The sequence below is a fragment of the Ylistrum balloti genome, unplaced genomic scaffold, assembly GCF_031769215.1.
Source record: "Ylistrum balloti isolate Yb309-2 unplaced genomic scaffold, AGI_CSIRO_Ybal_v1 Utg371186, whole genome shotgun sequence".
NCBI classification, from domain to species: Eukaryota; Metazoa; Mollusca; class Bivalvia; order Pectinida; family Pectinidae; genus Ylistrum; species Ylistrum balloti.
In genome coordinates this window covers 4116-131368 of record NW_026782646.1, presented here as the reverse complement: position 1 = coordinate 131368, position 127253 = coordinate 4116, and the positions used below count along the sequence as shown (strand labels likewise).

The following is a 127253-nucleotide window of genomic DNA, read 5'->3' as shown; positions in this document are numbered from 1 at the left end:
TTAGAGACTCTATAGCTGTGATTGGAAGGGCACACATAGAATTAGAGACTCTATAGCTGTGATTGGAGGGCACACACAGAATTAGAGACTCTATAGCTGTGATTGGAGGGCACACACAGAATTAGAGACTCTATAGCTGTGATTGGAGGGCACACACAGAATTAGAGACTCTATAGCTGTGATTGGAGGGCACACACAGAATTAGAGACTCTATAGCTGTGATTGGAGGGCACACACAGAATTAGAGACTCTATAGCTGTGATTGGAGGGCACACACAGAATTAGAGACTCTATAGCTGTGATTGGAGGGAAAACACAGAATTAGAGACTCTATAGCTGTGATGGGAGGGCACACACAGAATTAGAGACTCTATAGCTGTGATTGGAGGGCACACACAGAATTAGAGACTCTATAGCTGTGATTGGAGGGCACACAAAGAATTAGAGACTCTTTAGCTGTGATTGGAGGGCACACATGGAATTAGAGATTCTATAGCTGTTTTGGGAGGGCACACATAGAATTAGAGACTCTATAGCTGTGATTGGAGGGCACACACAGAATTAGAGACTCTATAGCTGTGATTGGAGGGCACACATAGAATTAGAGACTCTATAGCTGTGATTGGAGGGCACACACAGAATTAGAGACTCTATAGCTGTGATTGGAGGGCACACACAGAATTAGAGACTCTATAGCTGTGATTGGAGGGCACACACAGAATTAGAGACTCTATAGCTGTGATTGGAGGGCACACATAGAATTAGAGACTCTATAGCTGTGATTGGAGGGCACACATAGAATTAGAGACTCAATAGATGTGATGGAAGGGCACTCACGATATTAGAGACTCTATAGCTGTGATTGGAGGCCACATATAGAATTAGAGACTCTATAGCTGTGATTGGAGGGCACACACAGAATTAGAGACTCTATAGCTGTGATTGGAGGGCACACATAGAATTAGAGACTCTATAGCTGTGATTGGAGGGCACACACAGAATTAGAGACTCTATAGCTGTGATTGGAGGGCACACACAGAATTAGAGACTCTATAGCTGTGATTGGAGGGCACACACAGAATTAGAGACTCTATAGCTGTGATTGGAGGGCACACACAGAATTAGAGACTCTATAGCTGTGATTGGAGGGCACACACAGAATTAGAGACTCTATAGCTGTGATTGGAGGGCACACACAGAATTAGAGACTCTATAGCTGTGATTGGAGGGCACACACAGAATTAGAGACTCTATAGCTGTGATTGGAGGGCACACACAGAATTAGAGACTCTATAGCTGTGATGGGAGGGCACACACAGAATTAGAGACTCTATAGCTGTGATTGGAGGGCACACACAGAATTAGAGACTATATAGCTGTGATTGGAGGGCACACACAGAATTAGAGACTCTATAGCTGTGATTGGAGGGCACACACAGAATTAGAGACTCTATAGCTGTGATTGGAGGGCACACACAGAATTAGAGACTCTATAGCTGTGATTGGAGGGCACACACAGAATTAGAGACTCTATAGCTGTGATGGGAGGGCACACATAGAATTAGAGACTCTATAGCTGTGATTGGAGGGCACACACAGAATTAGAGACTCTATAGCTGTGATTGGAGGGCACACACAGAATTAGAGACTCTATAGCTGTGATTGGAGGACACACACAGAATTAGAGACTCTATAGCTGTGATTGGAGGGCACACATAGAATTAGAGACTCTATAGCTGTGATTGGAGGGCACACACAGAATTAGAGACTCTATAGCTGTGATTGGAGGGCACACACAGAATTAGAGACTCTATAGCTGTGATTGGAGGGCACACATAGAATTAGAGACTCTATAGCTGTGATTGGAGGGCACACATAGAATTAGAGACTCTATAGCTGTGATTGGAGGGCACACATAGAATTAGAGACTCTATAGCTGTGATTGGAGGGCACACACAGAATTAGAGACTCTATAGCTGTGATTGGAGGGCACACACAGAATTAGAGACTCTATAGCTGTGATTGGAGGGCACACACAGAATTAGAGACTCTATAGCTGTGATTGGAGGGCACACACAGAATTAGAGACTCTATAGCTGTGATTGGAGGGCACACACAGAATTAGAGACTCTATAGCTGTGATTGGAGGGCACACACAGAATTAGAGACTCTATAGCTGTGATTGGAGGGCACACATAGAATTAGAGACTCTATAGCTGTGATTGGAGGGCACACATTGAATTAGAGACTCTATAGCTGTGATTGGAGGGCACACATAGAATTAGAGACTCTATAGCTGTGATTGGAGGGCACACACAGAATTAGAGACTCTATAGCTGTGATTGGAGGGCACGCACAGAAAGAGAGACTCTATAGCTGTAATGGAAGAGTAAACCCAGATTTAGAGACTCTATAGCTGTGATTGGAGGGCACACACAGAATTAGAGACTCTATAGCTGTGATTGGAGGGCACACACAGAATTAGAGACTCTATAGCTGTGATTGGAGGGCACACACAGAATTAGAGACTCTATAGCTGTGATGGGAGGGCACACACAGAATTAGAGACTCTATAGCTGTGATTGGAGGGCACACACAGAATTAGAGACTCTATAGCTGTGATTGGAGGGCACACACAGAATTAGAGACTCTATAGCTGTGATTGGAGGGCACACACAGAATTAGAGACTCTATAGCTGTGATTGGAGGGCACACACAGAATTAGAGACTCTATAGCTGTGATTGGAGGGCACACACAGAATTAGAGACTCTATAGCTGTGATTGGAGGGCACACATAGAATTAGAGACTCTATAGCTGTGATTGGAGGGCACACACAGAATTAGAGACTCTATAGCTGTGATTGGAGGGCACACACAGAATTAGAGACTCTATAGCTGTGATTGGAGGGCACACACAGAATTAGAGACTCTATAGCTGTGATTGGAGGGCACACACAGAATTAGAGACTCTATAGCTGGGCACACACAGAGAGGGCACACAAAGATTAGAGACTCTATAGCTGTGATTGGAGGGCACACACAGAATTAGAGACTCTATAGCTGTGATTGGAGGGCACACACAGAATTAGAGACTCTATAGCTGTGATTGGAGGGCACACACAGAATTAGAGACTGTATAGCTGTGATGGGAGGGCACACACAGAATTAGAGACTCTATAGCTGTGATTGGAGGGCACACACAGAATTAGAGACTCTATAGCTGTGATTGGAGAGCACACCAGAATTAGAGACTCTATGTGATGGAAGGGTAAACACAGAATTAGAGACTCTATAGCTGTGATTGGAGGGCACACACAGAATTAGAGACTCTATAGCTGTGATTGGAGGGCACACACAGAATTAGAGACTCTATAGCTGTGATTGGAGGGCACACACAGAATTAGAGACTCTATAGCTGTGATTGGAGGGCAGACATTGAATTAGAGACTGTATAGCTGTTATTGGAGGGCACACACAGAATAAGAGACTATAGCTGTGATTGGAGGGCATACAGAGAATTAGAGACTCTATAGCTGTGATTGGAGGGCACACACAGAATTAGAGACTCTATAGCTGTGATTGGAGGGCACACACAGAATTAGAGACTCTATAGCTGTGATTGGAGGGCACACACAGAATTAGAGACTCTATAGCTGTGATTGGAGGGCACACACAGAATTAGAGACTCTATAGCTGTGATTGGAGGGCACACACAGAATTAGAGACTCTATAGCTGTGATTGGAGGGCACACATAGAATTAGAGACTCTATAGCTGTGATTGGAGGGCACACACAGAATTAGAGACTCTATAGCTGTGATTGGAGGGCACACACAGAATTAGAGACTCTATAGCTGTGATTGGAGGGCACACACAGAATTAGAGACTCTATAGCTGTGATTGGAGGGCACACACAGAATTAGAGACTCTATAGCTGTGATTGGAGGGCACACACAGAATTAGAGACTCTATAGCTGTGATTGGAGGGCACACATAGAATTAGAGACTCTATAGCTGTGATTGGAGGGCACACACAGAATTAGAGACTCTATAGCTGTGATTGGAGGGCACACACAGAATTAGAGACTCTATAGCTGTGATTGGAGGGCACACACAGAATTAGAGACTCTATAGCTGTGATTGGAGGGCACACACAGAATTAGAGACTCTATAGCTGTGATTGGAGGGCACACACAGAATTAGAGACTCTATAGCTGTGATTGGAGGGCACACACAGAATTAGAGACTCTATAGCTGTGATTGGAGGGCACACACAGAATTAGAGACTCTATAGCTGTGATTGGAGGGCACACACAGAATTAGAGACTCTATAGCTGTGATTGGAGGGCACACACAGAATTAGAGACTCTATAGCTGTGATTGGAGGGCACACACAGAATTAGAGACTCTATAGCTGTGATTGGAGGGCACACACAGAATTAGAGACTCTATAGCTGTGATTGGAGGGCACACACAGAATTAGAGACTCTATAGCTGTGATTGGAGGGCACACACAGAATTAGAGACTCTATAGCTGTGATTGGAGGGCACACACAGAATTAGAGACTCTATAGCTGTGATTGGAGGGCACACACAGAATTAGAGACTCTATAGCTGTGATTGGAGGGCACACATAGAATTAGAGACTCTATAGCTGTGATTGGAGGGCACACACAGAATTAGAGACTCTATAGCTGTGATTGGAGGGCACACACAGAATTAGAGACTCTATAGCTGTGATTGGAGGGCACACACAGAATTAGAGACTCTATAGCTGTGATTGGAGGGCACACACAGAATTAGAGACTCTATAGCTGTGATTGGAGGGCACACACAGAATTAGAGACTCTATAGCTGTGATTGGAGGGCACACACAGAATTAGAGACTCTATAGCTGTGATTGGAGGGCACACACAGAATTAGAGACTCTATAGCTGTGATTGGAGGGCACACACAGAATTAGAGACTCTATAGCTGTGATTGGAGGGCACACACAGAATTAGAGACTCTATAGCTGTGATTGGAGGGCACACACAGAATTAGAGACTCTATAGCTGTGATTGGAGGGCACACACAGAATTAGAGACTCTATAGCTGTGATTGGAGGGCACACACAGAATTAGAGACTCTATAGCTGTGATTGGAGGGCACACACAGAATTAGAGACTCTATAGCTGTGATTGGAGGGCACACACAGAATTAGAGACTCTATAGCTGTGATTGGAGGGCACACACAGAATTAGAGACTCTATAGCTGTGATTGGAGGGCACACACAGAATTAGAGACTCTATAGCTGTGATTGGAGGGCACACACAGAATTAGAGACTCTATAGCTGTGATTGGAGGGCACACACAGAATTAGAGACTCTATAGCTGTGATTGGAGGGCACACACAGAATTAGAGACTCTATAGCTGTGATTGGAGGGCACACACAGAATTAGAGACTCTATAGCTGTGATTGGAGGGCACACACAGAATTAGAGACTCTATAGCTGTGATTGGAGGGCACACACAGAATTAGAGACTTTATAGCTGTGATTGGAGGGCACACACAGAATTAGAGACTCTATAGCTGTGATTGGAGGGCACACATAGAATTAGAGACTCTATAGCTGTGATTGGAGGGCACACACAGAATTAGAGACTCTATAGCTGTGATTGGAGGGCACACACAGAATTAGAGACTCTATAGCTGTGATTGGAGGGCACACACAGAATTAGAGACTCTATAGCTGTGATTGGAGGGCACACACAGAATTAGAGACTCTATAGCTGTGATTGGAGGGCACACACAGAATTAGAGACTCTATAGCTGTGATTGGAGGGCACACACAGAATTAGAGACTCTATAGCTGTGATTGGAGGGCACACACAGAATTAGAGACTCTATAGCTGTGATTGGAGGGCACACACAGAATTAGAGACTCTATAGCTGTGATTGGAGGGCACACACAGAATTAGAGACTCTATAGCTGTGATTGGAGGGCACACACAGAATTAGAGACTCTATAGCTGTGATTGGAGGGCACACACAGAATTAGAGACTCTATAGCTGTGATTGGAGGGCACACACAGAATTAGAGACTCTATAGCTGTGATTGGAGGGCACACACAGAATTAGAGACTCTATAGCTGTGATTGGAGGGCACACACAGAATTAGAGACTCTATAGCTGTGATTGGAGGGCACACACAGAATTAGAGACTCTATAGCTGTGATTGGAGGGCACACACAGAATTAGAGACTCTATAGCTGTGATTGGAGGGCACACACAGAATTAGAGACTCTATAGCTGTGATTGGAGGGCACACACAGAATTAGAGACTCTATAGCTGTGATTGGAGGGCACACACAGAATTAGAGACTCTATAGCTGTGATTGGAGGGCACACACAGAATTAGAGACTCTATAGCTGTGATTGGAGGGCACACACAGAATTAGAGACTCTATAGCTGTGATTGGAGGGCACACACAGAATTAGAGACTCTATAGCTGTGATTGGAGGGCACACACAGAATTAGAGACTCTATAGCTGTGATTGGAGGGCACACACAGAATTAGAGACTCTATAGCTGTGATTGGAGGGCACACACAGAATTAGAGACTCTATAGCTGTGATTGGAGGGCACACATAGAATTAGAGACTCTATAGCTGTGATTGGAGGGCACACACAGAATTAGAGACTCTATAGCTGTGATTGGAGGGCACACACAGAATTAGAGACTCTATAGCTGTGATTGGAGGGCACACACAGAATTAGAGACTCTATAGCTGTGATTGGAGGGCACACACAGAATTAGAGACTCTATAGCTGTGATTGGAGGGCACACACAGAATTAGAGACTCTATAGCTGTGATTGGAGGGCACACACAGAATTAGAGACTCTATAGCTGTGATTGGAGGGCACACACAGAATTAGAGACTCTATAGCTGTGATTGGAGGGCACACACAGAATTAGAGACTCTATAGCTGTGATTGGAGGGCACACACAGAATTAGAGACTCTATAGCTGTGATTGGAGGGCACACACAGAATTAGAGACTCTATAGCTGTGATTGGAGGGCACACATAGAATTAGAGACTCTATAGCTGTGATTGGAGGGCACACACAGAATTAGAGACTCTATAGCTGTGATTGGAGGGCACACACAGAATTAGAGACTCTATAGCTGTGATTGGAGGGCACACATAGAATTAGAGACTCTATAGCTGTGATTGGAGGGCACACACAGAATTAGAGACTCTATAGCTGTGATTGGAGGGCACACACAGAATTAGAGACTCTATAGCTGTGATTGGAGGGCACACACAGAATTAGAGACTCTATAGCTGTGATTGGAGGGCACACACAGAATTAGAGACTCTATAGCTGTGATTGGAGGGCACACACAGAATTAGAGACTCTATAGCTGTGATTGGAGGGCACACACAGAATTAGAGACTCTATAGCTGTGATTGGAGGGCACACACAGAATTAGAGACTCTATAGCTGTGATTGGAGGGCACACACAGAATTAGAGACTCTATAGCTGTGATTGGAGGGCACACACAGAATTAGAGACTCTATAGCTGTGATTGGAGGGCACACACAGAATTAGAGACTCTATAGCTGTGATTGGAGGGCACACATAGAATTAGAGACTCTATAGCTGTGTGATTGGAGGGCACACACAGAATTAGAGACTCTATAGCTGTGATTGGAGGGCACACACAGAATTAGAGACTCTATAGCTGTGATTGGAGGGCACACACAGAATTAGAGACTCTATAGCTGTGATTGGAGGGCACACACAGAATTAGAGACTCTATAGCTGTGATTGGAGGGCACACACAGAATTAGAGACTCTATAGCTGTGATTGGAGGGCACACACAGAATTAGAGACTCTATAGCTGTGATTGGAGGGCACACACAGAATTAGAGACTCTATAGCTGTGATTGGAGGGCACACACAGAATTAGAGACTCTATAGCTGTGATTGGAGGGCACACACAGAATTAGAGACTCTATAGCTGTGATTGGAGGGCACACACAGAATTAGAGACTCTATAGCTGTGATTGGAGGGCACACACAGAAATTAGAGACTCTATAGCTGTGATTGGAGGGCACACACAGAATTAGAGACTCTATAGCTGTGATTGGAGGGCACACACAGAATTAGAGACTCTATAGCTGTGATTGGAGGGCACACACAGAATTAGAGACTCTATAGCTGTGATTGGAGGGCACACACAGAATTAGAGACTCTATAGCTGTGATTGGAGGGCACACACAGAATTAGAGACTCTATAGCTGTGATTGGAGGGCACACACAGAATTAGAGACTCTATAGCTGTGATTGGAGGGCACACACAGAATTAGAGACTCTATAGCTGTGATTGGAGGGCACACACAGAATTAGAGACTCTATAGCTGTGATTGGAGGGCACACACAGAATTAGAGACTCTATAGCTGTGATTGGAGGGCACACACAGAATTAGAGACTCTATAGCTGTGATTGGAGGGCACACACAGAATTAGAGACTCTATAGCTGTGATTGGAGGGCACACACAGAATTAGAGACTCTATAGCTGTGATTGGAGGGCACACACAGAATTAGAGACTCTATAGCTGTGATGGGAGGGCAAACACAGAATTAGAGACTCTATAGCTGTGATTGGAGGGCACGCACAGAAAGAGAGACTCTATAGCTGTGATGGGAGGGTAAACACAGAATTAGAGACTCTATAGCTGTGATTGGAGGGCACACACAGAATTAGAGACTCTATAGCTGTGATTGGAGGGCACACACAGAATTAGAGACTCTATAGCTGTGATTGGAGGGCACACACAGAATTAGAGACTCTATAGCTGTGATTGGAGGGCACACACAGAATTAGAGACTCTATAGCTGTGATTGGAGGGCACACACAGAATTAGAGACTCTATAGCTGTGATTGGAGGGCACACACAGAATTAGAGACTCTATAGCTGTGATTGGAGGGCACACATAGAATTAGAGACTCTATAGCTGTGATTGGAGGGCACACACAGAATTAGAGACTCTATAGCTGTGATTGGAGGGCACACACAGAATTAGAGACTCTATAGCTGTGATTGGAGGGCACACACAGAATTAGAGACTCTATAGCTGTGATTGGAGGGCACACACAGAATTAGAGACTCTATAGCTGTGATTGGAGGGCACACACAGAATTAGAGACTCTATAGCTGTGATTGGAGGGCACACACAGAATTAGAGACTCTATAGCTGTGATTGGAGGGCACACACAGAATTAGAGACTCTATAGCTGTGATTGGAGGGCACACACAGAATTAGAGACTCTATAGCTGTGATTGGAGGGCACACACAGAATTAGAGACTCTATAGCTGTGATTGGAGGGCACACACAGAATTAGAGACTCTATAGCTGTGATTGGAGGGCACACATAGAATTAGAGACTCTATAGCTGTGATTGGAGGGCACACACAGAATTAGAGACTCTATAGCTGTGATTGGAGGGCACACACAGAATTAGAGACTCTATAGCTGTGATTGGAGGGCACACACAGAATTAGAGACTCTATAGCTGTGATTGGAGGGCACACACAGAATTAGAGACTCTATAGCTGTGATTGGAGGGCACACACAGAATTAGAGACTCTATAGCTGTGATTGGAGGGCACACACAGAATTAGAGACTCTATAGCTGTGATTGGAGGGCACACACAGAATTAGAGATTCTATAGCTGTTTTGGGAGGGCACACATAGAATTAGAGACTCTATAGCTGTGATTGGAGGGCACACACAGAATGAGAGACTCTATAGCTGTGATTGGAATGCAAACACAGAATTAGAGACTCTATAGCTGTGATTGGAGGGCACACACAGAATTAGAGACTCTATAGCTGTGATTGGAGGACACACACAGAATTAGAGACTCTATAGCTGTGATTGGAGGGCACACACAGAATTAGAGACTCTATAGCTGTGATTGGAGGGCACACACAGAATTAGAGACTCTATAGCTGTGATTGGAGGGCACACATAGAATTAGAGACTCTATAGCTGTGATTGGAGGGCACACACAGAATTAGAGACTCTATAGCTGTGATTGGAGGGCACACACAGAATTAGAGACTCTATAGCTGTGATTGGAGGGCACACACAGAATTAGAGACTCTATAGCTGTGATTGGAGGGCACACACAGAATTAGAGACTCTATAGCTGTGATTGGAGGGCACACACAGAATTAGAGACTCTATAGCTGTGATGGGAGGGCACACATAGAATTAGAGACTCTATAGCTGTGATTGGAGGGCACACACAGAATTAGAGACTCTATAGCTGTGATTGGAGGGCACACACAGAATTAGAGACTCTATAGCTGTGATTGGAGGGCACACACAGAATTAGAGACTCTATAGCTGTGATTGGAGGGCACACACAGAATTAGTGACTCTATAGCTGTGATTGGAGGGCACACATACAATTAGAGACTCTATAGCTGTGATTGGAGGGCACACACAGAATTAGAGACTCTATAGCTGTGATTGGAGGGCACACACAGAATTAGAGACTCTATAGCTGTGATTGGAGGGCACACACAGAATTAGAGACTCTATAGCTGTGATTGGAGGGCACACACAGAATTAGAGACTCTATAGCTGTGATTGGAGGGCACACACAGAATTAGAGACTCTATAGCTGTGATTGGAGGGCACACACAGAATTAGAGACTCTATAGCTGTGATTGGAGGGCACACACAGAATTAGAGACTCTATAGCTGTGATTGGAGGGCACACACAGAATTAGAGACTCTATAGCTGTGATTGGAGGGCACACACAGAATTAGAGACTCTATAGCTGTGATTGGAGGGCACACACAGAATTAGAGACTCTATAGCTGTGATTGGAGGGCACACATAGAATTAGAGACTCTATAGCTGTGATTGGAGGGCACACACAGAATTAGAGACTCTATAGCTGTGATTGGAGGGCACACACAGAATTAGAGACTCTATAGCTGTGATTGGAGGGCACACACAGAATTAGAGACTCTATAGCTGTGATTGGAGGGCACACACAGAATTAGAGCTGTGATTGGACACACAGAATTAGAGACTCTATAGCTGTGATTGGAGGGCACACACAGAATTAGAGACTCTATAGCTGTGATTGGAGGGCACACACAGAATTAGAGACTCTATAGCTGTGATTGGAGGGCACACACAGAATTAGAGACTCTATAGCTGTGATTGGAGGGCACACACAGAATTAGAGACTCTATAGCTGTGATTGGAGGGCACACACAGAATTAGAGACTCTATAGCTGTGATTGGAGGGCACACACAGAATTAGAGACTCTATAGCTGTGATTGGAGGGCACACATAGAATTAGAGACTCTATAGCTGTGATTGGAGGGCACACACAGAATTAGAGACTCTATAGCTGTGATTGGAGGGCACACACAGAATTAGAGACTCTATAGCTGTGATTGGAGGGCACACACAGAATTAGAGACTCTATAGCTGTGATTGGAGGGCACACATAGAATTAGAGACTCTATAGCTGTGATTGGAGGGCACACACAGAATAAGAGACTCTATAGCTGTGATGGGAGGGCACACATAGAATTAGAGACTCAATAGCTGTGATATGAGGGTACACACATAATTAGAGACACTAAAACTGTGATTGGAGGACACACACAGAATTAGAGACTCTATAGCTGTGATTGGAGGGCACACACAGAATTAGAGACTCTATAGCTGTGATTGGAGGGCACACATAGAATTAGAGACTCTATAGCTGTGATTGGAGGGCACACACAGAATTAGAGACTCTATAGCTGTGATTGGAGGGCACACATAGAATTAGAGACTCTATAGCTGTGATTGGAGGGCACACACAGAATTGGAGACTCTATAGCTGTGATGGAAGGGCACACATAGAATTGGATACTATATAGCTGTGATGGGAGGATAGACACAGAATTAGAGACTCTATATTTTATATTAAAGTTCACTTGTAGAAATATTTGTTCCAATGTCCTTTGAAAGTGAAGGTCGCCATTTTGTTTAAAAAACAATATCATGCACTATATCATATACACGTTTTGAAAGAGTCAGTATTGCAGAGTTTCTACACGATTCGGAAGTTACTCCAGAAATTTATCGGCTACTTTTTCCTAGAGTAAGAAGCTACTAACAGATTATCTTTTGGTAACATTGTAGATTATTTAAAACTGTGGAGCAAACAGTCGATAAATTTATCGTACTGGGGCTATGTAGGTTCAAACAAGGAACTCCTAGAGGTTCGAAGCCGAGCTGGGACACGTTTCATTTATTTTTTACTCTACTTCATTTTTATTTACTTTTTATTTTGTTTTTCCTAGAGTCAGATATTTTACAATGAAACAGGTGAATACCACATCATTTACAAAAATCGCTTCCAAACCCAAAGGTTTGGTTTGTTTTACCACGACTGTTGTTCCATGTGATATCGGAACCCTCGGACAAAATTAGGATACTTTAGGGGAAAAATGTTGTTTGACACAACTGCATACTAGAATACTACTCACAATATACGAATATATGATCAATGAAGTAATAACGACAGTGGGGACAAGTGAATTGTCGAATTTTCTTTTCAACCTGTCAATTCATCAAAGACACAAATATTACTTAAATTACATCACTTACACGGAACATAAAACAAGGATATATATGTAAATTGAGAGCGGCGGTGTAAATTTAGGTATCTATATAATCCCTTCGACCGATTAACGCCTGTGTTGTTGTATAGAAGATAGTGGTTAAAATATTAAAGATGTTTTATGTCAATCTCGGTATGTATATATGATATATTCATACAATTGTTCCAAAATTAAATTAATTGATTGTCAACCACTTTCTTCCTTAGAGTGTACAAAGTTTCTGTTTGATTTCAGCCAGGATAGCGCACCAGTTATATAAATATATACGAACAGAATTTTCACATTTAAGTGAACCATTCAACTATTTTAATTCTCAATCTTCACTTTATATGTATACGTAAATATATATACGTTATTGATCATACACAACTTAATGAAAATCAGCAGAGTGCAGAAAGATCACGTGACAAAGATCATTTAGTAACTGGCGATGTATTAATAAATACTCTGAGTTATTACTTTTATGTATGATATCGACGTTTATTTTAAAATATTTTGTGACCACAATAAGCGTTTCTTACTCAACTTATTTCCAAATTTATGATAAGAAGGTTTTAACTTAACATTATGATGCTAACAGTAAGAATCTTTGAATTTTATAACAATAAGGACTGCAGTTAACCAGTAGAACGTGTACGGGTAATTACACGCGGTTTTATCGTCTTTCTTAAAAGTCAAGTTTTCAACTTCTGGGAGACGAATTGGTCATAATCTACCTGTATATTTTCCTATTTAGTATCACTTTAATGTTTGATCACTTTACAAGAAGTATGCGATCGACTGAGAGGAGGTATTTGTTAGTTATCTGATGCTCCAGTCCATAACTAACGGGTACAGAATAACCCCTGTGTTTTACTGCAGGCGGCCAGACACAAGAAATCCCACCGTTTTACAAGGTGGACATTACGAAAGATAAACTGTATGGTACACATTCAGTATTCCTTATCTGACGGGGTATTGCTGCAAATTTTATAAGATTCCTCCTGATATGTATCATATATGAAATGGTATATTGGTATTCGGAGGATATCCTGGTCGATCATGGAGACCTCGCTGTGGGTCTTCACTAATGGTTTTCCCAGTATCAGACCTCGGAGTTACGTAGAAGCGAGGTTCTCCAAGAACGAGTCTAATTGGCGACTTAGCTTATGGTGATAAACACCACATTTTCCCACGAAAATGAACACGTAGCACACGGTAGAAAAACCAGACTTTTATTTTTATTAACTAGAGATTAATTCTAAATCGCTACTTTTGTTTAAGTCTATATATATAATTGGTGAATTTGGATCTATATTCCTATAGTGGATACATTATCCATTGAAATTTGAGACATTGTCGGACAAATGTTAAGATGAAATATCACACTGTCAATCAATACACAAATCAGCTGACGAAACAGGATGACGACAATTAACACACTACATGAATGTTAAGTGGACATATCAAAATTTCCAGGGTGCAAAAAGAAGATGGAATTTCCTGAACTGATGTCGTCTCTAAGATTAACGCCTGGATGCCTGGTCAAAGTCTGAGTGCGTGTCGGTTAAACCCCAAGTTATCCCGTATCTCACAAAAATAGATGACGAAATCAACTTTTACTTAAGATATATAAAACAAACGGCAAACTCTTTTCTTTGTCAGTATATCAAAATCTATTATCTAATGATCCAACGAGTCAATGTGTGTATCATCTTTTCATCTAAGCCTTGTTTATTTGTTTAAGGATGCTTTCACTTGAACCTTTGCACAATGAACCCTTGCTAATAATTTGAAATGCAAAAATAGAAAATCTGGAGGAAAGTTTTCAGGGCTGAAACTTACCATCCAATATATCTTACACATTTGAGAAATGCTTTTCGTTATCAATTTTAACACTAAAAGGAAAATTTCCATTGTTTTCTCTTCGCCATCAGTTATATCATTGATAGTGAAGTAAAGAGTTACATAAAGCGCACGGCCTTTTGCACAAACATCAGTTTGATGTTGAAGTGGAAATCTAGGTGATTTTTTCGCCCAGGTTTTTAAGTTTTGCATTTTATGAATGTGTAAAAATATTTAACAGTGTTCAATGAAGTGATATCATTACTGGGTATAGTTATTAAAATTTCATTTAAAAGTGTCATTAAGAATTGCCGGCACAACGAAACGTATATCATAGAAGGACAATCGACGTTAACGAGAAAGAGATGTGAAAACATAATGATATACATGATCGTTTTTTTTTTTTATCTCTGAGTAAGCATTACTAAGGACAGTGTCAGGACGCATGTGTCGATAAATACCATTCCGTTTCTTGAATTATAAACTTAAAAAGTATCGTAAGTTAAAACCGATCACGCAAATCGTGTTCATACTATTGCCTGAAAAGAACACAATGCAAGGAAATGTTGGTTGTGTTGTACCATAAGAATACGAGATAATCAGTGCTCGTAGTCTCTCTGTGAATCTAAAGTTCACCGCCAGACATTAAATTTAGATGTCAACACGTTGCATAATGTGACACGTTGATTATTGAACAGGAAACATTTACATCTGATAGAAACGAGGCACAAATGTAGACGAGTAATATATCTTAAGCTGACAAATCTATATTTTGGTGTAATTGGTAAACAACCACAAGCGATACGGTCGATTAAAATTTGTCTGCCAGACTAACAGTTATAAAAACGTATACACAAATGTAACAAACAAGACAAAACATTAATTAGACAAGTGTTTTGAAGAACTTTGATGCCCAACACCTGAAACATTTCACATCCCTTATATCTATTTAGTAATTAGGCTTGCTGTAAGAAGTCTACTTTTTCTTCTTGTTAGAGATTCCCTGTGTTAACCTTATACCCTATGAAGGTTCGATATAATGTGTTCAGTAAATAGGTGACGATGTAGTGTGAGAGTTTCCTGGCCGGCACACTTGCCACGGAGTTTTAGCGAGTTGTTCATATAAAACGTCCTGCGCCCTGCTCCCAGCATCACACCGTCATAAAGCGGTGTCGGAGGCGGTACAATACGTTTAGCAGCTGCCTGCACATTGTCGCTATGGCAGGGCTAAATTTTGGTGTTTTACGGTGGGTGATCATAATGACATGTATATGGAGCTCAGCATCAAAACCAAGCAGTTTTGCAAATGAGAAACCACAAAGCGATGCGGTTACTGCTAGCTGGTTTAGAATGTTTAATGCCAAATTTCGACTTTTGGAAAGAAAAATAGATTTGGATTTTAAAATCTTAGGTCAAACTCTAAGAGAAGAGCTTAAAGGCAGGCCAGGTGGCGGGGGTGGACCACGTTTGCCGAACAATGACGGATTGGAAGAGGCTATTTCTCAACTCAAATTTGAAATTCAAACACTACAAATTGATATGAAGCAAATGGCATCAAATCAGTTGCGGTTTGAAGCAAATTTCTTGTCTTCTTTGGAGAATAGCACTGTAACACTGCAGAACAAGTTTAGTGATGTTTCCGAAGTGTTGGAGGCAGTATCGAACAATGTTGAAAGTTTGAACAATTCTATCTCCATGTTATCTGATACCATGAACAACCTTGCTGAAAAAGACAGGGTGACCACACCAGCACCAACACCAAGTAAGTCCTCTCGCCAAATAATATCGTTACGTGATATTTGATTTTTGCTTTACAACACAGAGAGTTTTGACCTTTCAACCTTGAACCATTGACTACTCTAGGAATATCGTAGACTCTTGGAATAATATAGAACTATCGGATTTTATGTTCTATAAATAATAATATAAATAATACATGTATATTGGCCACTGTTTAATAACTTGTGAAGATTAATTTAATATGACACCAGTTCACATTCATTGACATGTTAACTTATACACTGATACGCAAGAAGATTACAAAGCGATGTGGTATCGATAAATCAGTGTTCTGTGGTAACAAATATATATATGTCAGCTTAAAATCTGTGTTTATTGATACCTATTACTGTATCAATGTGTCTCGGGTGTATATTGATACCTATTACTGTATCAATGTGTCTCGGGTGTGTATTGAGACCTATTACTGTATCAATGTGTCTCGGGTGTGTATTGAGACCTATTACTGTCTCAATGTGTCTCGGGTGTGTATTGGTACCTATTACTGTATCAATGTGTCTCGGGTGTGTATTAGTACCTATTACTGTATCAATGTGTCTCGGGTGTGTATTGATATCTATTACTGTATCAATGTGTCTCGGGTGTGTATTGAGACCTATTACTGTATCAATGTGTCTCGGGTGTGTATTGATACCTATTACTGTATCAATGTGTCTCGGGTGTGTATTGAGACCTATTACTGTATCAATGTGTCTCGGGTGTGTATTGAGACCTATTACTGTATCAATGTGTCTCGGGTGTGTATTGATACCTATTACTGTATCAATGTGTCTCGGGTGTGTATTGAGACCTATTACTGTATCAATGTGTCTCGGGTGTGTATTGATACCTATTACTGTATCAATGTGTCTCGGGTGTGTATTGATACCTATTACTGTATCAATGTGTCTCGGGTGTGTATTGGTACCTATTACTGTATCAATGTGTCTCGGGTGTGTATTGATACCTATTACTGTATCAATGTGTCTCGGGTGTGTATTGAGACCTATTACTGTATCAATGTGTCTCGGGTGTGTATTGAGACCTATTACTGTATCAATGTGTCTCGGGTGTGTATTGATACCTATTACTGTATCAATGTGTCTCGGGTGTGTATTGAGACCTATTACTGTATCAATGTGTCTCGGGTGTGTATTGATACCTATTACTGTATCAATGTGTCTCGGGTGTGTATTGATACCTATTACTGTATCAATGTGTCTCGGGTGTGTATTGGTACCTATTACTGTATCAATGTGTCTCGGGTGTGTATTGGTACCTATTACTGTATCAATGTGTCTCGGGTGTGTATTGGTACCTATTACTGTATCAATGTGTCTCGGGTGTGTATTGGTACCTATTACTGTATCAATGTGTCTCGGGTGTGTATTGGTACCTATTACTGTATCAATGTGTCTCGGGTGTGTATTGGTACCTATTACTGTATCAATGTGTCTCGGGTGTGTATTGGTACCTATTACTGTATCAATGTGTCTCGGGTGTGTATTGGTACCTATTACTATATCAATGTGTCTCGGGTGTGTATTGATACCTATTACTGTATCAATGTGTCTCGGGTGTGTATTGATACCTATTACTGTATCAATGTGTCTCGGGTGTATATTGATATATAATACTTCTATCAATGTGTCTCGGTTGTGTATTGATACCTATTACTGTATCAATGTGTCTCGGGTGTGTATTGATATCTGTTACTGTATCAATGTATCTCTGGTGTGTATTGATACCTGTTACTGTATCAATGTATCTCTGGTGTGTATTGATACTTTGTATTGTATCAATGTGATTATCATTAACAAGAGATAAACATTTCTCCACCAGTGTCAGCGATAATCTTGTTATAAATGGGGCGGTTGATACTAACGGTAGGCACTGATTATTACCCATAATTCATTAGGTACTTTGATAACGAGATAATTTTTGTTGATACGACAGCTTGTAATGACACGAGATTAATTGTCACGACAAACTCATTAACTATTTGTTTTGTTTTATTTTTGGTTTTTATTATCGTTGCAATGTAAATAGAGAATGAAAAAGTGTTTGTCACAAGAACGATACATTTAGGACGTCCACGGAAATAGCTTCAGGGTGAAATCGAAACCTTGATAATAGCGACACGTGTTTAATTAATAATGTCGACGAGACGAAAGTTAAAATGTATCATGATCATAGCTAATTTGTGACAGAGTTTGCAAAATTATTTCAGTCTGCGTCGAAATGTGGACCAGCTTGAGGCTGATTTAAAACCAGTAGCCGTTTGAGAATATCTCACATCGTTCATGTAAATACCAATTGATAATCAAACAATTACATTTATGTGGTACCTGAACCACTAAATATTAATGTGTTGTATGTGATGGTGATATATATGGGGAACGCCGATCTCCATAATATGTCGATGTTACCCGATTTAATTACTCAGTTTTATTGTATGATAATTCGCTGAAACAGTAAAAGATAATATACTAAACTGTACAGTACTGTACAGTACTGTACTATACTGTATTGTACTGTACTATACTGTACTGTACTATACTATACTGTACTGTACTATACTGTACTGTACTGTACTATACTGTACTGTACTGTACTATACTGTACTGTACTATACTATACTGTACTGTACTATACTATACTAAACTGTACAGTACTGTACTGTACTATACTAAACTGTACTGTACTATACTATACTATACTAAACTGTACTGTACTATACTGTACTGTACTGTACTATACTATACTATACTAAACTGTACAGTACTGTACTGTACTGTACTATACTGTACTGTACTGTACTGTACTGTACTGTACTGTACTGTACTATACTATACTGTACTGTACTGTACTATACTATACTGTACAATACTGTACTGTACTATACTATACTGTACTGTACTGTACTGTACTATACTATACTATACTGTACTGTACTGTACTGCACTATACTATACTGTACTGTACTGTACTATACTATACTGTACAATACTGTACTGTACTATACTATACTATACTATACTATACTATACTATACTATACTATACTATACTATACTATACTATACTATACTATACTATACTATACTATACTATACTATACTATACTATACTATACTGTACTGTACTGTACTGTACTGTACTGTACTGTACTATACTATACTGTACTATACTATACTATACTGTACTGTACTATACAATGTAGATAGTAGATACACTGTAGATAGTAGATACACTGTAGATGGTAGATACACTGTAGATAGTAGATACACTGTAGATTGGTGATACACTGTAGATAGTAGCTACACTGTAGATAGTAGATACAATGTAGATAGTAGATACACTGTAGATAGTAGATACACTGTAGATGGTAGATACACTGTAGATAGTAGATACACTGTAGATTGGTGATACACTGTAGATAGTAGCTACACTGTAGATAGTAGATACAATGTAGATAGTAGATACACTGTAGATGGTAGATACACTGTAGATGGTAGATACACTGTAGATAGTAGATACACTGTAGATAGTAGATACAATGTAGATAGTAGATACAATGTAGATATTAGATACACTGTAGATAGTAGATACAATGTAGATAGTAGATACAATGTAGATAGTAGATACACTGTAGATAGTAGATACACTGTAGATAGCAGTTACACTGTAGATAGTAGGTACACTGTAGATAGTAGATAATTTGGTCAATTAAAACCCGATTTCATATTCGCATCTTAGAGTACAAATTCACTTTACTATGTTTAAGAACTAAGCTAAGATTTTTATATGGTTTGGCCTGTGTTAACAATTGTCTGTTACCCTAAAATCATTTCCACCTAAACAGTAATTGATAAAAATAACAACTGCATAATTATATAAGTTGATAAACGTTTGTTCCGAACAGATGGGCCACATTATTTCAAGGACTCACTGATTTACGTAATAGAAATACTGTAAGAAAGTCTCCGTCTCCTGGTGACTGCCAAATATACAGAAGTTTGACAGATAGACATCGTATTATAGCAAGTATGACTTAAAAGAAGTAGGAATATATCCACACTGAGACTCCTTCACTAAATGATCAGCTTTGGCGTGTCTGCCTACAGTTCTTACCAATCAAGCAGGTTGTACCCTGAACCTTGTTAGTTATGTTTCTGTGGGACGGTGTGTGAATTTAAGCCTAATTGAACTAATTAAAAATTATATGTTTGCAGCGTAGCTTCTAAACGTTACATGATAAAAATATATATTGATGTCTACAAAAACGCCTTTCTTGAACGAATTCCAATCTCGTGAGAACATGTCTACTTCAAACATTGTGGATTAATAACTTAAAACCCGACGTAATATCAAGGAAAATTGTACTTGTGTGTGTGGGCGATTCCCCAGTGGTAAAAGAAAGGTATCGGTAATATCTAACCTTGGCAATAAATAACGCCCCGGATTGGACTGTGTAAAGGCAGGTGTCCACTGCGCGATCACATGCCTTTCCATCGGTACTCCGGCTCCCTGAAGCAGACCCTCCCCACTCCCACCTCCTCCCCACTCCCATCCCCACTCCCACTCCCCCTCCCCTCCCCACTCCCACTCCCCCCTCCCCTCCCCACTCCCCCCTCCCATCCCCAATTCCTAGTCCTTTTCGAACCTTACAATACTTATGTTTCCCCTCCGATCCTATTTCTAGTGTTCTTGTCCACTTACTTCCGTTTACACACCACCAGTACTTTATTCACAAGGTATATACACAATGTAAATATAAATAAGACATTTCCAACAGACATGATGAAAAACTGCCACGTGATCTAGTGCGGAGCGGTACACCGCGGAAACAATTCCCAAAAGCTAGGTAAATTGTTGGCGGGTTTTCACTTGGGCTGAAGTAGATGACTTGATATGTCCGGTTGTGTGGCGTGGTAGGATTTACATACTATTTCGTTATCAGTACCAGACTAGACGTGTGTAAAACATTTAATCGTTAATTCATCCGACCAGTTTAAACTGTCTGTGGACCGACTTTCGTATGCCATTGTACATGTAGTAAATGTGAAGATTACGTTACGTACGCCCAAGGCTATAACACCTCTAGTTTTTTGTGTTTTGATATTGGGAATACATTTCTTGCAGTTATAGACGAAAGTTCTGCAAGGTATTAATAAAACATGGAATACAGCATAATCTAAGTGTTGCAAAATCTGCACCTCGAAACAGTTATTAAGCATTACATATCTCAAAAGACGACTAAAGTGTTTTGAACAACATCCATTAAAAACTATAAAATAATAATAAAAAAAAATCAAAAGAAACAGTTTGCACAATAGTGTAAAGAGCACAGAATAGGAAAGCAAAAACACCATCTACAAAAGAAAAAGAGCTTTTGTTATATATGTACAGGGAGACGAAACACTACCTACATAGTACAGGAGACACAATGTCTATCATAGTACAGGGAGACGAAACACTACCTACATAGCACAGGAGACACAATGTCTATCATAGTACAGGGAGACGAAACACTACCTACATAGCACAGGAGACACAATGTCTATCATAGTACAGGGAGACGAAACACTACCTACATAGTACAGGAGACACAATGTCTATCATAGTACAGGGAGACGAAACACTACCTACATAGCACAGGAGACACAATGTCTATCATGGTAGAGGGAGACGAAACACTACCTACATAGCACAGGAGACACAATGTCTATCATAGTACAGGGAGACGAAACACTACCTACATAGCACAGGAGACACAATGTCTATCATGGTAGAGGGAGACGAAACACTACCTACATAGCACAGGAGACACAATGTCTATCATAGTAGAGGGAAACGAAACACTACCTACATAGCACAGGAGACACAATGTCTATCATGGTAGAGGGAAACGAAACACTACCTACATAGCACAGGAGACACAATGTCTATCATAGTACAGGGAGACGAAACACTACCTACATAGCACAGGAGACACAATGTCTATCATGGTAGAGGGAAACGAAACACTACCTACATAGCACAGGAGACACAATGTCTATCATGGTAGAGGGAAACGAAACACTACCTACATAGCACAGGAGACACAATGTCTATCATAGTACAGGGAGACGAAACACTACCTACATAGCACAGGAGACACAATGTCTATCATGGTAGAGGGAAACGAAACACTACCTACATAGCACAGGAGACACAATGTCTATCATGGTAGAGGGAAACGAAACACTACCTACATAGCACAGGAGACACAATGTCTATCATGGTAGAGGGAAACGAAACACTACCTACATAGCACAGGAGACACAATGTCTATCATAGCAGAGGGAAACGAAACACTACCTACATAGTACAGGAGACACAATGTCTATCATAGTAGAGGGAAACGAAACACTACCTACATAGCACAGGAGACACAATGTCTATCATAGCAGAGGGAAACGAAACACTACCTACATAGTACAGGAGACACAATGTCTCTCATAGTAGAGGGAAACGAAACACTACCTACATAGCACAGGAGACACAATGTCTCTCATAGCAGAGGGAAACGAACCACTACCTACATAGCACAGGAGACACAATGTCTATCATGGTAGAGGGAAACGAAACACTGCCTTCACAGGAGACAGCATGAAGAAAACTCGAACATGTCTATCTTCATATCGGACACGTTATATCAGAATAGGTATATATTTCTCAATCAAACATTATGACGACCAGTAAACTTCCCAATCTTTATGTGTCTATCGGTATGGTAAGCTTCTGTGCCAGCTGTTAAAGAATTGGTACCATCAACTGCGACATGTGAACATTTGCAGGAGTGGTATTGAAATTGAAAATCTTACACATCACTGCAAATATAAAATTTTCTTCGTGTCATATCTTTCCATCTACTCAGAACTGCTTTATAATAACTGTTGTATGTCCAGTTCTACAGTTCTTTGATCAACAAGTAGATAAATTGGTTATATATTTAACTCATACTATAATCCTAATTAATCACTTATCACAAGAATGTTCGGGCCGTAAATATTAAATTAATCACTTATCACAAGAATGTTCGGGCCGTAAATATTAAATTAATCACTTATCACAAGAATGTTCGGGCCGTAAATATTAAATTAATCACTTATCACAAGAATGTTCGGGCCGTAAATATTAAATTAATCACTTATCACAAGAATGTTCGGGCCGTAAATATTAAATTAATCACTTATCACAAGAATGTTCGGGCCGTAAATATTAAATTAATCACTTATCACAAGAATGTTCGGGCCGTAAATATTAAATTAATCACTTATCACAAAAATGTTCGGGCCGTAAATATTAAATTAATCACTTATCACAAGAATGTTCGGGCCGTAAATATTAAATTAATCACTTATCACAAGAATGTTCGGGCCGTAAATATTAAATTAATCACTTATCACAAAAATGTTCGGGCCGTAAATATTAAATTAATCACTTATCACAAGAATGTTCGGGCCGTAAATATTAAATTAATCACTTATCACAAGAATGTTCGGGCCGTAAATATTAAATTAATCACTTATCACAAAAATGTTCGGGCCGTAAATATTAAATTAATCACTTATCACAAAAATGTTCGGGCCGTAAATATTAAATTAATCACTTATCACAAGAATGTTCGGGCCGTAAATATTAAATTAATCACTTATCACAAGAATGTTCGGGCCGTAAATATTAAATTAATCACTTATCACAAAAATGTTCGGGCCGTAAATATTAAATTAATCACTTATCACAAAAATGTTCGGGCCGTAAATATTAAATTAATCACTTATCACAAGAATGTTCGGGCCGTAAATATTAAATTAATCACTTATCACAAAAATGTTCGGGCCGTAAATATTAAATTAATCACTTATCACAAGAATGTTCGGGCCGTAAATATTAAATTAATCACTTATCACAAAAATGTTCGGGCCGTAAATATTAAATTAATCACTTATCACAAGAATGTTCGGGCCGTAAATATCAAATTAATCACTTATCACAAGAATGTTCGGGCCGTAAATATTAAATTAATCACTTATCACAAGAATGTTCGGGCCGTAAATATTAAATTAATCACTTATCACAAGAATGTTCGGGCCGTAAATATTAAATTAATCACTTATCACAAGAATGTTCGGGCCGTAAATATTAAATTAATCACTTATCACAAGAATGTTCGGGCCGTAAATATTAAATTAATCACTTATCACAAGAATGTTCGGGCCGTAAATATTAAATTAATCACTTATCACAAAAATGTTCGGGCCGTAAATATTAAATTAATCACTTATCACAAAAATGTTCGGGCCGTAAATATTAAATTACATTGCATACTTGAAAGACTCAAATCCAATTTCACAGTCATTCTGTTGCTATAATTTACAGACCTAAACCTTGGATAAATGGCAAAATCGTCTCATTCTGAATACTGTCAGCATTGTTTATTTTATGAAATTCTTGCAAAAAGTTCGATTTCGTGGCTTTATAGATACCCTATAACGAACTAGTTACCAATGGTTGTCAGAAGACTTATGCAAAGTATAGGAGATATAGAACTTTATGTCGAACAAAGACAATGTTTTAAAGTGTTTGTATATCTTGACTGACGCCGAGAGAACGTCCACTTACTGTGACCTGAATGTACCGTACTCGACACACTTAAGGGGCTACTTTGTCGGAGTTCACACCGGATCACAGGTACTCTAGATAGTAAAATCATTCCGCCAGATTTTACGTTAGTCAGGGACGTTTAATACATCATATTATACATCCCTGTATTAGTCCATTGGACTAGGGTTCAAATCTGTGTTCGCCTTTACGTGTATCATATAAATACTATTTGTAATATTTCCAGAGTGACGCGAGTTAATTAATATGGAGGGAAAATATTCAGATTAATCCTAATATCTAGAATGCTAGCACTTTGGTTAACCAAGAGTCACTGACAATTAAAGCTGCTTCACTGCACATTTCACGTGACTTGTTTGTATATACCGGGTATAAATACTGGAAATACCCTTTCTCATTCGGTAACATATGTAGTGGAATATTTACTTCCCCTTGCGTGTTTCTATAACGATGCTCTCATGTAAAACATTGGTCTTGAGAATACTGTTACATAAAAATGAAAGGTCATGAGATCCCTATGCACCGCGTCATCTTATAATGTTCTTCAACATCAATTTTAGATTTTTGTATGCAATTTGCATAGGAGTAAATAAAAAGTCTATGATCCGCCATTTCTATAATCTATTTACATCAAAATAACGTTATTTATTGAAGGCTTGTGCACGAAATAATCAGTGGACTTTCAAGCTAGTGGACAAATTTACACCAATTCTACAAATTTTATGATTTCGTCCCTTAAAATGGACATAAGTAATCAAATTCCGGTATCTTATTGAATTATAACATACATTCTATGTATAATTTTAATTCACTAACAGTCTCTACTTGTGTTAAATGAACTTACCACGGTAATATTCGTTGAGTAGAGTAGCGATTTGCAACAGTTTAGGCCATATTTCTTTGTACTTCAAACTGGTATTAAGCGTGGATACGATATTTCCACATCGTTTAAAGAACGCAACTATATTTATGTTTAAAAAATTATATCAATATTTTTTGCGGTTTATTTGACAATGAACGAATATTTCGCCACAACGTGCCAATACTTGCTATCTCTCGGAAAGTGGCGAGGTCTTTGGAGCGTATTGGGGACGTAACGATATCTATATTTCGTGTAGATCTGAGTCAATTTTGAGCAAACACAGCAATGTCGTATCGAGATCGAGAATTATCATACTGACACCGCAGTGTAAGGGTCATGGAGGGAAAGAGGCAGCAGCTGCAAGCGGTTTGGTAGCAAAGACAAAGGTCCCGGATTGACTTCGCTGGTAGATCAGTAACAAGTGTGTGTGGTTTCCATGGGAATTTTCAACCTTATTACGAACCTTTGCAAACATTGGCTTTTACATTAAATGTTTCACTGGCAAGGCTAATTATTTCCTCGTAAACAACAGTTAGAGCCTATCATCAACAAAACCTCACTAGTATTTCTCATATGTATGTAATATCGACAGAACTGTTGTAAAAGGATATGTCTTCTTTGTAAGTATATCAAGCATTTAATGCTCAGAGGGTATTTCGCAATATTGTTCACTTTAAAATAAGATACAGCACGACTATTACTCGCGGTCGTCAAGGTCACTTGAATATATCACTAATGGATAAACACGTCTCACAAAGCATTGCTCATAATTACCAATTAATTTTCCAAAAATGTTCACCAACATCCGTACCTGAAATAAGAAATATTAACAGACAAGCTCATCACTAATCGTGATTAGATTAATACCAACTATGCACCTGTATTTGTTACTCATATCAACAAATTAGGGAGTTGTTTATTTATAAACAGTATCTGTATACTAGATTTACAGTTAATGAAAAGTAAACATAAACATTGATTTCCTCTGATTTAAATGTTTAATATCATAAGGGCAAAAGGAATGATAACCTGGTTTTGGTATTTAAATGTGGACCTTAATATCTCCATCTGTGGTAAACTTATCCGAGTAAAACAAGAATAATGAAAATACCAACCTGTCAACAAAATCTTATTTCAACCTCAAATGTTTTGGAAAAAAAGGGCAAAATATCAACAAGAGAAATACTTACATAAAACTCATGAACAACAGTACAAGGCGAATAAGAATAAGTAATCTGAAAAAGTATTAGACTTTTTGATATGCGTGCTCTAATCCTACATACACTTTGGGGAAAATGATGTCGGTTGTCCATTTTCTTCATTTTTAATCTATTTTTTATCCCCATGTTTTGATATTCTTAGAAAGCTAATACCCATATTTTGCAAACTTAAAGTATGCTATAAAATTCTTAACCTTTTTTCGGAACAGAATAAGTAATCATTATACTTCGTATAGAGAGAATAAATGACCTCTGTAGGATTGTACAGTATATGGGTAGGTAGAGAGAATATAGAGAGGATAAATGACCTCTGTAGGATTGTACAGTATATGGGTAGGTAGAGAGAATAAATAACCTCTGTAGGATTGTACAGTATATGGGTAGGTAGAGAGAATATAGAGAGGATAAATGACCTCTGTAGGATTGTACAGTATATGGGTAGGTAGAGAGAATAAATAACCTCTGTAGGATTGTACAGTATATGGGTAGGTAGAGAGAATAAATAACCTCTGTAGGATTGTACAGTATATGGGTAAGTAGAGAGAATATAGAGAGGATAAATGACCTCTGTAGGATTGTACAGTATATGGGTAGGTAGAGAGAATATATGACCTCTGTAGGACTGTACAGTATATGGGTAGGTAGAGAGAATATATGACCTCTGTAGGATTGTACAGTATATGGGTAGGTAGAGAGAATATATGACCTCTGTAGGACTGTACAGTATATGGGTAGGTAGAGAGAATAAATGACCTCTGTAGGACTGTACAGTATATGGGTAGGTAGAGAGAATATATGACCTCTGTAGGATTGTACAGTATATGGGTAGGTAGAGAGAATATATGACCTCTGTAGGATTGTACAGTATATGGGTAGGTAGAGAGAATATATGACCTCTGTAGGATTGTACAGTATATGGGTAGGTAGAGAGAATAAATGACCTCTGTAGGATTGTACAGTATATGGGTAGGTAGAGAGAATATATGACCTCTGTAGGATTGTACAGTATATGGGTAGGTAGAGAGAATATAGAGAGAATAAATGACCTCTGTAGAATTGTACAGTATATGAGTAGGTAGAGAGAATATAGAGAGAATAAATGACCTCTGTAGAATTGTACAGTATATGAGTAGGTAGAGAGAATATAGAGAGAATAAATGACCTCTGTAGAATTGTACAGTATATGAGTAGGTAGAGAGAATATAGAGAGAATAAATGACCTCTGTAGAATTGTACAGTATATGAGTAGGTAGAGAGAATATAGAGAGAATAAATGACCTCTGTAGGATTGTACAGTATATGAGTAGGTAAGCATCCGTGAAAAAAGTTGTTCCGTCATGAATTTATAAAGAAATTTATAAGGAACAGAATTTTCTAACTGAATATGTAATTTTATTCTGAATATATCATATTATATCATGTTATGTTTTGTTTTTTCAATACACTGTGACGCTAACGTGACCTCACCACAGTCAAAGGAATTTCTTTCATAAGTTCAAGAAGTGACATCATAAGGGAGCTCTGTTCATATTGCATAAGTATAATCAACATCAGCCTTCACCTCTCGTGTGACATCCGAGTATCGCGGGTTTGTCTGTGAGTTGACGACATCCGGATGTCACGGGTTTGTCTGCGAGTTGCCGACATCCGGGTGTCACAGGTTTGTCTGTGTTGTCGACATCTTGCGAAAATTCGTGCGTCTTGTCCTTTCAAAGCAGTTCTCTTTTTAAACATCCTCCGTCTATCCTTGTTCGTGGTAGCTCTCTGTGCCCCGGATCGAATGATCGAAAACATATTGTTTTACTGCTGTCTGACCGTTTATTTGTCTGTTATCAACATTAACCTTGTCCATAACTATTTCACCATGAGAGGTAGGGCTTTCAATTTAGCATACATGTTCCTTGTGACAAGACCTTTTCTCGTAGTACTAAATTTTTTTTATCATGTTACCTTGACCATGACCTTTGACCTACATTTTAAAACTTTAAACATAAGTTGCACATAAATGTTTCACAAAAAGTGCATTCAATTACTAAATGTCTTGTACAGTACAGTTGTAATGTACCACATACGAATTTCGTTGCAACTAGGGGCATTGAGTTTGATAAACACATCTTGTTTATTGCTATGATGATACTGGTACAGTTTATAATCCTATTTTACCCTGCAAACACCTGGCAGTGATTACAACAATGTCTAAATATATTTACTAATTCTGCGTTATTCCAACAGACACACACTAACTTCTAAAGCGTATGAAATTTGTTTATAGCAAAACACACGCTGTTTTTAACGATTTCCGCAAGATGACAGTTAGAGAGTGGACACAAAACATACATCATGAAATTCGCTAACAAGATAATGTGACAAAATATTTTGGACATTTCTAGATATCGACCTCTACCAGCCATTACTAGTGTTGACAAAGAGGCTGTTTCCTGAGTGACACTTTGGTCTGACACAAGGTGACCCTGCAATACTTAACTTGACCCATTTCATCATCTTTTACTAAGCTCTTAACAACTCTACACCACCGACATGAAGTCCACACTTCTATGGAGGCATGTAACTGCCATCTACTTGTCGTGTTGCCATGATTATTTATCGCGACAAATTGTCAGATTGACAAAATTTGTCATGACAAGTAGATGACAGCATCAAGGCACCATAAATATCAGTGAGAAGTTATGTTATGCTTGTTAGCATACAGTAGGAACGGAGGTGACTTTAACCTCTTAGTAATTGAATGAGTGAACCCTTTTGGTAAAAAGACATGGATCCCTTTGAATGAGAGACAAAAAGCCCCTTTTCACCTTTGATTACATTATATTCAGATTTTACATCTGAACGTTTTGGCATTTGCTTAAATGTCTTGTATCTTGTATAGCTGTAAACTATATATTCTGCATAAGAGGTTTTCATACATATATATCTCAAAGTTTATTTTCTACATATCAACCGGATTTCGAATAATTATGTTTTCGTTTTGGCTTGGCAAAGCAAACCTTTAAAAGTTTGTTAAGATATTAATGTCTCTTTGACATTTTTTTCGCGTTCCCTTCGTTTTGATGAATGTAACTTACGTAAAGAGAGTAAAAATGTCACGTGCGTACCTTGTATAAAAACGATTATACGAAATAAGTAAATCAGTTTTTATAGCAAAAATAAGGAAAAATAAGAAAAAAACAATGACTGAAAGAAATGTTGAAAGATTGGAACTGGCGTCAACTTTATCAACTTATCAAAAAAATGGATGTTTATAATGCATGGGAATTATTTCAAGTTTATGTAATGTGTACAAGACCCGAGAAAACCAAATACAAATTATGGATCATTTTCAAGTTTTATAAGTAGGAATTCTTTTTCATGAAATGTTTACTTTTCCCCACAAAACACTACCACGGACGTCTTTCCATTAAGCTGTATGACAAGCGTGAAGATTTCTATATCCTTCATGTGATTTTTCATTTGGAGGGGTAACATGAACCCATCAGTTTTACAACGTTATTTACCATAGGGGAAAATATTCTCCGATACTTTACTCTTTTTGTGTACAAATTAATGATGTTATTGTTATCATTGTTATTATGTATAACTTATCCTTATCTTCCAAACCATCTTGCACGAATCAGATATCCCCTTCTATATGTTTTGTGGATAAATAGGTGTTAGACATTTCAGCATCTGAAAACAAAGAAAATCCTAATGAATGAAAAAAATGAAAGGGATCGCCTTCGGTTCCTTCACATAACCAATCAGTTGTCCAGGCAAAATCAGGGTTTGTTATTAAAATAAACACTTTGCCATGAAAGATGACTCGTAGTGAAAATAACCTTACCATGAAGAGACTAAACACATTATGAAGCTGTTTGCATTTGAGATCATGAGGGGTGGTATGATATGAACGACTATGTAGAAAGTGCCAGACTGTAAATCAAAATAATAAGCCGTCCACCCCCTTACGTTTGTAATGCATGTTAATGTTGATAAAGACCTACATGTCTGTTTTTTCGGTCTTTTAAAACGATAAGATCTACTTCCGGTTTTTCCGAATAACTCGCGTTACACTTTTAACACTAGAATTCGCTTGATATATTAAAGTAGTTAAGGTTTTCTTTTTATTATTTTGTTACTATTATTGTTATTGTTTATTTTAACTAGTGTTATCCAGGAAAAATCTGTGAAAATAAGGCTTCCAATATCGACTTTTCTGCAGCCATTCAGAGATAAGCTGAACTTTTGTAGAAGGTCATTTAAGGTCAGCTGCATAAGGGATGGGGGTGGAGGAAAGACTCGAAGACTTAGCAAGCATGTGCCGAGTATATATCATGATCTCAATCTGCCTGGGATCATTTCTACCATATATATGCTAAATCAGTCTTTGAAGAAAGTTGATTAAAATTGAAAACGATAGTATGTGACCTATTTGGGGTGCCATGACCAGGTATGTAAAAGAAGCATGAGAGATAAAGGAAAATATCCATGAAGTTGGGAGATGTACCCGGTATTCTTGCGTTTCCAATATAAAAAGATATTGTATGAGTAAAATTGAAAATGGCCGATCTTTTGTAAATAAGACAGATATTGGGCACAATCTTTCAAAAAAAAATCAATATAAATAATGCCAGTTTTCTTCTTTTGTTTTGGTTTTTTCTTTTTCTTTTATTCTTTTGTTTTGCGTAGTGCAAGCTACATGTCAAAATAATTGAATATTGTTATACAGTAGACTCAAGAAAAACGATGAAATGGAAATTATTTACCATTATCTCTTTTTGATTATTGAAAATTACTGGCAAAACTAAGACTCAGCAACTATAACTTGGAGGTTGAAGTTGGTAGGCCTAAATTTTGTTATAATTTGGAAAAGTTCATGTTATCTTCAGATAAATGCTACTGTAAAAATATAAAAAAAAACCCCAGCTTTGAGTCATTCAGGTAGTCCAAATCTATGGTATTACCTAATGACCCACAACTTTTTATCAAAAAGTCAACAGACGAAGGCAGACTCAGAGATTGCTTGAACTTTTACTATGATAGTAAAAAGTTGACGTTACACGAGAAAACATACTGAAAAAGTGGTGCTAGGATTCCTTGACCAAATTTTAGTCAGGGATAACACTACATGATACAGCTGACCACAATTGCTCAAAGCTTGGTTAGAAATAACAAAAGGTGTACAAAACATTTATATCTTATCTGGATATATAGGCTAAATAAGCATGCGTTCAGTATATTATTATTATCCCTTTCATAACACAGTGACTTTCAAAGGAAAATTGACATTGAAAAGATATCATTCAGACCTGTTTCAATAAGTCTACAACCGAGAAAGGATTAAGAATGTTCCCAATTTTATTCAATTCATATTTGAAAATTTCACTAACCACCGGTTAATTCTTACGAAGCTTTGAGCAACCGGAACCTGGTGTCCTTACATGATCCTTTAGTGTACTAAATATTGAAGGAAGAAAGGGTCAAGTATAACTGCAAATGAGAAATGAAGGGGCAATCTTTTTTATTTCCATGAGACAAATATCAAATATGAAAAAAAAACTAGTAAACGTATTTTTATGATTATTGTAATCATGAGTTTGTGTTTCTAGCAAAGTACAAAGTTTGAGAACTGTGAAATACACTAGTTGTCGCAATATCTAGGTGTTTATTTTTCCTACAAGTTACCCTGACGTCAAGTAAACGCCCACTTACGGTGACCTACATCCTTGACAAACTTAATCGTATGTTATGTTGTCCGGATCCCCGGTACTCTAGATAATTTTCTAACAATATATTGTTCTTTTTAAATGTTTGTACCATGCCTGAATAAATTCATACAGAATTAATCTACCTATCTTTGCGTCGGCATTAAGTTTGTCAGTCTTCTGACCGATTCGAAAGTTTAAATGGCGAATTTTGTAAATAAAATTAATTACAAAATCGACCACTATTTCCATAGGTATTGGTTCGCCTAACACGTTTATCAACTTTTTTGCAATTAGTATTTGAGACATATTTGGTCTGCAATCGACAACATTGTCGGTGAGGTTTTGAAAAAAAACAAAACAATATCGACCTAATACAATTAAAAATGTACCGACACAAATATCCCACGAGTGGAACTTAAACGGAGACATTCCTCATAACAGTCCTGTCTGTAACGTAGGCTTCTAAGGGTGGAAGGAACGTATCATATCTTTATCCAGCAGGTTGAATTGTTGCTTTGTCGAAAAAATATATCATATCTATCTATAAAAGTGCATTTCATGACAACAGACATTTATACATATATCACTGAAATCACACACAAATTTATATAAACATTATTACATATTTTACAATAGACAGATATATCATATCAAAGTTGTCTATCATATGGCAATGAACAAATATGTTTCTTATCAATATAAACAAAACATATCTTATTACAACAAAAATATATTTTATTACAACAAAAATACATATATCAACAAAAGTACATCTCTTATAGCAACAAAAGTACATATCTTGTTGCAACAAAAATACATATTTTATTACCGGAAAAATACATATCTTATTGCAACAAAAATACATATTTTATTACCGGAAAACCACATACCTTATCAAAACAAAGATACATATTACAGGGAAAATACATATTTTATCAAAACAAAAATACATATTACAGGGAAAATACATATCTTAATACAGAAAAAATACATATCTTGATACAGGAAAAATACAGATCTTATTAAAACAAAAATACATATCTTATTAAAACAAAAATACATATCTTATTAAAACAAAAAAACATATTTTATTACCGGAAAAATACATATCCTATCAAAACAAAAATACATATTACAGGGAAAATACATATCTTATTAAAACAAAAATATAGATCTTATCACAGGAAAAATACAGATCTTATTTAAACAAAAACACATATCTTATTAAAACAAAATACATATCTTATTAAAACAAAAATACAAATATTATTTCAAATAAAATGCATATCGTATTAAAAGAAAAATACCTATCGTAATAAAATAAAAATACATATATTATTTCAACAAAAATGATTATCTAATGACAATGAATATACAGATATTACAATAATGAAATTAGAGGTATTATAACTATAAAAATACATATCTTATTAGAGCAGAACTATATATCTTATTTCAGGAAAAACACATATCACAATGACAAGTCATATCTTGTTATGAACAATTAGAAAACGAACTTTTTTGCATTGGTTTTGTGCACCCCAGTTTCCTCACACAATAAGACCCCGCGCACGATTTCATCCTACCAACAAGAGCGATTAAGAAAATCTGGAAGAAACTTATTTTGTGTATCTATTTATTCTCATTTGATACAACACACCAATTCATTAAAAAGCAAGGAAACTATTCGCAGATTAGCAATAGACCGGTTGACCATGAAAGTAAGAATTTGGTAATAAGAAAAAAATACTGTTTGTCTTGTGTATATTTTTTCGTTATTACATAGCTAATAAGTTCGTCCTTGACTTAAGACATCACTTCCCAAGTGAATAGCTGATGTTGAAATCTGGTTCTCGGTTAAGGTAATTACGTCTATGTAGACCAGTGGGAGTCTCAAGTAAATATTAAACGCTTCACCCTTATGTTTTAACACACAGGATGGTGATAAAGGATAATTTGTCAGCGTTTTACGCGCTTTTTTTAACGATAAGATCGACAAGTTGTTTTCTAACACAATAAGTGTTTCCATAGTGCCAATGCTTCGTAAAGAGCCTGATAAATACAAATTTTTCAAAGTACTGTACAGACAATATTCTTTAAGAAATCTGAGAAGTCCAATCACCCTCTAGGGATTCAAGTTAGTATTAGGAGATTTAAACGAAAATTTATCATTTATCTACATTCATTACAGGAGACCAATTAACGAATAAGCAATATACAGCTTGTTTACAATTTCTCGATTTCGAACTTCCATATAAAAGATAACGTGTATGCGAAAAATGGAAGTAAAACATTGGCGAAGGACTTAAAGTATCATCACAGCATAGCAACGATATCAACGTGAAACTTCTCTTAGACCATGATAATGTGTTATATAAATCTATATCATTTAAACAAGTGTCTGATATAATATTTGTTCAGTAAAAATAGTTTAAAGAAAAGAATGGTTTATTTCGTGAAAAATATGCATTATTAATGGTTCTTATTTAATTCGAGTGGAATCTCTCCTAAGCAAAGTTATTTGAACAAATTGCACATACTTACGACGCACCAGGGAAGGTGACACCTTTCTACTCCATTGGTATTCAGCTGTTTCGCGTACTTTAAGGGGTAGGAACAAACACTTCAACCTGTAATGAGGACGGGAGGGAATTCATTCTTTTAAATGCCAACAATATTGCTTAGTACGGTAAATGAGATATCTTTAATCTATTACTAACGGGGGTTTGATGTTAGAGATGTCCGAGACTCTAGAAATGCTTATCCTAGTATGTTTGAATGATAATAAGGATTTTGTACCAAAACTGGATCTGACACATTTTCTATTTATAGAAATTGCATCGATATTCACACAAAACTGTAACAGAATGTTCATTTCTATTTAGACACAAAGATATGGGCTCACTTTAATATCATGGAGTGATTTTATTAGTGTTATCGGGTCTACGTTTTCCCATCTAATATCATGCGATAGACCAGGATGAATAGCGGAAGACTGTCATGGTTCATTTTATCTTATACTTATCACACTTCATTGGATTTTAAATACAAGCCCCCAAAATGACTTTTCTCAGTGCGCTTATTGACAAAGTGTGGAATTACTCATTTTTTGAGGTGGTTTTATGGTTGAGATTCGCAAATACATTTATATACTTGTTACTTTAACACTTAATACTTTAAGCTGTTTGATTATTCATATTAATTTTTTTTCGTAATTTCAACCTACGTAACTGACGTGATATCGAAGTTGGCTTCCAAAAGTACGTTATATCATTACGTTTTAAGCGATCCAAATGTTCTTTTTTTAAATGTACACCACGGTAAAATATAAGAAGATAACAGGCTTTTAAGTAGGTATAAATTTCTGCTTTTAATAGATGGTGGACAGAATTTCCTCCAACGTTCACCTCTTCTTAGTTATAGACGAACAAAAAGAAAGCAGTTATAACAAACTCATCCTACACCCTTTGTCCAAGAACGTTAAACAGCAATACGTCTAAAAGTATCACATTATAGTAGTTAAAAAAACAACCTATTATCATGTTTAAATCCTGTATAATGTTACTCTGTTTTCTAGTAAAACTGCCGTAGTCATACCTCTAACCTTACCTTTGATGTATGCCTTTGTAGTCATACCTTCAACCTTATCTTTGATGTACGCATTTGGTAGTCATACCTTCAACCTTACCTTTGATGCAAGCTTTTGTAGTCATACCTCCAACCTTACTTTTGATGCACGCCTTTTGTAGTCATACCTTTAACCTTACCTTTGATGCACGTATTTTATAGTCATACCTCCAACCTTACCTTTGATGTGCGCCTTTTGTAGTAATACCTCCAACCTTACCTTTGATGCACGCTTTTGTAGTCATACCTCCAACCTTACTTTTGATGCACGCCTTTTGTAGTCATACTTCCAACCTTACCTTTGATGTACGCCGTTAATAGTCATACCTCCAACCTTACTTTTGATGCACGCCTTTTGTAGTCATACCTCCAACCTTACCTTTGATGTGTGCCTTTTATAGTCATACCCCCAACCTTACCTTTGATGCACGCCTTTTGTAGTCATACCTCCAACCTTACCTTTGATGTACGTCTTCGTAGTCATACCTCCAACATTACCTTTGATGTGTGCCTTTTATAGTCATACCTTCAATCTTACCTTTGATGCACACCTTTTGTAGTCATACCTCCAACCTTACCTTTGATGCACGCTTTTGTAGTCATACCTCCAACCTTACCTTTGATGTATGCCTTTTATAGTCATACCTCCAACCTTACCTTTGGTGTACGTCTTTGTAGTCATACCTCCAACCTTACCTTTGATGCACGCTTTTATAGTCATACCACCAACCTTACCTTTGATGCACGTCTTTTATAGTCATACCTCCAACCTTACCTTTGATGTACGCCTTTTATAGTCATACCTCCAACCTTACCTTTGATGAACGCTTTTGTAGTCATACCTCCAACCTTACCTTTGATGTACGCCTTTTATAGTCATACCTCCAACCTTACTTTTGATGTACGCCTTTCATATGTATTAGATTTGTGTTATCCTAGCATGTTAAATCTTAAATACACAGTGATAAGACCTCCATCTGTTTTATTAGACAGTTGGAACTTTTGTCCAATTGCAGTATAATACACACATCTGTCGCAAACTGTTAAAAGATAAAGATAGATTAAGAAAAACAAATAAGACGTGTTGGAAATATTTGGTCCATGAAGGTATAATACTTAAGAAATAGAAAGGAATTTCCACACTGTATTTCTGTAACTAGTCAAATAAACACTACAAATCAACTGGACAGTATTATTGTACCAACATCAAGCAAGAATCAGCCATTCTTGATAGTGTTTCTTTAGAGATTGAAATACAAGTTTTTGAATCATTTCTTTTTGAACAATAATGTTTAGTTTCAACCAGGTCAGGATGGTACAATCTTCGCTTTCACACCGGCCATGAGAAAGAAAAAGAAAAGAAAAATGATCTTAAGAATCATCATAGAAACCGATGGTATTCTTCTCATCTTCCGAATAGATCCTTCTATTACTACTCATCTATAAAACTTTTTGCATTTTATCCTTTAGAAATTCCAAACCAATTCATATCATTATGTGTTGTGTCGAGGGAAAAGCCTTTTCCGAAAGCCATGTAGCATTACAGCTCAGCATGTCGACATGGTAAAGTGGTGTGTGAAGATGATTGTAGTATATATCTGTATATCAACATATACACGAAGAAGATTAATCTATCGGGGACTATTTAGAATATTTATCTAAGCACGAACATAACCTTTTACGACGAATCGAATCTTTGGAATTCAGGAGTATTCCTGTTCGTGTGCTATTGTGTGACCCAGTCTTCTACAATGCTAGTTGATTTTACTTCTCAGTCACCTACCATCTACCTTTTCATGTTCCTTGCAAAGTTTACATAAACATTATACACTTTTTATCACAACTTGATAATTTGTTACAATTTACAACTTTTTTCATTACAGTAAAATTTGATATGTTTAGTATACAACCCAGTAAGTCCATACCGATATTAGCCATACGTCTGGTTGCTCCTTGTCTTGTTTCTAGTTTTCTTAGTATTTTGTTCCAGTTTAAGGTCTTGGGTGAACCGCTTGTGTTCTTGACATGTCTGGCCACTAACTGGTAATTTTCATACACCCTATTCATTGTGTTGAATTCCCGTGTGAGCAAACTAATAATAATAACCGAACAAAAAAAATCACATGGCTGTCGTTGTTTGATATAACAGAACAAAGCATGTATGGCCACTAACTGGTAATTTTCTTGCAACCTATTCATTGTGTTTGTTTCCCGTGTGATCAAACTCATAATACAAACCGAACAAAAAAGTTCTTATGACTGTCGTTGTTTGATATAACAGAACAAACACATGTCTGGCCACTAACTGGTCATTTCCATGCAACCTATTGGATTCCCGTGTGAGCAAACTCATAACACAAACTGAAACAATGACCGTCTTTGTTTGATATAACAGAACAAAGCATGGTTTGTTACCGAAACGTATTAATACATTATCTTTCATTATTTCAGTTGAGCCTGGCACACTGCGTCTGGCTGATGGTCCTTCGATGATGGAGGGACGTTTGGAGATGTTCTACAATGGAGAATGGGGAAGCGTATGTGGGAAAGATTTCAGTCTCAACGAGGCTATAGTTTCCTGTAAACAGATGGGTTTTAGGTATAGTTCCTTCCACTGTGGATAATGTATTTCAGCTAAATTATATATTGAGATATAATACAATGAATACATGATGACCAGCGTTAACTTGATATTGAGTGAATACCACATCTTATCGTCAACTAGTTAATTGGATTAAAAAATGGAATATAAACATCAATTTCAGCACCTTTAACCCATCATTTTCATCACAAATTAACAAATTGGATTGTTTTGTTACTTGCAGACCTGAGAGTTATAGATTCGGCTACATGGTTGGGACGGGACCAGTATGGGGTCCATTCGGTTGTTCGGAGGCTAGGACGGAGAACAGACTATTGGACTGTCGTAATGATATTGATAACGGTGAAACGGTTTGTAATCATGGACAAGATGTGTGGTTGGTCTGTGTGCCGGATACGGGAACTACCACTCCAAGTGCAGCTGAGGGTATGTACAAAAAGCATTTTATCATCCCCCTAATCATATGATTGTGTAACGTGCACCCTCTGGTAGCGCATGTGCACGCGGGATCTCGATTTAATCAAAGTTAACTGCTCCAGAAGTGTATTTGGACTCCAAGGCTACCTTGCCGAGCAACTGAACAACTTTATGTACAAAACTATCAAATACCAATAGCAATATATATACAAATGTAGCCTGGACAGTGCATCTGTCCTCTCGACTTATAATACGCTTCACCTGGACATTATCCAGCATTATATCTTCGTTTTGTTTTGAAACGAACCTAAATTTCTGGGTACGTTCCGGGAATAATTGTTGAATTTTATCGCTTCCACGGTAGATGCGTTTCTATCACTTTTGTGAACACCTCCGTTCTGCCTCTGACATGAGTGTAGCCAATAAAATGTCAACGACAACATTATCTATGTGAATATTGACATTAAATTGTCACCATAGAGACAGACGTTTCCGGTCTAACTTGTCTGCTACGTTGCTCCAGGAAGTACGCAAGTACCGGGTAACCTACGGGCTTGGATTACCAGAGCAGTCTTCAGGTGGTGACCCGTTATACAGGAAGCTTTGTGTAGCTTCTTGCGTCTACAGCCCATCTCTTATTGGCGCTGTAACCCAATATAACGTACATTACAACCAGCAGAGTAGCCTTTACAAGCAACTCTTTATTCAGAAGCTTCTGGTTTTGTTAAATGTAATAACGTGTTCTTACATTGCTTTCCACCGACTCGTGTAATTAATAAGGCATCGAGACATTTTCCAACCAAAAGTACTGACTTTAATAAGTATTTCTGAAAATCATGTTCCATGGCACAAGTATATTTACATAACTAATCAATTATTCAATTATCATCAAGAAACTTGTAAAAACACACATAAATCATAGAAATATTATTAATAAGTGTATAATCTGTTAATAGTGGTTTTGATCAAATTCAGCTAATTATGAGTAATTAAACAAAAATTAATATAACCAAATGCCTAACGAAACGTTTAGTCGACGTGGGTCAAAGGGAGACAACTCCAATTGAAATTACACAGTAATCACAATTGTTGCTTTAAGGTCAAGGACGCCGATTCTAAACTTCATTTCCTACTTATCAAACTATCACACCCATATCAAGAACCATACTTTCTAAAACCATTTTGAATTTAAGGATTGTAGGGTCAATGTCATAGTATCTATTTTTAGAAAACGCTATACCGATTTCATGTCATTTCTGGATGAATTTTAATCATATTTCATACACAATTTTATTGCACATCCATTTTGCATTTGAAACTCGAGGAATCTTTATGATTTGTAATGCCTTGTTTTGATGATAACTGATGACTGACAACTGATGACAACTGATGACTGACAACTGATGACAACTGATGACTGACAACTGATGACTGACAACTGATGACAACTGATGACTGACAACTGATGACAACTGATGACTGACAACTGATGACTGACAACTGATGACTGACAACTGATGACGTTTGATTTTGAGTAAGATTCTGTAAAACGTTAAGTATATAGCAGACTAAGATTACCCAGGCATTTATAAGGACAAATGATGATGTTTATTTTGGAGTTAGATTCTGTGAAACAATTACATAACTCCAAAATGAAAATGTGATGATGAGGAAACACATTATCACTTACATGGTTCGTTAGTTTCTATTCAAAAGCACACACATAGCAATATTTTATACATTTTCCCCAAAATATAAGAAATTCTGATAATACCTTACCAGATAAAATCAAATTATTCTTTTCATTTCCGATTGGAAGGAAATCCTGCAGATTAAATGAATGATTTGAATGTCCAACTTTGGCATTGAAATACAAGTGCGTGGGTATCTGTGGTTTTCTATACAGACTGTACTTCGTACATTCCCATATCAGAGAGACTATTTCGTTTTGACCAACATCATGTCATCATCTTCAATATATATCTTACACGGCTTATATATACTTACAGGTGACGTCCGTCTGATCAACACCAAGGACGGTACTATCGGCGCAGGTAGAGTTGAGATCTATCATGAAGGAGTTTGGGGAACTGTGTGTGATGACCAGTTTGAAGAGGATGATGCACGCGTGGTATGTCGGCAGTTAGGATACAGGTAAATCACGTGGACGGTTGTTACGTGTGCTATATTATTCTATAACGTTCCTTTCTCATTGAAATTGTTTTCCAAAATAAATAAACACAATGTAGTCCCCGAGTTGCCAGAAAACACTATAGGAGAACAGTTACCAAGGCAACGAGCTATAACATGTATGATTAATAACATATATGGAATATAAATTGAAAAACTAACAACAACAACCCCCCCCCCCCCCCCCCCCCCCCAAAAAAAAAAAAAAAATAAAAACCAAACAAACAAGTCTGATTCGAAAAATAAATTCTAAGTTCTATCTGCAGTGAACTCCTGTATTAGTTAAGTTGTGCATTTAGCTCCGTGTTTGCTTTGTTGTGCTTTAGAAACATGATTATACTTTTCCTTACTGAACCGACTTATCGATATCGTAGATGGCAATAAACACTGATGTACAACACCTAGTGCAAGGGACATTACCCTTACGTGCATTTAGATCGCGTGAATTTTACCGGGGGATTTACTTGGTATAATGCCTAGAGATCAGTATGATGAAGGAAGGCGATACGCTCTCACTAAATAGATTACAGATGATTAACAATCAGCTTTCTAATAATTATCACGTGACGTGTTAGGAACAGTTAGAGTACGGGTAATTCAAATATGATATGTTAACGGAGTATAGGTAAATCGGGTATGATATGTTAACGGAGTATAGGTAAATCGGGTATAATATGTTAACAGAGTATAGGTAAATCGGGTATGATATGTTAATAGAGTGAACAGTATAAACATATAGGTAAATCGGTTGATATGTAAACGGTATGATATTATGTTAACAGAGTATAGGTAAATCGGGTATGATATGTTAATAGAGTATAGGTAAATCGGGTATGATATGTTAACAGAGTATAGGTAAATCGGGTATGATATGTTAACGGAGTATAGGTAAATCGGATATAATGTGTTAATAGAGTATAGGTAAATCGGGTATGATATGTTAGCCGGGTATAGAAATTCGGGTATGATATGTTAACGGAGTATAGGTAAATCGGATATAATGTGTTAACAGATTATAGATAAATGGGGTATGATATGTTAACAGAGTATAGGTAAATCGGGTATGATATGTTAACAGAGTATAGGTAAATCGGGTATGATATGTTAACGGAGTATAGGTAAATCGGGTATGATATGTTAATAGAGTATAGGTAAATCGGGTATGATATGTTAACGGAGTATAGGTAAATCGGGTATGATATGTTAACGGAGTATAGGTAAATCGGGTATGATATGTTAATAGAGTATAGGTAAATCGGGTATGATATGTTAACGGAGTATAGGTAAATCGGGTATGATATGTTAATAGAGTATAGGTAAATCGGGTATGATATGTTAATAGAGTATAGGTAAATCGGGTATGATATGTTGATAGAGTATAGGTAAATCGGGTATAATATGTTAACGGAGTATAGGTAAATCGGGTATGATATGTTAATATGTTAACGGAGTATAGGTAAATCGGGTATGATATGTTAACGGAGTATAGGTAAATCGGGTATGATATGTTAACGGAGTATAGGTAAATCGGGTATAATATGTTAACAGAGTATAGGTAAATCGGGTATGATATGTTAACGGAGTATAGGTAAATCGGGTATGATATGTTAGCCGGATATAGAAATTCGGGTATGATATGTTAACGGAGTATAGGTAAATCGGGTATGATATGTTAACGGAGTATAGGTAAATAGGGTATGATATGTTAACAGAGTATAGGTAAATCGGGTATGATATGTTAACAGAGTATAGGTAAATCGGGTATGATATGTTAACAGAGTATAGGTAAATCGGGTATGATATGTTAATAGAGTATAGGTAAATCGGGTATGATATGTTAATAGAGTATAGGTAAATAGGGTATGATATGTTAACAGAGTATAGGTAAATCGGGTATGATATGTTAACAGAGTATAGGTAAATCGGGTATGATATGTTAACGGAGTATAGGTAAATCGGAGTATAGGTAAATCGGGTATGATATGTTAACGGAGTATAGGTAAATCGGGTATGATATGTTAACGGAGTATAGGTAAATCGGGTATGATATGTTAATAGAGTATAGGTAAATCGGGTATGATATGTTAACAGAGTATAGGTAAATCGGGTATGATATGTTAATAGAGTATAGGTAAATCGGTTATGATATGTAAACGGAGTATAGGTAAATCGGTTGATATGTAAACGGAGTATAGGTAAATCGGGTATGATATGTTAACGGAGTATAGGTAAATCGGGTATGATATGTTAATAGAGTATAGGTAAATCGGGTATGATATGTTAACGGAGTATAGGTAAATCGGGTATGATATGTTAACGGAGTATAGGTAAATCGGGTATGATATGTTAACGGAGTATAGGTAAATCGGGTATAATATGTTAGCCGGGTATAGTTAAATCGGGTATGATATGTTAACAGTTAACATATAGGTAAATCGGGTATGATATGTTAACGGAGCATAGGTAAATCGGGTATAATATGTTAGCCGGGTATAGTTAAATCGGGTATGATATGTTAACAGTTAACATATAGATAAATCGGGTATGATATGTTAACGGAGTATAGGTAAATCGGGTATGATATGTTAATAGAGTATAGGTAAATCGGGTATGATATGTTAACAGTTAACATATAGGTAAATCGGGTATGATATGTTAACGGAGTATAGGTAAATCGGGTATGATATGTTAACGGAGTATAGGTAAATCGGGTATGATATGTTAACGGAGTATAGGTAAATCGGGTATGATATGTTAACGGAGTATAGGTAAATCGGGTATAATATGTTAGCCGGGTATAGTTAAATCGGGTATGATATGTTAACAGGGTATAGGTAAATCGGGTATGATATGTTAACGGAGTATAGGAAATCAGGTATGATATGTTAACAGTTAACATATAGGTAAATCGGGTATGATATGTTAATAGAGTATAGGTAAATCGGGTATGATATGTTAACGGAGTATAGGAAATCGGGTATGATATGTTAACGGAGTATAGGAAATCGGGTATGATATGTTAACAGTTAACATATAGATAAATCGGGTATGATATGTTTACAGAGTATAGGAAATCAGGTATGATATGTTAACGGAGTATAGGTAAATCGGGTATGATATGTTAACAGAGTATAGGTAAATCGGGTATGATATGTTAACGGAGTATAGGAAATCGGGTATGATATGTTAACGGAGTATAGGAAATCGGGTATGATATGTTAACAGTTAACATATAGATAAATCGGGTATGATATGTTTACAGAGTATAGGAAATCAGGTATGATATGTTAACGGAGTATAGGTAAATCGGGTATGATATGTTAACAGAGTATAGGTAAATCGGGTATGATATGTTAACGAAGTATAGGAAATCAGGTATGATATTGTGACAGGTTCTATGGATACCGAGATAGTTAGAGTTTAGGTAAGTGGAGTATGATTGGTGACTGAGTACAGGTAAATCAAGTAAAACATATCGACAGGTACACAAAAAAGTAGGATATCTAGATAGTAATGGGACAATTACAATCATTTATGAAATGTAGACAGTTTCGGTAAGTATGTGTGATATGTAGATATCTTTTTCTATGTTACCCTGTATACTTAAATTTATCAGCACTTCCGGTAGTCTGTCTACATGTTTTTATTACATTATTTATATTCTAAATCACAGAGCGTTTATCTTTATTTTTTAGCGGTGAAGCTAGAGTTTTTACAGAAGCTTATTACGGCCAAGGCAATGATCCTACCTGGATGGATGACATCAACTGTAATGGCGGTGAAGATAGGTTAGCCGACTGCAGTTTCGCCGGGTGGGGAGAAGAGGACTGTTCTCATGGCGAGGATGTAGGGGTTCAATGTACATCCTACGGTACAACAACGTCTACATCAACTACAACTCCTCCTGATATAGAGGGTAAATATCAAGATTTCATCAGTCCAGAACTCTGATCATAAAACGGTAGTAACTGCAATCAGATCTCAATGAAAAATGATATTAAAATCTAGATACAAAACAGCACCACTGTAGCAATAGGTTAAATAAGTGAAGGATTGAAATAAGTTTATACTGCAACTGAGAGGTGTGAATAAAATTGTGTTCCGACAGGACGAATCCGACTAGTTAATGGTAACAGCCGTTACGAGGGCCGAGTGGAGGTGTTCCATAACGACGTGTGGGGTACAGTGTGTGACGACAGTTGGGACAACCGTGACGCTGCTGTTGTCTGTCGACAACTAGGATACAGGTAATGTTTAAAAGTCCTTATAGTTCCATACTATCATTGCTCAAACTGTGATAAAAGGTTAAAACACAGTACATTATTATAAACGATAAAACATGATAAACTTTGATACCCGATAAAACAGGGTAAACTTTGATACCCGATAAGACTTGGTAAACTTTGATAAACAATAAAACATGATACACTTTGATACACGATAAAACATGATAAACTTTGATAAACAATAAAACATGATACACTTTGATACACGATAAAACATGATAAACTTTGATAAACAATAAAACATGATACACTTTGATACACGATAAAACATGATAAACTTTTGATAAACGATAAAACATGATACACTTTGATACACGATAAAACATGATAAACTTTGATAAACAATAAAACATGATACATTTTGATACACGATAAAACAGGGTAAACTTTGATACACGATAAGACTTGGTAAACTTTGATAAACGAGAAAACATGATAAACTTTGATAAACGATAAAACATGATAAACTTTGATAAACAATAAAACATGATACACTTTGATACACGATAAAACATGATAAACATGATAAACTTTGATAAACAATAAAACATGATACACTTTGATACACGATAAAACATGATAAACTTTGATAAACAATAAAACATGATACATTTTGATACACGATAAAACAGGGTAAACTTTGATACACGATAAGACATGATAAACTTTGATAAACAATAAAACATGATAAACTTTGATAAACGATAAAACATGATAAACTTTGATAAACAATAAAACATGATACACTTTGATACACGATAAAACATGATAAACTTTTGATAAACGATAAAACATGATACACTTTGATACACGATAAAACATGATAAACTTTGATAAACAATAAAACATGATACATTTTGATACACGATAAAACAGGGTAAACTTTGATACACGATAAGACTTGGTAAACTTTGATAAACGAGAAAACATGATAAACTTTGATAAACGATAAAACATGATAAACTTTGATAAACGATAAGACATGGTAAACGTTGATAAACGATAGGACATGATAAACTTTGATAAACGATAAAACATGGTAAACTTTGATACACGATAAAACATGATAAACTTTGATAAACGATAAAACATGGTAAACTTTGATACACGATAAAACATGATAAACTTTGATAAACGATAAGACATGATAAACTTTGATAAACGATAAGACATGATAAACTTTGATAAACGATAAGACATGATAAACATTGATAAACGATAAGATAAAGTAAAACCATGAAAAACGTTAAAAGAGTCACCTATGATCAATGATAAAGATAATTAAACCATAAAAAACTTTGTTAAACTATGATATACGATAGAACAATAAACTATGATATACGATAGAGTAATAAACTATGATATACGATAGAACAATAAACTATGATGTACGATAGAGTAACAAACTATGATATACGATAGAGTAATAAACTATGATATACGACAGAACAATAAACTATGATATACGACAGAACAATAAACTATGATATACGATAGAGTAATAAACTATGATATACGACAGAACAATAAACTATGATATACGACAGAACAATAAACTATGATATACGATAGATTAATAAACTATGATATACGATAGAACAATAAACTATGATATACGACAGAACAATAAACTATGATATACGATAGAGTAATAAACTATGATATACGACAGAACAATAAACTATGATATACGACAGAACAATAAACTATGATATACGATAGAGTAATAAACTATGATATACGATAGAACAATAAACTATGATATACGATAGAACAATAAACTATGATATACGATAGAGTAATAAACTATGATATACGATAGATATACAATAAACTATGATATACGATAGAACAATAAACTATGATATACGATAGAACAATAAACTATGATATACGATAGAACAATAAACTATGATATACGATAGAACAATAAACTATGATATACGATAGAACAATAAACTATGATATACGATAGAACAATAAACTATGATATACGATAGAGTAATATACTATGATATACGATAGAACAATAAACTATGATATACGATAGAACAATATACTATGATATACGATAGAACAATAAACTATGATATACGATAGAACAATAAACTATGATATACGATAGAACAATAAACTATGATATACGATAGAACAATAAACTATGATATACGATAGAGTAACAAACTATGATATACGATAGAACAATTATATACATAAAAACAACGACACCACAGGGTAGGGCAAATACTTCATATATACATAAAGACAACGACACCACAGGGTAGGGCAAATACTTCATATATACATAAAAACAACGACACCACAAGGTAGGGCAAATACTTCATATAGACATAAAACCAACGACACCACAGGGTAGGGCAAATACTTTATATATACATAAAAAACAACGACACCACAGGGTAGGGCAAATACTTCATATATACATAAAAAACGACACCACAAGGTAGGGCAAATACTTCATATATACAAAAAAACAACGACACCACAGGGTAGGGCAAATACTTCATATATACATAAAAACAACGACACCACAGGGTAGGGCAAATACTTCATATATACATAAAAACAACGACACCACAGGGTAGGGCAAATACTTCATATAGACATAAAAAAACAACGACACCACAGGGTAGGGCAAATACTTCATATATACATAAAAACAACGACACCACAGGGTAGGGCAAATACTTCATATATACATAAAAACAACGACACCACAGGGTAGGGCAAATACTTCATATATACATAAAAACAACGACACCACAGGGTAGGGCAAATACTTTATATAGACATGAAGCAACGACACCACAGGGTAGGGCAAATACTTCATATATACCTATAAAAACGACACCACAGGGTAGGGCAAATACTTCATATATACATAAAAACAACGACACCACAGGGTAGGGCAAATACTTCATATATACATAAAAACAACGACACCACAGGGTAGGGCAAATAATATATACATAAAAAACAACGACACCAAAGGGTAGGGCAAATACTTCATATATACATAAAAAATAACGACCACACAGGGTAGGGCAAATACTTCATATAGACAAAAAAACAACGACACCACAGGGTAGGGCAAATACTTCATATATACATAAAGACAACGACAACACAGGGTAGGGCAAATACTTCATATATACATAAAAACAACGACACCACAGGGTAGGGCAAATACTTCATATATACATAAAAAAAAACGACACCACAGGGTAGGGCAAATACTTCATATATACATAAAAACAACGACACCACAGGGTAGGGCAAATACTTCATATATACATAAAAAAAAACGACACCACAGGGTAGGGCAAATACTTCATATATAAAAACAACGACACCACTGGTTAGGGCAAATACTTTATATATAAAAAAAAACAACGACACCACAGGGTAGGGCAAATACTTCATATATACATAAAAAACAACGACACCACAGGGTAGGGCAAATACTTCATATATACATAAAAACAACGACACCACAGGGTAGGACAAATACTTCATATATATATAAATAAAAACAACGACACCACAGGGTAGGGCAAATACTTCATATATACATAAAAACAACGACACCACAGGGTAGGGCAAATACTTCATATATACATAAAAAAAAACAACGACACCACAGGGTAGGGCAAATACTTCATATATACATAAAAACTTCATATATACATAAAAAAAACGACACATAAAAACAGGGTAGGGCAAATACTTCATATATACATAAAAACAACACACCACAGGGTAAAATACTTCATATATACATAAAAACAACGACACCACAGGGTAGGGCAAATACTTCATATATACATAAAAACAACGACACCACAGGGTAGGGCAAATACTTCATATATACATAAAAACAACGACACCACAGGGTAGGGCAAATACTTCATATATACATAAAAAATAACAACCACACAGGGTAGGGGAAATACTTCATATATACATAAAAACAACGACACCACAGGGTAGGGCAAATACTTCATATATACATAAAACAACGACACCACAGGGTAGGGCAAATACTTCATATATACATAAAAAACAACGACACCACAGGGTAGGGCAAATACTTCATATATACATAAAAACAACGACACCACAGGGTAGGGCAAATACTTCATATATACATAAAAACAACGAAACCACAGGGTAGGGCAAATACTTCATATATACATAAAAAACAACGACACCACAGGGTAGGGCAAATACTTCATATATACATAAAAACAACGACACCACAGGGTAGGGCAAATACTTCATATATACATAAAAACAACGACACCACAGGGTAGGGCAAATACTTCATATATACATAAAAACAACGACACCACAGGGTAGTTCATATATACATAAAAACAACGACACCACAGGGTAGGGCAAATACTTCATATATACATAAAAACAACGACACCACAGGGTAGGGCAAATACTTCATATATACATAAAAACAACGACACCACAGGGTAGGGCAAATACTTCATATAGACATAAAACCAACGACACCACAGGGTAGGGCAAATACTTCATATATACATAAAACAACGACACCACAGGGTAGGGCAAATACTTCATATAGACATAAAACCAACGACACCACAGGGTAGGGCAAATACTTCATATATACATAAAAACAACGACACCACAGGGTAGGGCAAATACTTCATATATACATAAAAACAACGACACCACAGGGTAGGGCAAATACTTATACATATATACATATAAAAAAAACAACGACACCACAGGGTAGGGCAAATACTTCATATATACATAAAAACAACGACACCACAGGGTAGGGCAAATACTTCATATATACATAAAAACAACAGGGTACACATAAAACACAGGGTAGTACTTCATATATACATAAAAACAACGACACCACAGGGTAGGGCAAATACTTCATATATACATAAAAACAACGACACCACAGGGTAGGGCAAATACTTCATATATACATAAAAAACAACGACACCACAGGGTAGGGCAAATACTTCATATATACCTAAAAAAACGACACCACAGGGTAGGGCAAATACTTCATATAGACATAAAACCAACGACACCACAGGGTAGGGCAAATACTTCATATATACATAAAAAAAAAAAACAACGACACCACAGGGTAGGGCAAATACTTCATATATACATAAAAAACAACGACACCACAGGGTAGGGCAAATACTTCATATATACATAAAAACAACGACACCACAGGGTAGGGCAAATACTTCATATATACATAAAAACAACGACACCACAGGGTAGGGCAAATACTTTATATATACATAAAAACAACGACACCACAGGGTAGGGCAAATACTTTATATAGACATAAAACAACGACACCACAGGGTAGGGCAAATACTTCATATATACATAAAAACAACGACACCACAGGGTAGGGCAAATACTTTATATATACATAAAACAACGACACCACAGGGTAGGGCAAATACTTCATATAGACAAAAAACCAACGACACCACGGGGTAGGGCAAATACTTAAAATATACATAAAAAATAACGACACCACTGGGTAGGACAAATACTTCATATATACATAAAAACAACGACACCACAGGGTAGGGCAAATACTTTATATATACATAAAAACAACGACACCACAGGGTAGGGCAAATACTTCATATATACATATAAAAAAATATAAATATATTATAAAAACAGACACCACAGGGTTACTGCTTATATACATAAAAACAACTTGCTTCATTTTCACGGTAAAAATATTATAAGTCCCATGCTTCAGCATAGAATCATGCTTAAACAACGACAACACTAAGTATACTAGAATCATGCTTTAACAACGACACCACTAAGTATACTAGAACCATGCTTTAACAACATCACTACGTATACTAGAACCATGCTTTAACAACGACACCACTAAGTATACTATAACCATGCTTTAACAACATCACTAAGTATACTAGAACCATGCTTTAACAACATCACTAAGTATACTAGAATCATGCTTTAACAACGACAACACTAAGTATACTAGAATCATGCTTTAACAACGACACCACTAAGTATACTAGAACCATGCTTTAACAACATCACTACGTATACTAGAACCATGCTTTAACAACGACACCACTAAGTATACTAGAACCATGCTTTAACAACATCACTAAGTATACTAGAACCATGCTTTAACAACATCACTAAGTATATTAGAATCATGCTTTAACAACGACAACACTAAGTATACTAGAACCATGCTTTAACAACGACAACACTAAGTATACTAGAATCATGCTTTAACAACGACATCACTAAGTATACTAGAATCATGCTTTAACAACGACAACACTAAATATAGTAGAATAATGCTTTAACAACGACACCACTAAGTATACTAGAATCATGCTTTAACAACGACAACACTAAGTATACTAGAATCATGCTTTAACAACGACACCACTAAGTATACTAGAATCATGCTTTAACAACATCACTAAGTATACTAGAATCATGCTTAAACAACGACACCACTAAGTATACTAGAATCATGCTTTAACAACGACAACACTAAGTATACTAGAATCATGCTTTAACAACGACACCACTAAGTATACTAGAATCATGCTTTAACAACATCACTAAGTATACTAGAATCATGCTTTAACAACGACACCACTAAGTATACTAGAATCATGCTTTAACAACGACACCACTAAGTATACTAGAATCATGCTTTAACAACGACACCATTAAGTGTACTAGAATCATGCTTTAACAACGACACCACTAAGTATACTAGAATCATGCTTTAACAACATCACTAAGTATACTAGAACCATGTTTTAACAAAGACACCAATAAGTATACTAGAATCATGCTTTAACAACGACACCACTAAGTATACTAGAATCATGCTTTCACAACGACAACACTAAGTATACTAGAATCATGCTTTAACAACGACAACACTAAGTATACTAGAATCATGCTTTAACAACGACACCACTAAGTATACTAGAATCATGCTTTAACAACGACACCACTAAGTATACTAGAATCATGCTTTAACAACGACACCACTAAGTATACTAGAATCATGCTTTAACAACGACACCACTAAGTATACTAGAATCATGCTTTCACAACGACAACACTAAGTATACTAGAATCATGCTTTAACAACGACACCACTAAGTATACTAGAATCATGCTTTAACAACATCACTAAGTATACTAGAATCATGCTTTAACAACGACACCACTAAGTATACTAGAATAATGCTTTAACAACGACATCACTAAGTATACTAGAATCATGAATTATGCTTTAACAACGACACCACTAAGTATACTAGAATCATGTTTTAACAACGACAACACTAAGTATACTAGAATCATGCGTTAACAACGACATCACTAAGTATACTAGAATCATGCTTTAACAACGACACCACTAAGTATACTAGAATCATGAATTATGCTTTAACAACGACACCACTAAGTATACTAGAACCATGTTTAACAACGAAATCACTAAGTATACTAGAATCATGCTTTAACAACATCACTAAGTATACTAGAATCATGCTTTAACAACGAAATCACTAAGTATACTAGAATCATGCTTTAACAACATCACTAAGTATACTAGAATCATGCTTTAACAACGACACCACTAAGTATACTAGAATCATGCTTTAACAACGACAACACTAAGTATACTAGAATCATGCTTTAAAAACGACACCACTAAGTATACTAGAATCATGCTTTAACAACGAAATCACTAAGTATACTAGAATCATGCTTTAACAACATCACTAAGTATACTAGAATCATGCTTTAACAACGAAATCACTAAGTATACTAGAATCATGCTTTAACAACATCACTAAGTATACTAGAATCATGCTTTAACAACATCACTAAGTATACTAGAATCATGCTTTAACAAAGACACCACTAAGTATACTAGAATAATGCTTTAAAAACGACACCAATAAGTATACCAGAACCGTGTTAATCGCTCTTTTGTTACCTTGATTAATTGAATTTGACTTTGGAATATGATTCTGTCGACATGTTGGTATTTTGTTTGTACTCAATACCGTTTACTGATGAAGTGTTTGGATTATGATTCTGTCGACATGTTGGTATTTTGTTTGTACTCAATACCGTTTACTGATGAAGTGTTTGGATTATAATTCTGTCGACATGTTGGTATTTTGTTTGTACTCAGTACCGTGTACTGATGGAGTGTTTGGATTATAATTCTGTCGACATGTTGGTATTTTGTTTGTACTCAGTACCGTGTACTGATGAAGTGTTTGGATTATGATTCTGTCGGCATGTTGTTAATTCGTTTGTACTCAATACCGTGTACTGATGAAGTGTTTGGATTATGATTCTGTCGACATGTTGTTAATTCGTTTGTACTCAATACCGTGTACTGATGAAGTGTTTGGATTATGATTCCGTCGATATGTTTGTATTGTGTTTGTTTTCAGTTTCATGTACTGATGGTTGTTTCAGGAGGCGTCACGAGAGTACGTTTGGTAGGAGGATCAAACGAGCGTGAGGGACGCGTGGAGGTGTTCCATGACAACGAATGGGGTACAATCTGTGACGATTACTGGGACTATCGAGATGCTACTGTCGTGTGTAGGATGCTGGGATACTCGTAAGTTTATTTGTAGTGTAGTGTAGAGATATCGTTTTTGATTCGGGACAACAGAGGATTACTCTATCATTTTACACTGTGACGCCTTGGTATACATTCGTTTGGCTCGGTGACTTATCGAGATTTTGCGTGAACTGAATCTGAAACTTCTCAATTCACCGTCTTCTTCCCTGATAGTGAAGCAATGAGGCTGCCTAATATGACGGCTTAAATCACACTCATTTGTGAAGTTGATTTGCTTCTGTTAATCACTTAGATTTCGTATAAACATGAATTTGCGAACGGTGATTCAGAAATGACGTTTTATTCGCGAATGAGGAGATATTAGATATATATCAGTAACCGAATCAGCATGGATTTTCCCAAGAACTTTAGTTACGTACAAAGAATCGCGAAGGACTTGAATTCGCGATTGGCTATCTTTAGGTAATAACGCGAAAGTAAATCCGACGCAAATTATAAGTGATTTACAGTATTGAGAACATGGATTATTTCTGAGGGACAGAGCTCTGTAGAAGACGTCAACAAAATCCTTTACTTTAATTTAGTGCAAGGCCTGATTACCAGCCAAATTTCATTTGAAAAAAAAAAAAAAAAACATCCGACATACTTTTATTATTTGTGTCAAAAACGAATGATTAGATTTGAAAAGACAAGACAAGAAAATGAATATATAAACAAATTACATGCATGGTCTGTCTTTTAACACCTTACAGAGGTGGTCTTCACAAGGTGGAAGGTTATTTTGGTGCTGGCAGTGGCCAAATTTGGTTGGACAACGTCCAGTGCACAGGAAATGAGACAGATATAGGGAGGTGTGAACACCGAGGCTGGGGAGTCGCGGACTGCAGTCATGACGAAGATGCCGGAGTCATATGTTCAGGTACAAACATATTCTGGTCTGATTACTGGCATTTAACCCTATTTACTTCGTAGCCCAATCAAAACAAGTTTATATAAGATTTAAGCTACATCTTTGAACTCATCTCCATTGTGGAAATAACTTCTTATCTCCATCGAGGAACTATTTTCTAGGCTCCATCGGGAAACTATTTTCTTGGCTCCATCTGGGAACTATTTTCTTATCTCCATCGGGGAAATAACTTCTTATCTCCATCGAGGAACTATTTTCTAGGCTCCATCGGGAAACTATTTTCTTGGCTCCATCTGGGAACTATTTTCTTATCTCCATCGGGGAAATAACTTCTTATCTCCATCGGGAAACTATTTTCTTGGCTCCATCTGGGAACTATTTTCTTGGCTCCATCGGGGAACTATTTTCTGGGCTCCATCGGGGAACTATTTTCTAGGCTCCATCGGGAAACTATTTTCTTATCTCCATCGGAGAAATAACTTCTTATCTCCATCGAGGAACTATTTTCTAGGCTCCATCGGGAAACTATTTTCTTGGCTCCATCTGGGAACTATTTTCTTATCTCCATCGGGGAAATAACTTCTTATCTCCATCGGGAAACTATTTTCTTGGCTCCATCTGGGAACTATTTTCTTGGCTCCATCTGGGAACTATTTTCTAGGCTCCATCGGGGAACTATTTTCTAGGCTCCATCGGGAAACTATTTTCTTGGCTCCATCTGGAAGTAACTTCTTCGCTCCATCGGGGAACAAATTTCTTGTCTCCATTGGGGAACTAATTTTTCTCTTAAACGCTCTCGTGGAACTTCTCTGCAACATCGGGAATAAACTCTTAGATTTTCATTTTTATTAAGAGTTCGATGATAAGATGTCTCACCTCTGTATGCAGTTTAATTTAGGAGTGCTGTATTTTAAGATCCCTTCTTTGTTCGAAGTTTCATTTTTGTGTTCGCTATTTATAGATTCCTCGAGTTAACATTTTTTCAGTATATCGGTAGAACGAAAAAACTGTATGACGCAATTGAATTAATTGTTTGTTTACAATATATATTATGTAATTAAAAAACTTGTATCGAAAGGTGCTTACACCTGTATGTGTTTTGTACAATTTCTGCGATCCATCGTTTGTCAAGGTGTCAAATATAGATATCATTGATGCAGGTAGCACAGGGAATACCTCTATTCGCTTAGTAAATGGGGATGCCCAATCAGGACGAGTAGAGGTGTTTTACAACGGTCAGTGGGGAACGGTGTGTGACGATCTATGGGACGATCAGGATGCTACTGTTGTCTGCCGAATGCTTGGATTAAGGTAGATCTGTTTATTTCTATGGTTTGCTACAAAACAAGTACAAAATACAAATAACTTTTATAATATATAAAGTTTTTACAGTAACATTTACTAGCGGTTAAAATCTTACAGCGTGGAAAAGAGTAGATAACTTAACATATTTTTGGAATCCGGACTGAAGATATGTTTTTTTCTTGTAGATAAGCGGGAAACATTTTTTTAAATACCCAAGCTCTGCTTTGATGTTACAGTTTGCCAGGAACTGCTCGCACAGAGGCCTTTTATGGACAAGGCGAAGAACCGACATGGATGGATGACGTAGCTTGTACTGGCTCAGAGACATCTTTGTTTGAATGTCCCTTTAGAGGATGGGGAGTCGAGAATTGTGGTCACAGGGAGGACGCTGGTGTCTCGTGTGGAAAAAGAGGTAAGCATTAGATGTGAAGGTGAAATGACAACCTCGATAATTACAGGGTATTCGTGTGTTTACATCAACAGTTGATGTGATTAAGTAAGTCACAGGAGACACAGGGTCTAGGAAGATACTCATTTTCATAAAGTTGATGTTACAGTTGATGATGTTTAATCCAATAGTTTTTGAAGCTTTATATAACTTTTTACATTGACGCCATAGGCCACGCACATTAACAACGCCCCGGAAACGATGTTCGACGGTACATAACAACATTCATTGGTCGAGCAATAGAAACGGATCTGTTTTGGTTCTATTATGGAAACAACATGGAAAATATGAACACCTCAAAATAGTCATTATTCAACCTCCAATTCAATATAACTAGGACAAAAAGACCAACATGTCAACATAATCATAATCAAAACTCAAATTCAATAAAACCAGGACAAATATGAACGAAAGAAAGATTTTTGGCGACTCATGAAAAAGTACAAGGAAAGTAATAAATGAAGAAAAAGAAGAAAAAAACCCTAGATAATATATCAATTCGAACATCGCTCTTTACAACTGAATGAAGTGTTAAAGAAAACTCGATTGATCGCACAGCATGTCCTTATATTTAGATGACATTCGCCTTGTGAATGGCCGAAACCCAGACGAGGGCAGAGTGGAGGTTTACCACGACAGTCGCTGGGGTACAGTTTGTGATGATTTGTGGGATACCAATGATGCTATTGTTGTATGTAGAATGCTGGGATACAGGTAATGGAAAATTATCTTTGTTTCTTGACGAATAATGCTTATAGAGGAGGCGTTCTTACAACATAACAAGCACGAGAATGTGACGTTTTGATGGCTACACTGTCACCTTCATCAGACAAATAACCAGTTTGGTGTGTACCAGCACTGACGTACGTAGTGTAGGAGATCTACACTGTCACCCTCATCAAATAACCAGTGTGGTGTGTACTAGCACTGATGTACGTAGTGTAGGAGATCTACACTGTCACCCTCATCAGACAAATAACCAGTGTGGTGTGTACTAGCACTGACGTACGTAGTGTACGAGATCTACACTGTCACCTTCATCAGACAAATAACTAGTGTGGTGTGTACTAGCATTGACGTACGTAGTGTACGAGATCTACACTGTCACCTTCATCAGACAAATAACCAGTGTGGTGTGTACTAGCACTGACGTACGTAGTGTAGGAGATCTACACTGTCACCCTCATCAGACAAATAACCAGTGTGGTGTGTACTAGCACTGACGTACGTAGTGTACGAGATCTACACTGTCACCTTCATCAGACAAATAACCAGTGTGGTGTGTACTAGCACTGACGTACATAGTGAGATGATAAAGAATCGACCTTCTTTTGAGCTGTACTATAAACTATCATTTCATGTATTTTTGGTCTATAATCTGTTTATCGTCACACGATTTTTGACCGTAGTGTGCATAGGATTACAGACCGTGTAGTCATCGAAACGTCATACTTTTATCTTCTAATAGTTGTGTTATAAGATGAAGGTGACCGTGTAGTCATCGAAACCTTACACACTAATCTTCTGCTGGTTGTGTTATAAGAACTTCTGTTCTATTGATATAACCAACCGGGAGAAAACGTTCAAGAATAACACTTATGTTTCACTGAATGATATATAAAAATTTAACTTTAAGTGCAGCACGAGTGTAAAAGACAGCGTTGCAATGAATATTCAATCTTTCGCGTTTTTCATACTGTTTATTGGCGCGAGTCTGAACATGTCGCTTTGTCTATATCTAAAATTACTGTTAAACATAGTTTCTCGTGTAAAATATTCAAATTATTTAAGATAAAGTAAAACAGTACAACACTTATGATAACGATTACATTCAGATTAGCTAGTATCAATACTCACAGTAAGACGACATTTTGCTACTCTTACATAAGGTTATTTCTATCAGAGTTATCTTTCCCGATGTCCGCGATGCACTGTGGGAGAATTATTTTCACTGAATGACACTGTTAGCTTTACTTGCAAAATACCATTTATATTCCTATTGTCAAAATTTGAAATAATGATCTCTATCGCAAACAAAATATCTTCAGAAATACAGGTGATGATATAAGGCAAACCAAATGATGTGGATCGCTACATTTGACTGCATGTGTATAAAGCAAACCAGGGTCTTGAGCTCGAGCCCAGATGTAATGTATGCAAGTGTCACTTTGTTAAATCTGCCATAAAGTCTAAGAGAAATAGACTGTGCGCGGTAGTGGGATATGTTGTGCAGTCTATCCCATGGAGGGGAGACCACAAATCGTCTGTCAGAGTGTGACAATTTATCATAGTAAGCTATAACATTGGTAAATACTAATCAGGATAGGTTATAATACATTGTCCTGATCTCTCCGTAGCGGAAACGTTGGCAGGGCTTATACGGAGGCACGGTTTGGTGAAGGGTCTGAACCAACATGGATGGATGATGTCCAGTGTACCGGAACCGAATCGAGTTTATTTGAATGCACGTTCAGGGGATGGGGTCGTGAAAACTGTGGACACAGTGAGGATGCTGGTGTATCCTGTTTGGAAACAGACGGTGAGACTGTACCTTGACGCAACTCTTAATGTAAAAACGGCGCTAATGTAATCATTGTTACATTAAGCGTTGCGACCGTTACGCTTCATGTAATAAACTTCTCTTTATTACATCAAGAGTTGCAATTGTTACGCTTAGAGTAATACAAAATAAACTATTACACAAAGCGTTGTGGTTGTATTGCCTCTAATGTAGCAATTTTTATACTGTTACGGAAGTACACTGCGTGTAGATTACAAGACAATATAGCAATAATATACTATAATGGTGTATGTTCCCGTCAAGGTTTGGAGAGGCCAGGGTGTCGGTGGCCGAACGGTCTAGGTCGTTGCGCCCCGTGATCGTTGTAGCCTATCACCTCCTAGTTTTTGAGTTCGAAACCCGTTCAGAGAAGATACAGATTTATAGGGATTTCCTTTCCTTGTGGTCGAAATTTGGCAGTTACTTGCCGGAGGTCGGTGTTTCTATGCAGATATTCTAGGGTCTTCCTCTGCAACTTAAACTGGCATATCCGTAAATGACCTGCAATGTGTTGATCGGACAATCAACCAATTAATTCTCCTCGTCAATACTGACCGTTATACTGACTCCAGACCGTTCAGTACCTTGCTCCTTGCAGTAATAATGTTTTAAGGGGGGGAAGCTTCAAGTGCCATTTTAAACGTCTTTGATATGACACGGCTGACGGGGATCATCGTAATGTGTATGCATACAAAAAGGGAGGTAACTGGCATTTTAGCCACATGCAAGGTTTGATGGCATTCTAATCATTAATCTAATCATAACTGAAGCTATCATCGGAAAACAAAAGTGCTGACGTCCGTAGGTCCGGCTGTCTGGATGGACAGACGGACGGACGGATAGGGTGATTCCTATAGGGCTTCCGCATATCGATGTGGGGACCTAATAATACCCCAAAAGACATAATACAAAACAGAAGACTCAATATGTCCCCCTTCATTTCGGACTTTATTACACTAAGGACCTTCTTATATTTGTCAACAGTAGTTTCGACGCTTAATGTAATAAAAAAATTATTATTACATTAAACGTAACAGTTGCCCCGCTTAATGTAATAAAAATAACTTTATTATATTGTAACAATTATTACATTAAGCGCCGTTATTACATTAAGAGTTGCATAATACCTTAAGCTGTTTTAGAATTTTAAATTACAATTTAAGAGTTATGCCTGAGTTGCTCAAATATAAATTTGATATCTATATTCATTTTATGATTCTTATTGAATAGAAAATCTGGTGAAGGTACCAGTGACTTTCATAATAACACAGCGCAATATACCATCCTCATATTATATTCTGACAAACGCTCCATGTCCCACAGGTATTACAGACAAACGTCATGATGATTTTGAAATCCCAACCAACAATATCTTATGTATCTCATAGTCTTCGTAGTAAACGATACGTAAATATCTACAATATATGAAGATTACATTTTAAGACACCGACCAAGTATTCTATTCATCCTGTAACACTGATTGAAAATCAGACCATCAAAACTTCAACAGCTTTGTTGTTCGATCTCTTTTTATTGTCTGATGATGTACGACAAAATGATTGGTGCGCGCAGAAATATAGTTCAAAGCTGCAATTAATATGACAGCGATTATATGAATTTCCGTGAATAACTTTGTTATTATAACATTTTAAAACTTAAATTTCAACAGTTATTTTTCTTGTTAAGCGTAAGATTTAAGTTATTTCAGTAAGTAGTTCTGTCGAATTAACGCACGTGCTAAAATAGTTTTTTTTCTTCACTGCCGAATACAGAAAAAATATATGTGGCAGGTGTATTGCGACAATGGTAGAGCCAGTTGCAGGATAAGTTCATTTCTCTACCGATGTTCTTATACTCGATATTTCATAAACATTGCCATTTTCTCGACAACTAAATACTGGCCATCAAGTTAATGGTCGTTTAAATGCAATCATGCACTGTACCTTAATGTAAAACAGTGACTGTAACACCGTCGACCATTTCCACAACGACGCCGAGAAGCGATGGGATTGAAGGGTCCATCCGCCTGGCCGGCCGAGACAGCTCAGACAGAGTGGGCCGTGTTGAGATCTATCATGCTGGTCAGTGGGGAACCGTTTGTGATGATAGCTGGGACAAGACTGATGCACGTGTCGTCTGTAGGCAGTTAGGACTAGGGTAATGTATAGTCCATGTATAATTTTTTACCCAATTAGGACATGTGGCATGTATTTTTCACCAGGTGTTTCCAGGTAGATAAGACATTGTTACATTGTGTCGTCTCTAGGCAATTTTGGGGTGCGTCATATATAGTTAAATTGAAGTCTCCATGTATTTAAAACATGTGCTACGTATGTTCACATCTAGTTTTCAGGCAGTTCGGATATGTAATAGGTATTGTTCACGTGTTGTATCTAGTTAGTATGGACATACGTCATACACTGTTCACGTGTCGTTTCTAGGTAGTTAGGACATGCGTAATACACTGTTCACGTGTCGTTTTTAGGTAGTTAAGACATACGTCATACACTGTTCACGTGTAGTTTCTAGGTAGTTAAGACATGCGTCATACACTGTTCACGTGTCGTTTCTAGGTAGTTAGGACATGCGTCATACACTGTTCACGTGTCGTTTCTAGGTAGTTAAGACATACGTCATACACTGTTCACGTGTCGTTTCTAGGTAGTTAAGACATGCGTCATGCATTGTTCACGACTCTCTGTCGGCAGTTTAGACATTTCAGACATAAGTCAGATTTTGTAGTGCTTAAGGATTAGCAGTGTGATGCTATATGATACAGGTGTGCCTAATACCCCATTCATACGACGAAAATTTGCTTATATATGCAAATTTACACATAAGTAAATTTACACTCATAAGTAAAAGTTAATTTAATATGCATTCATAAGAGATTTATGTACCGTCAGTAAATCCCAAAATTGCCATTTGAAATAAGGAGATGAACCGATTCAGCCTGGTGAATTTTTTCAGAAAAGGGTATTCCCTTTCTATTTGGGCATAGGACTAGCTATTGGATGTTCCCGAATCTAGGAAACTAGAAGGAATGTCCGATCCACTGAATGGTACTTAATGACTTTAAAAACGAAGATTGGTATGAGAATTTTCGAATGAAAAAAGAAAAATTCTTAAAATTTTGAGAAAAATTGGAAAATGCTTTGGCCCCGGCACGCATATTCCCATCATAGCTCCTACGCATTCCCATGGAGACTACTTGAACTGGAAAGGGTTTTACTCCTTGATTTTGCAGGGTGTTTGCGACCACAGCTATATCTTTAGAGACATAAATATAGGTTGGCCAGGAAGGGTCCACTGTGCAAATTCGGAAATTTATCTCAAAGCACACACAACCATAACAACGCTTAAAATAGAGACTGATGCAATACACATGACAAAATACTTACATAAGTAAATTTGCTGCGTGTGTTGGACAGAGACATCTGTATGTCTGTATGGTGTATGTTCTGTAATCTGGTAATATAATGTTGGACAGAGACATCTGTAGGGTGTATGTTCTGTAATCTGGTAATATAATGTTGGACAGAGACATCTGTAGGGTGTATGTCTGTAGGGTGTATGTTCTGTAATCTGGTAATATAATGTTGGACTGAGACATCTGTAGGGTGTATGTCTGTAGGGTGTATGTTCTGTAATCTGGTAATATAATGTTGGACAGAGACATCTGTAGGGTGTATGTCTGTAGGGTGTATGTTCTGTAATCTGGTAATATAATGTTGGACAGAGACATCTGTAGGGTGTATGTTCTGTAATCTGGTAATATAATGTTGGACAGAGACATCTGTAGGGTGTATGTTCTGTAATCTGGTAATATAATGTTGGACAGAGACATCTGTAGGGTGTATGTTCTATAATCTGGTAATATAATGTTGGACAGAGACATCTGTAGGGTGTATGTTCTGTAATCTGGTAATATAATGTTGGACAGAGACATCTGTAGGGTGTATGTTCTGTAATCTGGTAATATAATGTTGGACAGAGACATCTGTAGGGTGTATGTTCTGTAATCTGGTAATATAATGTTGGACAGAGACTGTAGGGTGTGTAGGGTGTATGTTCTGTAATCTGACAGAGACATCTGTAGGGTGTATGTTCTGTAATCTGGTAATATAATGTTGGACAGAGACATCTGTAGGGTGTATGTTCTGTAATCTGGTAATATAATGTTGGACAGAGACATCTGTAGGGTGTATGTTCTGTAATCTGGTAATATAATGTTGGACAGAGACATCTGTAGGGTGTATGTTCTGTAATCTGGTAATATAATGTTGGACAGAGACATCTGTAGGGTGTATGTTCTGTAATCTGGTAATATAATGTTGGACAGAGACATCTGTGTACGTTCTCTGATCTGGTAATATAATGTTGGACAGAGACATCTGTAGGGTGTATGTTCTGTAATCTGGTAATATAATGTTGGACAGAGACATCTGTAGGGTGTATGTTCTATAATCTGGTAATATAATGTTGGACAGAGACATCTGTAGGGTGTATGTCTGTAGGGTGTATGTTCTGTAATCTGGTAATATAATGTTGGACAGAGACATCTGTAGGGTGTATGTTCTGTAATCTGGTAATATAATGTTGGACAGAGACATCTGTAGGGTGTATGTTCTGTAATCTGGTAATATAATGTTGGACAGAGACATCTGTAGGGTGTATGTTCTGTAATCTGGTAATATAATGTTGGACAGAGACATCTGTAGGGTGTATGTTCTGTAATCTGGTAATATAATGTTGGACAGAGACATCTGTAGGGTGTATGTCTGTAGGGTGTATGTCTGTAGGGTGTATGTTCTGTAATCTGGTAATATAATGTTGGACAGAGACATCTGTAGGGTGTATGTTCTGTAATCTGGTAATATAATGTTGGACTGTGACATCTGTAGGGTGTATGTCTGTAGGGTGTATCTGTAATCTAATATAATGTTGGACAGAGACATCTGTAGGGTGTATGTTCTGTAATCTGGTAATATAATGTTGGACAGAGATATCTGTAGGGTGTATGTTCTGTAATCTGGTAATATAATGTTGGACAGAGACATCTGTAGGGTGTATGTTCTGTAATCTGGTAATATAATGTTGGACAGAGACATCTGTAGGGTGTATGTTCTGTAATCTGGTAATATAATGTTGGACAGAGACATCTGTAGGGTGTATGTTCTGTAATCTGGTAATATAATGTTGGACAGAGACATCTGTAGTTGGACAGATGACATCTGTAGGGTGTAGGGTGTATGTTCTGTAATCTGGTAATATAATGTTGGACTGAGACATCTGTAGGGTGTATGTCTGTGTATGTTCTATAATCTGGTAATATAATGCTGGACAGAGACATCTGTAGGGTGTATGTTCTGTAATCTGGTAATATAATGTTGGACAGAGACATCTGTAGGGTGTATGTTCTGTAATCTGGTAATATAATGTTGGACAGAGACATCTGTAGGGTGTATGTTCTGTAATCTGGTAATATAATGTTGGACAGAGACATCTGTAGGGTGTATGTCTGTAGGGTGTATGTTCTGTAACCTGGTAATATAATGTTGGACAGAGACATCTGTAGGGTGTATGTCTGTAGGGTGTATGTTCTATAATCTGGTAATATAATGTTGGACAGAGACATCTGTAGGGTGTATGTTCTGTAATCTGGTAATATAATGTTGGACAGAGACATCTGTAGGGTGTATGTTCTGTAATCTGGTAATATAATGTTGGACAGAGACATCTGTAGGGTGTATGTTCTGTAATCTGGTAATATAATGTTGGACAGAGACATCTGTAGGGTGTAATGTCTGTAGGGTGTATGTTCTGTAATCTGGTAATATAATGTTGGACAGAGACATCTGTAGGGTGTATGTTCTGTAATCTGGTAATATAATGTTGGACAGAGACATCTGTAGGGTGTATGTTCTGTAATCTGGTAATATAATGTTGGACAGAGACATCTGTAGGGTGTATGTTCTGTAATCTGGTAATATAATGTTGGACAGAGACATCTGTAGGGTGTATGTTCTGTAATCTGGTAATATAATGTTGGACAGAGACATCTGTAGGGTGTATGTTCTGTAATCTGGTAATATAATGTTGGACAGAGACATCTGTAGGGTGTATGTCTGTAGGGTGTATGTTCTGTAATCTGGTAATATAATGTTGGACAGAGACATCTGTAGGGTGTATGTTCTGTAATCTGGTAATATAATGTTGGACAGAGACATCTGTAGGGTGTATGTCTGTAGGGTGTATGTTCTGTAATCTGGTAATATAATGTTGGACAGAGACATCTGTAGGGTGTATGTCTGTAGGGTGCGAGTTCTGTAATCTGGTAATATAATGTTGGACTGAGACATTTGTAGGGTGTATGTTCTATAATCTGGTAATATAATGTTGGACAGAGACATCTGTAGGGTGTATGTTCTGTAATCTGGTAATATAATGTTGGACAGAGACATCTGTAGGGTGTATGTTCTGTAATCTGGTAATATAATGTTGGACAGAGACATCTGTAGGGTGTATGTCTGTAGGTAATATAATGTTGGACAGAGACATCTGTTCTATAATCTGGTAATATAATGTTGGACAGAGACATCTGTAGGGTGTATGTTCTGTAATCTGGTAATATAATGTTGGACAGAGACATCTGTAGGGTGTATGTTCTGTAATCTGGTAATATAATGTTGGACAGAGACATCTGTAGGGTGTATGTTCTGTAATCTGGTAATATAATGTTGGACAGAGACATCTGTAGGGTGTATGTTCTGTAATCTGGTAATATAATGTTGGACAGAGACATCTGTAGGGTGTATGTCTGTAGGGTGTATGTTCTGTAATCTGGTAATATAATGTTGGACAGAGACATCTGTAGGGTGTATGTTCTGTAATCTGGTAATATAATGTTGGACAGAGACATCTGTAGGGTGTATGTTCTGTAATCTGGTAATATAATGTTGGACAGAGACATCTGTAGGGTGTATGTTCTGTAATCTGGTAATATAATGTTGGACAGAGACATCTGTAGGGTGTATGTTCTGTAATCTGGTAATATAATGTTGGACAGAGACATCTGTAGGGTGTATGTTCTGTAATCTGGTAATATAATGTTGGACAGAGACATCTGTAGGGTGTATGTATCTGTAGGGTGTATGTTCTGTAATCTGGTAATATAATGTTGGACAGAGACATCTGTAGGGTGTATGTTCTGTAATCTGGTAATATAATGTTGGACAGAGACATCTGTAGGGTGTATGTTCTGTAATCTGGTAATATAATGTTGGACAGAGACATCTGTAGGGTGTATGTTCTGTAGGGTGTATGTTCTGTAATCTGGTAATATAATGTTGGACAGAGACATCTGTAGGGTGTATGTTCTGTAATCTGGTAATATAATGTTGGACAGAGACATCTGTAGGGTGTATGTTCTGTAATCTGGTAATATAATGTTGGACAGAGACATCTGTAGGGTGTATGTTCTGTAATCTGGTAATATAATGTTGGACAGAGACATCTGTAGGGTGTATGTTCTATATTCTGGTAATATAATGTTGGACAGAGACATCTGTAGGGTGTATGTTCTGTAATCTGGTAATATAATGTTGGACAGAGACATCTGTAGGGTGTATGTTCTGTAATCTGGTAATATAATGTTGGACAGAGACATCTGTAGGGTGTATGTTCTGTGTTCTCTGTAGGGTGTATGTTCTGTAATCTGGTAATATAATGTTGGACAGAGACATCTGTAGGGTGTATGTCTGTAGGGTGTATGTTCTGTAATCTGGTAATATAATGTTGGACAGAGACATCTGTAGGGTGTATGTTCTATAATCTGGTAATATAATGTTGGACAGAGACGTCTGTAGGGTGTATGTTCTATAATCTGGTAATATAATGTTGGACAGAGACATCTGTAGGGTGTATGTTCTGTAATCTGGTAATATAATGTTGGACAGAGACATCTGTAGGGTGGTTGCCTGTAGGGTGTATGTATCGCTGTAGCGGATAATAGAATTTTGGACTATATGATTGATATGTATTTTTGATAAAGAGAAAATATAAAAACAGTAAACAAGATGTTGAAAGAATTAAATTTGTTTAAATATAATGATAGCGAAAGGCTGGTAAACATGTGAAAGTATATATGGTGTTACACGGTATACGTTATACCAGTATTTCGGCGGGTGTAGTCAATTAGTAACGCGGCGTGTTTGTCTTCGAGCCTTATGGCACGTAGCGGATGAATAAAGAATTGTTATCATGGACGAAGGCAGGACGATGGGCAGATGAACACGACTGCATGGTAAGGTAAATATAGTATTTATAAGGAATTTATATATGGTATAAATACATATGTTATTGTTCCAGTGAATCATAAACGACATGTGTCTATGTACTTGCTTTTGTAGTTTATCACCTAGATAGAAATGCACGGCAGCGAATTCACTTAGATTTGATTCTTACACCAGAGAAGATATTGTCGCCTCATCATTTTGTGACATTTCATGAAAGAAGTGAAATAAAATGCTCAAGAAAACAAAAGCTAAAAAAACTCATAACAATAGAAATAAAAAAAGAAAGAAAAAAAAATACAATTATGCAAGAATACAAATGCACAATAACAAATGCGCAAGACATCGTTCGGCAAACACTGTTTAGGTTTTTGATAACCGAAATTGACATGATTTTAATTGTAAGATGCATGATGTATAAACAGGAATGGCACAAATCATGTGCAGTTTGCTACCTATTCACCTTTTGTCACAATAGATAGAAACAGGTAAACCATCTCTGTTCCTTTATACTCTGCATTTGCACCGAATGGTAGGCATGAGACACGCGGAAATATGCCGATGTTGGAATATGTTCCTTTCAGTCTCCTCCAATGAACAATCATTCGCTGTACCCTTCCTAACTCAGACCCCCTACCAAAATACCATATATACACAGACTATCCCTTTAATTAATACACTGGTATATGTTAATGGTTGTAGGATAAAACATTCCGGTGGAGATGTTTTAACCCCTTGGTACCTCGATGTCCAACACATTCTACTAAAGTGTAAAACGTCATCTAAATTCACTACAAACTGATATGTAACACATAGTATACATGTATAATGACTTATTTCTGACTTATTTCTGGCGGCAAAAGCGTTTACCCTGAAATACATTTTATTGTGTGAATGAATATTCCCTTACCCCTAATATGTAAATCGAATTAATCAGGAAATGTGTTTAAAAGTAAAACCAAAATGTTTTAAAAGAAAAATAGTGTTTCCGCAGAAAATGTTTTTATATGTTTCTTTGTTGTATATTACATAAAACATAAACAATTTATAGAAACTACAAACAGAATTATTAAGGGCTTCATTTCTCTTGTTTGTACAATATCCGCCGGAAATGATGAATTATCAACAGTGTTTACATGCATCAATTATGCTTTATTTCATTAAGGGTGTTATCAAGGAATATTTTTTCCTTTTTTTTATTTAGAAATACTTCGATTCCTGGAAACACCAAAGGACTTAAATACAAGGATAGGGCTCTCTGGAAAAATGGTTTGTATTGCGCTCGCAGCTCAGGCGCCAACAGTGGTTTGGACACGCTATGGATCGGACGGGGATCTTAACATTAGAAATTTTACCACCGGGAGTACGACAACTTCTATACTTACATTCAGAAACATCCGCTTCAGAGATGAAGGAACTTACGAGTGTTCTGCGTATGATTCCGTTACTAGATCTATCATTTCTGTGATGGCAGATTTGATAGTAACAAGGTAGATACAGCACCAAGACAAGGTGGTCTAAGACTAAGAAAGATGAAGATTCCCTGTGATGGATGACCGCTGTTACCACCAAGTTCTGGTGATTTCTGCCATTATTATTTGTCAAAGTACTTATTGATACATACATACAGAAACAACATAACTTTCCGTATTTGGTTATTCTACAACAGTTACCTACTGTCTTTTTTCTGATAAGTTGTTATCGTTATAAATTTGAGGATGTACTAGGCCAGTCTTTAATAACTGTATATCTTAAATAATAAACGTAATATTCTATAGTGTATTGCAGTTGTTTGTTGTTTGGGTGTGTAAAGCTATAACGTTAGTCAATTTTTCGGTCTTTCTTTGAATTAATGTTACATTGAATAAAATGGCTGTTGTACCTGTTTTATCCCTTAGCAGTGTGTCACCACTTCCTAAGCCTCGGATATGTTGTACCTGTTTTATCCCTTAGCAGTGTGTCACCACTTCCTAAGCCTCGGATATGTTGTACCTGTTTTATCCCTTAGCAGTGTGTCACCACTTCCTAAGCCTCGGATATGTTGTACCTGTTTTATCCCTTAGCAGTGTGTCACCACTTCCTAAGCCTCGGATATGTTGTATCTGTTTTATCCCTTAGCAGTGTGTCACCACTTCCTAAGCCTCGGATATGTTGTATCTGTTTTATCCCTTAGCAGTGTGTCACCACTTCCTAAGCCTCGGATATGTTGTATCTGTTTTATCCCTTAGCAGTGTGTCACCACTTCCTAAGCCTCGGATATGTTGTATCTGTTTTATCCCTTAGCAGTGTGTCACCACTTCCTAAGCCTCGGATATGTTGTATCTGTTTTATCCCTTAGCAGTGTGTCACCACTTCCTAAGCCTCGGATATGTTGTATCTGTTTTATCCCTTAGCAGTGTGTCACCACTTCCTAAGCCTCGGATATGTTGTATCTGTTTTATCCCTTAGCAGTGTGTCACCACTTCCTAAGCCTCGGATATGTTGTATCTGATCTCCAACTATTCCTATTCAGATTAGGATTTAACACGGGTCCTGAAGTCAAATGAGAAACTGGGAATCCTTTGAAGAACCATCAGCCAGGAAGTATCGTAGTTCGTAGGATTACACACACATGTGTCATGTTGTGTGTGAAATGAAAATTCACCATTAACACTAAAAACATACCTCCAACGTCCAGGAAACGACCGATAACTGAATAGGGCAGTGATTTAAATGAGTTTTCTATTAATAAAACACACGAACAGTTTGCTCTTTCATACTAATTTATTATTTGTTAAGTTCTTTTATGAGCAATTAGATAACAATAAACACTATTGGGTTATAGAAATTATATCATAGCCGCTTCTTCACTACAATTGTCTTGTACCTGTACGGCTTATGGAATTTAAAATAGAATAAGACTCTTCTTTTTCTAAATTTGCAAATTTGTAAGGGCAACAAGATATCTTAGTACCGATACAGTCAGATATCTTAGTACCGATACAGTCAGATATCTTTGTACCGATACAGTCAGATATCTTTGTACCGATACAGTCAGATATCTTAGTACCGATACAGTCAGATATCTTAGTACCGATACAGTCAGATATCTTAGTACCGATACAGTCAGATATCTTAGTACCGATACAGTCAGATATCTTAGTACCGATACAGTCAGATATCTTAGTACCGATACAGTCAGATATCTTAGTACCGATACAGTCAGATATCTTAGTACCGATACAGTCAGATATCTTAGTACCGATACAGTCAGATATCTTTGTACCGATACAGTCAGATATCTTTGTACCGATACAGTCAGATATCTTTGTACCGATACAGTCAGATATCTTTGTACCGATACAGTCAGATATCTTAGTACCGATACAGTCAGATATCTTAGTACCGATACAGTCAGATATCTTAGTACCGATACAGTCAGATATCTTAGTACCGATACAGTCAGATATCTTTGTACCGATACAGTCAGATATCTTAGTACCGATACAGTCAGATATCTTTGTACCGATACAGTCAGATATCTTTGTACCGATACAGTCAGATATCTTTGTACCGATACAGTCAGTCAGATATCTTAGTACCGATACAGTCAGATATCTTTGTACCGATACAGTCAGATATCTTTGTACCGATACAGTCAGATATCTTTGTACCGATACAGTCAGATATCTTTGTACCGATACAGTCAGATATCTTTGTACCGATACAGTCAGATATCTTTGTACCGATACAGTCAGATATCTTAGTACCGATACAGTCAGATATCTTTGTACCGATACAGTCAGATATCTTAGTACCGATACAGTCAGATATCTTAGTACCGATACAGTCAGATATCTTTGTACCGATACAGTCAGATATCACCGATATCTTCTTAGTACCGATACAGTCAGATATCTTAGTACCGATACAGTCAGATATTGTACCGATACAGTCAGATATCTTTGTACCGATACAGTCAGATATCTTTGTACCGATACAGTCAGATATCTTTGTACCGATACAGTCAGTCAGATATCTTTGTACCGATACAGTCAGATATCTTTGTACCGATACAGTCAGATATCTTTGTACCGATACAGTCAGTCAGATATCTTTGTACCGATACAGTCAGTCAGATATCTTTGTACTGATACAGTCAGATATCTTTGTACCGATACAGTCAGATATCTTAGTACCGATACAGTCAGATATCTTTGTACCGATACAGTCAGATATCTTTGTACCGATACAGTCAGATATCTTTGTACCGATACAGTCAGATATCTTTGTACCGATACAGTCAGATATCTTTGTACCGATACAGTCAGATATCTTAGTACCGATACAGTCAGATATCTTTGTACCGATACAGTCAGATATCTTTGTACCGATACAGTCAGATATCTTTGTACCGATACAGTCAGTCAGATATCTTTGTACCGATACAGTCAGTCAGATATCTTTGTACCGATACAGTCAGATATCTTTGTACCGATACAGTCAGTCAGATATCTTTGTACTGATACAGTCAGATATCTTTGTACCGATACAGTCAGATATCTTAGTACCGATACAGTCAGATATCTTTGTACCGATACAGTCAGATATCTTTGTACCGATACAGTCAGATATCTTTGTACCGATACAGTCAGATATCTTTGTACCGATATCAGTCATACAGTCAGATATCTTTGTACCGATACAGTCAGATATCTTTGTACCGATACAGTCAGATATCTTTGTACCGATACAGTCAGATATCTTTGTACCGATACAGTCAGATATCTTTGTACCGATACAGTCAGATATCTTTGTACCGATAGAGTCAGTCAGATATCTTTGTACCGATACAGTCAGATATCTTTGTACCGATACAGTCAGATATCTTAGTACCGATACAGTCAGATATCTTTGTACCGATACAGTCAGATATCTTTGTACCGATACAGTCAGTCAGATATCTTTGTACTGATACAGTCAGATATCTTTGTACCGATACAGTCAGATATCTTTGTACCGATACAGTCATATATCTTTGTACCGATACAGTCAGATATCTTTGTACCGATACAGTCAGATATCTTTGTACCGATACAGTCAGATATCTTTGTACCGATACAGTCAGATATCTTTGTACCGATACAGTCAGTCAGATATCTTTGTACCGATACAGTCAGATATCTTTGTACCGATACAGTCAGATATCTTTGTACCGATACAGTCAGATATCTTTGTACCGATACAGTCAGTCAGATATCTTTGTACCGATACAGTCAGATATCTTTGTACCGATACAGTCAGATATCTTTGTACCGATACCGTCATATATCTTTGTACCGATACAGTCAGATATTTTTGTACCGATACGGTCAGATATCTTTGTACAGATACGGTCAGATATCTTTGTACCGATACAGTCATATATCTTTGTACTGATACAGTCGATACAGTCAGTCAGATATCTTTGTACCGATACAGTCAGATATCTTTGTACCGATACAGTCAGATATCTTTGTACCGATACAGTCAGATATCTTTGTACTGATACAGTCAGATATCTTTGTACCGATACAGTCAGATATCTTTGTACCGATACAGTCAGATATCTTTGTACCGATACAGTCAGTATATCATATCTTTGTACCGATACAGTCAGATATCTTTGTACCGATACAGGCAGATATCTTTGTACCGATACAGTCAGTCAGATATCTTTGTACTGATACGGTCAGATATCTTTGTACTGATACGGTCATATATCTTAGTACCGATCCAGTCAGATATCTTTGTACCGATACACTCATATATCTTTGTACCGATACAGTCATATATCTTTGTACCGATACAGTCAGATATCTTTGTACCGATACAGTCAGATATCTTTGTACAGATACAGTCAGAAATATAACTTTGAACTGATACAGTCAGATATCTTTGTACCGATACAGTCAGATATTTTTGTACTGATACAGTCAGATATCTTTGTACAGATACAGTCAGATATCTTTGTACTGATACAGTCATATATCTTTGTACTGATACAGTCAGATATCTTTGTACCGATACACTCATATATCTTTGTACCGATACAGTCATATATCTTTGTACCGATACAGTCAGATATCTTTGTACCGATACAGTCATATATCTTTGTACCGATACAGTCAGATATTTTTGTACCGATACAGTCAGATATTTTTGTACCGATACGGTCAGATATCTTTGTACCGATACAGTCAGATATTTTTGTACCGATACAGTCAGATATCTTTGTACCGATACCGTCATATATCTTTGTACCGATACAGTCAGATATCTTTGTACCGATACAGTCAGATATCTTTGTACCGATACAGTCAGATATCTTTGTACCGATACAGTCAGATATTTTTGTACCGATACAGTCAGATATCTTTGTACCGATACATTCAGATATCTTTGTACCGATACAGTCAGATATCTTTGTAGACAGTCATATCTTTGTACCGATACAGTCAGATATCTTTGTACCGATACAGTCAGTATATACAGTCAGTTATCTTTTTACCGATACAGTCAGATATCTTTGTACCGATACAGGCAGATATCTTTGTACCGATACAGTCAGTCAGATATCTTTGTACTACAGTCAGATATCTTTGTACCGATCAGATATCTTTGTACTGATACAGTCAGATATCTTTGTACCGATACACTCATATATCTTTGTACCGATACTTTGTACCGATACAGTCAGATATCTTTGTACCGATACCGTCATATATCTTTGTACCGATACGGTCAGATATCTTTGTACAGATACGGTCAGATATCTTTGTACCGATACAGTCATATATCTTTGTACTGATACAGTCAGATATCTTTGTACCGATACAGTCAGATATCTTTGTCATATATCTTTGTATACAGTCAGATATTTTTGTACCGATACGGTCAGATATCTTTGTACAGATACGGTCAGATATCTTTGTACCGATACAGTCATATATCTTTGTACTGATACAGTCAGTCAGATATTTTTTTACCGATACAGTCAGATATCTTTGTACCGATACAGGCAGATATCTTTGTACCGATACAGTCAGTCAGATATCTTTGTACTGATACAGTCAGATATCTTTGTACCGATACAGTCAGTCAGATATCTTTGTACCGATACAGTCAGATATCTTTGTACCGATACAGTCAGTCAGATACAGTCAGTCAGATATCTTTGTACCGATACAGTCAGATATCTTTGTACTGATACAGTCATATATCTTTGTACAGATACAGTCAGATATCTTTGTACTGATACAGACATATATCTTTGTACTGATACAGTCAGATATCTTTGTACCGATACAGACAGATATCTTAGAACTGATACAGTCAGATATCTTTGTACCGATACAGACAGATATCTTAGAACTGATACAGTCAGATATCTTTGTACCGATACAGACAGATATCTTAGAACTGATACAGTCAGGTATCTTTGTACCGAAACAGTCAGATATCTTTGTACTGATACAGTCAGTCAGATATCTTTGTACCGGTACAGTCAGTCATATATCTTTGTACCGATACAGTCAGATATCTTTGTACCGATACAGTCAGATATCTTTGTACCGATACAGTCAGATATCTTTGTACTGATACAGTCATATATCTTTTTACAGATACAGTCAGTCAGATATCTTTTTATCGATACAGTCAGATATCTTTGTACAGATACAGATATCTTTGTACCGATACAGTCAGATATCTTTTTACCGATACAGATATCTTTGTACAGATACAGTCAGTCAGATATCTTTATACTGATACTAGTTTTCTAGAAGTAATGTCTTTGTATTTCTTGGCGGGAGATTGAGTTTGTATATAAGTCAGATTGTTGTATAATATCGTACTCGATTTTGCTGCAAATAGAGTTTGGATTTTCATTGATGCTATAGTGCGCTATGACTCTTTGAACATGTTTTCTGTATTTTTTTATTTATTTTTTTCGGTTTTCCAAAATGTTGAATAAAAAGGGGTATTTTTGATGGAATTGATATACATATCGTATATCCCTTACCGTAAGCTATTTTATCGCAATATATCTTCGGCGAAGAGTACGTTCTCAGGAAATTGATCAGGTCTATTTTTGTATATTTACTCAGTATTTCACGGTTTTAATTTGTAGGTGACATACGACTAGTAAATGGGTCGACAATATATGAAGGCCGTGTTGAAATATACCACAGTGGACGCTGGGGAACAGTCTGTGACGATGAATGGGGTGAAAGTGATGCGCAGGTTGTTTGTAGACAATTAGGATACAGGTAATTTACATGTAAATGATACAGTGCATATACCTATAATCAATATATACATGTACTTGACACTGTTCTAAAATTGTCTGATTTATGAAAACTAGGAAATAAATTTAATCATGAGGCTTCTACACCTCCCTGTCCACATTTTGACTTTTCTTTCGATCGGTTTGGAGTTTCCTCAGTGATCTCTTATGTTGTAAAATTTAGGCTCTTAGCATCACTGATAAGTCAATCCTAGAAGGACGAAACAGCTGTATGATGCAGTTTGATTCATTGTTTGTCTCTATTGTATCTAACTTTGAATTATGAAATATGCTATTCACTTCAATTCAATTCAAGTTTGCCGTGTGTTTGATAGGCAGAAGCAAATTCCTTGGAATATTATATCATGAATTATTCTTAAGTTCTTACCTTGTACACCGAAGTCATAACCAGGTCAGTATAAGGGTTGATAATCGTCAATATTACAGTATCAATAGTAGCAAAATCTATTTACAAGATAATTCACGTCAAACGCTAGGTATTTTTAACATTGGTGACCCTGTACATAAAAGTGTGGTCATGTGTAGGGTGTTAGTCAACTGACGGTGGATAACAACGAATAATGACTACTTTAACAAGGGGACATTATCATGAAGGGGGATAACTCTAATGGTCGTTAGTATATGTGACGACTTTTTAAATAAAATGAAAAGAGAATTTAAGACCATGTCCATCATATATATCAACAATACTTGGAAATTTACGACACGATAAACTCTTCTACAGAAGCCGCTCACATCGATATTTCGCTACGATTTCACATTCCCTGATTCATGATAGCAAAATTGCTGCTTACCCAAACTTTTGTGTTGGAATGTCGCCGGTAATTCGATAGTCAATCGTTCCCAATTCCGCAATTTCCGCGCAAGATATCTAACAGACAGGCTCACAACAGAGGGTTATGAGAGATGTAGATAACGGTAAAGTGTCACGTGCAGGATAGCTAACAGACAGGCTCACAACAGAGGGTTATGAGAGATGTAGATAACGGTAAAGTGTCACGTGCAGGATAGCTAACAGACAGGCTCACAACAGAGGGTTATGAGAGATGTAGATAACGGTAAAGTGTCACGTGCAGGATATCTAACAGACAGGCTCACAACAGAGGGTTATGAGAGATGTAGATAACGGTAAAGTGTCACGTGCAGGATAGCTAACAGACAGGCTCACAACAGAGGGTTATGAGAGATGTAGATAACGGTAAAGTGTCACGTGCAGGATATCTAACAGACAGGCTCACAACAGAGGGTTATGAGAGATGTAGATAACGGTAAAGTGTCACGTGCAGGATATCTAACAGACAGGCTCACAACAGAGGGTTATGAGAGATGTAGATAACGGTAAAGTGTCACGTGCAGGATATCTAACAGACAGGCTCACAACAGAGGGTTATGAGAGATGTAGATAACGGTAAAGTGTCACGTGCAGGATATCTAACAGACAGGCTCACAACAGAGGGTTATGAGAGATGTAGATAACGGTAAAGTGTCACGTGCAGGATATCTAACAGACAGGCTCACAACAGAGGGTTATGAGAGATGTTTTCAAATGTTTTTTCGAAACATTTGTAGGTTTCGACCAATTTGACATAGCGTTATCATGAACAGTATTTTGAATCAATTTTTCAAAGGTATTTAGATATTGTCCAGATATTTTTTCACGAGATTTGAACCATTCTCTTTAAAACTTGATATACTTTGAATTATCATCGAAAGATATTCACGAATGTGTTCATATGCTAATCGATTTAATTTTCAAACAGTTTTCATAAATGGCCAAATAGTCAATTATGAAATATTGTACAAAAATATTAAATGGATCTTAAATCATAATATTCTTTTCGTGTTAAAGCGATGGCTACGCTAGACGGGAAGCAGCCTTCGGTGCCGGCGCAGAGCCGACATGGTTGGACGATGTCGGATGTGGTGGGTACGAATCTCGTCTGGCAGACTGTTCCTCGCGAGGATGGGGTGTTGAAAACTGCGGTCACACTGAAGATGCGGGTGTTGTTTGTGGGCCGCCGTTGTCCACCAGGCCAACACCGACCACATCCACCCAGGCACCTCCAACAACGCCGAGGCCATCAGTTCAAGGTAATTACATGTCTTCAGTTGCATAAAATTCTCTTGTCTAATCATGAGTGATGACGTGGCATGTATTTGATTTAGACACCAAGGGTTTTACACAAATATGGTCATATTTTGAAGGATACTTGCGGGAAAAAACCGCAATTTTTATTATCGTTATTACTATTTTTTGTAATATAACGTTTAGACACGTGAACGAAACATGATCACATGTACCGGTAAATCGCTACAAATCGAATATTCGAATAGTACACTAGTAGAAGTATACTTGCGGGAAAAAACCGCAATTTTTATTATCGTTATTACTATTTTTTGTAATATAACGTTTAGACACGTGAACGAAACATGATCACATGTACCGGTAAATCGCTACAAATCGAATATTAGAATAGTACACTAGTAGAAGTATACTTGCGGGGAAAAAAACCGCAATTTTTATTATCGTTATTACTATTTTTTGTAATATAACGTTTAGACACGTGAACGAAACATGATCACATGTACCGGTAAATCGCTACAAATCGAATATTAGAATAGTACACTAGTAGAAGTATACTTGCGGGAAAAAACCGCAATTTTTATTATCGTTATTACTATTTTTTGTAATATAACGTTTAGACACGTGAACGAAACATGATCACATGTACCGGTAAATCGCTACAAATCGAATATTAGAATAGTACACTAGTAGAAGTATACTTGCGGCAAAAAACCGCAATTTTTATTATCGTTATTACTATTTTTTGTAATATAACGTTTAGACACGTGAACGAAACATGATCACATGTACCGGTAAATCGCTACAAATCGAATATTCGAATAGTACACTAGTAGAAGTATACTTGCGGGAAAAAACCGCAATTTTTATTATCGTTATTACTATTTTTTGTAATATAACGTTTAGACACGTGAACGAAACATGATCACATGTACCGGTAAATCGTAACAACTGGAATATTAGAATAGTACAGGTCAGCTACACAACATTTCGTTTTCAAAGCAACTGAGTGAAGTCGATAGGGGTACGGCCATTGCTCTAATAACGCAGGGAAATTCGTCATGCAAACCAGAAATATGGGTGTCTGAAAGCAACAGGGAGAATTGATAACTGTCACTGGAGGGGACGCCCGCGGGTTATATCGCGACGTCAAGATAGGGGCTTACATATCTCACACCTCCACAGCCAATTTCAGACAACCACAGAGATGACACAACAAGTTGTCGGCACTCAAGGTCAGCCTGTGTGTCCAAGATAGGTTAGGAATAGGTTGAGGGACTTTCATTTAAGGCAAACGTCGTTTTGTCCGCCACGTCAAAAGCATTGTCTGCTTACACATTGCCTTATCGGTTTTGTTTGGCTTTACAAGTCAGATGGACGACAACGTGTCTATCAACGTCGTGGTGAGCGATATTCTGACGCTTGCGTAACGGAAAGCGAGAGATTCGGGAAAGGGTCTGATATGGTATTGGCAGGGATGTCTCAATGCGTGAAAACACCTCTCGTGGTTATCAATGGCAATATCATCCAGCAGTAACATAACGGGAGGGATCTGGTCTTGAGATTACACCTCCTTCCTCTTATCCATCAACGTTACGTTATGCTGCAGCAGGACAACGCGAGTCCCAAAGACATCGGCACCTCAGCTTAACTGTTATATACCTTGTTCCCATTTGAGAAAGTGACATTACTTACTTGGATTGACCAAGGTTTACATGGCGGGTGTCGTTGATAAAGTAGAAGACTCTTACTCTTCCGAAATACTTGGTCCTTTTTTTCTTTAGGAATCTCCGTGTAAATCTGTTTTCGTACTTTGCCCTAGTTTGAACTATGATTATGTTGACATGAAGCTATATTCTGACTTTTCTATAACGCATGTTTTTATGTCTCTAACCATCATTAATCGAGTTGTTACCTACGATATTTCAGAAGGAGACATACGTTTGGTGAACGGTCCATCAGACACGGAGGGTCGACTTGAGATTTATCACGCTGGACAGTGGGGAACGGTTTGTGATGACGGATGGACCATCAACAATACTCAAGTTGTGTGCAGGCAGCTTGGACACAAGTAAGTAATCTACTGGGAAAATGGGATACTAATAATACTCCATTTCCTATTTCTGCCGGTCAAATCACGAATTAATCATTATATTCAGTGCTGTCCATACAAACGAAATTACGTAACCAAAGACCCCTCTAAAATAGCTTACATGACAACTTACAATGCTTATAAACTATCTTTTAAACTAAGCGTTTATGTAATAAGGTCGAGATGTCGATATTGATCACACGTAAACAATCTATTCTATTAAGTTTGTAATACACTTAGTTGGCAATCATAGGTATTATTAAAACCAATTTGATACAGGCAAACCACCCAAGCTCTTCATTCTGTTTGCCTTTATCCTGTTCACACTCATTTTGAGGTTGATTGTATTTGTCAGTTTTTATTTTAACTTTGTGATAAGATTGTTCAGTTTGTTTATTTATCTGCAATATTCTTACTACGTTGGCAGTTTATATGTTGGTAATATAAAACTGACATTGGTTTGATTGCCAAATACCATTGCCATACAATATTATGTATTTCATTAAATGTTATTACGCTCTGTGTCACAAGTTACCTATGATATCAATTGCAGTGCTGTGAGTTATAAGAAGGAGGGATTTTACGGTCCGGGAGAAGAACCAACCTGGATGGACAATGTCGTTTGTCAAGGGGACGAGGAAAGACTTGTGGACTGTAGTTTTGGAGGATGGCAAAATGAAAACTGCGGCCATAGTGAGGATGTAGGAGTCAAGTGTGAACAACGAGGGGAGACTACTCCCACTGTTACAACGACATCAGGGACATCAGAAGGTTGTTGTGATTGTTAATGATTTGTGTGTATATTACCTGTGTTAAAGCTATGATTCAGCGTGTCGGATAGCAACTTTGAGTGAAAGTCGATTTCAATGATAATGGGGGTTTTGAAAGCTATTAAATCAACATAATTAAGCTGAAGTGGCCTTTGCTCTCGTTCACTCTTATTTCATATTCTATACATAAATCATGATATGTACCTATGCATATTTCCTCAATTCAAACACATTATTCTTAATTTGAAACACATCATCAATATGAATGCTAACAGTAGACAGACATGACAGACAACTAGATTTTCTAATCAAATATGAATATAGAGGAAATACCAATCCGATAACTGCCGCGAGTTAGAAGTTGGTAACCTTGTTTAAATTACCTTGTATACAGGATCCATACGACTAGTGAATGGCGGAACGCAATACGAGGGCCGTGTTGAAATTTACCATGACGACACCTGGGGAACGGTCTGTGACGACTTGTGGGATGCGGTCGATGCCAGAGTTGTTTGTAGGCAGCTTGGCTACAGGTTGGTTTCAAAGGCTTTGACACCTAAAAACAATAGATAGAATGATGCAACTTAAGTTGTTGGTATGTATTGAAGATAATAGAATAATGGCCGATGTCTGCCACCAACTTCCAATCTCCCGCCAGATCCAAGATGCCGCTACGCCCTATCTTTCCTGTTGGTAGTGTTTCCCCTGCCTTCACAAACTGTATGGTCTTAGGTCTTGGTCTTGGTGCCTTCTGCCTAATCCTGCTCACCCTCTCCCTTTCTAAGATGTCTGCCAGCCCTCTTAGGACCTGATTATGTCGCCACGTGTACCGTCCCTGTGAAAGAGCAACACTGCAGGAAGGCATTCTATTGCTCTAGGTTCCCTCTCCTTTCACAAAGGGGGCAATTCGGGTTATCGGTCAGGTTCCATCTCTCTAGGTTGGCAGGTGTCCGCAGAGTGTCATAAACTGACCGTAGGAAAAACCTCAGCTGGTAATGAGGGTACCTCCAAAGTTCTGTCCAGATAAGCAATCTTTGCTCTGTTGTCCATCTGATCCACGCCCCCTGGCTTCCCATTTCGACGGCCTTTGCTTGCCTACTCTCTTCCTCCTTGGATCGAATCTCTCTCTGGATCATGCCCCTTCTCTCTGATGTACTTGCATCTTTCCAGTAGGTCGTTTTCGTCATCCCTAGGCCTTGTCTACCTTGTGCGACTGATCCAACAATATATTTATATCGGAGTCTACTGTACGCCTCGTCTACTGCTTTGCTAGCTGACCACTTCCTCCATGTCCTTACTTGTACTCCTGTCATCCGAACTTTCTCATCCCTTGGGTCTCGTAGGGTCTTTATCAATCTGGACTTTCCCACCTTATATTCCTCCACTAACGAGGTGATTGGTAATTGGAGTTTGACTGTTCTGCTGTAGAGGCCAACCGATGTGAAACTTGGAGGTAAATTAAGCCACTTCCGAAGATTCCTGTTGACAACCCTTTCAATCTTCTCTACTTGTTAGAGTGTGATTTCATACAGCATCAATGGCCACTTAAGTCTGGGTAAGAGTCCATGCTGGTACATCCACACCTTAAACTTCCCTGGTAGACCAGTCTTGTCGATGTTTCTCATCCCTTTCTCTACTTGTTATACAACTTTCCTGATGTTAGTTGTATCCTTCAATGTGTGGTCAAACCACTTTCCTAAGCACTTGATTGGGTTTCCTAAGATAGATGGAATGTCCTCGCCTTGCACTATCAGTTGGAGTTGGAAACTTTGCGTAACTTTTCCTTTCTTGGTGATCAATGACCTGGACTTCCTTGGCTTGAATGACATTCTAGACCATGGTACTGTCTCTTCTAAGGCTTTCAGAATCCACCTTGCCTGTATGTGGGTATCCACGGTAACTGTTAAGTCGTCCATGAATCCCCTGCTTGGTGGTTGCTTGGTGTCACTAGCTGTCTTTGGCCCTCTGGTCTCTCGCTCCCTTGCTTTCATGATCATGTTCATGTCCATCACAAAGATAATCACAGATATCGTGCATCCGGTAACGATTCCATTCTGTAGTTCCAGCCATGAAGTTGTGAATTCGTTGGTGGTAAATCTCAGCTGTATCCCACTTAAGAAACTTCTGATCAGGTTCCTAAAGTTTTCTGGTATGTGGTAATGCCTTAATGCCTCGTCTATCAACATATATGGGACAGTTCCGTATGCATTAGCTAGGTCCAACCATACCACTGTGAGATCAGTTTTGTTCACTTTAGCTTCCTGGATCAGCTGGGAGATGACGCTGGTGTGTTCTATGACCCGGAGAAGCCCGGTACCCCTCCTTTCTGTACTGATGTGTCAACGTACTGGTTCTTTGTCATGTAGGCCGTCATTCTCCTGGAAAGCACAGCAAAGAAGATTTCCCCTCTACATTCAGGAGTGAATTGGTCCGAAACTGGTTGATGTGTTCGGAGTTTTCTTCTTTCGGAATCAAGAATCCCCCCCCCCTTTTTTTAGCTCTCCGGGATCTTTCCTTTCCTCCATACAACTTTTAGAAGTTTCCATAACCGCTGAATTATCTTTGGGCACTTCTTGTATACCTTGTACGGTACACTATTTGGACCTGGAGCTGATGCTGATCCTGTTTTCATGACAACGTCCCTCACCTCCTTCAATGTTGGTTCTTTGCTATCTAGTGCGATCTCTGGTTCTGGCACTTCACTAATTCTGTTGCATTGGCCTAATGGTCTCCCCTTCTGGTCATCACTTTGAGTGTTCCGCAGATGTTCTTCGACCTCTGCTTTATTGCTCTTCAGATTTCCTGACTTCTTCCCTTCTAATGTTGTCTTTGTGAATCTGTATGGGTTAGCTACAAAGGAGGTTCTTCTTTCTGCTCTTTCACGCCTTACATATTCTTTCCGCCTTCTGCAGATTTTTCCTCCTATCCCTCGTGTAGCTCTCAAATCACTGATTCCAAGCTGTTCTTCATAGTTTGCCTTCTTATACTGCCTTGTAATGCTTCTAATCTCTTTCCTGAGAGACTCAATCTCTCGCTGTCGTCTACTGCTGGTAACTTGCTCATTGCTCTTCTTGTCTGCTTTGGCTTTTCCAAACCGTTCTTTACCATCTGTGTATGTACAATTGTTGATAAGGCTGCTATTTTCTTATCCACGTCTCCAACTAATGTGCCTTCCAGAATCTTGTCCAAATCATCATCGAAGACTTCCCACTGTTTGTCGTCTGCTGGTGGCCATTTCACTCTGTCCCTTCTAGTCTGTGGCTGCCTGCCTGAGGAAGATCGGTGTTCACTGGCTCCTCCCCTATGCTGTACTGTGTAACATCAGGAAGTAAGAGGTCCTCAGTACTGTGGTGTTCATCCTGACTGTCATCACCCTCCGTATGACCAGTTACCACTGTGCGTTCTGCCATTAGCTTCACAGACCCACATTTGGTCCTTGCCCTGTGTACTTTTAATCCCCTCAGGTTTTTGCAGACTTTTCCACACTGACATCTAGTTTCTGCAGTTGTTCCAGTCAATGTCGTTTGGACTAGCCGAGTCGTTGCCGTTGAATCCGTCCTGGTGGGCCTTTCATCCTTCCCCCTCTCGGAAGACTCTGAGGCGTTGTTCATTGCTACATGTTGTAGCTTGCTGAGGTGCTCATTCACAAGAGCTGTGTGTTGGGATGCCAACCCGTCACACCCTTATTATTAATATGAATAATAGAACGATTTATGTGGCGACTCTTCAGTCATTACGAGATTAAGACCAGGTGTTACGGAATAGTTAGCGTCGTTTGTTTCATTGCCAACATCCGCAATGTAAAACTTTGTCAGTCCAAGTAAATAGTGTCAAAGTTAACAATTACGGAACCACAAGGTATACAAACAAGCATTTCTCATCTTATATACAAATCAGGTATAACGTGCAGTCATGTGCTGTATGAATTAAGTCAACGTTATCATCGACTGCAGGAGAGAATAAAAGTAAGAAAGAAAATGACGTCTTTTTGCTGCCAACTTCTTTCTGGAAGAGAGTGTGATCAATGTTGTTTGCCTGGTTACATCGTGCAGGAAACGTCGTTTATTAGACGATGTAATGAGAGTTTTATCACTATTTAATATCATGATGTTATCCATACGGCCGCTCCGGATCTAAAACATATACTTCTCACCTGTCATATACGCCTAATCACATAATGTATTCTGAATATTTTAAAAAAGGAATAATGAATGGGGTCCTAGCTCTGGTTTGTCCTTATCAAAAATCTGAGACAGACATGATGCTAGTTACTCTTCATGTTCTTTCTCCGTTAAAGAGAACTAGAGAACAGGATGCACATGATCTGTTAACGACTATGGCTTCACTATATACACAATGTACCAATAAAAAATCGTGTAATAAATCTATTCTGTCCTTCAACAAAAGCAACGATTAGAGTCCCAACATGGGATTTGTTTTTGTTGGGCAAAAACTATAATTATACTAAAAAATGCCCAGGAGTTGCCAAACGGTCCTACTGGTATCTAATAAACATGAAGGTACAAAGCGTCGGATTACACATAGAATTCAAATTTAACAGAGAAACAAACGCAATTATGTCATTAAACCTTATTCGCTGCAAAATTTTTTTCGAGGAATAAATGTGTATACATATGTAACCGCTGATAAGAAACAGACAGCAGCAAGATTGCTGTCAGAAGTTATGAAGAATACTATCGGAGACCAACGAATATGTTGGTACTGTCACTTATCAATTTAAATCACTTATCGATCATCACATTTAACCTTTGACATCAATTACATAAAGATATCAAAACTATAATCCAAAATGATATGATAAGTGAAATAAAGATTTTGTAACAGACAGATGTTTCGTAAAATTTGGCACTGATGGGAATAAGATCATTACCCCATCATTTATTTGATACATACGCAAAGTCTCGGATATCTTTATTTTACAGCGGCGGAACTCAAGTGCGAGAAGCGGGTTTTGGTGAAGGATCAGATCCTACTTGGCTGGACGATGTTGAGTGCACTGGATCAGAAGTGAGATTGACAGATTGTAGATTTCCAGGATGGAGAATTGAAAACTGTGGTCATGGCGAAGATGCCGGAGTAATATGTTTACCACCTCCTTCACCTCCGATTACTACCACGATGCCATTATCTACCACACCTTCAACTCCTCAGGGTAATGTATTATACGAGTATGGGTTATAGTGTTAATAATAGAGAATTTCCGACATGTTTCGTATATACAAGATCTCAAACAAGTGTAATGTTTCTCACAGGGATTCCGACAGGTATAGTTGTACATGCACGACATCCGACAAGTGTTTTTACACAGAAAGTCAAATATTGCTTCTAATTGATGGTGTGTGAGAAATATTGTTATATAAAAGGTTTCCGATTGATGGTCTCAGGCAAGTGTTGTTTTCCACAGAGATTTTAGGACAAGTTTTGTTTTATATTTCCGACATTTATATTTGTACAAAGTTTCCGAAATTTAATAGTTTTAGTTGGGATAACAGACAAGAGTTGTTTTACATTTTCCGATAAATGCTGTTTTATTTGGGAACTTCGACAACAGTTGCTGTTTTCACATTTAGGGATAGGAGTCTCCAACAAGTGTTGTTTTCAAGTTTCCGAAAAATTATTTTTAATAGGAATGTCCGAAAAGTATTTTTCATCGCATACGATGGTCATAAATGCTACATATCATGCTAAAACAACGGCACTTGATACACAACGCCAACGCCCTTCCTTCTGCCGCTTCGAATAAAAAAAAAAAAAAAAAATGAGCACAAAGTTTTTAAATTAACCATGACGGCAGTGATATCCCAATTGATCAATTACTGTACTCGGACTTGACTCATAATCATTGATAAAGGGAATAATTAATTAATCACTACATAAAGTAGAGCTGCCCTGCGTATTTGGTTCAGTATATAAGAATATAAAATACCGTTACCCAGCTTTTAACCTAGGGCAGGGGAAAGATACACGATCATAAACGCCATTGATTTGTTTCAGATCAAGAAAGTTAGCTGCACTTTACTTAGGTACAAGTTCACATTTCATATTTTCGAAATATCGCACGAACTTAATAATGATAATGTGTAAATATATAATCAGAATATCTGTGAATTATCAGTGTACGATTGAATTTCGAAGTCAATGTTATAGATTACAATCAAATATAAAAATGTATCCATATTGAAGTTGGTGATTTACAGATGGAGATATACGTCTAATGGACGGTCCGTCGGACTGGGAAGGACGAGTGGAGGTATACCACGCTGGTCAATGGGGAACAGTTTGTGATGACGGGTGGACAATGAACAATACACGTGTTGTCTGTGGCCAGCTAGGATATAAGTAAGTCAAGAATATAAACGAACACAATCTTTTTAAGCAGCTAAATTCCAATTCTGTTGTTTGTATCATTATTATTATTTGACGGTATGAATCAACATGTTTGTAATTTTCTCTTGCTTAATATATATTCATCCCATTGTTATATGGTGTCAGTACCTACAGGTATTTCTCTTTTGAGTCTTTTTTTTCTCTCAAATTTCCTTCTTTTGCTGAACTTATTTTGAGTTCAGGAGTGCTAATACAATCTTGTATTGGTAACAGCCCAGTAAGTTACGCAATGGAAGCATTTTACGGTGAAGGTACAGAACCAACATGGATGGACAGCGTTAATTGTCGAGGGGACGAAAATAGACTTGTAGACTGTGGTTTTGGAGGATGGCAGAATGAAAACTGTGGTCATGGTGAGGATGTTGGAGTTAAATGTGAACACCGAGTGAGTACTACCCCCGAAGTCACCACCCCCACTGTTACAACACCTCTACCGACTGATTCCACTGGAACACCCGAAGGTAAACCTATATTCGATTATATGATATTAAACATTAATGAACATCTGTGATTAAGTAAGAAGTTAAGCTATGTCTGGTTATTTAACTGTCGATTCAGTCGGCTACACACATTTAACCTGCAACTTGCCTGGCCTTTTTGCCATTTGCCGCAAATATTTTGTTGTATTCGGCAGTGACTGCAAAACAGCTGTATTTTAGCTAGTGTTTTAATTCGACAAAATTAATCATTGTATATACTTAAATATTACGTTTATAGACAAAAGTAACTATTTCAATAAGTCATTTCATTTACTGAAACAAACAATTTTATTTGTGAAAATTCATGAAGTAGTTTTTTTATATCCATTGGAGTGTGGAACTTTATTTGCACGTGGAACAATTACTTTGACGTGTGTCATCAGACTCAATGAAGCGTAAAGTCAACATAAGATAAACAATGATTGGACAGGCAGAACAAAACATAAATGATAGTCTGAATTTTCAGTAAGTGTTGCAGAATAAATAGAGTACATGGTCAGTGTCTTAAAATATAAGCTGCATTTTAGCTGGGTAAAGAAAGACAAAAATGACTTACCGAAGGCTCTCCACTTTCTTTGTCGTCGTTAAGATATAGTTATTATTTTAAGACACTGACCGTTATGTGCAAACTGCTGATAACAATTGTTTCATAATAGAACTGATTTATATCAACTACGTAACTATTATTTGATTAGAACGTTTTAACGATATTGTTACACACATCTGTCATACAAGATAACTGGAGTTCATCCTTGTTTCCTATAGGATAGTTACAACTTTGTGATACACAGTACGAAGGTTCTCCTAAACCGCTGGCCTCATTCCAATGAAACTTCATATCAATGTAAAGGACCATATGTAGATGTGTATATAACATTTTCTTTCCAAGATTTTGGCTGCCATGGTAACTGTAAGGTCTTTGCATCTGCCGGGGTATTAGTTGATGACGGTTTAGTTAACTCTTGATGAACAAGGAACACCAGGATAATGACCTGTTGCAACGGTTCAATTATTCTATGTTATATTTGTTCCATCGACAATTAGCAAAATACATGCTATGTAGATTTCGAGATAACAAATTATATGTAAATTGTTTTAATAGGATCAATTCGATTAGTAAATGGCGGAACACAGTACGAAGGTCGTGTTGAAATTTACCATAACAATGTTTGGGGAACAGTCTGTGACGACAGTTGGGACAACGCAGATGCGAACGTTGTTTGTAGACAGCTCGAATACAGGTGAGGATCCATAGTTATAGCTTACATGTGATTGTATTCATCATCACAATCCTTGTCACAGTCCTTGGCCCTTCGTTTCGAGAAGTGCTGTCTAGATTTATATTAAATTGTACATGTTTTACTGCACTTGGTCCTTTTGTGTGCTCCTTTGATCTTGGGACAGCTTATTTCAGATTTTGACAATGGAAGTATGTTTTCGTTATTTCTTGTGAGTCATCTGATGGATCTTTTTCAAACTTCAAATAAAGGTTTCTATAGGTTCGAAGTTCTGCCCTTTTTATGTCAAGATTAACCAGCTTAACAAAAGGTAGGTTTCCTTTGTTCTGTAGTTATGTCCTATTATTTTCGGGACTTGTTACAAACGTTGAAATTGTTGTTTCACATTTTGGATTTTGACAATGAAAGATTATTGTTGAGGACTCTCAAAAAATGTTTCCACATTCTCAAATGTCATGTCGGGTCATCTTAGTGCATAAGTATGCCTTTTGATTATTGAGACTGATTTTTATGTCACCTTTGGTACCTAGTTGAGCCTTATTGATTTAAAGTTAATCGGAGAAACAAAAAGGCTGATAAGCGCCATCTTGAATTTGACGATCAAAGAGAATTATAAATATTTCTGCAAAGTTTTCAAATTTTACGAAGGAAAGAAGAAAACAAAATAAAAGACACACCCTCCTCTTTATACAGTAAAACAACATAAATAGAAAACAACAATCACTAAATACGAATTGAAATTGGCTGCTTTTCTAATACGACGCATACATAAACATGTATATATGTAACTAAATTCAATAAATGTACATATACAAAACCTTTTTGTAAATATGGCTTGAGAAACAGTGAGAAAACGCCACAGAGATACTTGTTACTTACACGACGGTGTGTAAACCCCCGAGGGTAAGTAAACTCCTCTTGAGATCGGAGGTAGTACATAACACGATTGGAAATGTATGGTGAAGAAATTGACATCCTGTCGTATGTTTTAGTCTTACATTCGATACAAAGTGGGATTGAAACAATAACTAATGATATTTTATGTAAATTCAGTTTTAATTATGTGATATTTGGATGATATCATATCAATTAAAACAAGAAATCTGATTCATAACACACTTTTTTCACTAAAGACGATATGAATTTATTGAAGTTGTCCACGGCGATAGAACAGAGGATGTATGGAAAATTATACTCAATTTGGGCACATGCTCATGCGTTACAATATCGACCAAAAACTGAAAGAGTTTGTGTTTTTGATAGGGGCGGTACATACACACGAGAGGCATCATTTGGTCGAGGATCCGAACCGACATGGATGGACGATGTTGAATGCACTGGTTTAGAATCGAGATTGATGGATTGTAGTTTTCCAGGGTGGGGAACAGAAAACTGTGGTCATGGCGAGGATGCCGGTGTTGTATGTTTGGCTCCTTTAATTACCACCGCGATTCCGTCATCTACCACGTCACCAGGACTTCAGGGTAATGTAAAATTTCAAAGCCTCTGTTTGATATTGTTTACAAATAGGCATCAAACAACAAATAGGATATCTGACATCTGTTTTGCAACACAGAACGTTTCCATGAGTATTGCTTTTAATAGAGTTCGAATGTCTTACACAGTTACCGAAAAGCACAGCGTTAAACTGGGAACCCCCGACAATTTTTGTTTTCAACTGAAAATGTTGCTCCTAACAGGGGACTATGAATAGCAGAGTGATTCCACCAAAGGAAGCTCCTAAAAAGGCGACTCCATAAATAGGGCGTTTCCGCCAATTGTTGCTTTTAAAAGGGGATCTTCTACAAGAATTATTTCATATATAGTTTTCGACAAGAGTTCCGTTTTGGTAGGAGGTCCGAAACGAGTATTGTCTTTAAGAGAGATACTCCTAAATGTGTTATTCGGTTTTTGATACACAAGGTTACTGACAAGCGTTATTTTTGTATATGATTTCTCATCTCTCTCCAAAGACATCCGACCTATTTTTGACATATAATATTTCCAACAAGTGGTTTTCATCACAGATGGCATAATTAAAGGGATTTTAATTTTCACCGAAAATGAAAGGTTGCTTTTTACTGATGTATCAAAGAAATGTTTAGAAATTTAGGATTCGGTCGTCTTGCTATGGCAAAGATGAGTCATGATAATAGTAAGATAATCCAATTCTGTGTTGTTTATGTCAAAACGGAAGACATCAATATAAATCATTCATTATAAATGATCAAATATATCAGAATTACGAAACTTCTTATATTATGGGGCAAGTGGCTATCCCCATCTAAAATTTGACAGTTTCTTCAATCATTTTGTATTTGCATGAATCCCCCATTTACTGATGAGACTTAGAAGGACGAAACAGCTGTATAATGCAGTATGCTGTATGGCCCTACTGTGTGTATTTTGTGCGTTCGTCGTATTATAGAGTAGCAGTAGTTCAATAGTATCGTTTGCTTTACTTCACTTTTTTCAATTCATTGTTATGTTCAAATTGACATTTAAACAGATGGAGATATACGTCTAGTTAATGGTCCATCAGACTGGGAAGGACGAGTGGAGGTATACCACGCTGGTCAGTGGGGAACAGTTTGTGATGACGAGTGGACAATGAACAATACACGTGTTGTCTGTGGCCAGCTAGGATATAAGTAATTAAAAAACACAAACAAACCAGCAGAGTATTTTTTATAAGCATCTCACCATCTTTGCCTTTTTTTCGCTACAGATTTTTCAGCAATGTTTGCTTTGATTGTAAGGGATAACTTTAAGAATCATTTATGTATAAAGGACACTAGTAAATCGTCTTTAAAATATGTTATGTGTGGTAACCATTCTTTGATTAAACTTTGAAAATGCTTTGAAACCTCCATTTGACATCTATCAACAAACCTTTCCCTCCAAAAATATGAGTGAATCAATGTATTTGTAAAATCATGCTTTCTCTTGCTCATCATAGATTAAATCCGTTGTTACGTTGCTTCAATACTATAGGTATCTTCCTTTTCAGCCTCCTTTCAAATATATTTTTACATCCGTTTACTCTTCTAGTATTTTCAACATGATCCTCTAAATTTCCGTATTTCGTGTCGTGCTCGTAATTTGAATGTACTGAGATACTCTATCAAATCCTATATAACGATTCTAATACAGTCTTGTATTGGTAACAGCCCAGTAAGTTACGCAATGGAAGCATTTTACGGTGAAGGTACAGAACCAACATGGATGGACAGCGTTAATTGTCGAGGGGACGAAAATAGACTTGTAGACTGTGGTTTTGGAGGATGGCAGAATGAAAACTGTGGTCATGGTGAGGATGTTGGAGTTAAATGTGAACAACGAGGGAGTACTACCCCCGAAGTCACCACCCCCACTATTACAACACCTTTACCGACAGTTTCCACTGGACCACTCGAAGGTACAAAATCATTTATAACATATTTCTCAGAGAAATCCTCTTACAAAATTATCAAACCGTAAAGGCCGGTACAAAACTCAAAATACCAGAAACCTGAAAGGGTTGGTAACTAATAACATGGTCTTCGATTCCATGGTAAACTTTTGTTTCCATGAAAACAAGCAAGCAATGTAACGCAGATCACCCTATCAGACCCAAAACTCAATTCCGAACTGTATGTCTGAAATATGGAGCGAACACAGATTATGTTCATTCGACTGGTATCATGTCGCAGATTAAACACTCTCTGAACGTTTTACAGAAAAAAAGTGTGCTTATATAACATTTCCAAAGTATATTTGGAATATTACCTATTTTACCTGTTTCCCTATAATCAAACAACAACCTCGTAAAGTACTTTCCACGTTACCACATGAAAGATTATTCCACAGTCGAAAAGTCTTGTGATTTCATTACTATCTTGAACACTTTATATCTCATAACACATATAAGTCATACTCTCAATTGTCTGGTAAAGGGGACGACGTACTCATCATACTTTACTAACTGTTTGTGATACTCAAGGACATCTTTTTTAAGTTACCAACTCGAACAAAATGTTGCGAGATGTATTTTTTAAAAACAAAGTTTCTTTTTTTTTTACGAGAACCATTTTAATGCACCATACTCCAACGATCACTTCGAACTTCACATCATACGATGAAAGATGACGTGCTCGAATGAAATCACGAACATGGAATAGCCCTGTAACAGGTATACTTTATGAAATTGTCGTGAATGAGAAATGCTGCTATTGATCAATCCTATTCTAATTGTAGGATCTCTCCGACTGGTGAACGGTGGATCAGAGTACGAGGGACGCGTGGAAATTTACCATGACGGAAGATGGGGAACTGTTTGTGACGACAATTGGGGAAATGATGACGCTCGAGTAGTGTGTAGGCAGTTAGGATACAGGTAATTTCCTACTTTTTTTCGTCCATATTTCATACAGAACTGTCTTATTCTTATCATGGTAATGAGTAAGCTGTTTCCTTTTCAAATTTCATGTAATAATCTCTATTTCGTCCTTGTTTTCCCTTTTATTTTTTAATCTTGTGAAACAGATATCAATGAAAAATGTAGACGGCAATCATCGATTTTCCCAATGAAAGTTTATTATCAACAATAGTTGGTGTACAAGTTTGTTTTAGCCTCATTGTAGTTATAAAACACGAAAATGCCAACATGTCAACATGATCCTAATCCAAATTCAAATTCTATCAAGCTGGTGCCAAAATATGAACAAAAATATTTAAACGTAGACTTCTGAAAAAGTACTATATCTTGATAAAATATATCAGGAAAGTGTACGTTTTGTATACCGATCCACGTTGTTTAACAGCGGGGGCACCTTTACACGAGAGGCATCATTTGGTGAAGGGTCCGAACCAACATGGATGGACGATGTTGAATGCACAGGATCAGAATCGAGATTGATGGACTGTAGATTTCCTGGGTGGGGAACAGAAAACTGTGGTCATGGCGAGGATGCCGGTGTTGTATGTTTGGCGCCAGGTGCCACTACAATGCTTCCGTCAACTAGCACGCCGTCAACATCCCAGGGTAATCATATATTCTATAAATGGTGTACACGTGGAGGTTTTATAAATCTATATATCGACATATATCTAGTTGACTCCACGACAATGTATTTTTCGTTGCAATTTTTCCCCATCATTGTAAGACGACAAAGTCATCAACACGGTAAACCAGATATTGATTGTTTCACGGTTGATTAACATTCCTCTCACAATAATGTTTTAGTGTTAAAACCATTGAGCTTTATGTACCATTTTTAAGGTAAATATGGAATATTACCTATTCTACCTGTTTCCCTATGATCAAACAGCAACCTCGTCAAGTGCTTTCCACGTTACCACATGAAAGATAATTCTACGGTCGAAAAGTCCTGTGATTTCATTTCTATCTTGTACACGTTATATATCATAACACATACAAGTCATACTGTCAATTGTCTGGTAAAGGGGACGACGTACTCATCACACATAACTTTGCTAACTGGTTGTGATACTCAAGGACATCTTTTTTAAGTTACCAACTCGAACAAAATGTTGCGAGATGTATTCTTTAAAAACAAAGTTTCTTTTTTTTTACCAGAACCATTTTAATAATAAGAGAACTGCACCATACTCCAACGATCACTTCGAACTTCACATCATACGATGAAAGATGACGTGCTCGAATGAAATCACGAACATGGAATAGCCCTGTAACAGGTATACTTTATGAAATTGTCGTGAATGAGAAATGCTGCTATTGATCAATCCTATTCTAATTGTAGGATCTCTCCGACTGGTGAACGGTGGATCAGAGTACGAGGGACGCGTGGAAATTTACCATGACGGAAGATGGGGAACTGTTTGTGACGACAATTGGGGAAATGATGACGCTCGAGTAGTGTGTAGGCAGTTAGGATACAGGTAATTTCCTACTTTTTTTCGTCCATATTTCATACAGAACTGTCTTATTCTTATCATGGTAATGAGTAAGCTGTTTCCTTTTCTAATTTCATGTAATAATCTCTATTTCGTCCTTGTTTTCCCTTTTATTTTTTAATCTTGTGAAACAGATATCAATGAAAAATGTAGACGGCAATCATCGATTTTCCCAATGAAAGTTTATTATCAACAATAGTTGGTGTACTAGTCTGTTTTAGCATCATTGTAGTTATAAAACACGAAAATGCCAACATGTCAACATGATCCTAATTCAAATTCAAATTCTATCAAACTGGTGCCAAAATATGAACAAAAATATTTAAACGTAGACTTCTGAAAAAGTACTATATCTTGATAAAATATATCAGGAAAGTGTACGTTTTGTATACCGATCCACGTTGTTTAACAGCGGGGGCACCTTTACACGAGAGGCATCATTTGGTGAAGGGTCCGAACCAACATGGATGGACGATGTTGAATGCACAGGATCAGAATCGAGATTGATGGACTGTAGATTTCCTGGGTGGGGAACAGAAAACTGTGGTCATGGCGAGGATGCCGGTGTTGTATGTTTGGCGCCAGGTGCCACTACAATGCTTCCGTCAACTAGCACGCCGTCAACATCCCAGGGTAATCATATATTCTATAAATGGTGTACACGTGGAGGTTTTATAAATCTATATATCGACATATATCTAGTTGACTCCACGACAATGTATTTTTCGTTGCAATTTTTCCCCATCATTGTAAGACGACAAAGTCATCAACACGGTAAACCAGATATTGATTGTTTCACGGTTGATTAACATTCCTCTCACAATAATGTTTTAGTGTTAAAACCATTGAGCTTTATGTACCATTTTTAAGGTAAACATGGAATATTACCTATTCTACCTGTTTCCCTATGATCAAACAGCAACCTCGTCAAGTGCTTTCCACGTTACCACATGAAAGATAATTCTACGGTCGAAAAGTCCTGTGATTTCATTTCTATCTTGTACACGTTATATATCATAACACATACAAGGCATACTGTCAATTGTCTGGTAAAGGGGACGACGTACTCATCACACATAACTTTGCTAACTGGTTGTGATACTCAAGGACATCTTTTTTAAGTTACCAACTCGAACAAAATGTTGCGAGATGTATTCTTTAAAAACAAAGTTTCTTTTTTTTACCAGAACCATTTTAATAATAAGAGAACCGCACCATACTCCAACGATCACTTCGAACTTCACATCATACGATGAAAGATGACGAGCTCGAATGAAATCACGAACATGGAATAGCCCTGTAACAGGTATACTTTATGAAATTGTCGTGAATGAGAAATGCTGCTATTGATCAATCCTATTCTAATTGTAGGATCTCTCCGACTGGTGAACGGTGGATCAGAGTACGAGGGACGCGTGGAAATTTACCATGACGGAAGATGGGGAACTGTTTGTGACGACAATTGGGGAAATGATGACGCTCGAGTAGTGTGTAGGCAGTTAGGATACAGGTAATTTCCTACTTTTTTTCGTCCATATTTCATACAGAACTGTCTTATTCTTATCATGGTAATGAGTAAGCTGTTTCCTTTTCAAATTTCATGTAATAATCTCTATTTCGTCCTTGTTTTCCCTTTTATTTTTTAATCTTGTGAAACAGATATCAATGAAAAATGTAGACGGCAATCATCGATTTTCCCAATGAAAGTTTATTATCAACAATAGTTGGTGTACAAGTTTGTTTTAGCCTCATTGTAGTTATAAAACACGAAAATGCCAACATGTCAACATGATCCTAATCCAAATTCAAATTCTATCAAGCTGGTGCCAAAATATGAACAAAAATACTTAAACGTAGACTTCTGAAAAAGTACTATATCTTGATAAAATATATCAGGAAAGTGTACGTTTTGTATACCGATCCACGTTGTTTAACAGCGGGGGCACCTTTACACGAGAGGCATCATTTGGTGAAGGGTCCGAACCAACATGGATGGACGATGTTGAATGCACAGGATCAGAATCGAGATTGATGGACTGTAGATTTCCTGGGTGGGGAACAGAAAACTGTGGTCATGGCGAGGATGCCGGTGTTGTATGTTTGGCGCCAGGTGCCACTACAATGCTTCCGTCAACTAGCACGCCGTCAACATCCCAGGGTAATCATATATTCTATAAATGGTGTACACGTGGAGGTTTTATAAATCTATATATCGACATATATCTAGTTGACTCCACGACAATGTATTTTTCGTTGCAATTTTTCCCCATCATTGTAAGACGACAAAGTCATCAACACGGTAAACCAGATATTGATTGTTTCACGGTTGATTAACATTCCTCTCACAATAATGTTTTAGTGTTAAAACCATTGAGCTTTATGTACCATTTTTAAGGTAAATATGGAATATTACCTATTCTACCTGTTTCCCTATGATCAAACAGCAACCTCGTCAAGTGCTTTCCACGTTACCACATGAAAGATAATTCTACGGTCGAAAAGTCCTGTGATTTCATTTCTATCTTGTACACGTTATATATCATAACACATACAAGGCATACTGTCAATTGTCTGGTAAAGGGGACGACGTACTCATCACACATAACTTTGCTAACTGGTTGTGATACTCAAGGACATCTTTTTTAAGTGACCAACTCGAACAAAATGTTGCGAGATGTATTCTTTAAAAACAAAGTTTCTTTTTTTTACCAGAACCATTTTAATAATAAGAGAACCGCACCATACTCCAACGATCACTTCGAACTTCACATCATACGATGAAAGATGACGAGCTCGAATGAAATCACAAACATGGAATAGCCCTGTAACAGGTATACTTTATGAAATTGTCGTGAATGAGAAATGCTGCTATTGATCAATCCTATTCTAATTGTAGGATCTCTCCGACTGGTGAACGGTGGATCAGAGTACGAGGGACGCGTGGAAATTTACCATGACGGAAGATGGGGAACTGTTTGTGACGACAATTGGGGAAATGATGACGCTCGAGTAGTGTGTAGGCAGTTAGGATACAGGTAATTTCCTACTTTTTTTCGTCCATATTTCATACAGAACTGTCTTATTCTTATCATGGTAATGAGTAAGCTGTTTCCTTTTCAAATTTCATGTAATAATCTCTATTTCGTCCTTGTTTTCCCTTTTATTTTTTAATCTTGTGAAACAGATATCAATGAAAAATGTAGACGGCAATCATCGATTTTCCCAATGAAAGTTTATTATCAACAATAGTTGGTGTACAAGTTTGTTTTAGCCTCATTGTAGTTATAAAACACGAAAATGCCAACATGTCAACATGATCCTAATCCAAATTCAAATTCTATCAAACTGGTGCCAAAATATGAACAAAAATATTTAAACGTAGACTTCTGAAAAAGTACTATATCTTGATAAAATATATCAGGAAAGTGTACGTTTTGTATACCGATCCACGTTGTTTAACAGCGGGGGCACCTTTACACGAGAGGCATCATTTGGTGAAGGGTCCGAACCAACATGGATGGACGATGTTGAATGCACAGGATCAGAATCGAGATTGATGGACTGTAGATTTCCTGGGTGGGGAACAGAAAACTGTGGTCATGGCGAGGATGCCGGTGTTGTATGTTTGGCGCCAGGTACCACTACAATGCTTCCGTCAACTAGCACGTTATCTACGCTCCAAGGTATTTATGTCCCTTCCACTTTGAATATCCATACAAGCATGTCCATCTATACCTAGATTACTACAGGAATAGTATATTAATTAAGAATTCATCTCTTTAAATGAACAATAATGAATAATTGTATTTCACTGATCCGCTAATCATGTAATTGTGCAACTCCCGGCTATATAAAGTGAATAGTCCTGTTTAGTAAGAATTCTTCAGTAATCGTTATATATATATTTTACAAAATAATAATGGTAGTGAAATGTGGAAACTTTGAGTCGGATGCCTTGAAGCAACAGCAAGAAAAGCGACATCGAAATTCAAACCGAAAATTGATGAAATGGCAGTACGAATAAAAATTGTAGGAGAATAAGACCAGATGTTCTGATACATGCTATTTCAAACTAGGTACGTCCATATATTGTCGCGATCATTAATGCTAATGGTCTCTTGTTAAAGTACTTTTCAAGGAAATTCCATGGGTTTGTTGTTTTGCAAACAATCCGAGGAAATAACGTCTCTTACTAAACCTTTCTTCCCACAGGATCTCTCCGACTGGTGAACGGTGGATCAGAGTACGAGGGACGCGTGGAAATTTACTATGACGGAAGATGGGGAACTGTTTGTGACGACAGTTGGGGAAATGACGACGCTCGAGTAGTGTGTAGGCAGTTAGGATATGGGTAATTTCCAGTTGATATCGTCCAGTTTTTGAACAGAACTATTTTTAGTTTCGCTCGTCGAGGTTTTAGAACACAATTCAATGGTTAGGTTAATAACAACAACAACGAAAATACCAACATGTCAACAAACTCAAACTCCAATGTTTACACGGAAACACTTCCGAAAAACGTACAGAGAGAATATGACAAAGTCCTCCTGAAGGGAAAACGTCTTCTAGTCCATCGACTAAAGTCTGTCATGTAAATCTTTGTCAATCCAAGTAATGTCACATTTCAAAGTGCGAATATGGTGTATATTACACCTTTAAGTGCATTACTCCACAGAAACTCTGTATATAGTCTGTAACTACTCCACATAAACTCTGTATATAGTCTGTAACTACTCCACATAAACTCTGTATATAAACTGTAACTACTCCACATAAACTCTGTATATACTCTGTAACTACTCCACATAAACTCTGTATATAAACTGTAACTACTCCACATAAACTTTGTATATAGTCTGTAACTACTCCACATAAACTCTGTATATAGTCTGTAACTACTCAACATAAACTCTGTATATAGTCTGTAACTACTCCACATAAACTCTGTATATAGTCTGTAACTACTCCACTCAAACTCTGTATATAGTCTGTAACTACTCCACATAAACTCTGTATATACTCTGTAACTACTCCACATAAACTCTGTATATAAACTGTAACTACTCCACATAAACTTTGTATATACTCTGTAACTACTCCACATAAACTCTGTATATAGTCTGTAACTACTCAACATAAACTCTGTATATAGTCTGTAACTACTCCACTCAAACTCTGTATATAGTCTGTAACTACTCCACATAAACTCTGTATATAGTCTGTAACTACTCAACAGAAACTCTGTATATAGTCTGTAACTACTCTACATAAGCTGTGTATATAGTCTGTAACTGTATATAGTCTGTAACTACTCAACAGAAACTCTGTATATAGTCTGTAACTACTCAACATAAACTCTGTATATAGTCTGTAACTACTCTACATAAGCTGTGTATATAGTCTGTAACTACTCTACATAAGCTGTGTATATAGTCTGTAACTACTCAACAGAAACTCTGTATATAGTCTGTAACTACTCAACATAAACTCTGTATATAGTCTGTAACTACTCTACATAAGCTGTGTATATAGTCTGTAACTACTCTACATAAGCTGTGTATATAGTCTGTAACTACTCAACAGAAACTCTATATATAGTCTGTAACTACTCCACAGAAACTCTGTATATAGTCTGTAACTACTCTACATAAACTTTGTATATAGTCTGTATATATATATAGTCTGTAACTACTCTACATAAACTTTGTATATAGTCTGTAACTACTCAACATAAACTCTGTATATAGTCTGTAACTACTCCACAGAAACTCTGTATATAGTCTGTAACTACTCTACAGAAACTTTGTATATAGTCTGTAACTACTCAACAGAAACTTTGTATATAGTCTGTAACTACTCTACATAAGCTGTGTATATAGTCTGTAACTACTCTACAGAAACTCTGTATATAGTCTGTAACTACTCTACATAAGCTGTGTATATAGTCTGTAACTACTCAACATAAACTCTGTATATAGTCTGTAACTACTCAACATAAACTCTGTATATAGTCTGTAACTACTCTACATAAACTCTGTATATAAACTGTAACTACTCTACATAAACTCTGTATATAGTCTGTAACTACTCTACATAAGCTGTGTATATAGTCTGTAACTACTCAACATAAACTCTGTATATAGTCTGTAACTACTCAACATAAACTCTGTATATAGTCTGTAACTACTCCACATAAACTCTGTATATAGTCTGTAACTACTCCACATAAACTCTGTATATAGTCTATGTAGTCAGAGATTAAAATGCAAAAGATCTTTTGCATGGAATTATAAAGTTAAAGGTAAGAAAACAACAACGGTATCATTAGCATAAACACGTTAAGAAGTGTAACGCTAAACAATGTACTATACGTTTTGCCTTTTGAAGTCCTGGCGTTTTAACCCTAAAAATAGCTCACTACATTCTCCAAACATAAAAGCAAGCGGAGTGTTCGTGTTGGTTTCTTGTGTCTAAAAGTTTGTTTAAATATATTTCAGTATGGACACAACATGTATCATATGACTAAATCGCCTTTCAAGTAAAATGGCGGCCAATATGAAGCTCTCGGTTGACGATACGGGAGTTTTCCAAAGTCTGTGTCTTTAATTGCTCAGCATTCGCGAATTCAAAGATATTTCTAGATCAATATTCGCGAAATCAAATCATTGCTAGATCACCGTTGGTGAAATAAAGTTTTCGCAAAATCGAAGTGATTTACAGTATCACTACTTAATTCTGGCACTGATGATGCCACATAAATTAGAGATGTAACTAATGTCCCTGACCTTTTTATAGATGATATCGGTACGATGGCGGCAAAATAGCATAATAGTGTTGTTTCCTGAATATTATTTCTATCAAACAGTTGATAAATTAAGTTACCTGTGGAATGAGTCTACAATTTCTTAGTCAGTAATCAATAATGTTTACAAGCACGAAAAGGCTGTTTGGTTTAATTCAATACGAGAATGACGCTTTAATGGTCTTGACTACGTTAATTGTTTTATCAAGTCAGTATTTTGATTGTCTTTGCAATTCTTTTGCTATAGCGCCATCTGAAACCATATGTTTTTAATCTGTTGTCCGCTTTGAAAAAGACGTTCCTGATTGTGAAGTAATGATACTGAATGGTGTTCATTCCTTTTGGCCTGATTTGTTTACAAGGGGAGGCAGTTTTAGACGAGAAGCAGCCTTTGGTGAAGGATTAGAACCAACATGGCTGGATGATGTTTCCTGTCAAGGAGACGAGGCAAGACTGATGGATTGTAGATCTAATGGATGGGGAATTGAAAATTGTGGCCATGGAGAGGATGCTGGCGTAGTATGTTTACCTCCAACGACAGCACCAACGGTGCCGCCAACGACAGAATCTCCACTACATGGTATTAAACAGATATGTATATTGTGATACGCTTGTTGGAGTGATAAAAAAGCTTTGTAGATATGTTACTCCAAAATATTCAATTGTCATTTTCAGTGAAATTTCATGATATCAGATATTTTAATTTAGTTGTTACAATTTATCACAATCTGAAACGAATATACATAGATAAAACATATTCCTGTTAAACCTTTTAATAATCCGGTTATGTATTTTTTCAAGTTAACGAAAATATTCATAAATGTAAAAAAAAAAAAAAAAAAAAAAAAGAAAAAAAGAAAAACAATGTAAGGAGCAGACGCGGATAATGTTAAATAAATAAATTCAAAACTAAGTGAAATTGAAAAACAAATGCATAACAGTTAAACACATCGAAGGAGAGGATATTTCATACATTCATATGTCAGTGATGGTGATTTGTAGATTGCGACCCAGAGAGAGACTATCAATGTTTATCTAATAACCAATGTGTGCCTATAGCAATGCTTTGCAATGGACAGAACGACTGCATTGATGGCTCGGATGAAGAACCATGCAGTAAGTAATGCCATGAATGTTTATACAACTAGCTTTCTCCGATTTTGTATTGATGCAATCACGCATGTATCCGTGTTTTTACTATTATTATTATCATTGTTAACCACAATAATGCTAATGGATAAGTGGTTTTCATGAAAAGAAATCCCGAGAATTGCTTAAGTGTAACATACAGCATATTAACATGCATACAGACACGAAAGATAAGCCAATGTCAATCATGCAAAATGTGGAAGGGAGTAGCTGTTCCTCAGGTTTCCTCTGGCTTTCCTTTACCGTGATTTTCGCTTACATCACAACAGGAAATTTCTTAAATTTGCATAATCATCATAATTTCCAAGTTTGCAATAACATGTTTCTCTCCGGTTTGATTGCTATTTTTATGCAAAATTAAGTGTACAGGTACATATATGAATATACAGATATTCAGTAGGGAAATGCTTTCAAAACTATTGAAGTAGAAGTGTCTTCAAGACGGATGACGTGCCAATGCAAGTTTTCTAACCTAATACGTAGTCATCATACAAGAACATGCATTACACATGCATTTCTCCCCTTCATGTGCATCATACCACTCCTTTAATATATCACGTAAAGGTGACAACATATTTATCAATAAGGTTCATACAGGATATGATTTCACACTTAAAGCGATGCCGACTATGACGGGTTATTGTAGACACTAACGCTTTTCCATGTTTAGATAACTTTCAGAACATGACGGTACCAGTGGGATCCTCTGTTGACTTCACATGCGCATCCAACCATTCCTTTGGGACTATGGTGGTACGTTGAAAGAGATATAGTTTTCACTTTCTTGAACGCGATATATATCCGTTTACCAAAATCATATTAGCCATGGCGAGCGAAAATTTGTTTCATGTAGGGTTCACGTAAAAGATAATGGATCGAGGAAATGATTTACAGAGTTTCAATTCTCTTAATCTTTCTCATGTAGTATACGTCACTGGGATTTCCAGGCGTGTAGTGTTCATTGACATATCACATCATCGTGCTAGGAGGCAGTATGTTATGACATGTTCTTTTGAGCTTGATGTCTTTTTTGTATGTTTCAGGTGACATGGCTACACAGGCAGATGAACAGCTCAGAAATGAACATCATTGCCGTGAACACAATGATAATTAGTTCTGACGAGTTTTCAGTCAATAGGATTAACGATCGTCTCAATATTTTGCATCTGGATAACGCTACTGTGCAGACCTCGGGGCAATATGTTTGCAAAACAGAGGTAGAAAGAATAGCTTCACACAATCTACACGTTGCAGGTATGTCCAAAAATGTACTAAGCGTTTAGGTTTCAGGTATGTCAAACCATCAACACGACCTTGATATTACAGGTATGTCCAACCATCAACACTACCTTGATATTACAGGTATGTCCAACCATCAACACGACCTTGATATTATAGGTATGTCCAACCATCAACACGACCTTGATATTACAGGTATGTCCAACCATCAACACGACCTTGATATTACAGGTATGTCCAACCATCAACACGACCTTGATATTACAGGTATGTCCAACCATCAACACGACCTTGATATTATACGTATGTCCAACCATCAACACGACCTTGATATTATACGTATGTCCAACCATCAACACGACCTTGATATTACAGGTATGTCCAAACAACAACACGACCTTGATATTACAGGTATGTCCAACCATCAACACGACATTGATATTACAGGTATGTCCAACCATCAACACGACCTTGATATTACAGGTATGTCCAACCATCAACACGACCTTGATATTACAGGTATGTCCAAACAACAACACGACCTTGATATTACAGGTATGTCCAACCATCAACACGACATTGATATTACAGGTTTGTCCCACCACCAACACGACCTTGATATTACAGGTATGTCCAACCATCAACACGACCTTGATATTACAGGTATGTCCAAACATCAACACGACCTTGATATTACAGGTATGTCCAACCATCAACACGACCTTGATATTACAGGTATGTCCAACCATCAACACGACCTTGATATTACGACCTTGATATTACAGGTATGTCCAACCATCAACACGACCTTGACACGACCTTGATATTACAGGTATGTCCAACCATCAACACGACCTTGATATTACAGGTATGTCCAACCATCAACACGACCTTGATATTACAGGTATGTCCAACCATCAACACGACCTTGATATTACAGGTATGTCCAACCATCAACACGACCTTGATATTACAGGTATGTCCAACCATCAACACGACCTTGATATTACAGGTATGTCCAACCATCAACACGACCTTGATATTACAGGTATGTCCAACCATCAACACGACCTTGATATTACAGGTATGTCCAACCATCAACACGACCTTGATATTACAGGTATGTCCAACCATCAACACGACCTTGATATTACAGGTATGTCCAACCATCAACACGACCTTGATATTACAGGTATGTCCAACCTTCAACACGACCTTGATATTACAGGTATGTCCAACCATCAACACGACCTTGATATTACAGGTATGTCCAACCATCAACACGACCTTGATATTACAGGTATGTCCAACCATCAACACGACCTTGATATTACAGGTATGTCCAAACAACAACACGACCTTGATATTACAGGTATGTCCAACCATCAACACGACCTTGATATTACAGGTATGTCCAACCATCAACACTACCTTGATACTATAGGTATGTCCAACCATCAACACGACCTTGATATTACAGGTATGTCCAACCATCAACACGACCTTGATATTACAGGTATGTCCAAACAACAACACGACCTTGATATTACAGGTATGTCCAACCATCAACACGACCTTGATATTACAGGTATGTCCAACCATCAACACGACCTTGATATTACAGGTATGTCCAAACAACAACACGACCTTGATATTACAGGTATGTCCAACCATCAACACGACCTTGATATTACAGGTATGTCCAACCATCAACACTACCTTGATATTATAGGTATGTCCAAACAACAACACGACCTTGATATTACAGGTATGTCCAACCATCACCACGACCTTGATATTACAGGTATGTCCAACCATCAACACTACCTTGATATTATAGGTATGTCCAAACAACAACACGACCTTGATATTATAGGTATGTCCAACCATCACCACGACCTTGATATTATCAGTAAACCAAGAAATTTTACTTTTTCTTGGATTTCTATTAATTATATTTTGAATATTTTATAATCAAGTTTCCAGATTTTTAAATTAAGCAATCTTCATTTTCAGTCGTCAGTGTTATCGGCTTTTGGTTGTCTGGTTAGCGTATAATATACACTCAAACAAAGGACTGATTTGAGAGATATCTTACTTGCAGCTGTATTGTGCACTTTTGTTTTCTACCTATAAATATAATTCCCAATTTTACGACTGATTTAAGTATTATCGGAAATGTACATTTAACGGCTATATATAGAATCTTAAAAAAAAAAAAAAAAAAATGTTATGTCTTATATATGTATATATTTGTTGTACTCATGATCAAAGAGACCAATGCTTATTATTATCGTTATTGTTCTTAGATATGAAACAGCATTATCAAATAAATCATGATATTACAGGTGAAATCTCCGGGAATACCACCGAAACATCGTGCGATATTCAGGAGATGCTGAATTGTATAGAACCCGTTTCCGACCTTGGTAGTATGACAGGTAGTCCCGAGGACGCAGCACGAATTTGTAGGTAAGATGTTATATCGAGCAATGTGCAATGCAACACGCGTCGTATTAAGTTAATGATAGTGATTAAAATATGTTTAGGGAGTCATGGCATTGAAGTTAGCTATAGTCACCGGACAACACATTGTTTTGAATTTCTTTGATTTACGGATAGATATTTGATTTGTGTTTCTTTTAAACAGTAACGCACAAAATTGTTGCATTGTTAACTCATCAAATACCTGACTTCTGTAATGATCTGTAAACGTCGAGCATTTTTTACTCAATAATTACCGCGATAAATATATCTAAACTCCACGAGTAAATGTCTCTATCAATGACACCGACATCTCATTTCATAACGATGATGCTTTAAATGTGTCATCGGCTTTAGGTAACACCATGATATCGAACATAACTAAGTGTTGAAAATACATTTTATCACAACATAAAACCTATCCGAAAAAAAATATCTGTTAGATTATCTGTCAGGAATTAAGAAAAGGTTATTATTATTGTTCATAGTACAATCTTCCCGGACATGATTTCCTGCATAGAGAGTCTACCTCCTACATGTATAACCGACTCCTTGTATACTCAGATAGAAATGGCTAAGCAGCAGCTTACAGCAGTTTGTCAAATAATTGGTAAGTATGGGTATTTTATACTAATTTCATACTTGAACTGGCACATGTCTTACGGATTCAACTGATGAATATTTTTCAAAACCATTTTTTTATAATCCCCATGTGAAGGACAGTTTAATTACTGAAATCACGCAGAAGTTCCCGGAAAAAATAATTAATAGAGTTGCAGTGACTAATGGTGCCAACGGAATTGTTATGATATTGTAATTGTTCCTGTTGGTAATATTGCAAACAACATTTACAATACTTACATGGTTGATGCCATCGATAACGTCATTTTAATAATTTCTAAGTTATCAATTAATGATGTAAAACGTAATGAATTACATTTCAAAATATAACATTTTGTTATTGTCCATGTTTAATTTGAATTACCGTGATATTATTCGGATTCCAGGAGGGGGCGATAATGGTAGCACAGAAGAGAGCAATAGTGATAACACAGGAGAGGGTAATGGCGGTCCACTTTGTAACATACTAACCGCCATGCAGTGTATAGCTCCACTGTCCGAAATGGGCAATATAGGATTAAACCAGACGGATTTTAATCACATTTGCAGGTAAAGTATCGTTTGAAATGTATGCTTCTCCTGCAAGGAAAGCAAACCTTATGATTATTCAAAATTAATACATTTCACTTTATGTTAAAACCATATCTACTGTTAAGAGAGTTTGTCAACCTGTAGATAAGAAGGTCTATTTTTTGTGAAAGTACCGTATGGTTTTAGTCGACTATTACAGTGAAATTCCTCGGGTTTGGGTTGAAATGTTTTGAACTACATTGACTTTCGTTTCAGCCGCAGGAAAATGTAGTCAATATGACTCTATCACCTTTTTTACCTAAATACTTGGACTTCCTAAATGATATCTTGGACATGCTCGTGTTTCAGGGTTAATAAATCAAGGTCAAGGTCACAGTTACTATCTTTAGAAAATCATTGTCTGTGCTCATTGAGGAATTCTACTTGAACCTTCACACATAAAATGTTATAGACTGCGAGGCCAGTAGAGGACATTCTTTAGCAATACTAGCTATGTCTGTTAAATGTAATCTGGCTGAATCAGTCCAGGATCAACGAGCACACATGTACGTGTAGCAGCTTTTGGAAATCATACATATAAAGCTCAAAATGCAGAGTCTTGTCACATATAACACAAGGTATAAAAAAATATGTCACATTCTACCCCGTATTTGATATCATACTTCCAGCGGAAGGTGAGTACATCGACAGTTATGTAGGGAGAAAATCTCAAATATAATGATATTCAGTCAGATACTGCTGTTGCTGTTGCAGACACGTAAGGCCCGACTTCTAAAAATTAAAATGCCAAATATTTCGAATTCTAGCCTCTGTCCCATCCTTTGCTTGTCATTTCTATTGCTTTGTTTACTTATACTACAACGTTAAAGAAAATATAACTAGATATAACATTTAAGGTTTATTTCTAAACTGACCAAATGATGCTGACCGCATCGACAAAATTCTTTCTTTTTGCCATGATGATTTTCTTTCTTATTCGGGATTATGAATAATTTAAATAAATGTGAACAAGACAATCAATAGAAATTTCAAGTAGGTAAAATGTAAAACAAAACTCGCTACACAATGGCATCAGAACATTTGTGAAGTATTTCCTTATTATTCACGACATTTCTTATTAGTTTTATGTTAATACTGCATGAATCCTACTCTTTGCAGAAACGTGTACCCTGATGTGATGGCCTGTATTGATGCCCTACCTCCGTCGTGTTCTTCTGATCCAATGTTCTCCCAGGTAGAGTCAGCAACACAACAACTACAAATGGTCTGTCAAACCATTGGTAAGTATGTTACACAAAGCAACCATAATCGCTTATATACTGACTAGAGTATCCTAATTAGCTCTTGCTCAGCTTGATAATTATTCAGATGTAAAGCTAAATTACTCATCTCACAAACGGTTGGCAGTCAACTTTTAGCAAGCTCTCAGAGAAGATATTGTGACCTCACTATATAACTTGATCGAATACTGGATCAATTTTGTTAGCACATTCGGTAAATAATTTCTGCTGTCATTTGTTAAGTTAACCCATATTAATACTCCATTGTACTTAACTATTTTAAGGGTTTTATTCATCGATCTATCTTTTATGTAGTGCGTTTTTGTAATTCTACTCAACGAGTTGTAGATGTAGCGCTTTAATCAGTCAAAAGTATTACAGAGTAAAGTAGCGGGATCTTCAGTTACCCAATAGGACTGCGAAAGGAGAGACATAAATGGAGTCTAATCAAAACAGCTTTAATCAGTCAAAAGTATTACAGAGTAAAGTAGCGGGATCTTCAGTTACCCAATAGGACTGCGAAAGGAGAGACTTAAATGGAGTCTAATCAAAACACACATAAAAATAACGTATTAACAATATAAAACTATGAAGTCGTATGTTTGCAAATAATATTATTTAACTCAGTGGACGGTGGCATTGAAGTCTATATATAGATGTAATACAAAAAGCCTAAAGTTTTTGCAGCACACCTAAAATATAACGAAAATAAAATAGAGAACCTTCATTTCATTTCTATATTACTTTGATCGTAAGGAAATGAGTATGTAGAGAAAATAAAAAATAACGGCCGAACAATTCTGTACATTTTTTGTGTTGATCACATTGTTTTGATGTCATACATCCCTCACAATTATGACAATGCCCCTACGTCTTTGTATTTTGAATATTAAAAACAAATTAAACGCTCTTCCTTCCGAAAAGTACAGCAAGTATGTAAAAATGTATATTTTGAATTAGAAATGTGTCCTTTGTACATTTGTTTACATAATACAGTAGACGCTACATCGGTATTTTTCAAACTTTCATTGTTACTCTGCGTTACTTTTAAATGTGTTCTGCTGGATTATTGATTGTATATGTCATGTGCACAGGAGACTGTGATGTTTCAACACTGTCTATATGCCTATCACCATTACAAACACTGGAGGCATACCGTATGAATGGAACGACTGGTGAAAGCCTTGTACAGGTCTATTGCAGGTTAGTATCTCATATATCATAATTATCAATCCGTTGACTTGTACAGGCCTACTACAAGTCAGTATCATTTGCAATCATAATCATCAATCTGTTTAACATTGAAATTCTTTTGACGAAATATTTCCATAGATATCAAGATAATCATTTATGCATATTCGTTATGTCCTGGATAAAGATATTTTTGTTATAGTTCACATCACGATTTCACATTTGAGTATAACTGTTGGTAATCGGTAAGCGATGTGTTTCTGTTCTAATTACATCTGTTGGCATTGTTTGTCGACATATATTCTGATGTTCTTTAAAAAGTATTACCATGTATATTTTTTTTGTCAAGACAGCATACTGACAGAAGTTGATTTACTAGACAAACTTTTAAACAGAGTTAGTTATAACTATAGAGTCATAATGTCCCTGTTTTCGAGGTCAGTAAAGAAAATGTGATTTATTTATATTTATATTGATATTTGTTATATTGAATCAAAATATAGAAATCATATGTTGTGCCCGTAAACGTGAATACCACTTGAAAAACATTAATACCTGCAAACAAGGGCAAACCGAAACAAGAACAACTATACAATAAAGAATCTTTTGATTGTGATATCGTGAGATGAAGACCGCTTGGTTTGTGTTATCGTCAACAATAGCATTGCGTGTATCTCTATTTTAGTATAATGAACCAATATAAGACGTGTATCAGTAAAGCACCTGCCGCCTGTAAAAGTTTGACATCTGAGGATTTCCCCCTCAATGATATTCTGTGTGGAAACGTGACCCGAGGTATGTGTATATCTAGCTTACTACAGCACGAAAAACATCAACCTTTCGAGAAATAACAATACTTCAATATACAATGTTAATTAGCAAACGACTCCTCTAGAAATAATGCAGTATGGTTTATTTTCGGAACTTTCTTATCTTTGCCATTTCTCCATAATCTTCCTTGATCAGTATTGTTGCACATTAAGAATATAAATTAAGAAAGGATTAACTAATTTAATAACTGGTCTTTCCTGAAAATAAGGTGAAAATATGTCTTGAATCTTAATGGATAATACTTATCAATAAATATACATAATGGATAGTACTTATCAATAAATATACATAATGGATAATACTTATCAATAGATATACAAAATGCATAGTACTTATCAATAGATATACATAATGGATAGTACTTATTAATAGATATACAAAATGCATAGTACTTATCAATAGATATATATAATGGATAGTACTTATCAATAGATATACATAATGGATAGTACTTATCAATAAATATACATAATGGATAGTACTTATCAATAGATATACATAATGGATAGTACTTATCAATAGATATACAAAATGCATAGTACTTATCAATAGATATACATAATGGATAGTACTTATCAATAGATATACATAATGGATAGTACTTATCAATAAATATACATAATGGATAGTACTTATCAATAGATATACATAATGGATAGTACTTATCAATAGATATACATAATGGATAGTACTTATCAATAGATATACATAATGGATAATACTTATCAATAAATATACATAATGGATAGTACTTATCAATAAATATACATAATATAATCAGATACCATTTGATTGCAAACATTGTTTTCGTAGAGGATGAGAAAAATTAAATATTTGCAAAACATAAAAATTTACAACTCTCAAAAAGCCGATGTCTCTGTAGTTTTGAAAGTCAGTATTCAAATGTGTTTTTAATAGTTGTTTAAAAGGGATTTCAATGATAACTATATTAGTGTTTATTGAATATACATGATATTGAAAATTTGTGTCATTGTCCATTAATTTGCACTTGCATCATGGCAATGAATAACGATAAGAGGGGCATTTACTCCATTGTCAGTACTATTTAATATGTTTAATGAAACCATAATTAATTATTGAACACCTGAATATTGATCTCAAGACATAACTACCAACAAAAGGCATAATCTTGTAAAAATGATTGCAATTCAGATAACATATCTTACGCAGCGTTGGATAAGGATGCAAATTTTGTAGAAGGGATTCTTTCCAAAAATAGAAAAAGTTATCTTTCGAAAGGTTGCTAACCATGTGCACCTTTTCAGAAGACCTTTACAAATCATCCAGATGTACTGTAACCTAATGGAATAACTCAAATATCGCCAGCATTGTTTAAAAGATATTATATCTATTATTGAAAGTATAGGACATCAATATCTATGTGAATACTCCCAACACTGTTGTATTATAACCTATTAACAGTAGGCCTTTTCCCTGTCGTATTTAACATTGGATATGTCTATCTTCATCACATTTGTCATATTCACATAAAATGTCATTATTTTCAAGTTAGTGTCGATTTTTAAGGTCTATTTGTGTTAAAATGACTTTAAGAATGTTTGACAATATTTCTGTACCTACATAAGATTACTTATAACCTATTTTTGAAATAGCTTCAAATAGTGGACATTAGTGTGTTCTAAATCACTGCAAAGTGTAGAACAAATACCGGAGAGTATGTGGTTTTCGTAACCCCATTTGTGCGCATGACCAAATAAACTAGGGATAATGCATTTCATTCCTCGTACAGATGATACATGTAACTATAGTGGTATCCTTGGGTGTACGTTACCGCTGGTGATTCGTTCTGTACAGCAAGCATTGAGTATTCCATCACAAGGGATTGAGGACTGTGGGTAAGTAGTACATTATTATGAAATTAACGCGCGTAATGACGTGTTGGATAGCTGAGGTATTTTCAATATTTGATAAATTGGGTTAGTGGACATGTATTTTAAACATGGCTATAATGCAAATTTCCATTCTAACTTATTAACACTTTTTATATACAATGGAGGTTTGCTTGTAATATGCTAGTGCAGACGTGAATAGCACCTTCTTAAGATTACGAATTCGATGTTTTAGAGCCACAATGTAAAGTGATTGCTAGTCCCTAATAAATTAGGAATATCAGTGCCTGTACATAAAACATTATGCTACGTTTTTATATTGTTTTCCTTAAAAGGACAAAAACCCTATTTGTTGAAGTAATTTAAGTCATTTCTAATATCAGAAGAGACATTATATAGGATTGATAAAATTGGTCGTTAGTTGCTTCTTCAGTAAAAGAACGTTTGCTTTGTAAGATTCCTAGGACATCAAGTGTTTACTTTGCTGTCTGTTTATAAGCTAAACGCGAAATTCATGAGCGAACTCTATATTTAAATTAAATGATTTGTCACATTATTGACTTTTTTCAAATATTAGTGCACATGTCAACATTGTTGTCCTTTTTCCTTTAACAGGTTACTAGCGACTTTCAAAACATGTGTGATGCCCCTCCGTGAAGACTGTATTAACAACAGTGTTGTTGTGACAGAAATAGACAAGTTGTACAGCGTTATAAGTGTAGAGACATGTTCAGAACAGGGTACGTACATGATACAACGTTCACACAAAGCCTACTTAGATCTCTCGTGATTGTTATGTCATTATTTGATAATACTATGCAAAACATATACTGATACCTCAGTTCAGTGAACAAAATAAGACAGGTATCCGTTTAAGAAATCTTTTTAATCTGCAATCATGCTTTAGCTTGGCGATGGAATCAAAAAATTTCCAGAGGATTTTGACCCCCCTTTTGGGTACATTTTCAACTTCTTTTGGAAACCCTTGAACTCAAATGTATGGCACAAAGTGAAGCAAAATTGTAAATTACATGGTTCCCAAACCTGGGGGCCTAAGGAACAGGGTCAAAACAGGGTAAATTGACTGCAATCCTAAAAATCTTCTCAATACCCAACGATGGTAGATTCAGATACTCTTCATTGATGGAACGGTCTGAAGGGGCTTAACCTAAAGTTTACTGTTCAATACCCAAAGATCTCAAGGTTTCATACGTCCCTCTGGAGAGAGGTCTTGTTTATTATTGTTTAAGAGGAAATTTACATTTTTGAGCATTTTGTTTATTTCTTTTATTTGAAATAGATCTCATACCTGGTTAGTACTCGATGACGTTTTGATGATATGCACGCATTGACCCTAGTTTGCCTACGTCCATGGGCCGATTGGCAGGGCCCCTAAAAGGATCAGATGGACTGCATTTCTTTTAAATTCTTCCTTTTGATACTCAATAACGTTAGATAATACTCTTTACGGATATAACATTGTTAATTTGATGACCCCAGGGTATCATAGTTCCCCCTGGGGAGAGGGTAATTTGATGACCCCAGGGTATCATAGTTCCCCCTGGGGAGAGGGTAATTTGATGACCGCAGGGTATCATAATTCCCCCTGGGGAGAGGGTAATTTGATGACCGCAGGGTATCATAGTTCCCCCTGGGGAGAGGGTAATTTGATGACCCCAAGGTATCATAGTTCCGCCTAGGGAGAGGGTAATTTGATGACCGCAGGGTATCATAGTTCCACCTGGGGAGAGGGTTATTTGATGACCGCAGGGTATCATAGTTCCCCCTGGGGAGAGGGTTATTTGATGACCCATGGGAATCATTGTTCCCCCTTGGGAGAGGGTAATTTGATGACCCAAGGGAATCATGGTTTCCCCTGGGGAGAGGGTAATTTGATAATCCCAGAATCTCATACTTCCCATTTGATAAAGGGAAAAAATTATTAGTTTATATAGGGAAATTATATTTTTGATCATAACTTGTTGATTTTTTTCAGGAAGTCGATCAAACTTAATTAGAATTGTTAGTATTGGTGTAGTATTGTCCAAAAAGGGGCAAATTGACTAAAATTTTAAAACGCTTCTTCTCACTACCTAAATATGGTAGTTTCAAATACTCTAGAGGGGCTCGAACAAAATTGTAAACATGTCTAAAAGGTCTTACATGTCCCCTTGGGGAGTGGGTAGATTTTACAGTACTTTATTGGTCACCATTACGTCATCAATGAATTAAACTTAGTTCAAACTCTATGTTCCCTGTACAAATAGCATTTCTTACTTTCTCTTCTATATGCTACCCGTTCATTCCAATAGTCAACGTTTGTGAGTTCGCTCATGTGACCGTTTAGGCCACCGAGACTCTTGTTGATACTTGCTGGGAGGAATTACATAGTGTATCTTCATTTTTTCCAATATTGTAATAGGGAAAGCTATATATATATATAGATCAATTGCCATCGTAACGATAATCTTCTTGGCTTTTCTCAGAACTATTAATAGGAAATATGCATTGCTGTAGAGTTTTGCTATTTCTTTATCTTTTAGTTTTTTTCACTTAATGCTTTTTACTGACCAATAGGGGGACCAATTTTTACTGACCAATGAGGTAACCAATTATTACTGACCAATGAGATAACCAATTATTACTGACAAATGAGGTAACCAATTATTACTGACCAATGAGGTAACCAATTATTACTGACCAAGGGGATAACCAATTACTGACCAATGAGGTAACCAATTATTACTGACCATTGAGATAACCAATTATTACTGACCAATGTGGTAACCAATTATTACTGACCAATGAGATAACCAATTATTACTGACAAATGAGGTAACCAATTATAACTGACCAATGAGGTAACCAATTATTACTGACCAATGAGGTAACCAATTATAACTGACCAATGTGGTAATCAATTATTACTGACCAATGAGGTGACCAATTATTACTGACCAATGAGGTAACCAATTATTACTGACAAATGAGGTAACCAATTATAACTGACCAATGAGGTAACCAATTATTACTGACAAATGAGGTAACCAATTATTACTGACCAATGTGGTAATCAATTATTACTGACCAATGAGGTGACCAATTATTACTGACAAATGAGATAACCAATTATCACTGACCAATGAGGTAAACAATTATTACTGACCAATGAGATAACCAATTATTACTGACAAATGAGGTAACCAATTATTACTGACCGATGTGGTAACCAATTATTACTGACCAATGTGGTAAGCAGTTATTACTGACCAATGAGATAACCAATTATTACTGACCAATGAGATAACCAATTATTACTGACCAATGAGATAACCAATTATTACTGACCAATGAGATAAGCAATTATTACTGACAAATGAGGTAACCAATTATTACTGACCAATGTGGTAATCAATTATTACTGACCAATGAGGTAACAAATTATTACTGACCAATGAGATAACCAATTATTACTGACCAATGAGGTAACCAATTATTACTGACCATTGAGATAACCAATTATTACTGACCAATGAGGTAACCAATTATTACTGACCAATGAGATAACCAATTATTACTGACCAATGAGGTAACCAATTATTACTGACCAATGAGATAACAAATTATTACTGACCAATGAGGTGACCAATTATTACTGACCAAAGAGGTAACCAATTATTACTGACCAATGAGATAACCAATTATTACTGACCAATGTGGTAACCAATTATTACTGACCAATGAGGTAACCAATTATTACTGACAAATGAGGTAACCAATTATTACTGACCAATGTGGTAACCAAATATTACTGACCAATGTGGTAACCAATTATTACTGACCAACGAGGTAACCAATTATTACTGACCAATGAGGTAACCAATTATTACTGACCAATGTGGTAACCAATTATTACTGACCAATGTGGTAAGCAGTTATTTGCTTGTCGTAGTTCTGAAAATTTATATGAATCAAACAAAAGGATGTATTTTTATTTTGTATGTTTTGTATGGTGGAGCATAGATAAATGAATTTAACTCATTTCTGTTCTGCCGAGATAACTTTGTTTAGCTTTTTGAGGAGTTTTCGGCAAATCCAAATACCTACAGACGTTTACAAAATGCATACAGCGTTAAAAATTTTACTTTAAAATAATCTGTGTGTCAATCTACTTAGCGTCAACACCAGCACCATGTGCGACCGCCGATATACAAAATGGCGATGTGTTACTATGGCCCAACCATCCAACCTCTGCATCAAGCACAGAAACAATGGCAGAATGTAAAGAAGCTGTCTGTCGCCCACCTACCTACAGCTTTATAACAGAAGCAGCAGTCTCAAGAAGGTTGTCGGAAGACGTAGATGTTGGCTTTGATTGTAGATCTTATGACAAAGGATCAATAGCTGCCGTTTTAGAGGCACCAGGCAGTACATTTCATAGGTGTATTTGTACAGGTAGGTAATATAGTGGAATGGTGTCTATATATCTATAAAGAGCATATCCCTATTATTTTTCTATATCAAACCCATTAAGATATATAACGGTTGTAAATGCATGCCGCTTCAGTTTTCTTTGTTTTATAGGTATTCAGAAGAACAGAAGTTTTATGTTTTGAATATCCGTAACAGCTTTTGCGCAATATCTGCATTACAAGATATGAATCGCATTGCTTATCATGTATAATTTTATCTCGTAAGGTTATACATGTGGACCTGGTCTTACGATGTGCTCTAACTCAGAAGAGTGCATTGTCAATGAAAGTGTGTGTGATGGCCAACAAGACTGCAGTGATAACTCGGATGAATCAAACTGTGGTAAGTCCTAGTCCGCGCCAATCACTTCACATGCAACAGTAAAGCACTTCAAGACTGCCTTCATACTCACAAGTTGCGCTTAACACTGAAACTATGTCACTTCATAGATAGCAATATGGCATTAGAACGGTACCCGTACACCCCTAAAACGGTTTCACTTCACAGATCTCCGTACACCACTTAAACGGTATCACTTCACAGATCTCCGAACACCACTAAACAGTTACACTTCACAGATCTCCGTACACCACTTAAACGATATCTCTTCACAGATCTCCGTACACCACTTAAACAGTATCACTTCACAGATCCCCTTACACCACTTAAACGGTATCACTTCACATATCTCACAACACCACTAAACGGTATCGCTTCACAGATCTCCGTACATCACTTAAACGGTAATGCTTCACAGATCTCCGTACACCACTTAAACTGTAACACTTCACAGATCTCCGTACATTACTTAAACGGTAACGTTTCACAGATCTCCGTACACCACTTCAACGGTAACACTTCACAGATCTCAGTACATCACTTAAATGGTATCACTTCACAAGCAGCCATTAGACATGTAAAAGTACTACATTTAAACAACGACACTTTGCGGACAGCAGTACAACACTAAACTCGTCGTCTGTATATAGCTGATAACGTTGAATTCGGGAATTTGCGAGTTGAAGAAGTACATTTTGATTTACCTGTGGAATTATTAAGTACTAGATTCTGTGAAACGTTTTGGTAATTCCTGTTCTAATTCATATACCGTATTAAAAAACAATAATTTACCTTGTGGTCCAAGCTTACAGGTCATATCATATGCCTTAATGTAATATACCGACACCTCGCATGTTCTTGCTACTCTAGGTCACGGAAGCATTCAAAAATGTTCTACATGGTCATTCTTACGTGTTATACAATGTCGTTTCTTTGATATAACTTAAGTTTAACTCGTTTTCACGAGCGGTAGGGATGTAAACGTTTTATTTGTTATTATGTATCATTGTTTAAACATGACATACATGACCAATGTTTGTGAGACCTAATACAATTAAGTACAAAGAAGGCAGACACCAATTTTTACTGATGTTGGTCGTTTATAACTGATTAATACATAAGAAAACAATTGGTTCAAGGCGGGAACGAAATCTAGCAGTAAAGTTTCCAGAACAACATACTTTCGGGTCAAGGGCTTGTTTACTCCTTCTTACAAGTCCGCAGCCAGCACAAAAACATATAACACAAACCGTTTTCGACGGGCGAATTAAAAATGTGCACCAGTTATAATCGAACTTGATTGACTCGAGGGCAAAACATAAACAAACAAAAAAATTAACAAAAAAACATGTAAAATATTTGTGCAAAAGACACAGAAGCTTGGGTCATTAACAATTAAATGCTTTAAAAGTACAATGAGAATAAGACTACGAGTTCAGGAAAGGTAAGTGCATTTCGCTTCATCGACGACACCAACTGAACCATTCCAAACAAGTGCAATAGCACGTTCTCAAATGTGAATAATGTTAACAATCTGGAAACGATGGGCATCGATAACAGCCTATTTCACATAGCACATGGAAATAAATCATTCCCATGTTAGATCAATGAAGCAAAACCAACAAGAAATTATAGCCAAACATAACTATAATCCAAACGCATATTTCTCAATGAAATTGTGACGATAGTAAAACTTCACTATAATTTTCATTGACCTGCACCTCCTGAAATCCCGTATTAGTTGACATATTTATACTGGGAACAATCTCCATGAGTATCGAATAAAGTGCGACATATAGACAGATGCTGGTACGTTAATAAGCAGAAATAGCAACTAGAGTTTAGATGAATGTGTTTTTCCTGTCATATGTTAATACATATTAATGTAATCATGATATTGGAAATATACAGCAATATCGAATCAACACTGTGACATGTAGACACTTGAAAGCAAATTGGGCACAATAAAGAAATGGACAATTTAAAGAGGGAAATAGGAATCATCCTGCTTATTCTACAGCCTGACAGAAAGTTATCCTTGTAACTTTCCTGTAGAAATAGCTTGAAGTAAATGGATGACTTAGAAGAGTCGTGATTCAAATGTTTATATATGGCGTATTTTGTCAATAACTATGTCATAAAAGCTGTAATGTTTCAGTGTGATGACGCTACACTTGAATGCATCAACTTAATATGTACCTGATGGTTACGAAAAAAAAACGAATTATTCTAAAGAACAGATACAGGTCGAAATATATCTATTGAATATTTCATTTCTATCTATTGTTACATATTGTAGTATTTAGTAATTGCAAATTCAAATACCGCTTTCAACATTTGGCTTGCTATATCATACTTAAACACAAATACATCCATAAAATATTTCTCCATACAATATAAGTATATATATATGTTTGGTTGGCTTTAGATGAATTGCTGGTCAAAGCGGAGCGAGATAGTAGTGGTATTGTAATGATGAAGTATCGATCTCTCACGACATTAGTGTGTGACCAGGATGGGACCTTTTCTGACCGTGAAGCTAGTGTCATTTGTAAAGAAATGGGATTCACGTAAGTATTCTTTTTCATTAAATCTATTGGTGATAATATATACTTACACAGCTGATAATTCCTGGAACAACAATACGCATTTAACAGCTTATATAGATATCTCCACCCGAATATATAAGTCCCAGGGTATCAAGGTAAAGATATTATTTAATAATCAAAACACATAATCAGAAGTTATTTCACTGTTCACACTTCGTATGGGAAGCTGTGGGCAAAACACTAGGAAGCGTCAGCAAAACATCCACACTGATCGAAAAAATGAAAGATTACCATAAACTCAAATGCTTTCACAAGTCAAGTCAAGCGGATGATCGCAATGATATCATGGTCATTCATATTTCATTAGCCTTGAAGGAGGGTGATCACAACTTTTATAGGTTTTCGATGGTCCTCTATTGTTAGTTTGACGTGGAGGAGTGTTATTCCAAATTTTATAGGTTTTCAACCATTCTTCATTTTTTATTTGCCGTTAAGGAGGGTGATCCCAACTTTTATAGGTTTATAATTTAGTTTTGATCTTTCATATATTACTTCAACATAACACCAACATAGTTCATCATATTTCAGAATGTCCCACGATGTAATATTATGTTCTGTGTTGTAGGAGAGGACAACGATCTTCCTCGGGGAGGAGAGTTCTCGATACACAAGCATGGCTCACTCTGACCTGTGACGACACAGCAACAACGATGTCTGATTGTGGCCAAGAGTTGCTTGTTTCAAAGCACGCATGCGCTACCATGATTCCGGCTGCCGTCAATTGTTATTTTTAACAAGACTAGTACTTCATAGTTTTTTTTTTATTTCTAAACTTGATATCTTTATATCTATATATATATATATATAGTTACAATTAAAGTATATTATATAGAATATTTGTAAGTAAGAAGCAGGGGAGGCGTTTTTCTGATATCAATGTAATGCATGCAACCACAATTGTTTCAATGCTACAGACTTCAATCCGACCTATAATGTATCCGGTGCACGGTGATGAAGTCACGAGGCGTTTAAATTGTACGCTCAATTTTGTTCTTGAATCATTTTATTTCATCGTATGTTATTTCTAAAATCTTCTTCAGAATGCATGCTACTATTGTCCATTACAAAATTAAATTCTGAAAAGATCCAATCTAATATTTCATTGGTGTTGATCTTCAGATGTTCTCATTAAACTTTATTTTTCCATAGAATGTTTTTTCTTATAGTACAACAGCCCTGAGAATGTGACAATCCTTGAAAGAGTTAAAATAAATCGTTACTTTACGGAAGATACATTAATTAAAGTACACCAAATATAAGTCATAATGTAAATTCAGGAATAGAAAAGCCTCTCATAGATAAGAATAGATAAGGGGAACGTACAGGTATTTTGTCGATTTAAGACAAAAAAGAAATCATCGATATGTGAACATGATCTTAATCAAACATTAAATACGATACAGAAGGGTAAACTTTAAGGGAAATCACTAATAACTCAGTGACTGCTAAACATTTGATATCAGTATGACAACTGTAACAATTTTAGGAGATATAGGAATGTTACTATCAAGAAATGCAGAATTTATGACAGAAATCACGTTTACCATACAGTTTGTTGGAAAATTAGGTCGAGGTAGATGGCTAATGTTAAAAAGTCAGTTATATCTTTGATTTCGAATTCTGGCTGGTATATACTTTATACAAGGTTGATAGATATATTGTTATTGAAAGGCAGGATATCATCAATATTCTTGAAAGTGACTTTAAGTTCCCAAGTGACCTGCTATGGTAAGCTCTTTAAAAAATTCAGCTTGACATGAAAAGAACACGTCTGACAAGAGATGGGAACAGTTTGTTCAAATAGACATGGTCAGTTTTACCAGCAAACTCGACAAAAAATGTCAACCAGGGGTTTATTTTACGATTCAGTCTATTTCCGTATATTTCCTCTTTGATTTGAAAGTATTTCCCATAAGATACACATAAGTAAAGTTGACAACCAGGCTCTTGGTCAAATTAGAACCAGTTATATTGTATATGACAACAAACCAACATCTTTGGAACACATATAAATCAAACCCTAGCAGTTTTATATTATTAATTATGTCTACTAAACAGAAGTTTAATGTTAACTCTATACGAAAATCAACGCCTTATGAATTTACCCATATTCTATGAACAAGCAGATATAGAAATCGACTATTTGTCTCTTTCGTATTGAAAGGAGTGGTTGTATTCGCAGTGAGTTGAAATAATTACAGCACTATGAATTAGCATTAATGTTTTATCTGCACTAAAATATATTATGAAAGCTAAACTGGCATGCTCCATTCTGTAATGACTATCCAGTAATTTGGTAACAGATGTAATTTCAGCCTACACCGAGTGACATCGTTTAAACATTAAGATATTAGGAACATTTGGAATAGATTGTGACAATTTGCCAAGTAATTTACAACATTCATTTTCTACACACCTACACACTTGTGAACATATAAACTGTAAACAGTATACAGTGACCTTTGTAACTGTTTATTATGATAACATTTATAGACATCCTGATACCAAGAAGCACCAAGGATCTCTGTACATGAAATGGTATTTCTTGACAATATATTCATTGAAATGACATTTGTTCCTCTAAACAAAGAATATAAGTATCTTTTGCACGCTTTTACGTGCGTGTTTGCAGGATAAAGGCATTTCATCCGGGGGTCATAACATATTGTGAAAGCCGATAATTTTTACTACATTTTGTCAAATCTGGGATGCAATATTCCTATCCTATAAACACACATAAAGAAACAGTATTTTTCTCCCATATCAACACCAATCCTTTGTCGGCCCTTCGAATATATTTTTTCATCTTTAAAGCTTTTATAAAAAGAAAACAACAATCTTGTCAAAGATCATAGCCATATTTTACAAACTGAAATTTTCCCTGAAGCTAATTTCCTTTAAAGGTCAATATCCAGAAAACAGTTGTTCCGTCATGTACCTCGAGAGAAGCTTACAAGGAACAAGTGCAGCAAAACATAGACGGCGACACAATGAATTATAGTGGCAAAGAGCAACATCAGATATAAACTCGAAAAACTGACATATTTCCCAAAACAGTGACGATAATTATCTTGTTTATAACACATACATTTGCCCATGGCTTAACAAAGCCGTATCACGAATTAAATGTAACAGATGAGGTAGAGAGAAATATCCGCTTCAGTAGGTAATGCAGGTTTACAAGATGTTCATTTATGTTGAAACTAAACAAGAATGATAAAAGATGTCATTTGAAATAGATACAGCCGTGTTCTCAGACGAGCACAGATTTTAAACAATGATGCACACAGCATACTAAAATTGTCTTTAAGCAATGATACCACACAGCATACTAAAGTTCTCTTTAAACAATGACACCACACAGCATACTAAAGTTCTCGTTAAACAATGATACCTCACAGCATATTAAAGTTCTCTTTAAACAATTATAACACACAGCATATTAAAGTTCACTTTAAACAATGATACCACGCAGCACACTGAAGTTTTCTTTAAACAAAGATACCACACAGCACACTAAAGTTCTTTTTAAACAATGATACCACACTGCATACTAAAGTTTTCTTTAAACAATGATACCACACAGCTTACTAAAGTTCACTTTAAACAATGAAACCACACAGGATACTTAAGAGAGATCTCTTTAAACAATGATACCACACAGCATACTAACTATCTCTTTAAACAATGATACCACACAGCATACTAAAGTTCTCTTTAAACAATGGTACCACACAGCATATTAAAGTTCTCTTTAAACAATAATACCACACAGCATAATAAAATTCTCTTTATATAATGATACCACACAGCATACTAAAGTTATCTTTAAACAATAATACCACACAGCATACTAAAGTTCTCTTTAAACAATGATACCACACAGCACACCAAAGATATTTCTCTTCAAACAATTATACCACACGGCATACTAAAGTTCTCATTAAACAATGCTATCACACAGCATACTAACGTTCTCTTTAAACAATGATACCACACAGCACACAAAAGATATTTCTCTTCAAACAATAATACCACACGGCATACTAAAGTTCTCTTTCAACAAGAATACCACACATCATACTAAAGTTCTCTTTATATAATGATACCACACAGCATACTAACGTTCTCTTTAAACAATGATACCACACAGCACACCAAAGATAATTTTCTTAAAACAACGATTCCAAACGGCATACTAAAGAGGATTCTTTTTAAACAATGATACCACACCGCATACTAAAGTTCTCTTTAAACAGTGATATCACACAGCACACTAAAGTTCTCTTTAAACAATAATACAACACAGCATACTAATGATTATTCTCTTAAAACAATGATTCCAAACGGCATACTAAAGAGGATTCTTTGTAAACAATGATAGCACAAATCATAATAACGTTCTGACTAAACAATGATACCACACAGCACACCAAAGATATTTCTCTTCAAACAATTATACCACACGGCATACTAAAGTTCTCTTTCAACAAGAATACCACACATCATACTAAAGTTCTCTTTATATAATGATACAACACAGCATACTTAAGTTCTCTTTACGATACCACACAGCATTCTCTTTAAACAATGATACCACACAGCACACCAAAGATAATTTTCTTAAAACAACGATTCCAAACGGCATACTAAAGAGGATTCTTTTTAAACAATGATACCACACAGCATACTAAAGTTCTCTTTAAACAATGATACCACACAGCATACTAAAGAAACAATGATACCACACAGCATCTCTCTTTAAACAATGATACCACACAGCATACTAAAGTTCTCTTTAAACAATGATACCACACAGCATACACATTAAACAATGATACCACACAGGATACTAAAGTTCTCTTTAAACAATGATACCACACAGCATACTAAAGTTCTCTTTAAACAATGATACCACACAGCATACTAAAGTTCTCATTAAACAATGATACCTCACAGCATATTAAAGTTCTCTTTAAACAATGATACCACACAGGATACTAACGTTCTCTTTAAACAATGATACCACACAGCATACTAAAGTTCTCTTTAAACAATGATACCACACAGCATACTAAAGTTCTCATTAAACAATGATACCTCACAGCATATTAAAGTTCTCTTTAAACAATGATACCACACAGCATATTAAAGTTCTCTTTAAACAAGGATACCACACAGCATACTAAAGTTCTCTTTAAACAATGATACCACACAGCATACTAACGTTCTCATTAAACAATAATACAACACTGCATACTAAAGATAATTCTCTTAAAACAACGATTCCAAACGGCATACTAAAGAGGATTCTTTTTAAACAATGATACCACACAGCATACTAAAGTTCTCTTTAAACAGTGATATCACACAGCATACTAAAGTTCTCTTTAAACAATGATACCACACAGCATACTAAAGAGATCTCTCTTTAAACAATGATACCACACAGCATATCAAAGTTCTCTTTAAACAATGATACCACACAGCATACTAAAGTTCACTTTAAACAATGATACCACACAGGATACTACCGTTCTCTTTAAACAATGATACCACACAGCATACTAAAGTTCTCGTTAAACAATGATACCACACAGCATATTAAGGTTTTCTTTAAACAATTATACCACACAGCATACTAAAGAGAGATATTTTTAAACAATTATACCACACAGCACACTAAAGTTCTCTTTAAACAATAATACAACACAGCATACTAATGATTATTCTCTTAAAACAATGATTCCAAACGGCATACTAAAGAGGATTCTTTGTAAACAATGATAGCACACATCATAATAACGTTCTGACTAAACAATGATACCACACAGCACACCAAAGATATTTCTCTTCAAACAATTATACCACACGGCATACTAAAGTTCTCTTTCAACAAGAATACCACACATCATACTAAAGTTCTCTTTATATAATGATACCACACAGCATACTAACGTTCTCTTTAAACAATGATACCACACAGCATACTAAAGTTCACTTTAAACAATGATACCACACAGCACACCAAAGATAATTCTCTTAAAACAACGATTCCAAACGGCATACTAAAGAGGATTCTTTTTAAACAATGATACCACACAGCATACTAAAGTTCTCTTTAAACAATGATACCACACAGCATACTAAAGAGATCTCTCTTTAAACAATGATACCACACAGCATATTAAAGTTCTCGTTAAACAATGATACCACACAGCATATTAAAGTTCTCTTTAAACAATTATACCACACAGCACACTAAAGTTCTCTTTAAACAATAATACAACACAGCATACTAATGATTATTCTCTTAAGACAATGATTCCAAACCACACAGCATACTAAAGAGGATTCTTTGTAAACAATGATACCACACATCATAATAACGTTCTCTGACTAAACAATAATACCACACTGCATACTAAAGTTCTCTTTATAT

The 127253-nt window shown here is 36.6% G+C and overlaps 2 protein-coding genes across 2 annotated transcripts; both read left to right on the top strand.

Moving 5' to 3' along the window:
- Positions 1 to 15719: 15719 nt before the first annotated feature.
- On the top strand, positions 15720 to 54496 carry LOC132561265 (soluble scavenger receptor cysteine-rich domain-containing protein SSC5D-like). Its single transcript, XM_060225992.1, has 7 exons — positions 15720 to 16296; positions 38845 to 38992; positions 39219 to 39421; positions 41422 to 41566; positions 45298 to 45518; positions 45711 to 45849; positions 54451 to 54496. The coding sequence occupies exons 1-7, from the start codon at positions 15753 to 15755 to the stop codon at positions 54494 to 54496; spliced, it is 1446 nt and encodes a 481-aa protein (XP_060081975.1). The 5' UTR covers positions 15720 to 15752.
- Positions 54496 to 121962, top strand: LOC132561287 (deleted in malignant brain tumors 1 protein-like). The gene is made up of 45 exons (XM_060226014.1): positions 54496 to 54598; positions 55315 to 55481; positions 56633 to 56783; positions 57014 to 57189; positions 57801 to 57939; positions 59583 to 59764; positions 61744 to 61942; positions 75723 to 75727; positions 76229 to 76367; positions 78255 to 78496; positions 80418 to 80559; positions 81134 to 81351; positions 81745 to 81883; positions 86294 to 86523; positions 87569 to 87710; positions 87972 to 88219; positions 89340 to 89478; positions 90739 to 90959; positions 91985 to 92126; positions 92646 to 92893; positions 93712 to 93850; positions 94278 to 94498; positions 95238 to 95376; positions 95804 to 96024; positions 96763 to 96901; positions 97329 to 97549; positions 98288 to 98426; positions 98854 to 99074; positions 99604 to 99742; positions 102556 to 102773; positions 103196 to 103309; positions 104013 to 104095; positions 104386 to 104596; positions 106930 to 107053; positions 107554 to 107675; positions 108073 to 108235; positions 109376 to 109497; positions 110592 to 110700; positions 111374 to 111483; positions 113291 to 113396; positions 114006 to 114130; positions 117567 to 117845; positions 118089 to 118205; positions 120631 to 120772; positions 121377 to 121962. Exons 1-45 carry the CDS (start codon positions 54585 to 54587, stop codon positions 121543 to 121545), a joined length of 7176 nt encoding a protein of 2391 aa, XP_060081997.1. The 5' UTR covers positions 54496 to 54584; the 3' UTR covers positions 121546 to 121962.
- Positions 121963 to 127253: the final 5291 nt, after the last annotated feature.

Bases quoted from the DNA above. Each gene is read 5' to 3' on its own strand.
- LOC132561265 (XM_060225992.1), top strand. From the start codon at position 15,753: ATGGCAGGGCTAAATTTTGGTGTTTTACGGTGGGTGATCATAATGACA. The intron at 41,567-45,297 runs GTAAATCACGTG...TTTATTTTTTAG, and splicing joins TGTCGGCAGTTAGGATACAG to CGGTGAAGCTAGAGTTTTTA. The intron at 45,519-45,710 runs GTAAATATCAAG...GTGTTCCGACAG, and splicing joins AACTCCTCCTGATATAGAGG to GACGAATCCGACTAGTTAAT.
- LOC132561287 (XM_060226014.1), top strand. The intron at 93,851-94,277 runs GTAATTTCCTAC...GTTGTTTAACAG, and splicing joins TGTAGGCAGTTAGGATACAG to CGGGGGCACCTTTACACGAG. The intron at 98,427-98,853 runs GTAATTTCCTAC...GTTGTTTAACAG, and splicing joins TGTAGGCAGTTAGGATACAG to CGGGGGCACCTTTACACGAG.